Genomic DNA, 144,179 nt, shown 5'->3' on the forward strand with positions numbered 1-144,179 from the left:
CCATCCCAATCTATTTCCTCTTCTGGGCCGGTAACCCTCCTTACCTTTGTAATTTCCTTTAGCTGCTGGAACTTTCCCTATCTCTGTAATATCATATCCTGCCGTGTCCCTACCTTTGTCTGCTCCCTCAATCTCTACAGTCGCCCTGGCCTCTGTGGCCTTCAGCCACACACTGACATCTCTTCCAACATGTAAAAAAAATCTAACCCTGTTGGCTTATCTTGCTCCTACAGGCCTTCCTGTTTGCATGATCATCTGAGGTTCGTCAGCCGGCAATGTCTCTGCAATTTACACCAGCCTCCTCAGTTCTCCTTACATCTATAACCTGCTCCAGTCTTTACACCCCTCTCTTTCTGTAATTGCTGCAGCAGCAGTATCAGTCCATGCCTGTCATTCCTCCTCCAGTCCCGATAGACTCAGCCAGGCACTTCAGTCCAGTCTCTCCCTACTCCCCTGGCCCAGCAAGTTTTCCCATATTCAGTATACTATTCCAGTTACAACAACACTACACACGCTGGTTGCTCCACTATTCGTTACAGCCGTGCAAGCACCTCAAACATACTTTGTGTAAATCTGCAACGTTCCTTCTGCATTCCTTATGACTGTCTCTAAAAATGTCCCACTATTAGTAAACTGCTTCAAACATCCCCATTTCTGTAAGCTCGTACTCCTCCAACATCCCTCTTTATCTGTATAACCTCCTCCAGTCCTGAAATGCTGCCAAAATGTGCACAAACTGCAATCCTCCCTATCTGTGTATTTTTTTTTATCATTTCGCTGCAAACCTCCTAATCTGTAGAACCCATTGCAATGTCGGTGATTCTCCAGATCCAGTACCTACTAGACCCATTATCTATGTAACATCCCCGTCGGTATCAGTACGTCCTTCAGTCTCCCCATCCAGCTACTCATCCCCATAATCTTCTGCAGCAAATACACGCCAGTCTGTGCAAACGCCACTCTCCCCTACAAATCTCCGTCCCACAGGAACTTCCTCCGGTTTGTGCAGTTTACCCTATCTAAGTAAGTGTCTCCAGCCCTGATTGCTGTTTCTGTGTCTGTAAGCTCTACGAGACTATCTAGCATTCCTGTCACTTAAACTCCAGAGCCTCAGCATCCGATACCAGCAAATGTCATCCTCATTTCTGTTATTTACTCAATTCTATCCTACTCTTAATCTCTGTAAATTGCACCATTCCATGAAATACTCCATGTCTGTATAAGCTAGTGCCACTCTACACTGAGTTGCCTCACTGTCCTTTGTATCACCTGAAGACCCTTCAGATCTCCCTGTACCTTCCCTGACTGCATTGACTTCAGCTCGTCTCATATTTTCAGTCGTCTAAGTCATAGAATACTCCAGAACTCTATGGTGTTCTTGAGTCACTGACATTCTCGTTTTCTATCCCAAAACTTTCTAAATCTCCTGCTCGATGTAAGGTTATTCATTCCTTGCTGCATTTTCAATTGCTGTAGCAGCATGCAACCGTTCAATGTACCCTGTCCCTGTAACGTCCATAAGTACGACAATCATTGTAATATCTTGTAGCAACTGTATCCGTCTCTACTTCCATAGCCTTCGTCAGGGCAACAGTCCACATCTCCGTATAATTAATAGGAATGCTGGAAACATGCCTTCACAGCACTCACTAACTCTGAACTCGTGCATCCTACAGCCGACGCTACTTCTGGCTTCTCCAATTCGTATCATTCTCCCTGGCTCTGTGAACTGAACAAAATTCTAACTCTGTACTCCTGCAGCTTCGACTACTCACCCTTTCTGTCTAATGTCCAGTCCATACAACTCTAGCTATATGTATCAACTCCCTTTGCTCCAACTATCACCCAATATGCGTACTCTGCAGTCACTGCAACCCTACCACCCTCTGTAAATCCTGAAGCTCCAATTACCAGTCTCATCCATGCAATATATCGCGGATACAGCCATTCTTAACTTTGTGAATCCTACAGCTTCAACTATGGCCCCAGTTGTCTGATCGCCAGTCCCTTCACCCCTCAATACCTGTACAAATTAATGCATCTCCAGCCACCACCCCATCGGAATAATCCCCAGTCGCCACAATCCTCCCTTTCCCTGTAACTCCTTCAGGATGGATAACCCTGTACCTCTCCGTGGCATCTTTCACCCCAGCAACCTATCTGATCTCTAAACACCATCAGTGATCTCAAATCACCCGAATTAAGTAACATTCTCCAATCTCTACAAACATTCTTTTCTCCGTTGCTCTTTCTCTTGCCTGAATTCCTCTTTTTCTCCAGTTTAGATCGTTGCTCAGAAGAACGAAATTCTCAGTACCTACCCTGTAAGAACACCGACGCATCTTCAATGTATTAAGAAACTTGCCTCATTTTTAAAATTAGCATATGTTCAAGTTCAAACTTCTCCGCCACTTTTCACTAATATCCCACAATTTTAAGACTCAGTCTCATTAATCTTCGCTGAACTGCCTCCACTGCAAGAACATTTTCCTCCTCGATCGGGGGCCAAACATCTTTACAGTATTCTCAGCTAAGCTGATGAGACCCACTAGCGTTTTTGTAATCCTTTCCTATTTGTATTTTCCATTCCCTTTGAAATCAATGCCAGCATGACATTTGTGTTCTCTATGAGCTGGTGAACCTGCATTCCACATTTCTGAGATTTATATACATGTGTTCTCAAGTTACTCTGTGGTGCAGCTTTTTGCAGTCAATCTCAAACGAAGAGCAGACAATAATAATCAGATAAAGGCAAGAATGTATAATAAATGATATGTTAGAAATGATAAATGTTCAATAGAATCCAATGGATAAGTACAGTCCATAAGGCGAACGGATATCGGAGTAGAATTAGGCTATTCCGACCATAGAACCTATTCCATCATTCGATTACGGCTAAATTGTTTATCAGCTCTAATCTCTCACTGACTCCCTGTAACTCTTCATCCCGTTCATCATCAAGAACCCATCCATCTCTGAGGTACATACTTTGAATTACATTGCCTCCACAGCCCTCTGAGGAAGTGAGTTCCACAGCTTCATGACCCTCTGGCAGAATAAAGTCCTCCACATCTCCAATATCAAAGTGTTTCCTTCATTCTGATGCTGTGCCCTTAAGCCCTAGTCTGTCATACTTGTGGAGACTTATTCGCCATGTTCACTCATTTCACGGTACTCAGTATTCTGTAAGTTTGAATGAGATTCCCCGCCGCCAAACTTCATCGAGGACAGATCCAGAGTCTTCAACGGTTCCTTGCATGATAAGTATTTCATACTTGGGGAATTTCTTGGCACCCACTTTCTTGTATTTCCACACATTCTTTTTCCAGGATATTGATATATTCTATGTGCAGTTGTGGCCCCAAACGAAGGCGGGCATGCCTTCGCTACCAGGTGCCAACCTGACAAAATACCCCCTTATACCCAAGTTCTGTCTGCTCGTCTATCAATCCTCTATCCATGCCAAGCGTGCTGTTCTGAAAGCGAAATTTCATTTCACAAATCCTCTAGAATTCGGTTGTTTTACTCTGGCTACAGGCAGCAGAATAAATAGTTTATTGCGATTTTCAAAATTATTCAAAATGTCACATTGAAGAGGTTGATACGGAAAATTGGTGCATGTGGGACTGGAGGGATTGTACTGTTATGCATGGAAAAATTCTCCTACGGACAGAAAACTAAGAGTGATTAAAATGATTATTACTTCATCCCTAATTCTACACGAAAAGGATTTGATAAATGAGATGAACGGAGAAATTTCACGTTTGCTGATGACACAAAACGAAATGGGACTGGGTGTAATGGAAGCAAGAAGAAGAGGCATGGACAGTTTGTGAGTTTCTGTTTTTTATAAATTCATTGATGGAATGTAGCCATCACTGACTACGCCATCATTTCTTTACCATCTGTAATTATCTTGAGTACTTAGTGGCGAGCTACTTTGCTGGTCCATTGCAATGTTATGGGTGTAAGGGCAGACAAAGTGCTGGTAGGATGGATCTTGTTTTGGAGGGGACCTTGGGCATGCCAGCGTTCCCGTGCATGTGCAAACTCTGTCCTTCCAGGTTAAGGTTCTGCGTTTGTGAGGTTCTGCTGAAAGGGACTTCTTGAGTGACCTCAGTGCTGCTTGTCGATTTGTAAAACTTATTCACTCTTTCATTTATTCATTTGCCTTCCTTCCTTCATTCATTCACTCGTTCATGGGACGTGAGCGTTGCTGGATGGGTCAGCATCTGTTGCTGGTTTTGAGTTGCTTCTGAGAAGGTGGTGATGAGCTGTTTTTTTGAGCCACAGCAACAGCCTTTTAAACTGGTGCTATCTCTCTATTGTCCAGCAGGCGCTACAGCACTCCTCAAGTCTGTAACTGCATACAGACAATGCTGCTCTCTCTATATTAACGTCCTCCACTTCCTAGAAGCCTTATAGTTAAGCACAATATCTCATCTCATCTCCATTTTCATGTGCTTTGGTTTCCTAAAATTTCTTCATTCTTATTTAAACTTCTCGTCACCTACAACCTCTTTCTTTCTAAAATTGTCATTCTACAGTAATCATCCACATTAATGTTATTAATTACAAGGAGAAAGTGAGGACTGCAGATGCTGGAGACCAGAGTTGAAAAATGTGGTGCTGGAAAATCGCGCCAGGCTAGGCAGCATCCGAGGATTCTCCAGCTCCTCGGATGCTGCCTGGCCTGCTGCGCTTTTCCAGCACCACGCTTTTCAAGCAACTGTAAGCAATTACAGCACAAGTTCCCCTCTATGAATTACACTGACGAGTTGAATTAAATTGGCACTTTTCACCCTAGTTATCCATCTCGTTTCTTCCAGCCCGGACAATACTATTATTTTGTAATGCTCACGTTCTCAGTATTTTATCATGTCTTGCCGGTCCTTGAACACCAAAAGAATGCTCCAGAAATCTGTATTCTCCCCAGTTATTACAAGTCGTCTAATTGTGAAATCCAACACTCTCCAGTATGGGCAACACTCCTCGCTATCATTGTACATTTTGATGATATCTTCACATCTCTTTCAACAGTTCACAAAAAGCCCTTTTTACTCTACACAGCTCCATCATCAACAAGTCAACACCTTTCTCTTTCCTTTGCCTTCTTCAGCACTTGAAAATCTTCCTGAATCTTCCAATAAACTGCTTCAGGCACTGCCGGTCTGCCTACCTCAATGCATAAATTGCTCCATCCCTGACAGCTCGCTCAAATACTGTACCATCCTCTGTCGCCTCTAAAGCCCCTTCATTTTTTCCCCTGCAATCTTCCAGACACACGGCGATCCTGTGAGCAAGAAGTCCCGAATAGGATGTTATAAATCGCAGTTGAAGCTTCAGGCCGTACCATTACCATTGATTAACAATAGCAGAGGACCTGAATCTGAGCAACAAAGGGAGAAAGAATTTAAATCAGCAGCGCAGATCGAGGCCTTAAGGGACTCGGAGTTGGACACGCTGGAGAACAGGAGGCTCTCAATCAGTACCGAGGGAGGGACCACGTTATGGGACAAAAATAGAGCAGTATACTGAGACTAACTCACACCATAGAGTTGTAGCGGCAGTAAAATGGGAGACTATAAAGCAGCACTGAGAATCGAGGCCTCGTCAAACCTGGAATCAAATCTCTGATGAACCTCTGAATACGTAGAGTGGAGTCGGAGCTGGAGGATTACACTCACCTGGGAGTCACACAAAAAAAGTTTCTGCTGCTGGGTCCTGCCTGCACCGGGTTTGAAAGAAGCGCGAGGGACATCACAGAAAAACGACAAGTTCATTGGCTGGTAATACACCAGCACTTGCGACTGTCTGTATATTGCTTAAAGTTATGACATTTATTCTTCTCAAAGAAGGTTTGAACCCAGAAATATGAGGAGTAAGTGTAAGTCTGAGTGAATATAGCAAAGTGTCCTTACTAAGCCACAGTTGGATAAGTGAATGAAGCTCAAGATGTATTTCCCTCCTGTTAACTTCAGGCTAAGTATTTGACTAAGTAAATCGTCTCAGTTTAAGTCATGGTAGCACGGTCGGATAAATACATTTTCCTTCCATTACATTGGGAAATCATAGCGACTGTTGGTATCCCAGATGAACACTAGATCTTGGAGTTAAGCCAGTGACTGTTGACATTGTGAAATATCTATGATGCAGAGAGTTAGGGGATAGAACATACAGAGTGAGAATCACCCTGCAAGTATGAAGAAGGAAGGGAATGGGCGCCCAGTCAATCCAAGAAAAACAGCCAGGGAACACTGGAATAGCCCAATGTCTCACTCACAAATCAGATTCCCTTGTGGAACCTGTTGAAGGTGCTGTCTGCTCAGAAGAGTGCAGTCATTGCCATCTTTCTGGCACTGCAAGCAGCCTGTCTGTACAGGAGCGAAAGAAGAAGAAATAAAGACCAATCGACAGAGGGGTTTCAATCAATTCAGGGTAATGCAATCACTTCTGTGAATGTTTTTGTGTGGCCAGGATGGTGAGGTCAAGAATGTCAGTTCTTTCGGCATATTCCTCTGTGAGATATTGAGCCGCTACTGATCATAGTCCGTGTTGGTCTCAATGACTTGGGTAGAAAGTGTTAAATAGTCAGGTTATTAGAAGGTAGCGAATTAAATAGAAGTTTAGCAAGCAGGAACACAAATGTAGCAATCCTTGGAATACTCACAGTGCCGTGTGCAAGGTATTGCAACACTTAGACCATTAGGATAATGGTGCAGCAGAAAGGTCTTCAGATACCTGGGACATTGAGACTGGTTCTGGGGAAGGCAACAAATGTACAGGCTGGATGGCGTCGAAAATAAGACAGCTGGGACTGAGTTCCTGATGCAGCACTTGGTTAGTGCAATTGGGAGGGATTTAAACGAATTTGGCAGGACTATGATGACAAAACAGAATAGTAGACGAAACTACCTTGAGGTACAACATACTTGAACATGCAGCTGGTACCACTTTCCAACAGCAAGTTTAACGGTGGAAGGTGGGGTCACAAACAAAGCTTGTATCACAGTGATCTTGCACTCATGCGAATATTTGGAGTAGAGTAAATAAGATTGGGGAATGAGTCCGAGAGAAAGAGGATTCCTTCAACGGGAGAATGGATTTGGCTGGAGCTCCACAGCAAAAACTGTGCGATATAGTCTGTAGGCCACGACCCAGTTGAAAGGATTTGGAGAACAACTTCACAATGCAATCCCAGAGAGACGGCAACATAAAAGAGTAAAAAAATGAGAAATTCAAATTATCCAGATATAGACTTGTATCGTGATCGTGCAGGGTCATGAGTGTTCGTGGATTACATGGATGAGGGCATACTACAGGAGTATGTGTCCAGTCCAAGAGGGCATGTACTGTTGGACCTGGTCGTTGGGAAAACGTTGGGGCAAGCAGACCCAGTGTCAGTCCGGAAACGTTTTTGTGCACAGCGATAATTTCGTTGTAAATTTCAAGATGATGGACGAGAATGGTATTCAATAACTGAGAATTATAAATATTAGTTGGTTGAAATCTGTCTTCAATGGAGAACGAATAAAGCTGGGCAGGTTTGACTGGAACACCAACTTGGTTAGAAAAAGACAGAAATTGGCCAATGATCTCCCTTAAAAGAGAAGATTGCTTGCGTTCAATCGAGCAAAATTTCATCAAAGGGCCAGGACAAACAAATCCCACGCGCCCTGTGTGATGGAGAAGAATGATAGAATCGGTATTAGATAGAGAATCGAATTGTAAACCATGAGGAATTCCGAAGGTTCACAGGGCTGGTGGTAAGAACAGGCGGAATTATTGGAAAACTGGCAGCCAATATCGAGCTCTCCCAAAATCCTCTGTGGGCACCTCATATGGAGCATGTTAGAATATGAATACAGCTGGTTGAGATGAAAAAGGAATTATGCAACGTGAAGAAGTTCTCTGAGAGTTGTTCGAATACACTTGGATATTTTGTAGCTGCATGTTCGACTGAAGAATTCAAGATGAAATTGGATGATAATTGCGACTAAAAAATAACGCATAAAGATCTGGAGGAAAACTGGAGATCATTACTTAGTAACGTGTGCAGTTAAGTGTTAAATTTAATCGGCCAAATGACATCCTATTGTGTCAGAAGGCTTCTGTGTGTTTCAATGTGATGTCATGAGATTTTATTAATGTAGTCTTTTGTATCTAACACTCATAATATCCTGACTGTATATCTTCTTCGATCGCTCATGGCCCATTCAGATGTCTACATTCTATATCAGCCAATGTAGCCCTGCTTATCTCTGTAAGTCATACAGTAGCTGTAAAACTCCTTTCACTGGAGTCTCTGCCAGCCCCTAAATTCATCCCCCTCCATAGAATAACACTCAAGTCCTTACACCTCTTTATTTCGCTGTAAGCAGGCAACACAGCCATCAATATGCCTCCTGCCCTTACATATATCATTATCTCCATAATCTCGTCAGCCACTTCAGTGATAGCGACTTTTGCGACTTACTCCAGCACCAAGAATTCTCGATATCTTTAATTTCTTCCAAACCCAACAATGTTCCCTACTATGTAACTGTCTCCAACGTCTAACCAGCTGTGTTGCATCCACTAGTCCTGACAGATTTCCGATGGTGTCACCCCTACACACTTCCAGACCTCTACAACCTCTCCGTTCTAAATCCCTCCCAGGTAATTATACACGGCTTTCCTCCAATAAATGCAAGCCGTCTCTCCTGGAGTCCCTGGGAATTCCTCGTTGACCATTTTCGTGGTTCACAGAATTCCAACTTTGAACCATTCAGTTACCCCTTGTTCCATAATAATCAAAGCTGCAGCGTTAGCCGTTATCCAGTTTCCCCTACTTTATCCAGTACGGAATGGATAACGATAGTCAGTAAAAGGCAGGGGATGTTTCTGTGGCTTCGCTTAACGGCCATAAACATTGTGTTAATCCATTTTAAAGAAGTGAAACTCCTTTATAATTCCCCTCTCCATGATTTTTCACTCCCAATATATAAAGGCCATATTTGGAACACTTCCTATTTTGGTCGAGTCAGAAAGGCTGAATGCATCGTATGGTTTTGTCACGTCTCATTTTAGTTGAGGTTCATGAAAATTTTCTCTCTACAGATTTAACTGCGTTTACTCTTAATGCCATGCCCAATCTTCCTCATTAATTACTTTCACTGTAGTAATGTTCTTCCTCTCATCTGAGACTAACCCAATGATTTTCCCCTTAGTCACAACAACTGCCCACTGCCTGGATTTCCAAATGGATCAGCCTCCCTATTACATTTGCCGTATTTGAAACATCATTAGACTCTTGAATTCTCAATCTTCAACTCCCTGGACATGGCGGAAGGATAAATAAACTGGGGCCCCATTTTCTGGACAAACCCCCGAGGTTCTGGTGGATGGTATGGTGCAGGTAAGGGACATTACCTGCCTCCAGAAGTGACTCTGGAGGCCATGAATCCAGTCCCTGCCAATCTGGTCTGATGGTTACCTCTTGGGTCAGTGAGGTGCCAGTCTTCTGGTTAATGTGCTGCATGAACGACGGAGGTCAGCGACCTTTTCCATTCCATCACGGTACGTGTCATCATCTACACTTTGTGACCTCGCAATCACACTGTCTCTATTACTGCACCTATCTTCTCACATGTACGGCTCATGTTCTCCCACTCACATTAAATGTAGCATTTTCTCTGGGTCTCTCTCTAACCAATTCTTTACTCATTTTCCCAACTCTGCTGTCTGGATGTGCTGCCTATTTACTCATTCAGAACACCTCCCTACATTTCATCCAGCTGTAGCATCGATAACCTCTGTATAAGCGACTTGCATCTGCCTAAGGAACCATCCCACAATAAGGCAGAAAGAAGCAAGTGGAATGGGGTCTCCCCAGCAGTCAGCGCCTCACCCCTAACAGGGGAAGGGTCCTTGCCATAACAATCACGACAGGCTGAGTGAAAGTGTGTCCACGATCTTGGTGCCTGAGACTCCCCTTGGCTCGCTGTTCTGGGCACCGTGACTGATTTTGGACAATGATATCAAAAGTATTGGTTTTGTGTCTGTTGTAACTAAGTCGTGTAAACCTGGCAGCTTTGGCTGAGGGCAAAAAACTCCAAAAGGCAGTAAACGCAAGGGACTAATCCTGTGAGTATTCAATTTAGCTACACCCACACCCAGTGAGCAGGCCCAGAGAGGCAGGTCAAAAGCTGGGTGTATGCCGCTGAGCACAGAGTCCTTGCAACAGCATTTCAATGAGATTTGTTGGTGCACCCTGAGCTACACGATTGAACTACAGAAATGTAATAGCAGTGTGCCTGGCATGTTTGGCATAGTGAGGCTGGCATGCAATAGATGCCAGCACTGGTCGGCGTGGGGTGCATGCAACTTCTGTCTGTGCAGCATTTCCAAAGACCTTGGCGAAGACGATAGAAGTTCACAAGTGCGAGGGACGACATGGCGTCACCAGTTTTCAGCTCTGACTTTCACTTCAAATTCTCCATACTGAGTTTCCCCACAGTGAGAGGGAGGATACGAAGATGACAATTGACGAAGGGTGACCTAAATTCAACTGCCGGTGGATCATCAGTAATTATTCAGTCAGCATCTCGCCACTGCCTTGTAGAAAACCTTGTCTGAAAGAAAAGATTAACACAGGAACAAGCCGAACAGCCCAGCAAGCCTCTATTGACACAAGATATGTGTTCAGTTCAGGGACATGTCTAAAAGAGGAACATAAATGATTTTTGCAGATTCTGAGATTTACATGTTTCAAGAAGAACAGAGAAAATGGTAAAAAGAGATGGGGTGGCATTAATAATCAAACGAAGTACTACAACTGCTGAGATAACGTTTCAGGACTTATCCAATGCGGTGTTGTGGGCTGTGTTAAAAACAGGAAAGGAGACACACTCTGATGGGAGTTTTCTGTCGGCCTCCGAATGGTTGTAGGAATGTAGAGGAAAGGATACCAAAGATAATTCTCAATAGGAGCGAGAGTTACAGAATGGTTGTTATGGGGGTCTTTAACTTCCCCAAAATTGGCTGGCAGTAGTTCAGGTGTGTCAGGTTCTGTTCAATGTGTGCACGAGGGTTTTCTGACACAGTATATAGATCGGCTAAGAAGAGGTGATGCCATACTGCATTTGGTACTGGTGAATGAACACAGCCAGGTGTTAGTTTTAGAGTTAGGCGAGCACTTTGGTGATAGTGACCATAATTCGGTTATGTTTACAAAGCCAATGGATGTGTTAATTATATACCGCAGTGAAAAAGACATAAATAGTGTAACGGCAATGATGATGCAATTAGACAAGATTTAGGATGCATAGAATTGGGAAGACAATGTGTCATGTGACTGACAACACAGAGGTAAAGGTAACAAGATTAATTGGAGCTCAAGTTGCCAAAGACGAAGTTTTAGCAATTTTGGAAAATCTGAAAATAGATAAGACCTTTCGACTGGATGAAATTTATCCTTGGATTCTCTGGGATGCGTGTGGTGGGGCGAGAGCCGGGGGGATAGATTGTCGGGCATTTGGCTTCGATCTTTATGTAATCATCGTAACAGACAACGGGAGGATAGCAAATATTGTTCCGTTTTCAAGAAGGGGAGTCAGGAGAAACTTGGTAATCTTAGGCCAGTAAGCCTAACTTCGCTTGTGGCTAAAATTATGGAAATGCTGAGAATCATCTGGAAAGGACTAATTTAATTAGCGTTGGGTAACACGGGTTTGGGAAAGGTTAGTCTGCCTCCAGTAACCTTACTGAGTTCTTCGAGAAGGTGACAAAACAGATGGATGAATGTAAGTCCGCAGATATGGTGCATGTGGACTTCATAAAAGCGCTTGATACGTTTCCACGTGGTAGGCTATTGCACAAAATACAGAGTTTGGGGCTTGAAGGTGATTTAATGGTTTGGGTTAGAAATTGGCTAAATGAAAGAAGACAGGGATGATGGTTGATGGGAAATATTCAACCTGGAATTCAGTTAGCAGTGTGCCGCAATAATCTGTTTTGGAGCCACTGCTGTTTGTCAATTTTAGAAATGTTCTGAGGTCGTGCTTTAAGGATGAGTTAGCAAAGTTACAAATGCCACTAAGGTAGGCAGAGTTGTAGATAGTGCCGAATGATGTTGTGGTTAACAGTGTAGAGTATATAAGATAGGTGAGAAGTGGATACTACAGGTGCTGGAGATTAGACTCAAGATTAGATTTGTTATGGAAAAGCAGAGCTGATCAGGCTGCAATCGAGGAGCACGAATATCCAGCTTCTCGGATGTTGCTGGTCCTACTTTGTTTTATTTTTCCAGAACAACTCTAATCTTGACCCAGATAAGATGCGGAGACTGGCTGAGAAGTGACAAATGAAGTTTCATGCGAAAAATATGTGAGCAAGTTCATTTCGTAAGAAGTAACAGGAATGCGGATGTTCTGGGCTAATGGTAAAATTTCTGACTGTGTAGTTGAACAGAGTGTTCATAGATATAATCCCTGAAAGTTGCGACTCAGGGAGATTTATGAATGTTCGTTACAATGGTAACAGCAATGGCAATGTCTTTTGATGTTAAATAGCGAGGTTGAGGTGGTTCATGATCGCCATTGTCTGATATTTGTGCGGTATAATTGTTAATTAATACTTGTCAGCCCAAGCCTGGCAATTTTCGTGTCTTTTTCACAATATTGGTAGATGTCAATGTTCTTGCTGGAATGGAACAGCTTGCCGAGACTGGTGGAAATCTCCGGAGTAGAATCAAGTTTCCAGTACCGCCAGCTATTTCTTGATATAGTATGGAGTGAATCGAATTGTCTAAAGCTTGGGGTCTGTGATGCTGGGGCCCACTGAGCAGAAATTAATCATCTGCTCACCTCTTCTGGCTGAAGATTGTTAGAAATTCAACACACTTATTTTATTTTTCCTGACGTGCTGTGCTCCGCCTTTAACCGGATATTTCATTGTTGGAGAGCAGCCTGCTCTTCAATGATCACTTTCATTGCCTACTATCTCTTATAAAAACGTGGCAGGACCGCAGGGACAGATTTGAAACACTGATTGAGGGATCACTGAGCTCTATCAATCCATGCTGTTTCGCATGGAAGTCGGCTTGTTTTCTCGCTGAAGACAATGTGAGCTTTTTTTTTAGATTAGACTTACAGTGTGGAAACAGGCCCTTCGGCCCAACAAGTCCACACCGACCCGCCGAAGCGAAACCCACCCATACCCCTATATTACCCCTTACCTAACACTACGGGCAATTTAGCATGGCCAATTCACCTGACCCGCACATCTTTGGACTGTGGGAGGAAACCGGAGCACCCGGAGGAAACCCACGCAGACACGGGGAGAACGTGCAAACTCCACACAGTCAGTCGCCTGAGTCGGGAATTGAACCCGGGTCTTCAGGCGCTGTGAGGCAGCAGTGCTAACCACTGTGCCATCGTGCCGCCCACAATGCCACCGTGCCGCCCACAGTGCCACCGTGCCGCCCACATTGAACTGTGTCCCTGCAACCCCGTTGTGGGATAAGGCTGGCAAAACCAGAACTACCCTTAGGTTGTTACCATAGCGACAGGAGAATTCATTGCTGCAACATTGAACTGAAATGAGAAGATCCCGGATGGATTCATGAATAGGTGAATTTAATTGATTGAAGAATTTGGTTTAGGGGATATTTCAGCATAGTTTTCAGCTGCTGTCTGAACTTTGTCTGGGTCACGGCATAAATTGCCGTGTTTGTGCAGCAACTGAGGAGCTGTAGCATGAAGCCCAATTCCTGCACAAAGAAATCTAGAGACACAGACCTAAACCCAAATTCATGCATCCGCCTCCACATAGAATACAGCATTAACGTTGACCACAACAGTATGAAATTGGCTGAGATCACAAACAGTAAAATGATGGATTTTCTTCGGTTTCTCATTTCAGTGTCAGTCTGAGCATCCCCGTTGGTGTGAGCCCGGAGTCTCCTGCGGGCACTGCTGCTCACTAAAATGTGTCTGACGGTGAAAATATTGAGCAGCAGAATCAGGAGAAATGGGAGAGCCGGGGTTAGAATGTGGTGGATGAACTCGATTGTGATCCAGAAAGGTGAGGATCGAATAGCGAATGGTACAAAGCAAAACCAGGGGACGTTGCCAAGCTGATACCGACCTGTGAGCATAAAATACCAGAAAATGTTTTTTTAAACAGCTCAGCACAGTCACTGCTCCTAGAACCACAGCTGCCATTTTTTCACTGCAATATTTACTTTTCATCTTCTGGGAACAAATGGCCAAGAATCGATCAAAAGTGAAAGTGACGGTGAACCAGACAGAACAGTCAGTGGCTGTATAAAGCAGGACAGAGTGGATATTACACACGTGGATGGAGGACACGAAATAGAACTGTTCCTCATAAACAATAGGAATGTGTCGCAATATCAGGTCGAGGATAATGACCAGTAGGTCCGCTACTGCCATCGCCCCCAGGTAACGTCTGACACATGGAGACAATCCACAATCTTTGTAAAGCAGGACGTAGATCGTCAGTACATTAACTGCAAGAAAATAAAACCAACACATTATACATCAGAGGCACAGGGAATAGTTTTATTGTGGCTCCAGTGAGACTTTCAACTGTGTCACTTTACTCAGAGATGTATTAAAACAAATGGAGCAGCAAAAAAATAACACAAATGGGAAGGTCTGAATTACTGACGAAAATGTGTTCTAAAACCAGGAAACTATCGCTCCCTTAACACAGAGAGACCCAATTCATAAGAACAAATGTCTTCTCAACTATTTCCACACACTCAGTCACTCAAGCACACGTTCTTTCCTGTTCAGAATACGGAGGGTGAAAACGTTGCTGTCCTGAAGAATTATCTCAGAGTTCCATGAAGAAAAGTGAACGTTGGAAATTTCTGTGTTTTAGTCTCAACTGTAGGCGATACGATGTCGTGAACAGATGTTAACGAAGGGATACAGTATTCATCCATTTAACTACCTGAGGGGAATTCGGAACAGTTTTTCCTTCTCCCTGGAACGGGATCTCTTCCTTCAGGATCTTATCCTTTGTTCAGTTCATTGGTATCCGGCCACTCACAAATAATGTTAGCAATTGAATATTCCGCAGAATGTCAGTTGTTGAATGTTTCTGAGAATGTCAGTTATCGAATGTTCCAGATAATGTCTGATACAGAATATTCCAGGGAATGTCGGTTGCAGAAGTTTCAAGGGCAAGTCGGGTATCCAACGTCCCAGAGAATGTCAGTTATAAAATGTTGCGCAAAAAGTCCATTTTTGAATGTTCCAGAGAATTTTGGTTTCAAAATGTTCAAGGGATTGTTAAGTAGAGAATGTTTGGTATAAAATGTTCCGGGGAATGACAATTATGAATATTTCGGGGAATGTCGGGTGGAGAATATTCGGTATAGAATGTTCTGGGAAATGTCAGTTATAGAGTCTTCTCGGTAATGCTGGGTATGTAATATTCCGGACAATGTTGGTTACAAAATGCTGCGGGGAATGTCGGATATGGAATGATAGGGATGGAATGTTCTGGTGAATACGAGTTATAGAATGTTGGTTCCGGAATATTCTGTGGAATTGCGGCAATAGAATGTTGTATATAGAATGTTCTGAGGAATGTCAGCTATAGAATATCCCGGGTAATGTCAGAAGAGAACATACTGTCCATTCATTTGTTGCTATAGTGTCAGAGTGTCTGATGCCTCCATTACACTTGGGCACACAATCCAACTTGTAAGTGACAGCCATTCAAATGACTCGACCAACATGGTCCATCTCATCCACTGCATGCAAAGATACCTGAGCATGGTACATTTGTGAGACTGAGCAGAGGTTGCAGCAAACAATGAATGTACACTGCACAAGAATCAATAGGCAGAGTGTTCCCTCCCCATTGGGGAACATATTTACAGGAAGGGACATTTGGCCTCGGATCTTCGGGTGGCCATCGTACAAGGCGGACTTCAGGACAAGCAAATCGCAGAGTGGTTGAGAAGAGCCTGATTGCGAAGTTCAGTTCCCATGGGGATGAACTCAAACGGAACCTTGCGTTCATGTCATACTACAGGTGACCCCATTGCAATGTATATATGTACACACGCACACACGCGCACACACAAACACACTCACACAGACACTCTTTCACACACAGGCTCTCTCTCATATGCTCACACATGACCACCCTGCACTCCCACGCACACATGCACCCACTCACAGACTTATATCAGAGTACCTTTACTCACAGGCACCCACTTTCTCATATATATATATATATATATATATATATACACACACACACACACACACAACCCCACACTCATACCCAGACGCATACACTCATTGGGTTTCCGCTGCAATGCACACATATCAGTTTGTGGGGTGAATTTGAACATGCAGAACTGCATGACTCCATGCAACACTCCTTTACTTTAACTTTTGGAATAGAATCAGTCTGAGCTAATATTGGGACCCAGAAAAATTTTAACTTCACACCTTGAATGTCCTATGCGAAGTGAGATGTTAAAAGTTGTCGTGAGATTGCAACTTTCAAAATGTTTTGGGATCTACATAAATCATCGACTCTTGGAGATGTAGAATGTGGAAACAGACCTTTCAGTCCAACTCATCCATGCTGACCAGATATTCCAATATAATCTAGTTCCACTTGCCAGGACGTGGCTGATATCCGTCCAAACCTTTCCTGTTTGTAAAACTATCCAGATGCATTTTAAATGTTGCAATTGTACCCAACTCTGCCTCTTTTTTATGGCAGCTCATTCTATGCATGCATAACATTCTGTGTGACGAAGTTTCTCCTTAGGTCTCTCTACTTTCATTTCCCTCTCACCCTAAACCCATGACGTCTAGTCCTGGACTCCACCATTCCAGGGGAAAGACTTTTTCTATTTATCCTAAACATGCAGTTTATGCTTTTTATAATCCTCTATAACGTCACCCTCAACCTTCGAAGCTCCGGGAAAACAGCCCCAGCCAATTCAGCCTTTGCACACACCTCAAATCCTCCAACCCTGACACCATCGTTGTAAATCTTTCCTGAGTCATTTCAAGTTTTACAACATTCTTCGAAAGAAGGAGACCAGAATTGCACGCAATATTGCAAAAGTGGCTTAAACAAGGTCCTACAGCCGCAACATGCCCTCTCAACTCCTATGCTCAACATGCTGACCACTAAAGGAAAGCAAACCAAACGCCTTCTTCACTATCCTATCTTCCTGCGACACAACTTTCATATAAATAATAACCTGAACTCCAAGGTCTCCATGTTCAGCAACACTCCCTCGGACATTACCATTAAGTGTTTAAATGCCAAGATTTGTTTTCCCGAAAAGCAAGTCCTCGCATTTATCTAAGTTGAACTCCATCTGCCGCTCCTCAGCCCATTGATCAATCTGATCATGATCCCGTTATAATGTGTCATAACCATTGGTATTATCGGCAAAATTGATAACTATACATCCTATGTTAATATGCAAGTCATTTATATAAATGCCGAAAAGAATTGGACCAAGAACCGAGACTTGTGGCACTCCATTCGTCATATCACTCCACTATGGAAAAAAAACTGTCTACTAACAATCTCTGACTTCGACTTTCCAACCAGTTCTGTATCCAATTCGTTAGTTTTCCCTGCATTCCATGTGATCTAACCTTGACAACCAGTCTTCCATGGGGAACTACTCATTTCAATCACATCTGCTGCTCTGATCTCTTGAATCGTCATTGTTCCTTTTATTTCGAAAAACTCAATCCGCTTCGTGAGACATGATATTCTACGAACAAGGGCATGTTTTCTATTCCCTAATGAGTCGTTGCCTTTCCAAGTATGTGTAGCACCTGGCCCTCAGGATTTCCTCCAACAGCTTGTCCACCACCGACGTCAAGCGCACCCATCTATAGACCTTTGACTTTCCTTACTACATTTCTTCAATAATGGTATGACATTTGCCAACCTCCAGTCTTCTGCCACATCACCTGTGACTATAGATATATAAATATGTCAGCAAGGGACCCAACAATCACTTCCCTATGTTCCCAAAGAGCTCTCGGCTAGACCTGTCAGGTCCCGGGGATTTATCTTACTTTGTGCGTTTCAAGACATCTATCACTTGCTTCTCTGTTTTATGGACACTTTTTTTCAAGGTGTCACTATCTATTTCTCCACACTCTGTATCTTCCATGTCCTTCTTCACAGGATACAAAGGCAGCCTTGTTAATCTTTGAGGGGCCCCATTCACTCCCTAGTTACCCTTTTTCCCTTAATGTATTTGTAATCACTCCTTGGATTCTCCTTAACACTACTTGCCAAAGGTACCTCAGTCCCTTTTTGCCCTCCTGATTTCCCTCTTTTGAGTATTCCTTCTTTCTTTATACTCTTCTCAGGATTCATTCGACCTCTCCTGCCTATACCTGACAAATGCTTCCTTCTTTTCCTTAACCAAACCCTCGATTTCTCCAGTCATCCAGCATTCTCTTCACCACTTTTTTGTATCACACGAACAAGAATAAACTGTCTCTAGACTCTCGTTATCTCATTTCTGAATGCTTCCCATTTTCCAGCTGTCACTTCACCTGCGGATATCTGCATTCAGTATTGCCTAATACTCTCAAAAATCGCATTCGTATAATTTATAACATTAACTGTGAGATCGGGTCTATCCTTTTCCACCACAATTTTAGATTTACGGTTACTAGTAATCACCTACTCACAACTCAGTCAACTGCCCTGCCTTATTTCACGATAGTAGGTCAAGTTTCGCCCATTCTCCAGCAGGAACATTCACATACTGACTCAGAAAATTCACTTTTACATTCTTACCAAACTCTTGTACATCTAAACCCTTACATGGTGCAATGCCAGTCTATGTTTGGAAAGTTGCAATATTTACCGTAACAACGTTATTATTCTTACAAGTAACTAAAATCGCCTTGCAAATTTGTTTTTCAATTTCCCACTGGCTATTAGAGGGGCGATAATACAATCCCAGTAAGGTGATCATCATTTTCTTATTGCTCAGTTCCACCTAAATAGCTTCACTGGATGTATTTCCTAAAATATCCTCATACAGCTGTAATGTTAAATCTTATCAAACACGCCACTCTCGATACTCTCTTGTTTCCCTTTATATCATTTCAATCGCATTTGCACTCTGGAGCATTAAGGTGCCAGTCGTCTTTATACCTGAGCCACGTTTCTGTAATTGCTATGAAATCCCAGTCCCATGTTCCTATCCATGCCCTGACGTCATCTGGATTCCCAGTTGGGCATCTTGCATTGAAATAAAGACAGATTAATAAATCAGTCCTACCGTCTTCTCTGCTTTGTTCCTGCCTTTCCTGACTGTTTGACTCGCTTCGTTTCTTACCTGCATCAGCCTCAGATTAATCTCTTGCTTCAGTATTTCTCCTAGTCCCACTACAACACCTCCCTTTCTAGTTTAAATCCTCCTTATCAGCTCTAGCATATCTCCCTACCGGTATATTAGTTCCTTTCCAATTCGGGTGCAATCCATCATTTTTGCAAAGATAAGATGCTCATGATAAGACTGCAATAATCCAAAAAGTGGGACTGCTTCTCACATACAACATCCCTTTAGCTACACATTCATCTGCTCTATCATAATATTCCAAACCTCACTAGCTCGTAGCACCGGGAGTGACACGGTATCACGACCCGCCCGGACCTCTTTTTAAACTCCTGCCTAACTTTGCATGTTGTCTATTCAGAATATCATTCTATTCCATCCCTAGGTCATGGGTACCAATGTGTTCATTGACCTACTCCTGCTCGCTTTCCACTTTGAGGTCATTGCACATGCTATCTGAGATATCCTTGATCCTGACAGCAGGGATGCAGCACACCATTCCGAATTTTCGCCGCTCGCCACTGAAATGCCTGTCTGTGCCTCTGCCTAGACAGTTCCCCTGACACAATCGATCGCTTGGTACCTAACGTACCACTCGTTCATTATAGACTGGCTTAATAACAGACACTTGGTACATATCTTAAACGCCCATCACACCTGATATTTTGCAAAACAGCTTACTTGGTTGAAATGGCGATAACCACAGAAGACCACTGCCACTTACCTCTCCTACTTTTCTTGGAGCTCACCCATCTGCCTGACTGCATCTGCGGCTTTCTCCCTTTCTATAACTGACATCACACACACACCTTATGTCTCATAAATACCACATTTCATATAACCGTCGCTCCAACCGATCCATTTGATCTTTCAGGATTCTCAACAAGCGACAATTCTTGCAACTATGATCCTCAGTAACTTCTAAATGCTCCCGAAACTTTCTCATCCGATAAAGAGTATGCAGTAACAGAAACTATCTTGGTCATTCAAAAAGTTGAAAGTTTTAATCCATATTTGTTTAATATTACATTTCGTGACACTGCAATCCTGCTGTTATAAAGTCTGTTTCCTATGATTCTGCTCCACAACAATCCGATGTAGAATGTTGTGGCACGTCGAAAGCATGTGCTTCCAAATAAACCTGATGGATTATATCCTGGCGTTACGTGATTTTTTTATATACTGTCCACCCCAAACTAACACCACCGACACCTCCAAATCATAAATACCCACATTGTTTGTCATTCATCTTTCCATGTAGTTTTCGTAATTTTGTTAAAAGAAAGTAGATTAAAGAAACGTGTTGACTTATTCCTAACATTGACCCTGAGACCGTCTGAGACCTATGTCACACCTGTTGCTGTGATCAGTGGAAAGTGGGACGAGAAAAGGAAACAGTGACAAAACCAATCAGGGAACGATCGGCAGGTGAACCTGAAGTCAGTGGTAACTAAGTTGTCGGGGGCTGGGAATTTTAAGGGTTAGCATTTATATGCATTTCGTAAAGCAAGGGACAGTCAACATGAGTTGGCTGTTGGAATGATGTGTCATTAACTTGATTGGGATTTTTGAAGAGATGACAAAGAAGATTGATGAAGGCACGGAGGCAGACATTTTCTGGATGAACTTCAGCAAAGTGTTCTAATGTTCAGATTGGTAGAGAGATTCGTAACGGTAGGTCATAAAGGATCCAGAGGGAGCGAGCCAATTGGATTGAAAATTGTCTTCAATGTGGAGCGTTGTTCTTCAGAATCGAGTCGTGTGACCAGCGGTGTGTTGCATGAATCTGTACACATATCACTGTATTTCATAATTTATATAAACTATTTGAACGTGAATATCAAAGGTATGGTTAGTAGTTTTACAAATTACATCGAAATGGTGGTACAGCAGACCGTGAAGTTGATTACCTCAGAGTAGAAATGAACGATAATCACATGGGCCAATGAGACATGGAGTGGCAGTTGAAGTTTAATTTCGATAAAAATGAGGTTTTGTAGTTTCGAAGGGAAATTAGAGCAGAAATTAAATGGTGACTGCTGAGGCCGTGATGACTTGTTCAATAAAGAGAAGAGCGTGGCAGGTGTTTCGTTACTTGCAAGTAGAGTCGCAGGTAGAGAGAGTAGTGATGAATGCATTTGGCTATAGGAGTTCCTGTGGCATATTGCATATGCACAGGACCTTGGTGAGGCCACTTGAAGAACACTGCACACAATTACGTTGGCTCTACTAAAAGAAGAATGTTGTTATAACAATAAGGATGTTCAAGGTCTAGAGGGTTTGAGCTACAGTGAGAGGCTGAATAGGCAGAGGTTTGGCACCTGAAGTATCGAAGGGAGAGGAGTGACATTAAAAAGGTTTATAAAATCATGACAACAGCCTGTTTCCCAAGATAATGAAGTTCGAAACCGCATGGCATAGGTTGAAGCTGAGAAGGGAAATATTTAGAAAATATATTAGGGACAACTTTTTCACGTAGAGAGTTGTGCTCGTACAGAAAGTGCTGTCAGAAGAAATAGTGAACGTGGAAAAATGATTAGGTCAAATGCCCCAAACTGCTGCTATTATCTCTCAGCATCCCTGCACACAAGGCTCATTTATGATGAACGGTTTATGACCGAAACATCGGTTCTCCTGTTCCTCGGATGTTGCCTGGCCTGCTGTGCTTTTTTCAACACAACACTCTCGACTCTAATCAGTAGCATCTGCTGTCCTCACTTTCTTCTATTTATTCGGCGTGGACAGGTTGGACAAAAGGGTTTGTTTCTGCAGTTCTGATTGTATAAGAGGGATATGGCGAAAATCAAAAAGAACATTAGGAATGCAATCCTCTTGCGTAGATGTTTGCCTTGCCTCTGTGCTAACATTGATTCAAAGTTGCGTGAGTTAAGTACTTGATATGCAAGTGATAAACGGAAAATTCGATTCACACAAGGAAGTTGGGCTGAGCACACAACCTGATCAGCCACAATCTAAGTTCAAAGTGGAAAAGGCTCAAAGTGTCAACTGACCCACTCCTGCTCCTCGGTTCCATGTTCCTGGTGCCATTTAGCTGCTCAATGCTGCTCGTCAGGAAAAGTTCGAGGTCACTCCAAAAGTCTGATGCACAGGAACAGACTTGGGCTCCTGAAGACTGTTACACACCATTCAGGTTCATTATAGCAAATGCATTTGAAAAACCCAGTATGAGAATGAAGGAGACCTCTTATCTTTCCCTGCCCTGTCTGCAACTTGCGCTTTATTTGTGGGTCATTTTGTAGATCCTGATTCACTACAAATACAGCCCTCAAACTTCGCCAACGGATGGTTCATAAAATCCTCTGGTCTCCCTGATTTCAACATTCAATGACAGAACTTCCAGGATAACACCACCCACTTAATTTAGAAAAACAGAATGCGAGAACATCAGCAACAGGAGGAGGTCTTTTGTCCCCAATCCTGCCTTGTCATTTCATAAGATATTGGCTGATCCGCTCCAGATCTTAAACGACTTCGAATGTCCCATTCTTTATGGCTCTCGACTCTGACAACTCAATATCCATTTATATCTGCTTCACATATTTTCAGTGAGTTAGCTCCCCAATAGAGAATTCCTGACATTCATCACCCTCTGTATTTGAAGAAAACACTCCCTACCCCTATAGCATGACCTACTTATATGAACTAAAAATATCTACACAAGGGTTCAATTTAGAGTGACTGACCCTGACACAAAGGCACTGGCTGACTGAAGATGACGTCAAAGAGCTAAACAAAATTGGAATGAATGGGAATCAGTATAAACTCCCCACTTGTTGGAGTCAATTGTGGCACAAAGAAACGTGTCTGTGGTTGTGGATGTCAATACTCCAAGTACCAGGTCATCTCTGCAGTAGACCTCATGGTAGCATTCTCGGCAGAAACAATATCGAACGCTTCATCAATATCTTTCTACAACCCTAGGATCAGAAGTGGAGCTTGTCGCACAATGTTCAGATCAATGTTTTATCATTTAACTCCTGGAGCTCTCTGAGTCCACGTGGAGTACGACCTGGGCAATATTAAAGCTTGTGCTCTTAAAGTGCTCTTAACATTCATGTAACAGTCCTGCTATGCACCGCGTAATTCCACGGTTAAAAAAAGTCGAATTTAATCAGCAACTCACGCTCACTTCAAAGGAACATGAGGGTGCCTTCAATCATCTGAGACTTTTGGACAAAAAGAGCGATAGTCCATTCAGTCCCTCAAGCCCATTACACAGAAGGATACAACTTCTATTTTGATAGACTGGATTCCCTCAAGAATACTTTATAACGACATTTTTGAACCTAATATTTTCGTATTTAAAAGGTAAACCGAATTGGCTGTTAAAAGACAATGTGATTGTCAAACTACTCAGTGTTAAGCAAAACACCGTTTATTTAAGTGCTACAGATAAAATACAAATAAATAAATGGTACTTTGGAATTAGTTAACTCGATTGGATCCAGTGACTATTAGGAATTAACGATTTCAGTCAAGAAAACTAAAATGCACACAATTCTTGGCAAAAAGGAAAACTTAGACACGTATTCTCACCAACTGTTCTCCAATCTCGGAGGGGAAAAAAAGCAAAGAGAATTCAGAGAGAGTCGCAGCCAGGAGACATTCACAGATAAGGGAGCAGAGGCTGGGGAGACAGACAGATCTTGTGCCTCCACTGCTTGTGGTACACACAAGATCTTTAAAGTGCTTTGCTGTCTGTAAGGAGGGAAGCAATATGTTTTATGAATCTTCAAGGAGGCATCACAAATCGTCAAGAAACACTCTCTATGTCCGTCAGAAGCCAGTGGGAGTAGCTAACTGCTTGAGAAGTAAGTTTTTCTGGCTGTTCTTAGGACTGTGAAAAAAAAACGCTCATTGCAGGTTGACATACACAGAGTGCACATTAATATCGGGAGAGTTCATTCAGAACTTCTACCTCTCTCTCAATAGCCATGGAGCTCACAGAGCCACTTAACATTAGGAAATCGGATTGTGTGTGTAACTTAAAATAATGATGGCATTGTACATGTCTATCTTGTCTCGTGCATGTCCTGTGCAGTATAACTTGTGTGCCTTACTCTGTTCAAATGTTTATTCACCCTATGACCTATATATTTTTGCTTACCATGATCTGCCTATCCTGCTCACAATCAATGTTTGTTTTTCACGGTACGAGGGTACACGTGACTAAATCAAATCAATCACTCCTCAGTATCGTATTCTCACCTTATCAATGTCTCTTCCCCACAATGATCACCACAAACACGCAACTTTTGAAGGAAATATCTCTTCTTCTTCCACAGCATTACACATTAAGAACTCATTTTCTTCACTGTCTCCTCATGGCACTGTGTCGGTGGAAAGGGGATCATTCCCTAAAAACAAAATCAAACCTACAGCATTTGAAACCTTGGATTCATGATCACTATAAAGCTATGCTCAGACAACAACTCTCCAGAACAAAGGAACCGAAATACATCACGTGGAAGACTATTTAAAAGACACCAGGCAAAGACTACGCGGAACATTATACAGGTCACACAGGGAGACAATAACCAATCCGCATCCATGATCAAGAAGAGCGACTGAACACACCGGCCAGTTGTCCTTCGTCGCCATACATTCAGATGATAAGAACTACAAATTAGACTGGAATAGTACTGCGATGGCAGGACAAGCTACACCGAGGAGATCCAGAGAATTCTGACAATCTCGGCGCTCATCCACGGACTCCATGAATAATCAGAGACCCATACCCATTACACTGGCAACTACAATGAACAAATGGAACCGACAAACGGGTGCAGCAGTAATTTAACGAAATATTTTCCAGAAGACACAATACAGCAACGCTTCACAGGAGGCGGTAAAACATTGAAAATATTACCCAGACAGGGGTGAAAATGACTGCAAATAAATTCCTCAGCTCGATAAACATGCACACGACCATGGTAACTGACACCCGAGCGACAAATCTTTGCACAAACCTTGAAGTCAAATCTGCACACAGTACCCAGAATAAATGCTCAACAAGTTCCAATTATTGGAGGAAGGTCGCCTTAACTATGCACTTCAATCATCTTACTATGAAGGACAATACACCAAATGCTGCGCTAACTATTCATACCCCGATATGTACTGTCTTTTGGTGACTCATGATCAAGGACATCCTGGTCCTTTTGAACAACACATCCGAACCTCACACCATTTAATTAATACGGAATGAAATGGATACTTATTGCTGCTCACAACCAATTCATTCATCTGCCTTTAAAATTGCTGTGGCCCAAACACTGATAGATGTGATATTCCCTGAGAAATTGACCTCAGTCCTCACGAGGGTGCTGTTGTCTGTATTTTCGCCACTAAATAATTCTCAATCCATTTCGTATATTCCGCCTTATCCATTGACTTGCACTCACCTGTCGGCAACCATGGGAAATTATTGTGTAAAATCAAATAGAACACTCCCACTTCTTTTCATTTGTTAATGAAACAACTACGACAATCTCCACAGGTTTCTAAAAGACGATTTCCCTTTCGTGGAGTTAAGCTGACTCTACCAAGTCATACCCTTATAGCCCACGTGACTGTTTTCCATATTCTTTCGAAAATATTCCCAGACTTTCCTCGAAATTAACATCAAGTTGTCAAATATTTTGTTTTGTTCAGATTTCCCACTCACTTCCGTTTTAAATATTTCAGATTACAATTGCTGCTTTACAGTTTTCAGGAGCCCGCATTGCCAGAATCTAAAGAAATTTGAAGGATGTCACATAATTAATTCGTATAACATTTTTAAAAATAATAAGTACATGAATTGGGAAGGTTTGTAGGGATATGGGCCAGCGCGATGAGAGGTGGGACTAGGTTAGTTTCGGACTATGGTTATTATAGACTGATTGGATTCAAATGTCTGCTTCAGCGCTGTGTGACTCTATTGCTCTGCAATTAACTCGATTGCCGCCTCCCTGAACACTCGGTGATGGGATGCATCCAGTGCAGCATCTTAACCAAGCTTCAATTCAATTAGTTTTTAGACAGTTTTTCTTTATTATTTCTAATCTCACTGTTTCTCATATTCACCAATCACTCTGTCGGGGACAATTTCTGGCACATTTTCTGCATCTTCCTTTGTGGAGATTGAGCTATTGTACTCCCCTCAGTGACGGGCAAAATACACTCCGTGACAGTTTGAATACATCAAATCACTCCATCCAGAAAATAATATCCATGGTGACCACTCTTGTTCGGAACGTCCTAAGATGACAACAGTTGAATGAAACTGTCATCCTCATGGTCGCTGACAGCACAGTCGTTTGCCTCGTCTGAGGTCACACTTTATGCTGAAAGAGAAGACATAAAGCTGTGTCCAACTCATTTTATATTCCAACTAGCGTCATAGTTTCCAACTGGTATAGTTCCAGACAGCGACGTGAGTACGTTTGTGATCAAATTATTTATAGCGTGGAGATTGATCAGAAGAAGTAGAAGTGAAGACTGAGAATATGGTGGAGGTAGTAGTGGACAAGTTTAGTGATGCAGGGAATATGGAGTAAAAATCATCGCACATCCAAATTGGCCACGCTAGATGTGAGCATTTTTGTTCCTCCCATGTTCGTGTAAGTGAAGGATAGGCATTACATGGAATTGGCATTAACTGTGTGATTCAAGGGCAATACAATAGCGTACTATTGTTTTGCCAAATAAAGATAATAGAAATAGCAATTGCGTTCAAAATGGTTTACAGAATTATTAAATGCACAGACATAGACTTACCAGGAACACCAACAATGGCGAGGATAGGATAGTATCCTGCCTGAATAATCATCAGTACACATTCTATCCGAAAAGATAACCATAACCAATCCTGACAAATATAGTACAGACCCCAAGATAAACTCCTGACCATTGATGCAACATTCCAGCCTAATGTTCTCAGATTTTCATACATTTTGGAACACTACGGTCTAAGTTCTCAAATACTGATCTCTCCCTCTCTCTGGAGTTGCTGATCTCAATCGTGCTGAGGATGCTGCAGCCGCTGATACAGTGTGATAAAGCATTAAAGACGTGTTATTCATAACAATGGGGAAGTACTCAATTGACACATTTCGGATCCATGGAGACTGACATCAATCACAGTCATTGAACAAAAGCTCCAGTTAACCCTTTTCACAATCACACTTTTAACGTAACCATCATACCTGATCTGGGTGGGATGTTGACATCGCCTGCTCTTGGTTTTATTGCCCACATTCATTTATTTAACAATGTTAGATCGAAAGGAGAAAGGTGAAGCTTTCGCTACACAGGCTGAATTAATCTGTTGCGTGATCTACATGCAATGATTCCTAAAAGTCAATTGAAATGTTGTCACGATACTGAAATCTCTTTTATCACAACAGCTTTCAATCTAAAAAACTGCCTCTTGGCACAAATGCCCTGGACACACACACACAGAAATACATTGGTGTTTATTTCTCTGAACTTCCCTCTTACTGCTTTAATGACGCAATATTGTCTCTTTAACACAACAAATTTCAGTAATTTGCTTGTAAAGCCGTAAACATCTTATTGCACAGTTTGTATATACTTTGCCCAGATTTTCTGGACTTAGCCCAGAAGTAAAAGTTACATTCACAATTGCCTAATTCATTAGAATGTAAAGGTCAGAGACAGTATGTGTGTCATTGGTTAAGGAACATGAAGGAATAGGAGACAGTGGCTATGGAGAATGGCTGGTGATAAAGTACCTTCCACCAGACACCAAAACTTTTTGACAGGTAGTATAAAATAAAGTACAGGGAGAGAAGAGAACAAATTTGGAACAATGAATGGCGTGTGGAAATGTAACCAAATAGAATGTCGGAAAATGATTTAATACACACTGCTTCATCAGCGTTTGTGCAGATAGATACGTTTGTGCATTTGTGCACAAGGCCTTGAGAATGAACAACGGAGATACAGTTAATAAAACACGATCCATGAGATTTCCAATATTTATAAAACATTAAAACATCATTTAATTCTGTGTTGAAGTCTTAATGTTCTCCTTTTCTGGAATTAAATGCGCGAAACTCACATTATTTTCAGGATTTGTCGTGTAAACCCTTGCTTCTGATATCCTAAATTATTTCAGTTAATCCACTTTATACCTGGAAATAAACATATCGTCCTGGTGGGTTCTGTCAACAACTGCTGTTTGTCATATTATTCCAGATAAATCTTGTTGCTACAGACACAAAACTTGCACGTATTACTCTGTTGTGCATCCATTCGACAAAGTATCACAGTACATGGACATTGCCAAAAGGACTAGGAAGTCTGTGGACTTCTGTCGATAACCTAGTTTTTTTGTTATTTATTTATTTCCTCATCTATATTCTATCTCTTTCTTTCTCTCGTTGTGCACAGTTAGTTAATCTTCTAATCGTTCTCTGCATCCCAACTCTGAAAACTCCCTCTCTCATTTGATACCTATTGATAATTCTTGGTTGACAAGTCTGATACTTGAGCAACTGAACGACAAACAGAAAAGGGAGCAGCTGGCTAGATTTAACTAGAAAGAGGAGCAGAGTAGGGTAAACGGTGAAGCAGAAATGCCAGGAGTTTCTCGGGATTAATCAGATGCACAGCTTAAATTCATCCTAAGGAGAGAAAATATACTCAGCAAAAGACAAGGTAACATTGAGTGGTAAGGGAAGTCAGAGTCAGAAATTAACCAATCACAAAAACATACAATGTGGTGATGATTATGAACAATCCAGAGAATGAGGAAAACTTGCAATACCAGCGCACAATAATACATGAAAGCCATGTGAAGGAGAGGATAAAATGGCATCGCCAGCCTGTTGATAATATAACAGAGGTTTGCAAGAGAGATTTATATAAATAACAGCGAAGAGAGGGAAGTTAAAGTAGTACTTGAATAGATACTTTTGCATCAGTCTTCATGGTCCAAGACACCAGCTGCCTGACAGACCTTCGAGAGCGTCAGGAGGCAGAGATGAGTGTAGTGACCATCACTAAAGTGAAGTTGTTGAGGAAGCACAAAGTCCTGAAGGCAGATAAATCACCCAGGCCGGATGGACGAAACGTTCTAGTTCTAAGGGGAAAGCAGAGTAGATGGTGGAGGCGTTGTTGGTGATTACTATGGAATGACAGGAGTCATGGAGAATCCCAGTGGACTGTAAAATTTAACCAAACACCTCAACCCGATTATGGAAAGAGAGACGTGGAAGGCAGGATGTTATGCGTGTCTAGGAAATTGAAGAATGTTGTAAAGAAGTTGGAACGCCACATATTTGACTCACGTTTCATTTCTTTGCAACCCAAAAAAGACATTTCGGATCGAGCAATATTTCACTTGTCCCATACACAACAGAATTTACACCCTGTTTGCATATGTTTCTCTTTCACCTCAAGTAAAAGCCCATTTGTGCTTTGCATTCGGTCTCCACGACATTTGCTTTACGTCATCCCTTCTTCACCACAGTAAAGGTATTAACAAGCCAAATTTCCATTCCTTTTCAGTTCAGAAGAAGTATCGCGCTGGACTTGAAATGTTAAGTCCGTTTCCTGTCTTCACAGATGATATCAGTTCTGCTTAGTTTCTCTAGGAAGTGATAGCCTAGAATACATTTTCAATCAAACAATGAAATCTGAATCCTCTAAATCTGAAACAAAAGCTAAACTTGCTGGAGAGAGTGGCAGATTTGAATAAGGGTCACTCGAAGGAAATATTAAATCTGTTTTCACTCCACAGTTGATGCCAGGCCTGCTTAGTTTCTCTAGCAGTTTCTGCTTCTGAACAAGTTCCAAATGTATGTATAAAAGCTGCTCAAACAACCAGTCCAACATGGAGCGCCATACACCGGGAAGGGAACAATACCATAAGGTCCACAAATACATTGGTTCTGAAACTACATAAGACTGGCATCACTGACACTACCGAACTCTTAATCATCGTCAGGAAGAGAAACAGAGGGGAACACATTCACTGTAAACAGCGAAGAGAAGGCATAATAATCAGAAAATTACGTTGGAGTGTTTTGTGGAATGAAAGAAATTGGTCGTGTTACACCATGGAGAGAACCTCCGCAGAATGAAAATATTAAAATGAAAGTGTGACTGCATCAGAAACCAATGTGTATCACTGAACACGGAGCTGATGGGTGAAGGACCTCAGGGTAAATTAACGACAGGCAGCAGAAGTGCACTGCGGGGAATGAGCCTCAAATTGGGTATTCATGTGGTGTTGTATATCACAGCCGCAGCAGAAGCAGAATTGTGTTCAGTCAGAACCTGTAACTATATGCCTGTGATAATCTATCAGTCCACCATTAGCATCAAGCCGATCTATGGTTCAGTGATGAATGTGAGTGAAATGCCAGGGTCAGGACCATGTCAACCTGAAGCTGATTACAACCCGTTAATACGACCGCATTGAAATGCTTACATTCAAAACAGAAGAACTAACATTTGGCAGAGAGGGCGAAACGTTTCCACAGCTAACAAATCAGCTGGAAGCTAGCATTTGTGCCACATCCTGTCATATATAACGCTGGAAAAAATTTAATAACTCACTCGAGAAGAGGGCTGCACAAATATTCCCAACCTATATAATGTAACAGCCGTGCACAACAATATATATAAATAAAAAACAAGGGTGCAGTATCTGAACCACCCTCAGGAAGAAGTGTTGATGGACGATCCACCTGGGCCCTGGCATGATGTCCACAGAATCACAGACTCCAGTGTTCACCCAATTCAATTCACTGCACATGACATGACAAAACAGCTCAACACAACAGATACGATAATACATTAGGTCCTGACACCATTCCTGAATTAGGACTGAAGAATTATGTCGCACAGCAATTCATGTCCCTGGGGATGTTGTTTCATTCCAGCTCCAACTCTGACATCTACCTGGTAATGTGTAAAATTTGTCAGGTATGTCCAGTCCCCTAAGATGAGAATAATTGCAACTGGACCAATTAACACTCCCTCAGTCCGATCCATACAGTCAACTTGGAGGTAGTTCCTTTTGACAGTGCGGTGAAGCAGCACAGAAATAACCTGCTCAGTGTTGCTTCCAACAGGTCTCCATGTGGGGATGGTGCAGATTTCAAATGTCACCAGAATCCTAATCCACACCAAGCGAATACGCTAGCAGTTGGTGCAAATCAAAAAAGAAAAATCAGTCAGATTTCATGATCAAAAATCTGGTGTCAGTCATATTGACTTTAAAATAAATATTGATTAAGAACATCAATTTGACTCAGCAATGTACTTTCAGGTAGCAAATCTCAAGTGCTTTCCTGGTCTTGGAAGGCCGACAGACATGTGATAAACTCTTCAAAGGTCTCTGAAACAGCCAAGAAAGACACTCAATTGTATCAAATTGCTCCAAGGTCTTAAAAGCTAAAATCGGACATAACACCTGCCACTAGTCTCAGTGTCTCAAAATGAAGAGCAAACACAGCCCTGTCGAGACTGCAGAGACCTCCTCCAGAACATCAGACAGCTTGTGACAACATTTGCAGTGATTTCCCACAGACAACACAGCAACATCGGAATGCATGAGGCTATTCAACATATTAAGCCTCCACATTTTACTTCATGGTTGAACATCTCCTCAATGCACTTTTCGCACACGATGTACATGTCCATTTGTATGATTAACAATCAGAAACTACGAAATAGGAAACGCTGTATTTTGTTTCTTGTATAAAATGTGCTACCCCATTCAATATTGCAATGCCTGTTCGCCATCTGTGCACGATAGTCCTGCTCGCCCCCATCCCTTCAGAGTTTAGAAATCTTTATTTATATTCTGTGCCTTCCCTTCAACAGCCTTATGTTGCGGAGAATTCTCCAGGTTCACCAATCTCTGAATGAAGACATTTATTCTCATCTCAGTGCAGTGGAGCCTGCCTGCACCTGATACCATGACCAGTTGCTTTCGACGTCCCAATCTGGGGAATTATAACCTCTGCTTCCAATCTGCCTCACCCGGTCAGAGCTTTGTGTATTTCACTGAACTCAACAATCATTTTGATGAGATTACTTACTTACTTACGCTGTGGAAACAGGTCTTCAGCCCAACAAGCACACACCCGACCTGCCGAAGCGCAACCCAGCCAGACCCATTCCCATACTTTTACCGGCAATTTAGAATTCCAATTCATCTAATCTGCACATTTTTGGAATATGGGAGGAAACCGGAGCACCCCGAGAAAACCCACGCAGATATGGGGAGAACGTGGGTTTCCTCCGGGTGCTCCGGTTTCCTCCCACATTCCAAAGATGTGCGGGTCAGGTGAATTGGTCATGCTTAATTGCCCGTAGTGTTAGGTAAGGGGTATATGTAGGGGTATGGGTGGGTTGCGCTTCGGCGGGTCGGTGTGGACTTGTTGGGCCGAAGGGCCTGTTTCCACACTGTAAGTAATCTAATCTAATCTAATCTAATCTAATCTAATCTAATCCACACACAGTCGCCTGAGACGGGCAATGAACCCTGGTCTCTGGCGCTGTGAGGCAGCAGTGCTAATCACTGAGCCAGGAATATATGCCCAGTGGAACCAATCACTGCTCCCACAGCAAACCTGTCATTCCGAAGATCCAATTTGGTCATCCTTCACTGCACTCCTCAATGCCAGATTTTTCTACTCTTTTGGTTACGGAGACCAACATTGCACAACGTTCGAGATGAGGTCTCACCAAGGGGTTGTGCAGCTGCAGTAAGACATTCTTATTCCTGGAATCAATTCCCCTTTAAATGAAGATCAACGCACCAACTATTATCCTATCCACTTTTTGTTCCTGCAATACTGCTATCAGTGACTGATGTACAAGGAGATTCAGATGCTATTCAGTTTAAAAGCGACCCACTTGGTGGTCCATGTATACTCGTCAGTGTCTCAATGCCATTCTCAGTATTGACTTCGGGATTCAGAGCTCGCTGCCTTGCATGTACTTCAGATGCCTGCGCAGAAGGAAGCAAAGAAATAATTGGGTATGTAGAGCCCATTATGGATCAAAATTTCCCACCAATTCACTTTTTAAATGCTAGGCTACCTTTCTATTTCTTTTCTAAAAAAAGTACAAAGTTACATCTAACTCATTTGTTATTCATCTGCCATATGTCTGCCCATTCACTCTACTTGTCTCAGTCACCTTAGAGCTTTTTAACATCCTCCTCACCCACCCATAATCCCAGTTGTGCTCCAACAAAAGATTTAGAAATATTGCAATCCATTCGCTCTACCAAATGTTGGATGTGTATTGTGAGCAGCTGACACCAAAGCACCAACGATACTTGTCGAGCCTTCAACTCCAAAAACATTCATTTATGCTTACTCACTGGTTCTTGTCAAGTCTGCCAATATACCACCATGTTCATATGTTGTTTCTAATCACACATGCATTTAATGTACACACCAGGTTTGGGGTTCCATCAAAAATCATCCCAAAAATCAAAATGCATTCCATGAATTGTTGTCCCATAATTTGTGTATAGGGTGGTTTCTCAAAAATAATACCCATTTCATAAATTCATGTTTACTTTCTCTGTGCCCGTTAATTTCAGTACCAATTATTTGACCAAATAAGTTTAGTTACTAATGCCACTTTATTTCATTTTTCAACAGATTTAGGTGTTCTCCTTTTGCTGTTTTTTTTTGCTTCATGCCATTTTCTGGGAAGACGGAACTGAATTAATTGTTTCATTGTTCTGCCATTTTCATCTTCTCCATTCTCAATTCTCTGGTTTCAGACTATTAGGAAGATGCTTTACTTTATAAGTGTACTCACTTGTTCGTCATCGAAAGACGAAAAGGGACCACTGCTATCTGTTCACCCTGTCCGTGCAATTCACAAGCTTATGCCTGAATTAGTCACCCACTCAACTTCCTCTGCTTCTAGAGAAATTACACGAGTTTATCTAACCTCTTTTATAGCTGATATGTCCATTACATGGAAAATCCTGCTCAGTCTCCTCTTCAGATGCAATCACATCCTTCCTGTCATGTTACACACAGACCTGCACACTGTATTCCACCTTGGCCGAAACAAGGTGATATAAAACTATTACAATCTATACCTCAATGAATAAAGACTATTCATGTTGTCCCTGCTTTTCAATAACTATTAACCCCTCCAGTGACATTCAGTGATTTGTAGAGAAGCACCCTCTAAACTTCCAACTGTTTTGCCATTCATTGAGTACTGTCCAATCTGGTTCCTTCTTCCAAAGTGCATCACATCACAAGTATCAGGATGACAATCCATCTGCCATTGATCTGCCCATTCCACTTACATCTTCCCGGAATATAAGACTTTCCTCCGCATTGCCAACCAACCGGCTAATGTGTGGGTCAAACACAAACCTAATTTTTAAACTCCCCACACCCTCGGCATTCAAATCTGCACTATTTATATATATCACATATAAAAAGGGAAACAGAAATGTTCCTGTGCTACACCACCGAAGACTGGTCTCCAGTCACACAGCCTTGTACCAGCAGCCCCTGTCTCCTGCAATTAAGTTGAGGAAGAGAGAGTGAGGATTGTAGGTGCTGGCGATCAGAGACGAGAGTGTGATGCTGGAAAACGGCAGCAGGTCCGACAGCATACAAGGAGCAAGAAAATCGACGCTTCGGGATATGCCCTTCATCATAATTTCCAAACGTGGCAAGATACTGACGGGTCCGACGTATTCCATGGTTATTCGGTTCCACCTGATATAGATGGGGTTACTGCGTGGTCTTTCCTGCCAGCATATTTCAATGTCCTGTGTTCGTGAATCCGCTTTGTGTGAAGAATTTCCACCTTGTGCCGTCTAAATGGCCTTTCCCTTATCCCACCATTAATTGCCTTGAGCATGGACTTGTTTCATGTTGTGTTCGAAATTTTACTGATATCATCTCTCATTCTTTGCAACTCGAGAGAACTCAGTCTGAGATTCCTCATCAGACGATCTTATCATCTGAGGGATTAATCTGAAGAATGTTCATTGCAATTCCTCTGCTGTCAGTATGTTCTTTCTGAATTTGGGTCAACAACACTGCACACCATACTCCAGGTACTGTCTCACCACCATTCCACTCAACTGTTTCAATTTGTCTTTGCATCTATATTCCGATTCCCTTAAATGGAGACCAACTTAGCTTTAAATTTTCACTTATACATATTCCTCCAGATACATGTCACGTTAATTTTATTCACCAACTAACTTCGTGAGTTCTTTCTGAAAGCATTCTAATAATCCAAATATAATACTTTTACGGATATTCCATTGTGTACACTGCAAAAAACAACTTCAAACAATTCCGAATTTGCCAAATATGATTTATCTGGCAGAAACGCAACCTGATTTTCTCCAACGTGACTGTTAATTACTCAATATACAACAACCGATATCATATATTCCATACAGATGTCAATTTAATTGGTTGAACGTTTTCCAGACTATCTCCTCTTCCCTTCGCAAATAGTTCGATCACGTTTACTATTTTCCAGTTATACACCATGGTTTCCAGCCTTTGCAGAATGGACAGGAAAATATAACACATTCAACCACAGTGTCATTAATATGTCAATTACTGTTGGCCTGATATTTTGACATGGAGTACATCTGATCCATCAAACTTAGTAATGAACAATCCAAATGTATTTTTATGCATTACCTTGTTGCCGATATAATTGACTTTCTGTCTTTGCTGCCACAAGTCCCATATGATCATTTGGCATTTCTGGGATACCTTTTCGATCTTCCTCCATGAAGACAGATGCAAAGTAACTGATTACTTTCTCTGCCATTTTCCCATTCGACACAATAAATTCTCCTGTCTGCAGACCACATCTTCGACATTTGGATTTTTTTTTGCCTTTGAAGAATTTTAAAACTGGTAGTCTTTACGTTTCTTGGTCTTTGCTGTTCTCTTGTTGAGTTCATTATCAGTTTCATAGCCATCTATTTCTGTGTTGTGCATTTCTCAGATTTCTCAAGTTTCCAAAAGGTCCGGAATTTTCTGAAGCCACTTCCATTGATTTATTACAATCTTTAAATTCTTGCATTAACGATCACTGAGTCACCTTCCAATTCTCTGTTGTTTCTACCTCAGAGAAATATATGTTGCATTCAGATATTGCAGTATTACAAGAAGTAACAAGCATTGCTTGTCTAACATTATATTTCATGCTGTATTTTCCCAATTCCCTGCAGCCAGCTTGACCCTGTAGCTTCAGGGCTTCCATGCTGATTGACTACAATGTTAAAATGTTTTATTTTGTGTGCAGATACAGTGTACCATGCAATAAATTGTTATCATTGCTCCTCAAAGCTCCTTCACGGAAAGGTTATTTATCAATTCTTCTGTCCACACACAGCAAATCCGAAATAATCTCCTCTCTATTTTGGTTCACAACATACTCTTCAACCGATCTCATTTCCACTAATGGAATTTATTCTTCACAGCATTAGCAGTCACTGAGTTGACTCAGTTTAGATGTAACTTCCAATCATCGCTTATTGCTGCAGCACGCTCGTTACTTGCACATCTAATTTCCAAAGCAGAAGTTGCACAAAATTTGCACGACAGTTTTGATTCTGAGATGCAATAAACGAATGTTTGTTTCGCCCTGCTACTTGTAAGCACCACGCAAACTGATTCTAATAATATGACGGTCGTCGTCTGTGGACTTATTCGTGATAGACTTGTACAAAACATTCGGGGAGGGTCAGCTCGATGCTGAGATGATCTCAGGAAATGTTTAGCATAAAAAGGACAAGCAACGATATCCTTCCCCACTCTGCCAAGATAAGTGTGCCTATGTTCTGTTTGCTCCGTCACACTGATTGTCAATCTGTTCTAGCACTTATCCTTAAACAACACTCATGCTCCAACATTCTCCCTACGGCATGCTGCACCTTACCTCTCCCTCCCTCGTTGTACCCCTACACAACTAACTCTGCATATATACACACTCTGCATTGACTCAATCAGGACATTACACCCTTCTCACACACCACTCACCCACACCAGCACAAACAGCAGGTTCATCCACTCCCACCCTCATACCATCCCCCCCATGATCAAACTCCAAGAGCAACAGCCTGGAAACAGACAGAGTCGTACAAGCCAGGGGGTGGAGGATCCAATATCCTTTCCATCTCCCTCCTCACCATTACATGATTTGGACCCTGGCACGATCTGCAGATGACTGGAGTGAACCTTATAGTGATTCCAAAACATCCACATCCTACCAGCAGAGTAAGAAACAATGTCCAGTGGATGGCAATCCTCACTTTATCTGACCTGTCTGTTCTAATGCTCATTGCATAGTGATGCAGGCGCAGAAAGACTCAGAGATAGATGTTGACACCCGACATAATAATGGTCACAAAACATGCACGGAGATAGACATACATGCATGTGGAGGCAGATTGAGACGTATACAATCGCACGTAAACAGACACAAACAAACATAAAACGTACAGGACAAAACACAGATGGACACATGTAAATACACAGATACACAAACACGTACACAATTGACCAAACACACACACGCGCGCGCACACAGGCGCACAGAGACACAGACACCAGTATCTTTGAACTGAGATATATAGGGTGAAATCAGAAGAATGATGTTTAGAAGCCCCTGTGCCGTTATTAGACAGCATATCAGACTCGATGAGATGGATTGGCCTCATTCTGCTTTTTTTTTTAAATCGAACCCAGGCCCCTGGCACTGTGAGACAGCAGTGCTAACCACTAAGGCGCTGTGCTGCTACAAGGTGAGAAAGCTAAAGTTCAAGGTGTATGTGTTCCTGTGAGAGTGACATCAAACTTTGGCAGGTATCGGGAACTCTGGAGGACAAGAGATTTTGAGGCTTTGACCTGAAAACGAAGGAGGAACATGGCTCAGGCACAGGCAGCTGGAATCAACAGAATTCCTGGAGATATGCAGGCGATAAAGGAGTTTACTGAAAAAGAAAGTCAGGAGGGCAAAAAAAGGGGCACGACATAGCCTTCGCTGAGAAGATTGTGAGAATCCAAAGATTTACTTAAATATGTCAAAAGAAAAGAAGTAACGGCAGAGAGTATAAGTCACCTCAAGAATCAAATTGGACATGTATATGTTGAACCACAAGAGATGGGCTAGGCCCTCAATGTTAACCTAGGAAAAAGACATGAACACATATGAACTTTGGGAACTTTGTGATACCTTGTCGACAGTCCATATCATAGTAAAAGAGTTGTAGGGATTAGATTGCAATAATTTGCCCACCACAAACGATAGCACGGTCTAAATAACTACTTAAACCATATTTGTAATGAAATAATACAGCAAATGAAATACCTCAACACTACAATCAATAACTATAGCACTGGAACTTTCACAAAATCTTTCACCAAAAAGCACGTGAGCTGATGTATCGTGTGATGACGACGCGGAATTGCAGTTCTCCCAACATTCTTCCCCGTTTTGAATGAATTTCCTTCTAAATGAAACAATTCCCAGTATCAGTCGAACATTCTAGGGTTTCAGAGCAGGTAACGCTCCTGTATTAGCTGAACCAAACTGACTGTAGGTTTTTCAGACAGGATCTTGAGGCTAGGTGTTGCCCTACAGCTGGTGCTGGGATGGAATCACAAAAGAGCGAACGGGGTTTTTCTGTGTAAAAAGAATCTCCATAATTTACTAATCACATTCCAGCAAATCAAGTTTAACAAACGCAGGTTATAGGGGAACTGTCTGTGTGCTGAATGCAAGAATGAAATCCATGGTTGAAAAGGACGATTGCAGTTCCTATTTTATATTTCGCAATGATCACATTGAGGAATGTGTCCACTGTGTCGGAAAAGTATATTGTGCAGATGTTCAGCCATGAACTAGAATGGGGAGGTGCAATACCTTGAGTGGCGTGTTATTTTCCCGACGTGTCTGTGCAATCTCTGAGAAAGCTCTGTAATTTTTCTCACAATCTCTCGAATGTAAGGAAGATCTCTGCAGATTTGACTGGAAAATGTCTCCATTTCCCTTTTTGACACCAAATTCGGCGTCAGGAGTTCTGTCCGGATTCATCCTTTAAGACCTCGGAACAGTTTGATACAATCGAGTGCGTTTCTTGGCCTTTCAGAACAATTGAAGAGTATATCACATCTATGTGTGTCTGGGGTCAGTTTTACGCCAGACCCGGAAAATCACGGGAGATTTGCTTCCTGAATGTACATTGTGGAAACAAATTCTCGTTTCCAATCAACATTAGATTCAAGGTCACCATTATTGATACCTGAGTTTACATCTTGATATCAGATCATTGGTCTCGTATGGATTAGTAACCGAACGATATTTCCACAACAGCATCATCTCCACATGAGCTCCGAAAAAAAGCACTGAGCAGATTATTCCTGTGCTGCTTCACAGCTCTGTCAAAAGAAACAGATCGCACTTATTTGATTATCGTAATTGAGCTGAGGTATTGTACAGATTGTAATAATTGCCCCTTTAGCTAAGTATTTGCCCACACTGCAATTTAGATGTTAGAGGTGGAGCTGGAATGAAACAGCTTCGCCAGGTACATGGCTTGTTGTACATCACAAGTTTTCAGTCTTATTTTAGGGCTGGTGTCAAGGCCCATGACATCTGTTGATTCTACTTTATTCAGCTGCTTCATCATGTCACGTGAAGCGATTCGAATTGGTTTGAAGACTGACATTTGTGATTCTGTGGCCATCGTGATGAGTGTGAGGTGCAACATTCACTCTACCAGTCCATCCTTGCCTATTATACTGAGGTAGCGTGCTGTCCCAATCTTTAGGATGAGAATATTTGCGGAGGTCTCCACTTTACTCATTGTTTAAACAGAAGATCAACATTTATGACGGGATTTGGCAAAAGCGCAGAGCTTCGAACTGATCTGTTGATCTCAGGATCATTTCACCCTCTCAACTCAATCTTTGTTCTACTGATTGGAATGTAAGCTTTAATTGTTTTTGGTACACATAGTTCTGGCCCTGGCATGTCCATCCACATTCGTCACTGAACCATAGATTGGCTTGATGGTGATGGTAGATTGAGGGATTCTACCAGGCAAAAGGTTATAGATTTTGTTTGAATATAAATCTGCTTCTGCTTTGTGATGGTCTACAGCACCACATGATTTTCAGGCGTTCTCTAATCAAGGAAGTTCAGGGATCATTAGAAGTATGTAAAGACGATTTTTGACGTGCAACTGAATTGAGGACATTGAAGAGTTGGTGTCGAAATGAGTGTTATACAAAGGGTCATTCCTCCTACTTAATTTGAATTAACGACACAAGGAGAATTTATCCCAAGTAGGAACCGGTGAAAATTCGAGAAGCCGAGTACCATTTAAAGTAATATTTAATAACTTTGTTGTTTAATGTCTAATAGATAATAATTGGCAAGCAAGTATTCGCAGTTCCTTGCTCTAACCTATCATTTACTCTCCTTTCTGTAATCCTAGCTCGATAACACCTCTGAGTCAGATATATTGAAAAAATCAAATTTCGAAAACAACCAGTGTTAGAATCTTCTCTTTATATCTTTCTTTGTCCTCTTTTATTCTTCTTATAGAGTTCGATTTCACAGATCACTGCTAGACAAAGAGAGATATTTAAGAGAGATATTCTCCGGGCATCCGGCATGTGTCGGTGGCTTGGCAGTTCAATTCTAACTGTTCAATGTTTCCCGATCTTATACCCCAAAGGATCGGATTGTTTCATTGGGCTTTCGTATTGTCAATACACTAAATACAACCGTTATTAGAGGTTAGTTTTTTGCATCATAATTTAAACCGATTGGCCAAATTGGATTTTGTTTTGTCGTCTCCAAGCAACCAGCTACACGAGCTGCTGGGCGACAAGGTGACATTTTATCTTGTTCAGAACACTTGCTACTGCATCAGGTAGTTCTGCTAGCTTTTAACTCTCTTTAAAGTATAGTGTACCTTACACCTTCATAACAACAATCATGGAGTTTTAGAGTGAGGCAATATGCAAAAGACCCTTCGGTCCAAATCGTCCATGCTCACCAGATTTGCTAAACTGAACTCGTCATATTTGCCTGCGTTGGTTGTATTACATGTTCGCAATCATTTGTCTTTTAAATATAATTGTATGCACCTAGACCACTTCCTGTGACAGCACGCTACTGGTACTCAACACCCTCTGTGAGAAACAGCTGCCTCTAAGATCCCTTTTCAATCTCTCGCCGTTCGCCTTAATACGATGCTGTCTGGTTTTGGACACCTCTACCCTCCGCGAAAGATCTTGACTATTCACCCTACCTCTGCACCTGATCTTTTCATAAACCTTGGTAAAGCCACCTCCCACGTAAAAGGCAAAACACAATTCCCATGCAATCCAATCTGTCTGTACAACTCAGAATTCCAGTCTCCGTCGTTGCATTTAAAACATTGGGCAGAGAAATCAGATTTATTTTTCCCGATCCAGCGACAATTCATTACAACGCGGAGGAAGAATGCAAATGTTTCAGCTCGCCACCCTGCAATTTCGTCCCCAGCTTTGCACAATGGCCTGCAATACAGAATCAGATCCTGGGTATTATGTAAAACTCTGTTATCTCACTTTATTGAGATAATCAATCTAAACATCAGGTCATAGAGAACACGGGTGCTAACACCTTCAACATATTGTCTAGCTATCACCATTGCTAACAGCTAACCCGAGAGTGCAACTTTACAAAAAAAAGGGTTTTGTGATTTACACGTGAAAGAGGGGAAACTATCATTGCATTCAAACAGATGCAAGGTTTAACAGAAATCAGTTTTACAATGTATAATATCAGTTACATCACACTGCAAATATTTACTATAAATTCTGTGTTACGATCGAGCCCTCCACAATCACCTGATGAAGGAGCGTCGCTCTGAAAGCTAGTGTGCTTCCAATTAAACCTGTTGGACCTGGTGTTGTGTGATTTTTAACTGTTTAGATCGTGTCCTTGTGAGGAGTGTGAACCCAGCATGTGTGGTCTGTGCTGTTGAACTGTGAACAGTGTTTCTGCGTTTTTCCACTTTTATAGGAAGGACTGACATGTTTACATTTTAATTTTGTATTCTTTATGTTTCAGCTTTATGATTATGTACCTTGAGATATTTGAGGGGAACGTTGTACCTAAGATTGCATCACTTGTGGCAACATGCAAACTTCTTACTCTACTCGTGTGAGCTCCTGAGACAATAAACCTAATCAACTTAATTCATCTACTGTGGGTGCACACATAGACGGTTGTGTAGTTTTTAAGCGGCTCTAATCTCTCCCTAGTTATTTTTTGTCACTAATATACTCGTGGAATTGAATCTCTTGTTATTTTTGTAAGCTCTATTTCCATCAGCTCTCTCATGCCCCCTTCTTGCCTTCCTGATTCGCCCATAAGTGAACATCCCTGCTGGGATTCATTTGTTCCCAGCTGCCTTTATCTGGCATATACCTCATTTTTTCCAGTATCCCCAATATCCTCTGTCGTGTCTTGTTCCCCATTCCTGCTAGAATTGTCCTTCACACTAACAGTAACATGCTGTCGCTGAACTCTCGTTGACTCGCTTCTGAAAGTCACCCACTTGCCAGGTGTCCCTTTACCTGTGAAGTTTCACACAATCTTCTTTTCAATGATCCTGCCTAATTCCACTACAATAGACCTTGCACCAATTTATGACGTTAACTTCTGGACCTGGCCTATGCTTTTCAGGAGCCATTTTGAAACGAACAGAATAAGAGTCACAGGACCAAAGTGCCCTCACTCCAACATCTGAGTCACTTTCCCTCCATTATTTCCCAATTGCTACGGGAAGAATGTAACTAAACTTGAAAGACTGAAGAAGAAGATTACAAAGATGTTGCCTGGAACAACAGTCTGAGCAATGGGGAGAGTTTGGACACGCTACGAATTTTGATTCTTTTCAGCGTTGGAGACAGGGGTGTGGCTACCGTATACATGTAAAAGATCATGAGAACACTCAGTCTGTTTCCCAGGGTTGGGGAATCAAGGATGAGAGGGCATCAGTTTAATGTTAGAATGGAAAAAGATAAAAGGTGACCTCTAGGGCAACATTTTTTTTACACAGAGGCAGTACACGTGTGGAATGAAATGTCAGAGGAAGTGAATGAGATGGGTATGTTAACAACATGTAAAAGGCATTTGAACAATAATAGACAAGGTCAAGAAGGATATGCGCGAACTGCAGATAAATTATTTAGTGCAGATTGGCATTTTGCTCAGCATGGATCAGTTTGGTCCAAACGACCTGCTTCCGTGCTGCATATGACTCAATGTCTGTATGCCTCTAACATGGCCAGTTCTGGCCCATGTGCTAACTTTGGACATGTTCAGGACATTTCAATCTATTCTTATTACAATTTGGAAACAAAAGCACAGAAACTTAGATGAGGTATAATAAAATTCGTGTCAACCTCTTCCAAAGTTCTTCACTCAGAGTGGCCTGGACACAATTGCACTGCTTTGATCTGCATAGCTCTCCGTGCTGGACAGATATCTAGTCCACCTTTGCAGATAAATTTACTGCTATGGTCTGCAGAGCGCCTGGTTCTGGATTGATATCTCGTCTGGGCTTATAGATCAACGAACTGCCTTCGTCTGCATAACTATTGGTGCTGGACAGATATCTAATCTTGATTTATGACTAAATGCACTGCTGTAGACTGCATAGCCCCCGTGCTGAACAGCTATCTAGTCCATTTTTTTCGATCATTTCATTGCCTTGGTGTGCAAAATATTCCACACTCAGCAGATGGCTGGATTGGACCGAACAGAGCTTGATCCACACAGTGTTCTGTCGTGAACAGATATCACTGCTGTGTTAATTGTTCTCTGTGGTGGATTGATAATGCAATGTAGCTAACAATTTCAGCGGATCTGGCAATGTCTTTGGTTCTCTTTGGTGCTTGCGAATGGCCCCACTCTCTCTCTCACTCCATCAATGTTACAGTATGCCAATGCACAATTCATCATGTTGGTGAATATTCACTCTCCTGGCAGCAGCCACAGCTTCATCATTCAGAAGCAGTAGGCCATTGCCATCTTCTTCAGCTCTCCACGGGGAAAGAACAAACGGTCTGTGTTTAAATGCAGTCCCCTTGATACATGGCTCAAACCACTGCGTCCTTTACCACTCCCCCTGCGAACCAACCACATCAAATTGCAATGGGGACACTGGGACTAATTGCAATGGGGGCACTGGGAACATCAGCGAGCTGACCATCAGGAAGTTGAAGTGACACTTAGCTTGCATGTCTGAACGTGTCAGAGAAAACCCTCCAGTACACGTTGTGTCACTAAGTCCTGGAATTTCTCTCCTTTTATGTCATGAATTGTCTTTTATGCTCCCTGAAAAATCCACAGGTTCACTGTTACCGACGTTATATTTAGTTTGATAGATTGTTGTCTATTGCTTATACATTTGGAGATACTCTGAAAGCCCACAGCGTCTCATGGATGCCCAGACTCCATTTGCTCGGTCTTCCAGAAGTCTGTTCTACTTCGCAGCAGGTCGTTGGACATAACTCAGTGGGCAGTATCTTCAATATGAAAATGAGCCGTTTCCTTCGTCAGGAATGTGTGTTAGGTGCGCCTAAAGATACTATGAGGGTCAGATCCATCTGTGACAAGTAGTTTGGTGAGAATGTTTCCCTCTTTTTAGTTCCACTATCACATCCAACAGTTTTGCTCCTTTGTATTTGAGGGCTTGTCCTGCTCAGTCAGTGATGTGCTCGTGGAGACGCTCTTGGTGATGGACATGAAAAGTCGCACACCCAGAGTCCGTTCTATGTCCTTGTCACCCTCAGTGCGTCCTCAAGACTTGTTTTCAATATCTAGGGGAACTGTGTTATCACTGACAGGTGTGGAGGGCAGTAGATGTCCATCATCAGACTATTTCATTGACAATCTCAGACCCGTTACAATGAGATTTCCTGGCTTTGGAATCAATGTTGGAGTACTCTACCGTAACTCCTTTCCTAACAATATCCCACGGTGCCCCCACCACTGGTGAGTCTGTCCCACCGGTGGGACAAGATATGCCCAAGGATGGCGATGGAGCTTCATGAAACATTCTCCTTCAGGTCTGATCCCTGGATCATCCTATAGTTGAAATTCCCAGAACGTTGCATGACTGACTTTGCCCGGGGCGTTATATCCTTGATATTAATTGTGAATCGCCGGACGTCAGTTAATTGAAAAAAAAATCCGATATGACTCGTGGAAAGAGATCCCGTTCCTTGTAGAAGGAGACTCAGGCAGTTAAAGGGTTGAATACGGTTTCACTCCGTTAAAATTTCTTCATGACAGAGGATCGGCCACAATTGCGAGTAAAGTGCAGAAATACCCAAACTCCGTTTGTCTTCAAGGAACTGAGAGAGAATCCTTTATGACAGCAAGGTTTTCACCTTCCCTATCGGAACTGGAAAGAAGTGGCCTGTGTCTGCTCCCGAGTGATCGACTGTGTGGGAATGTTCGAGAATTATATGTTCTTTTGAATATGTCTCTGTGCGTTTAGGTCGGGAACGTTTCTGATGTTTTGCGTCACATTTTTGTCATTAATTCAAGTCTTCACATTTGTTATTCCAGTTCCAATTATTTTAATTCCTCCCTGAATTCAATAACATATTTGAAATACTCACTGTGTCCTCAATCAGACTGGTCACTTTGCCTCCAGGCTGATGTATATTGTGTTTATTTTCCTTTCTCACAGTAAACATAGCGACGATCTACATTCTGCTTATAAAGATTGTGAATTGTCTCCGTGTGTCAGACGCTACCTGTGGACCATGGCAGCGGCAGATCTTCTGGTCATGATTCTCGACGTGATATCGAAAGGATATTCCATTGGTTATCAAAAACACTTTTATTTCCTCTGGTCCACCCGCTTGTGTAATATCCACGCCATCCTGCTTTATGCAGATACTCACTGTTCTGTCTGGTTCACTGCCGCTTTCACCTTTGATTGATTTGTGGCCATTTGTTGCCAGAAGCTGAAAAGTAAATACTGCAGTGAAAAAACGGCGGCTGTTTTGCTGGGAACAGTGACTGTGCTCAGCTGTTTAAAGAACACTTTCTGGTATTTTATGCGCACAGCTTGGTATTGTCTGGGGAAGGAGCCCTGACTTTGTCATGTAACAAATACTAATCAAGATTCCCTTGTCTCTCCCGCAATTGAGTTCCTCCACCACACTTTAAACCCGGGCCTCCCATTACTTCTGATTCTTTTCCTTAATATTTTCACCATCAGGCACGTTTTCATGATCAACAGAGCCGGCAAGACACTCCGGGCTCACATAAATGGGGGCAATCAGTGTGACACAGAAATAAAAAAATCTAAAAACGTCTATCATTTTACTGTTTGTGATCTCGGTCAATTTCATTCTTTTATGGTCAACGTTAATGGTGTATTTTACATGGTACCGGATGTTTTGGATTGGATGTATCGACATTACTTTGTGAAGGATATGGCCATCATGCTGCAGCTCCTCCGTTGCGGTTTAAACTCCGTGATTTATGCCGTGACCCAGACTAAATTCAACCAGCATCTGAAGAATGTGCTGAAATATCCGTTTTCCCAAATTAATCAATCAATCAAATTCACTCATTAATCAATCCATGCAGTAATTTTTCATTGCAGTTCAATGTTTCAACAATGAATCAGTCTGTCGCTGTGGAAACAAACTGAGGTCAGTGTTGGGTGGTCCAACCTTATCCCACAGACGGTTACAGGGACTCATTTCAATGCTTCTCACAACTGAGAGGCCATTGAGGGAAGGCATAATCCCACTGAATTGCAAACTTCAAAATTGCAAACAACAAAAATATTTAGTACGTAAGTTAGCTGCTTTGCCTTAACGTTTGTTTTCAGACATTTCGTCACAATACCAGGTTACATAATCAGTGAGAATCTCCAGTGAAATGCGATGAGTGTGTCCCGCCTCTCTATTTCTGGGCAATGTTTTCTTAAGTTGGGTGATGTCATATCTTGTTCTTTTTTTCAAGTGAAGGTAAACAGGATCTATTTCAATGTGTTCATTTATCGAGTGATGCTTAGAATGCCAGGCCTCTAAGAATCTCAAAAATCGCTCATTAAAATGACCATTAAAAAGTGCCAAGCAGCTGAGTAAGCGAGATTGTTGTATGACGTGGTGTTGCAGAAGCGGACCTGCAGAGAGAGGGATTCATCCCCATGTCCAGGTCCTCAGACAAAGGGAGGGGATTGCGGACTGTGATCTAGAGTTGGGTTTAAGTCACTCTGTGCTTGCTTTCAGATCTGGGTTCCCCACTCCAACCTGCCATTCGTCACAATTCATCACTATATCCCGTTATCCCCATCTTCACCCGCCTGCATACGTCTCTCTGTCTCTCTTTCTGTCGTACTCACGCCTTCTCCATCACTCGTTCTGTCTCTTACACCTTCGCTCCCTCTCTTGCACTCTCTCCCCACTTCCTGTTCCACTCTCTTTCTCCTCATTTCTCTCCCTCGATTATACCGCATATTATCTCTCTTCCATCTCGCTTTAACTCTCTCTTGCCCCTCGCTCTCTCACATACACATTGTCACTGCATCCTCCTTCTATCATTTCTTTCTCTCCCCTTTCTCTCCCACACTTGTGCTGTCTCTGTCTCCCTCCCTAATTTTCCATCTCTACACTAGTTTCGCCGACCTTCCATACCCTACATCCCTTCGAACTGTCTGAAAGAGAGTTAGACAGAGGGAGAGGAACAGCGAGCGAGAGCGAGAAAGAGAGAGAAAGATAGAGAAAGAGAGAGAGAAAGATAGAGAGAGAGGGAGAGAGAGAGAGAGAGAACGAAAGTTAGAAAGAGTCAGACACAGGTTCAGGAAAAATCAGACAGACGGATTCCGTGAGAGAGAGAAAGAGAGTGATTCGGAGCGAGAGGCAGGCAGAGTCAGACAAACGAAGAGTCAGATAGACTGAGAGAGTCAGTCAGAGGGAGAGAGTGAGTCTGCAAGAGGGAGAGGGAGAGAAACAGTCAGATAGACGGAGACGGAGTGAAACAGCGAGAGAGACGGATAGAAAGTCAAAGAGACGGAGACAGCGAGTCAGACAGATGGAGAGGGAGAGAGAGAGATTCTGATAGAAGGAGAGAAAATCGGAGAGAATATCATAGAGACGGAGATGGAGTGGGAGAGACAGAGGGAGAAGAAGACAGAGTCAACTGATAGATAGAGAAAGAGCGAGAAAGAGAGAGACAATCAGACAGAGTGAAAGAAAGTGAGAGAGTTAGAGGGAGAGGGGTGGAGAGAGAGAAAAAGAGGCATTCAGAGGGAGAAGGAGAGAGACAGTGTTAAACAGGGTGTGTGTGTGTGTGTATGTGTCTGTGTGTGTGAGAGAGAGAGAGTGAGAAAGAGAAAAAGTCACAGTGAGGGAGTAAAGAAAACAGTCAGACACAGGGAGAGGGAGATGTGAGAGCAGAGAGTAAGTCAGAAAGAAGCAGACAAAGAGAGACAGAGAGAAAGAGAGAATGAGGCAGAAAGAAAGAGAGAGAGAGTGACGGAGAGGGGAAGACTGGCAGACAGAGGGAGAGCACAAAAGAGAGAGAAAGAGAGAGAGAGTTTCGGTCAGAGAGAGAGAGTCATGTGGAGGGAGGGAGAGAGTAAGAGTCAGAAAGACGCGGGGAGAGAGAAAGAGAGATTATCAGTGATAGGGAGAAAGAGAGACAGACAGAGCGAGAGGGAGAAGAAGAGATTCACAGAGAGAGAGAGGGGAGATAGACAGTCAGACGCAGGGAGAGGAAGAGAGAAAGAGGAGAAAAAGTCAGTGCGAGTCAGTTAAAGGGACAGGAACAGAGATAGAGTGTGTCAGACAGAGGGAGAAGGAGAGAGAAACAAATGCAGATGGATTCTGAAAGAGCGAGTGGGAATGAGAGTCAAAGGCAGACGGGGACAGAGATATAAAAGAACAGGGAGAGAAAGTGTCAGATAGAGGGAAAGGGACAGAGAGAATGTAAGACAGAGGGAGAGGGAGGGAGAGAGAGACAGAGCTCGTCAGACAAACGGAAATGGAGAGACAGTGTCAAATGGAGGGAGAGAGAGTGTCAGTCCGAGGGGGAGAGAGAGTATCAGATAGAGGTGGGGGGCAGAGAGAGAGAGAGAAAGAAAGAAAGTGGGAAAGAAAAAGAGAGGAGGGAAGTGGGAGAAAGAGAGTAAAAAGAGGGATAGAGAGAGAGAAACAGTAAGAGAAAGGGAGAGAAATGGAGTCAGACACACAGAGATGGAGAGGAGACAGAGGGAGTCAAAGAGAGCCCGTCAAACGGAGAGTAACAGAGAGAAAGTGAGTGTTCGACAGAGGGACAGGCAGAGAGAGAATCACGGAGAGGGAGAGAGTTTCGGACAGAGGGAGAGCACGAGAGAGAGAGTCAGTCGGACAGAGAGAGTCATTTGGAGAGAGGAAGATAGAGATTCAGACAGAGAGGAGAGAGAGAGAGAGAGTCAGATAGATAGAGGGAGAAAAGAGCGAGATAGAGTGAGACAGTGGAAGAGTCAGACAGAGTCACGGTCAAAGAGAGAGCGTGAGACAGAATGAGTGGTCAAGAAAGAGAGAGAGACAGAGTGTCAGCCAGAGGGGGAGATGGAGAGAGAAATAGAGAGATGTTTCAGACAGAGGAAAAGGGGAGAGTGAAAGTCAGACAGACGTAGAATGACAGAGCGGGCGAGACTCAAACAGAGAGAGAGAAAGAGAGAAAAAGGGAGAGACAGGAAGAGGCAGACGTAGATAGAGCTTATCAGGCAGAACGAGAGACAGAGACAGATTTAGGAAAAGGAGCGAGAGGTGTGCCGATGTCAGACAGTGGAAAGGGGAAGTGAGAGCAGGTCAAACAGAGGGCGAGGGAGAGGGGAAGGGGTAGAGGGAGAGAACGAGTCAGCTGGAGGTGTAGCAGAGCGATAAAGAAGGAGAGAGATTCAGACACAGAGAGACAGAGAGAGAGAGAGTCAGGAGAGGTACAGAAAGCGTGAGAATCAGACAGAGGGAGAGTTGGAGAGAGACTCAGAGAGAGAGGGATGGTGAGAGCGAGTGAGAGAGAGCGAAAGTCAGACAGATGGTAAAGGAGAGAGAGGCAGACGGGGAGAAAGGGATCGAGAGAGTCAAACAGAGTGAAAACGAGAGAAGGAGAGACAGTGGGAATGGAAAATAGACCGAGTCAGACATAGCAGGAGAGAGAGAGGTAGAGGGTCAGACCGAGAGAGAGAGAGATAGGGAGAGCCAGATAGAGGGATAGGGAATCAGATAGAAAGAAATGGAGAGTAAGAGCTAGTGTCAGATGGAGGGAGATGGAGGGAGAGAGAGACAAATAGAGCGAGCGAGAAAGAGTCAGACAGAAGGGAGGGAGAGAGACAATCAGACAAAGGTTTGAAGAAGAGAAAGAGTCAGGGAGAGAGATACAGACCGTCAGAAAGTGGAGGAGAGAGAGAGTGCGAGAGACAGAGTAAGACAAATGGAGTCGGCGAGAGTTAGTCGCAGGGAGACACAGTGAGACAGAGTTCAACAGAAGGAGGGGCAGAGGGGGAGAGAGCGTGAGTCAGAAAGTGGGGCAGAGAGAGAGTCAGATACAGAGAGCAGGAGACGGAGACGGAGAGAGAGTCAGGCGTAGAACGGGGATGAGAACGGAACAGCATTCCCTACTTCCACCTTATGCGCAACGGTGTTAGTCCTCCCCATCTTAGTTCTGCATGTGTCCTCACACTGCTGTAACAAACATTTCATCTGAGTTCTTCTCTCCTAAGACAGATCGTTCACTAACCTATCCCATTCCTCAAGGACTTCCTCATACTTTATTGTATTTTGGGGCACATCAAACTCCATGGAATCTGAATGTGATTCATCATGCTGCGGTGTAGTAACTAACACCTGTTTTGCCTGTTCCTGTGTCTTTTGAAAGAAGTTTGTTCTTTTTCACATGACGTATCCGATTCAGCTTTTTTTTTTCCTATTCGACATAGACTTTCCCTTGCGTGATAGTTAGCTGGCTTAACTTTTTCACCATTTGTTACGGTTCACTAAACTTAGCGTTGAAGGGCTCTCCTACCACTGGTACAATACTAATATGCTATTCCAGCTGGAGAAGGTCCAATTTTCAGAGTTTTCATCTGCCACTTGCTTCATTCTGTGCTCTGCCGACTGCAAGTCCTGTTTAGCTCACTCAGCTACACGATTCAATCTCTCCCTCACCTCAGAAACATAATCAATGTGTGAAATCTCCGCCCTCCATCCTGTCAATTGTTCTTTAATTAATTTCAATTAATTAATTTCAAATGACCTCTCACTTCATGTCCAAATATTAACTCAAATGGACTAAACTGAACAGATTTGCTTGAGGTTTCTAGTATAGCAAAAAATGTGCATTGAATACATTTATTCTGATCATTCGGATAACCCTGACAGTACGCTTTTAACGTGGTTTTCGGGGTTGGATGCCAACTTTCCAAACCTTCCCAGGATTGAGGATGATACGCATTTTACTTAAAGTGCTATATCCCTAAGCTATCCATGCCTTCGTTCAATAGCCAAGCAGTAGCATTCGAGCCTGGGTCAGGCTGAATCTCCCTCCCTAGCCCATACTGCGTGAAGCAACCTGTTAACTCCGGTAGCAACATTTTGCATTAATTTTATGTAATGGAATTGCTTCCAGGACTCTGGTAGACACATTCTTTATGGTTAGCAAGTGCTTTTTTTCGCTCTTAGTTTTAGGAAGTGGAATTACATATTCAATCATAATTCACTTTAAAGATTCTTTGAATGCAGAAATTGCCAACAAAGAAGGTAGATTGTTTTAATTCCTTTCACATCTGATCATATGGCATGTTTGACATTTATTGCAAAATGCAACAACATCATTGTGTAGTCCAGATGAACAGAAATGTTTTTGTCCCTTAGCCAGAGTCTTCCTTAAACCTCCGTGACCTCCTACTGGTAGTTAATGTGCGACCCATAACACTTGCTGTCTGTATGCTTCTGCCAACATAATCTGGAGCACTTCTTCCCATTTCTCCTCTGAACTAGCCTGCCCTGTCTGCCTTTTCATCTTAGGATTCAATCTTTAAAATGATAAACCACAATAACACATTCTGACTCATTTCCTGAGTATGCATCTGTGTGTGTGTGTGTGTGTGTGTGTGTGTGTGTGTGTGTGTGTGTGTGTGTGTGTGTGTGTGTGTGTGTGTGTGTGTGTGTGTGTGTGTGTGTGTGTGTAAATATATATGTGTCCATATATATAGTCATATACATACCTATTGACAAGATCAGATGATCATAAGTCACTGTACAAAGCAAATGCTAAAGAGAAAGATGAAGAAGTTGTGTTTCAGTTAGCGGATGCACTGTTCAGCATAATGAAGCTGGAGAAATCTGAACAGGCAGACGGTCAGGCAGAAGTGTCCCGACCTGAAAGGCTGATGGACTTAGAATAGAAAGACGAGACAATAAAACATATCTTTAATTGTCTCCGCTTCCTGTTGTAAGTCGATTAACCTTTCAGCCTTTCGTCTGTTCAGGGTTTTTCTCTCCGTGCACGATTTCATCAACGTGTGTTAGCTAATTGAACCTGAATTTCTTCGTCTTTCTCTTAGTTTTATCTTCCTGCTGTGACTTATGATTATGGGACCTTGTTAATGTCCACCCTGGAAAAACTCCTGTGTATTTTCCTTTTAACTCTTTCGTTCCGTGGTCTACTTTTGACATCTCCACATCAAGGGGTATCAGTGCCACCTTACAAACGACAAAGTTGTTCCCAAGAACAAACTGTATTCCTGGAAATGATGCTCTGTCAATCACTCCCCTGTTACTCCCCCAGTCTTGAGTTGGCACTCCAATCTTATCTTATATTTGGGAACAATATATTTCTGTCCTACAATTTAGAACTCTTTCGGTGACAGGACAGAAAAAGTGCAAATATATTTATGTTTTACTATTAGAGACGGATTACATCCCGTATCTCTGAAAATTAAAGATTTTTTCCCTCCCCCCGTTCTTTCTGTGTAAACTTGATTCACAGACGCGAAATCTTTATACAGATCAGGCACCAATTTCCCTCCGCAGCCTCCTCTGAGACTGCGCACTCTCTATGGTAAGCAATTACCAGTATTCTCTGCACATTTTTTTTGTCGTACAGGTTCTCCTCTTCTCCCAATTTCTATCGCTCACCGATGAAATACTTGCATGAAATACATGCTAAATATTGCCTTTTTGTACTAATGCATATTCATCTGCCATCCCTGTCGCTCTTCTCATTCCCTGAAGTTGTTGCTCATCCACATGAAGTATTATAATCTCTCAGATTATAATAGGTCTTATCAATTTTTAAGAGTCACACCTAAATATCAAATTTGCTTTGCTTCATTCTTTCGACATCAACATGAATCTGTATTGGTTCCTTCTTTATGTCTCTGAACCGCTATCTATATGCTTCTGGTACCAATTCATAAGCATTCAAAATAACGTGTTTGGGATCTGCATAAAATCTTGACCCATTATCTTATTGCGCTGCAATGCCTCACGAGCTCCACTGACCTGTTTTGTCTGAACTAACATTACCCACAAGTTATCTGAACACTGGATCTGCTGGTCAACGTTGTCAAACGAAGTAACTAGGTCTTCGACATTTTTCTCAATAAAAGGTGAAAAAGTTTTATCATATTTGTATACATCAATACTTTCTCTCTTCATCTTCATTCTATTAACTTAACTTCCCCAGCTAATTTTCAACCTTTGAATTTCAAATTCTCTCTTTCGTTCTCTTTCTCTTTCATTTCTCATCGCTCTGCTTTCCCTTTCTTTATTTTCTAACTGCATTTGTCTCAATTTTAATTTCAGTTTTTCTAACTCTACCGCGCTTGTTTGTTTCTCTAACACACCTAACTGCTTGACTAACTCATTTAAAATTTCAGCTTTCCTTTTGTACCTGTTTAGACCCAAATCTGACCTAATTGCAAATTTCAAAAGTGTAGCTTTCTCTTTCTTTCTAAACTTAATTTCCAAATTTGGGATTCATCTTTAAACTCCATTTTTAATCCTCTTTATCAATCTTAAAAGACATTTTCTCACTTATGATTCAATCAATCACACGTAACCGTATGAAATAAATTTTCTCACCTACGTTTTGTTTAAAGTTCCAGAACATGTATCGGCAAATGCTTAAATTTGCTGGAATTTTGAACACCAGGTCTTTTCAAATCTCTCCAAATCTCAGACTGTGTCTGTTGAACCCTGTCAAAATTAGAGGCTGGAGCACCCAAATTGTGACGACATTGTGATGACATCCTCTGTTAATTCAACTAAACACCCAGAAATACTTACCTCACCTCGCAATCTGTTAAATTATGATCGAGAACGGTCAAATTCTACTATTTATGAATAACAATATACAATTATTCTTTAACTAAAATAGTGAGCATTAAACTAAAATGGAACACAACTCCAAGCTCCCTTTTTCTTAACTCCTTATTATCTGTCTCCAACTCGACACCAATATATTTTTCCAATCAGAAAAATCTAAAAATTACATCAAATTAATTTCAAAATGATACAATGACTGTTGTCATCGGTGTTTTCCTTCTTCTGGTTGAATATCTCCCGGGGGTGTCTTCTTCCTTTTTACCCTCAGATGTATCATATGAAAATGTGCATTTGATTGAGAATGTTTCAAATTGTCTCGATGGCAGTTACTCTCTCGCTGGCCGTTATTCGGTCTATCTTATAAAGTGCCTGTTTTTTTTATTAAACTCCCAACACTATATTGTCTGATTGGTTCGATGTTGACAAAAGCACTAAATTCAATCTCGATTGGGTCTTCTTATCCGGGAATATAATTTAAACTGATTGGTTAAGTTCCAATTGTTGCCAAACCATCAACCAACTCAAGATATTATTTCACAGCCAAATGGAATTTAGTTTTCAATTTTCCAGTGCACTCTGACACTGCTCGTTCTGATTACGACAGGTGTTTGTAAGCTGTCAGTTCAGAATAACATTCATTCTCTCTCTTCACAGGTAGAGTACAGGTCTTAAGCTTCATGACAATTGCTATTACCGAAATTAGTTTTCATGCTAAATTTGATTATTTGAACTTAAGTTCTGCCATCAGCTGACGTGGTATTTGAATTAACGTATTTAAAGCAATAATTAGCTAACTCTGAATTATCTGTTCAGTGAAGTTGCTATTCTGATGTAAAATCCATGTTCTGAAGTAATTGTAGAGACAAGAACAAGTTTGCAGTCTCAGTTCTGAAATCTGGAAGAGTGGCCAGAAGAGAACTGGACACATAATATCTGTATTTCTTTAATCACTGATGCTGGGTTATTCTACAATAGCACGGAGGCAAGAGGTGGAGACCAGGAGTATTACTGGGATAGTAATGAACAGGTTTTATGACAGAGAAAATACCGAGATATGCGATAGGTCAGGGCAAAAGTGGACCTGGAGGATTTGAACAATCTCCTTCCTCCTCAGGTGTTTGTAAGTGAAGAGTATGAAATTCATAAAAAAGGGGTGGAGTTTGTGATTGAAAATGAAGATAATAGCTACGTAACAAAAACGGAAGCTGCTAAAAAAATCTCAGATGATCTGTAGAGAGAAATCAAATTGAATGTTTCGGGTGGAGTGACCCTTGAATGGTGAATTTTGAAATTGACCAATACTCACCAAACTCCAGATCACTTGTATACATATATGAAAACGAATGAGGGTCAAAAAACCTTCCTCACTCTTAAATAAAATACTTATGGACCATTTATTTTTGTTTCTTATTACTCAGCTATTGTTGTGTCCACATTGTTGCAGTCCCTTTTGTTGCATGATATGGAATTTTCCAGCGAATGTTTGTTGAAAGGCATTTGATGAAGCACCTTCTGAAAGTTCATGTTCATCACATGAACAACGTTACTAAAACTAATTTCCTTTTGAAATAACTCAATGACGAATTTCCCAATCCCAATAGAGGGCAGATAAGTGCTAACCACATTGCTGTGGGTGTGGAGTAATATGCAGACCAGATGAGGTAAGGATGGCAGTTTCTTTCGCAAATGGACTTGAGTGAACGAGGTGTTTGTTTTGAGACAATCGACAATCGTCTCATGGGCATCATTAAATTCTTAATTCCAGTTTGTTTTAAAATTTAATTTCTACCATATGCCACAACAGGATTGGGCAGGGCATCTTCAAGATAACTACAACAAATTTGCCAAGCATGATTTCCTATTTAGAATCCAATTCTGACTTTTCCTCCATCACCCATCCTTTTTCATGTCATTTTCAATATCAGCCCAAATAATTGCTTTTGAAAGCTTTCTAACCAGTCATGATAAAAAGAATGGTTTGCAAAAACTGGGCAAATCCAAACAGGCTTTCTTGAACACTGTGACTCAGTGGTTAGCACTGATGCCTCACAGCACTTGGGTCCGACGTTCCATTGCAGCCTTGGGAGACTGTATTCGTGGAGTTGGTACATTCTCCCCGTGTCTGCCTGGGATTCCTCCGGTTTCCTCCCACTTTCCAAAGTTGTGCGAGCCAGCTGAATTTGCAAGCTAAATTAGCCACAGTGTTCGGTGCATTCGTCAGAGGGAAATGAGTCTGGGTGGGTTACTTTTTGGTGGGTCGGTGTGGACTTGTTGGGCCGAAGGGTGTCTTTGCATACTGCAGGGAAATCGAAATTAAACTTTCCTGTCTTTTGTTTTCTCCCCTACATCTGGGTTAGAATCACAGATTATTGACAGTGCCCCTGCAACACCTGCATCCATATCTTTCAAAATCCTTGAATCCATCTGATTAATTTCTTCATTTTCCAAATTTAAGTGTCAACTGGCTCTAAAGTACAACAAAGATTGTCAAGCTTACACTTCTTGGTTTCATATTGACGGCAGAAATCTGCGCTGCAGATGGACTTGAGAGTCCTTCTCCCTAAATCTGGGTAAGGTTGACACAGGTTCGGCAGGAATAAAGAAGGCGAATGGAATTCTGATATTTATTTCAAAGGGAATGCAAAATAAAAAAATAGGTAATACTTTGAAAATTATATAGAAGGCACTTGGCAAACCACACCGAGAACAATATGAACAGGTTTGGTCTTGTAGCTACAGAGAAAATGGTTTTACGTTGATTGCAGTTGAGAGAATATTCAACAGGTTGATCCCAAGTGAGATTTTCATGAGAAAAGGTGGCGGAGATTGAACTTGAACGCGTTATCATTAAGATTGATAATACGAATTTAATGACAGTCGAAGAATCTTCATGGATTTTCGAGAATATTGGAAATGCTTGGAAGTTGATTCCCTAGCGCGAGGATCTAGAACCATAGGACATAAAATGACTGAAAAGGCTCACTCATTGAGGGAGATTAAAATGAATCTGTTCAGTCAGTGGGTAAGGAACATCCATCAGCAGGAAAAGTGCAGGTAACAGGATTTGTCACCTTTCCATAATTGTGCAGATCTGCTGAAAGCATTACGATTGACAAGATTTTGGGTAAAATTTGCTCTCCACCAAAACTGTTCAGTCTGATCTGCATTTTGCATGATCTTATGCCGCTACTCTACAGTCTAACAGCACCATTTCCGTACTTACAGCATGACGAATGAGGTGAATCAGACGGCATCTCGAAATCGACAGTTTACAAACCAGAGAATAGCAGGGAGAGAGAACACTTTGACAGTGAATGATGAAATAAGGAATGTGATCCGTGCGTTTAAAGTTTTGAAAGGGATTATATTAAATCACTGCTTTCCAAATTTCTCCCACTGTGACACGCTTTTCTAATGCCTCAGAAACAGTGTCACACATAGTTAAGTAATTTGGGAACGTTGGTCTTATATTAGCTGATCAGTGGAGCAAGGAACAGCAGCTGAGATGTTACTAACAGATTGCAGTCCATGCCCCTACTACTCTCTGAGCAAAGAAACAACCTCTGACATCTGTCCTATTTCTGTAAACCTTCAATTTAAAGCTATGTCATCTCGTTTATAAGATGATCAGAGGAATAGATAGAGTAGACAGTCAGAAACTTTTTCCCCGGGTACAACAGAGTATTACAAGGGGACATAAATTTAAGTTGAAGGGTGGAAGGTATAGGGGAGATGTCAGGGGTGGGTTCTTTACCCAGAGAGTGGTGGGGGCATGGAATGCTCTGCCCGTGGGAGTGGTCGAGTCAGAATCATTGGCGACCTTTAAGCGGCAATTGGATAGGTACATGGATGGGTGCTTAATCTAGGATAGATGTTCGGCACAACATCGTGGGCCGAAGGGCCTGTTTTGTGCTGTATTGTTCTATGTTCTATGTTCTATGTTTTAGATAATGTCATCTCTGGAAAAAGGCCCCCATTGTCTAAACTACCTAACCCTCTGATTATCTTACATGACTCAACTCAGTCACCTTTCAACCTTTTTCGCTCTGACAAAAATAGCTTCAAGTCCAGCAGCCTTTCATCGTCAGACCTTCCCTCAATAATAGGCAACTTCCTTGTAAATCTCCTCTGAATTATTTCCAAAGCTTCCACACCCTTCTCTAATGCGTTCAACAGAATTGTACGCAATGCTCCAAATGTGACCGCACCAGATGGTTCCAAAACTCAATCCCTCCATCAATACAAGCGAACATACTGTCTCCTTAACAACTCGAACAACCTGGGTGGCAACTTTCAAGGATCTATGTACCTGGACACCGAGATCTCTCTGCTCAACTACAATATCAAAATTCTTACCAGTACTCTGCATTCGTTTTACACCTTCCACAGTGAATCATCTCACACGTTTCCGCATTAAGCTCCATTTGCCACCTGTCACGCCAGCTCTGCAGCTTATCTATGTCTCTCTGTAACCTAAAACATCCTTTGTCACTATTCACAACTCCACCGATCTTAGTGTCATCCGCAAATTTACTAACCCATCCTTCTATGCCCTCATCCGGGTCACTTATAAAAATGGCAAACAATATTGCACCCAAAACAGATCCTTGCGGTGTCCCACTCGTAACTGAACTCCAGGATGAATATTTTCCATCAACCATTGCCCTCTGGCTTCTTTAAGCTATTTGCTTTACATAGATGGTGCAATTATTACCAGTTGTTGAAGGAAGAAGCAATTCTTTATTAGTGAGACAAGAACTGAGCAAATAATTAAACCTTGACTCATTATAAATACGTATAATAAAACTTGAAAGTACACAATGAAACCTTTTGGCGCATTATGCTTGTTCTGTCTCTGAAAACCCTGGATATTTATCCCCTCCCGCCTTATTTCTCCTTTGCCTGATAAACATTTCTTTATTGACCAAATCTCCAAGACACTTTCGAAAGATCTGATTCTACCAGACTTCAGATCCTTCAGATCAAAAGTGCTCAGAGGAAGATCATCTCCTATCATACCCACGTGGACTTCTGTCATTTACTCTCAAGTTATGTTCTGTGGTTACTGACCATTTTGCAGTGAAAACAATTTCTTCACGTGGAGATGACAACTCCTGAAATCTTTCTCTAGCTCTCTCTGTGATGTGTGATCAGCAACGTGTTGTGAGGTTTTATATAACACAGAAATTGTGTTTTTGAGTCTCATGCATTTCCCTGGCGAGGGATGGAGCTGGTCGCTCAGGAACAGAGTTGCAATAATGAATAAAGACAATGGCCTTATCTTCTCCGTTTTTACTCGGAATAATTTTATGCTTATCTGTCATTTTCTGCACAATAAAGGATTTAAAATAATTTTGTTACATGTCGTCAGTGTACGTGTGTAAACTAACACCGTTCAGTTGATACTGCCCAGTGATGAGACATGAGGGAGAGGCCTCGGAGAAATCCGTGGAGGACAACCTGGGAATTGAATTCAGGGATTCAGAAGTGGGACAAATGAACAATTGATCACTGACCGGACATAAAGGGAGATTGTAGAGATATTCGAGAATAATACGAGTTGAGAATTCAAATAAGAACTTTAGAGGTAGTTTGGCCTGGCGAGCAATCGGAAGAGAGGCAACTGATTAGTTGGCACACAACTAGTGGTAAAGTCCATCAGCTCGTCACTTGTTGTTGGAGTGGATGACGGAGGAAAGCCTTCAAAATGGAGCAGTAGTCGTCCATTCCACCTTTGAGCCTGCTCAACCATTCAGTGATAGTTGATCATTTCTTTCCTGCATCATTCCCATTTCCCATTATGTCTTTTGCCTCAATGATTAAGATTCTACGAATCTCTGGTTTAAGGATTTCTGAAGATTCAGCACCATCTGAATGAAATGTTCCTGTTTAACTTGATCTTCACTGGCCTATAGTTATTCTAAGACTATGTCCTCTGGTTCAAGAATCAACAGCTGGGAAGTAATTGATGCACATTTACCTGTCCGAATACTGCAAATTTAAATAAGATTACCACTCATATCTGAAAAGTATGTTCAGACTGCACAGGTCAGATCTCAGCGTGAAACCTGGTTTGACGGATTATGCGTTCTATTTATGCAGTTTGGATAGGATGCTGGTTAATTTCTGAACACAATCCCATGAGGCTTCCAATGTTCTTTCAATAAAACAGAACAAATTCTTTTTGCAAAATAATAATAAGCTCTGAAGTTTCGCCATGGCTGCTGGTTACCGTGATGTGGTTATGTTCACCGACCTGGAAACTTTATTTTGCAACGTTTAGTCCCGTGTCCAGGTGACATCTCCAGTGCTTTGGAGCCGCCTGTGAAGCGCTGCGATACTGTATCTTCTGGAATTTATTTGGTTCCGTTCTGTTTGCTTCCCGTTTCCAGTTCTGGTTGTTCATTGTACTGGCTGGTTTATGGGTCAAGGTATATGTTCTGTTGATGGAGTCCGTTGATGAGTGCCATGCCTCAAGAAATTCTCCCGCAGTGCTCTATTTCGCTTCTCCTATGATCTTTGTGTTGCCCCAGACGAAATTGTGGTCCTTGCCATCTGTCCGTAAAGCAACCACTTAGAGTTGGTCGTGTGTTTTGTGGTTACTGGGTGTTTGAGGATGCGCATTGCTTGTTGTCTGTCTGTTGTCCTATACAGCGTTTCATGCTATCTATGCATGAAATCTTGTAGATTTCATTAGTATTGCACATGATGGATATAGGGTCCTTTTTCTGTTGAGTTGTCGAAAGTGACCATCTGGCAACTCAACACGGACATCTACTACAAGGCCACCAACTCCACAGGTAATTTGACTACACCTTCTCCCATCTTACCACCTATAAAAATGCTATCCCTTATTTTCAATTCCTCCACTTCTTCTGCATCTGCTCCCAGAAGGATCATTTCCACGACAGAATATGCCAGATTGCCTCCTTCTTCAAATAACGCAATTTCCCCTCCCATGTGGTCAATGATACTCTCCAGCACATATCACCCACTTCCCACACGGCTGCCCTCTAACACCCCCTCCTCCAACCACAACACGGACAGAACACCCTGGTCTTCACCCTTCAATACACAAGTCTTCGGTTATCTTGTCTTAATCCTCTGCCATTTGGGCCAGCAACATACACGCTCTACCACGAGGGATGTATTCCCTCCCCATCCATATCTGTGTTCTGTAAATTCCTCCACGACGCTCGTGGTAAGCTCATGCCCCCAACAATCACCCTCCCGTCTCGACACCTTCTCCTGCGAATGCAAGAATTACACAACTTGCACCCATACTTTCCCCTTGTTTCCATCGAAGGCCCCAAAAGAGCCTTTCACATCCGTTCGAAGATTTCCTGGCACTTCCATATATGTCGTTTACTTTATCCATTGCTCTCAACGTGGTCTCCTTGACATCTGGGAGACAGTATGCCCACTAGCAGTAAGTTTCAGAAAACATTTCTAGGACACACTGATGAAGCAATCCCACCATCCCGTGGCCGAACACTTTAACTCCAGCTCCCACTTCTCCAGCGGCATGCAGGTCCTGGGCTTCGCCCATTGTCAGACACTTACCATCCGACTCCTGGAGGAAGAAGTCCTCATCTTCCATCATAGGACCCTCCAACCACATAGGATCAACTCGGATTTCACCAGTTTCCGCATTTCCCCGCCCCCACCTTGTCCCAGATTAAACCTTCCAACTCGACACCACCCTCTTGACCTGTCCTAACTGACCATCTTCCTTCCCTCCTCTCTGATCTATACATTTCACCCCCACCTTTATCTCCTAATCATACTCCCAGTTACCTTCCCCCCACCCCAGCCCCACGCCCCTCCCTTTTATCTCTCAGCTCCCTTGGTCCACAAGCCTCGTTCTTGATGAAGGACTTATGCTCGATAGGCTGATTCTTCTACTCATCGGATGACGTTGTCGGGATATCCGTTCCCGGGGGAAAAAGGCCTTTTTCCAAGTATGGGAACGGCAAACACGAGGGCACACAACTTTAAAGTGAGGGGAGATAGATATAAGACAGATGTCAGATGTAGTTTCTTTACTCAGAGAGTAGTAAGGGTACAGAATGCTTTACCTGCAAAGGTAGTAGATTCGCCAAGTTTAAGTGCATTAAGGAATAGTGTAGGGGGAATGGGCTTCAGATTAGTATGATAGGGAGGCGCAACATCGAGGGCCGAAGGGCCTGTAAAGCGCTGTAATGTTCGATGTTCTATGTTCTTTGGAGGTGTTCTTCTTCTTCCCTTCGCAGGTCGGGAGTGCTGCAATATTTTATAGCCCTATTTAACATTGTCCTAATATAGCTTCTCTTGCGTGTACAAAGCTAAAAATCAAACAACACTAGGTTAGAGTCCAACAGGTTTATTTGGAAGCACTAGCTTTCGGAGCGCTGCTCCTTCATCAGCTAGTTGTGGAGTATAAGACCGTAAGACACAGCATTTATAGCAAAGGTTTACAGGGTGATGCAACTGAAATTACATATTGAAAAAGGCCTGGAATTATATATTGAAAAAAATAGAGAAGTTCTAAAATTACTCAAAAATGACAATAATATCATCATAGTGTCAGCGGATAATGGCGGAATAACGGTTCTAGGGGACAAGCACAATACATTCAGAATGCAGGGAAACTATTTGTAGATAGCGACAGCCACCTACAGGGTGACCCCACGCCACGTCAGAACAATAGAATCAACAACACACTACAGAACCAATAAAAACACCTAAAAAACAATGTGCATCCATGAAAACCTTGCAGCCACTAAATGCGACGACCCGCTGTCCCAAGCAGCTATTCGACACATATGACAAGGTCCACAAATTCGACTGGGACATCGCAACGATCATAGTACAATATATATAGAGGACAGCTGGAGAATTTATAGAGGCATGTCAATTAATCATGGATTCCGTCAGCCATCAAATGGACATAGACCCAATAGACTGGCCACTGCAGTGAACAACTGGAACAGCAAACAAGAAGGAGCAAAAACGGAGACAAAAATGTTCCAGAAGACATAGTACAGCAGCGCTTCACAGGAGGATCCAAAGCACTGAAGATATCAACTGGTCAGGACGATACGTTTGCAATTCCATTTGCCACCTTGGTGAGCACACATACAAACACACTAATAAAAAGCTCTGTTTCATCGCAGATTACGATTTTTTCCCCAAAATATCGCAAATTTATTAATCAACGAACCAATGCATAGTGCTGGATATGACTAACAACAATGTCCAACTCCTTCAGTTATACGTGAACTCGCTGGTAACTCTGTAGGAGTGCTTTCTGAGTGAATCCTTTCCCACACGCACTTCAAGCGATAAGCCTCTCCCAAGTGCGAACTCACTGGAGTGCTATGATGTGAAATGATTGTTTGGAAGCAGTTCCTCACGCAAACAGACTCTTAAAGGTGTGTCTTGTGTGCGAACACCTTTATGTTTCATCCGATAGCCAGAACTCGGAAAGCACTTCCCGAGGTCCAGGCATTCAAAACGTGTATTGTGAGGTGAGATGACCAAGGGGATTCACTGCCACACGCACTGCATGTGAACACGTTCTCTCCAATATGAATTCACTCGTAAACAGTAATTTCATATAACGTTTTGATTATTTGCCTGCATGGAAAGCATCTGAGTATTCATTCTTCAGGGTGCATCGATGGGACTTTCCACAGAACATTGACAACTCTTCGCACAATCTGTACATGTAACAGGTGTATCCCAAGTGTGAACTCGCTGGAGGATCATGAGGTGGAAAAGTGAATGACTATTTTTTCCACAATTGAAGGACGTGAATAGTCTCTCCTCTGTGTGACGTTGCCAATGGACCTCCAGTTCAGACAAGGATCTGAATTCTTTGTCGCAGTTCTCACCACAGTGTGATTGTGTTAATGTATTTCCACTTCAGACTAGACTAGATTCCTTCCCAAACTGTCCAAATTTCCATGGTCTCTCCTCGGTATGATTGTACTTATTTCCCAACAGACCAGACGACTGCACGAAGCGTTGTCAAAGCACAGAACACGTGTAAGGTTTCTCTTCACTTTGAACTGTGACCATTCCTTCCATGTTCAAAATCCAGTTACATTCTGGTTGTGACAAATTGAACACATCGATCAGATTCTGAGTTGCTGCTGGATCTGTGATCCCTGAATGTAATTGCTCCTCTTCTGCCTGCCTCTGAAACTGTTTTAAATCAGAAAACAAACAACGAAAGAACACCCACAGAAATACAAATGCGGCTTTGAAATTAAACTGAATGAATATGCTAATTGATTTTCGGAAGAGGAGTCACTGGACACCAAACAATAACACTGCTTTCTCTCCACAGATGCTGCTCGACTACTGAGCTTCTCCAAGAATTTCTCATTTCATAAACGCGAAACATGTCAGAATGGCCTAAAAAAACATGAGGAAGAGAAGCTGCCATCTAGTTTTACATGTAAAAATACTCTGGCCTCTAAAGGATGAAACAAGGAGAGAAGTGAGAGAAGCTGTGGCAAAGGAAGGAGATTGAATATAGTTACAACTCGGCCATGTCTTGACTGAATCTTCCAAACTCTCATCTGGAAGGACGAGGGTAGGCGATATTTTTGGACACCATGACTCCAAGGTTCCTGCAAAGCTCACACACCCCTGATGTATCTGATATCTAAAACTGAATGCTCAGATATATCCTTCATTGAAACACTAGTGAGATGAAAGCAGCAGCGTTCAGTCTCTGTTATAAATTCCATCCAGAAGAAAGGTGTGATGTCCAGTCTACAGCAAACAATATGCTCACGTCATCACCGAGGCCACCTGCTTCCAACTCAGTGATATCACGCAACGCCACTCTCGACTCAGCTTCTCTGGTTTTGATTCATCTGCATTCTCCTTTTGTTTCTGGAGTTAATCATTCCCCTGCCCTCCCTGTTGGCCTCACTCATTCAACGTCTCAGTAATTTAGGAGAGATCCAAAATAATGCTATTTGTGTCTGACATCGGTCTGCAGCAAATACTTTGTGTCCATCCAACGTTTTCAAGGAAACTCTGAAAATCCAGAACTTAAGTAAGAAGAGGCAAAAACTGAACAAAGACCATGCTGAAAGTGTTCATTGAGACTTGGCAGGCAGATGAGAATTTCTTTGGGGCTGTAACAGAAATGAATGGATTTATTGAAACTGATGCATCGTCTGACACAGACACAGGTAGTCACGTGAGCTACTCAAACAACTAAACAATATCATAAAACTGTTAATATAGAATGCTACATTCCACAACAAGTGCTGAAAATGATTTGTAATTTTCTAAAGGAGTAACAGCTGAGAAATGGAAAATAATTCAAATAGTGTTTTTTTTTCATTTGGAGGAATAAGCTTGAACCTTGATATGTTCTCAGTCTATGATCTACATAGAAAGCGAGGTTCCTGATGGATTAGACTAAATGTGAAATAGGAAACGTAGGAACTGCTAGCTGTCAGTATAGCATGAATTCCCCCGGTTGGGGAATGGTCGGCTAGAGCCCCACGATGGTAGCTGTCATTTTAGACTTCACTTTCTGAGGCGTAACCCAGCTCATCATTCCGTTAGCGGCGTCAACACAAGAGACTGTCCCCTGCTGCTTTTGTTCAGAAACAGGTTTCTGAGTGAAAACCATCTTCCCTTTTTTGAAAGTGCTGGAGACAAGTATACAGGTGCAGCCGAATGTACAATGAATCATAACGTTTTCAAAGGTACATGTTCCACTGTAACACTACACGAATAAAACTGTCCAGAGTCTTTGAATGAGAATGGCAACTCAGTGAGTGCGACTGACAGTATTGGTTTCATGTCAAATGAAGCTGAACCAGAATGAACTGATTCTGAAGATTCTGATTTTAAAAAATCAGGAAAACCGCCCAGACAATTATCAGTACACAAGGAAAGTGATCTTCTTGTGTGACCTTATGGGATTATGCAATATTGGAGGGGAACGAATGTGAATTTTCAGTGGGGAACAGAATTATATGGATAAACGGAGAAGTGAAACGTTAGTAAAACAGAGAGTGCTGTTTGGTCCAAGATGGATATCCCATCTTCTATTTCTGTAAGAAAACATAGCAACAATCCAAAAAGAATCTCTAAGCAAATGTGGAGCGAAAGTAAATATTTCAGTTCCTGTGGTCCTTCTCAGAAAACTTGTTTCATAATTTATTCGTTTCACATATTCCGCAGCCTGTAACCACAATGACTTTTATGGCTGACTCTCTGTTGTCTTCCCCCACCACTGATTTTCCCTTGTATTAATACCTCTTCTTTCCCTATTCGCGTCTGTAGATTTGGTTGAAAAATGTTCCATCTCCGACTTTCGCCAGTTCTGATTGCGGGGAATGCGGGGTCATCAAGCTGAAAATTACTATGTGTCCAGAAAACTTTCCAAAATGAAACATAGGAGCAGAATCTGTGCTATTCGGGCAAGCGAGTCTGGTCCACTTTTGAAAAATTGCTGATATATTTCTCTACTACATTCTCTTCATAAACTATGATAACCATATTCGCTTTTTTTAAAGGAGACATGAAGACAGTTGGCTGTGGGAACGAGCTGAGTCAGTGGTGTATGAAACACTTGATCTCATGGTCATGTGTTCAAGTTCATGTTGGAAGTTTTCTTTCTGAGTTGAAGCCCAGGTCTTTATTGCTGCAGCAGTGTCACCTGCCAAACAAGCTGATTGTCCTGTAGTTATTTTTCATATCCCTGTTGCTGGTTTCCCTTTAAAACTGCTTCTGTTTTATTGGAAGTGCCAGAGGCAAGTTTATAAGTGCAGCCAAATGCAAAATAAAGGTTTGGATTGGTGAGCATGGAGAACTATACATAAAGCATAAAATACAGAAGCAGAATTAGCAAATTCTGACCATTGAGGCTGCACTGCTTTTCGATCATGGCTGATATGTTTCACAAATCCATTTTCCTGTCTTCTCCCTGTTATTCTTGTTCCCCTTACTCCATTATTTTCCGAAAAGGGGAGATGAAGCTCCCCCGATCAGCCGAGCTAGTTCAGTCAATAGCACCTGTGACTGTCAAGTGCAGAGATGTACGTTCAAACTCAGTACTGTGTCCTTATAGCATGACATCTGCTTTCTGAGCTGGGGCTTCTTGTCCTTTTTTTTCTGACAGTGTAACCAATCAAAGTGGCGATTGTCTAAATACCTGTCGATGCCAAATGCAGAACCTTGTGATTGTAAAATCTGTATCTAAACCATATAGAAGGTTTGCAATCAGCAATAAGACAAGTGGATTGATTTTTGGCCAGGTGATTATAATCAAGGAAACTGAGAAATCCCAATTTACACAAAAATGTTGTTTTGCATCTGTTCAAGGCTTCAGTAGATGTGCAGAAAAGGATGAATGTAGCAACGACAACAGCAACACATCAAAGATTTTCTCTCCATTGCTGCCAACCGTTGATTTTATATTCTATGTCAATTATCAGTCATGGATAATGAGGGGATTTTCTTGTTTTATTCTTACTTTACAGGACGAATAATGAGAAGAGAGACTACGCATTGAGGCTGAAAACGATGTCATTTCTTCTAATAAAACCATATTCACTCCGGCTTTTTGTTTTCGCAGTGCAGTGCCACGAGCATCAAATGAACAAGGAAAGCCAGAAATAACAGACTATCTTTCCTTAAATTATTGTTCATCCCAGTTTTCAGATTTCTGATCATTGTCCTGGAAGCTGTTTTGCCATGTCTGTTTTATCAAACAAACCACACAGCTCCTCCACGATCATCATATCCCCTGCGTCTCTGCCAACCATATCCCCAACACATTCACTCAATGATTATCACCAATTCCACAAAACCTCAGGTTCGACTTTTATTCTGTCTCAAATGAAACGGTCAAATCCCAGGAATCTTTCTACAAATTTTCACCAGAGAAGTACGATGGAGTTTCAAAAAAATATTGTCAGTTGTATGTTGGGAAATTGGACGGAATAAAACAGAAAACCAATCTCTAGATTCCTGAATCTTTCTAAACTTGGTGGAAGACGGAATAAGAAGAAAAATGACCATTGATCACAAACATTAAAATTACCTTTCAATTTCTTTAATATACTGGAATATTGTGTCAAATATTCTCAGTCAGATTGATTATAATGTGAATTTGAAATAAAACATTCTGTTTCCTGCATGTCGGGAATTCTAAATTTGTCTCGACCTCTGGACACCAGGATGACTGGGAACATAAAAGACACTGAATGACTTGAAGTTAGACTGCCCCGGTTGAAGGGGGAAGTTGGATCCAGGAGACATGAATGCGTCTGCAATAGGCTTGATCAGCCTGTTCCCATTGCTATGAAGTTGTAGACGTGTACAGTGACATTGACAGAGCTGATATTACTGGCTGGCACAGAGTATGCTGAATGATTTTAAAATGTAACAGTGAGTTGATTCAAACACCTGGAGCTGTGTAGACATGACATATAAACAAATCCAAATTCGGCCCATCTGTTGAAATTATGCCTCGGATACCAAGAATGCAACCAAATGTCAATTTAGTATTTCGACAGCATCGAACCAATGAACTAATCCTACGTTTTGGGTTATAATAGCGTGCATGTTGAACAGTCAGACAGAAAACAGCAAAGAGCGCCATAATACATAGGTGGCCTGCTGAATCGCTCTCTGTAAGGTCGTTGTTCTTATGAAGACCTGTGAAGCAGAATACTGAAAAGAAGCCAACCTAGAGAAATCCACAAACGAAGTTCGACATCAAAGACGACAATGGGTTTGGAAATTGAATGCCATAAATGGGCGGCACGGTGGCTCAATGGAAAGCACTGCTGCCTCACAGCGCCAGGAACCCGGGTTCAATTTTCGCCTTGGGCAACTGTCTATGTGGAGTTTGCACGTACTCCCCGTGACTGCATGGGTTCCCTTCGGCTGGTCCAGTTTCCTCCTACAATCCAAAGATGTGCAGGTCAGTTGAATTGGTCACGCTGAATTGCCCGTTGTGTTAGGTGCATTAGTCATGGGGTAATAGTTCTGAATGGGTTGCTCGACAGAGGGTCAGTGTTGACGTGTTGGGCCGAAGGGCCTGTTTCCACGCTGTGTGGAATATAATCTAAATTTAAGAGGGGATTGATCGGACAAGCCTTACATATTGGGAAGTAGAAATAAGTTTAAGAGAAATGAGTTACAAAGAGTTTCTATTTAATTTTCTCTTATGCATTTAAAGAACAAAATTGTATTGTTTTTCCTCAAGAAGTGAGAATCTGATAGTTCTTTGACATTTAAAATTTAATGGATTATGACGTGCGGTGAGCTGTTTCAGTGTGGCTGATTTAAATTAGCACAGCAGTTTACTCTGTGTTGTTACAATTTGAAGGAAGGTCAATTTGAAGGTCGTCAGGATTTGAAGAACTGGAATTGTGGATTCTTGGGTTTAACAGGTTTAGACAGGCCCTGATTGAGATTTGGACAGATCTGGATTGACCTGGGATACAAAAATAGAACTATAGACTTAAACAATTGCTGGAAAGTGTCCTAAATCTTTAAATAAAACGTTGGTGACACAATGTTTTTAATTTCGGTGATTTGTAGTTGCTTAAATTAAAAGCGAGGTAAGTGCCTCCTGAAATTGTTAAACAGGTTCCGAGGATGGAAGATGATTCTCAAATTTATGAAGAATATCGGAAGGAAAGCAAAAGGGACATGCTTTCAGAATTACAATGAAGTTAGTTTTGGGTTTAACCAAGGACAAAAGAAATGCTGAAATTGTAAGTGATTTGCTCTCTTCACCCCACACATAGACTTACTTTATCTACTCCCCCATCGACTATCTCTCTCCTTCCCTGTCTCCACTCTGCTCCCAATCTCTCACTCTCTCTCCGACTCTCCCAATCCCTATTTTCCCTTCTCCCACTCGCTCAATCACCATTAGACCCACACACACTCTCTCCGTACTCCTCTCACTCTTATTGTATTTAAGCCTCACCGTCTGACTGAGTTCTGTCACACTGCCTCGCTCGATATCTCTCTCCCTCTAATCCCTCTTATTTAATCTCTCACTACCCTCTCACAATCCTTTCCCCTCTTTGTACACCCTCCTACTCTTCCTTTTCCTGGACGACATTTCCATTTCTCTGTCTCTCTCCCAAGACCACTCATTCTGTGTCTGTCTCTCTTCCCCTTATGACTCTGTCACTCACTAACTCCATCCCACTTTATATCACACTCTACCTCCATCTCACTCCCACACTTTCGTTGTCTACCTGCCTCCCAATCTCTTTCTTTGTCTCCAAAATTTTTCCCAGTCTCTCTCTCTCTGTTCCCCCTCCCACTCTCGCTTTCACTTTTGCCATTCGTCTCTCTTGCTCTGTCTCTGTATCCCCCTTCACCCATTCCCTCTCTGTGTCCCATTCCCTCTCAAATCCCACACACTCTCTGTACCTTCGCTCTCTATCTCACTGGAACCCCTCTCTTTCTCTATCCTGTCGATCTACATTCTCTTCCCCCTCTCTGTCTCTGCATCCGTCCCACTCTCACTCGGTATCTTTCTCACAGTCTCTCTCCGCCCCTCCCATTCTTCTTCTCTATCAACTAAATCCTCACACTTTCTCTCTGCTTATCGCTTCAATCTGTCCCTCTCTGAAACTCTCCCACTCCTAGATTGTACAACATCGAACATAGTGCAATGCAGAGTCTTGGGACCACGATGTTACGCCAATCTAGGAAAATAATCTGATGCCTATCTAACCTACATCATTCCATTATTATTCACATGCTTGTCCAATGCCAATTAAAAACCTTAGTTTCGGCTAGTCTTCTACTACTGCTGAATGCAGGTCACTCCTCGTCGCTACTGTACTCCAATTGAACAACCACAACCAAATATTTGTCCTAAATCTATCACGCCTCAATTTAAATTTAAGTGCCCTCATATTGCTCTTCACCATCCGATGAAAAACACTTTCACTTTCCGCCCTATTTAACCCTCGGATTACCTTAAAATCTCGATCAAGTCAACTCTCAAATTCTCCAACAAGTAACAACTTCAATTCCCTCAGTCTTTCCTCATACGACATTCTCTCCACACCAGGTTACATCCTAATTAATGTCCTCTGGAACTTTTTCAAAGCTTCCACATCCTTCCTCAAACTAGGTGACCAAAACGGCACGCAATTCTCCGTGTGCGCCTTACCAGTGTCCTGTACAGCTGAATCATGACCTCGTGACTCCTAAATTCAAACCCCCTACCAATAAACGCCTTTATACGGTATGCCTTCGTAACAACCTTACCAACCTAGTTGGTAATGCTCATGGTGTTATGCACCAGGAAACCGAGATAGCTCCGTTCATCTATACTGTTCGAATTTTACCCCGAGCTGAGTACTCTGCATTCCTGTTATTTCTTCTGAAGGAACTCCCTTACACATTTCCGCATTATCTCCATTTGCTCATTCAGAGCCCAGCTCATCTTCTTATTGATGTACCTGTGGAACACATAACATATTGCAGCACTATCCACAAATCTGCCAACCTTCGTGTCTTCTGCAAATTTTATATCCCATCCTTCTTGGCCCACATCCAGATCATTTATAAAATTGCCATACAGCAATGGACCCGCAACAGATCCTTGTAGCACAACACTGGAAACAGAGCTTCAGGATGAACATTTCTCATGAACCACCATGCATTGCTTTCTTTCAGCTAACCAACAATGATCCAAACTGCTAAATCACTGTCAGTTCCAAAATTCCATATTGTGCGCAATAGCCTCTCAAGTGTTACTTTATCAAACACCTCACTGAAGTCCGTACAGGCCACAGCAATCACTTTACCTTTACACACCTGTTTTGTTAACCTTCTCGAAGAAATCATTATCTTAATGAGGCACCTACTACCCTTCACAAATCCCTATTGACTATACTCAATAAAATGATTCGTTTCCAGATTATGACAAATCATATCACTTGTGTGCCCTTTGAACACCTTACACGCAACTGAAGTCAGGCTCTCTGGTCTCTAATTACCAGAGTTGCCTGAATCCTATTCTGAAACAGAGGAACAACATTTGCTGTCTTCCCGTCTTCTGGCATTAATCCTGTCAACAATGATGACGTTCAGATCAAATTCCATGGCTGTGCAATGTATTCCTTGGTTTCCCATAAACTCCGAAGGCAAATCCATTCCTGCCCAGGGGTCTTTTCTATTTTCTAATATTCCAAAATTACTGAAAATCATTTTTGCCAACTTGAATCTCATTTAATCTTAGAGAATGCTCACTAGCATTGCCCTATTCCAATATGAATACCGACGAAAAGTAATCATTAAGCGCTTCCACTATATCCTCAGATTCCACACACAAATATTCACTACTCTATTCGTTTGGCCATAATCTTGTTCGAGTAATTCTATTATTCCTGATATATCCATCGAAGGTCTTAGGGTTTTCCTTGACCCTATCCACTAACAACTTCTGATGTCCCATCCTGGCCCTTCTTAGGTCTCTGTATATCGTTTCTGGCTAAGTTACAACCTCTCAAGCCCTCCAACCTAGCCTTCAGTACTCAATCTCCCACAAGCCTTCTTGCTCGTCAGAAGACCTTTAACGTCTTTGGTAAACAATGGCTCCCTGTATAAATAACCACCTCGCTGCCTAATAATTATATGTTTATCAAGGACCTATTCGTTGTTCTGGTTGACTAAACTTCACATTTCACATGTGTCCATCTCTTGCAGTTTCCTTCCCCATCCGATGCTTCCTTCATCTTTCTCAATCGAGTCATAATTGCCGTTCCCACGGTTACAACTCTTTCCCTGCGGTGTTCACATATCCTTGCCCATTGCCATTGGAAACATAACTGAATTATGATCATGATCGCCAAAGTGTTCCACGACCTGGTGACATTCATGACCAAATCCAATATGGCATCGCACATTGTTGTCTTGTCTACATACTGTATCGGAAAACCATCCTGCACACATTGTTTCAAAAATAATCCATCTAAACTACTTGAAACTCTTGTATTCTCAATTTTTACTGGGAAAGTTACAGCTTCCCATAACAATTATGCTTTTTTTCTTGCTCCCATTGAGAAACATCTTTGCTACTGTTTCGTCTAAATCCATGGAACAATTCGGAAGTCTGTAGAAAACATCCAACAGGGTGCGACCTCTCCATTCCTGTTTCAAACCACAGCCCAACCACGTAAGTGGTTGAGTCTTCGGACGTTCTCTGAACTGCTGTAATATTACCCTCGATTAACAAAGATATGCCATCCACCTCGTTTGACATCATCTCTGTTCGTGCTGAAGTTTCTAAATGCTGTAATCTGCAGCAACCATTCCTGTTCCTTCCCTGACATATCTGTGAAATGGCAACAACATCGAAATCCCAGGTACCAAAAAAATGCTGCAATTCTACCCACCTTATTTCGGATGTTCTTGGCATTGAAATACACAAACTTCAATCCAACATCCTGTTTGTCGGTGCCTTATTGCGACCGTGTCAACCTATCCCTGATCTCACTACCCAAAACGTCCTGCACACTGAAATATAATTCAGGTTCCCAACCGACTGCTGAACTAGTTTAAACACCCCCACCCCCTGCACAACATTCACATATCGCCCCCCATGGTACTGGCACTCTTCTGGTTCAGCTGAAGACCAAACTGCTGTAGAGGGCCCACGTTCCCCTGAAAGAGCTCCAATTATCAAAGAACCCAAAACACTCACTCCTGCACCATCCCTGCAACCACATTTTCAACTCCACTCCCTCCCAGTTCATCGCTTCACTAGCTCATGACACGGGCAGCAAGTCAGAAGTAACAACTCTGTTTGTCCTTGCTCTTAGTATCCACCCTAGGTCTCTGAATTCTGGCTTAGATCTCCAGGATCTGGATTGGGTGCAGTATCCACAAATGAAGTCAGCAGGGACACTAGAGATGACACTTATCACGCATATACGGAGGAGTAACATTCAATTACCTAAACTCCATTCCTACGATTCCAAATTCCCTAATGAAGCTGAAAAATACTTATTAACTTACCAACAGACACAATGAACTCCTCTGTGTTTAGAAGAGGATTGGATTGGTGAGAGACATTACCCAAGTCGTGTTTTCGGTAAAACGGCTGCCAAAATATGTGTACTGATGATGTCTGCAACAGCCTCCTGCTCGACCCTCACGCACATCTTGCAGCTGAAGCAACAATGGCGAGCCCCTACGCTTGAGTTGGATTTTAACATATTTTGCTCACCTTCTGCCAGCGTCCTGCTCGACGCTCTCTTGATTTGCACTTTCCCTGACTATCTCGGTCTCTCCCTCCCGCCCTCTCCATCTACTACACTATCTCGCTCGTCCTTTCCTCCCCCTCTGACTCCGTGACGGTGAAAGGTGTGGAAAGTCTGAAGATGGTGGCAAGTGGGTGTGGTGGGTGGACAGAGGAAATTTGGAAGAGATAGAAAGGAGGGAGATACAGCAGGAGAGTGAGAGAAAGGGATGGATAGAGAAAAAAGATAAAGCAGAGAATCTGGGGTGGAAGAGAGGGGAAAGGAGAAGGTTGTGTTGGATGAGAGCGAGTGCAAGGCAGAGGCAGAGAGAAAGACATAGTGTACAGAGAGGGGTTGAGAAAGAGAAATGAGGAGAAAGATAAGTGAAGAGAAAATGAGAAAGAATGCAAGAGATCGGATGAGCAGGCAAGAGATAGGGGGTGGAGATGGCGAGAGATAGTCAGATGCGGTTGAGTGAAGAATGGGAAAACTGGACAGAAGGGTGAATTCTGCCAAAGGCCTGGTCGGAGTGGGGAACCAGAGGTGAAAACAAGGACAGGGTGACTTAAACGCAACTACTGAGCTCAGGCCCAGTCCCGTCCATTTCCATGAGGACCAGGTCTTGAGGATGAGTCTACCTCTCTCAGCTCAACTTATTCAACACGAAGACAATCAGCAGTATTTATAATTCTGTTGCTTGGTACTTCATAATTAACATTTTTATTGTTAAAAGATTACATTGTTCGGTACAGTCAACGGGATGGTGTCTTTTCTCACTGATCCATGATTTGAGATAAGCCTGGAAGTGTGTCCCTGTGGGATAAGATTGGATAAACGAACACTACCCTAATTGTGTTACCATAGCGATAGGATGCTTTATTGCTAAAACATTGAACTAAAATAAGAAATACCCGGATGGATTTATTATTGATTGTATATGATTGATTAATGAATTTGTGTAAAGGGAAATTTCATCACATTCTTCAGTTGATGCCTGAACTTAGTCTGGCTCATGGCATAAATTGCTGCATTAGTGCAGCAACTAAGGAGCTGTAGCATAATGCCCAAATCTATCACAAAGAAATCTAGACGTACAGTGCTTTGCACAATCCCTCGCATTTGGTTCCAGATAGAATGCACCATTAACAATGACCATAACAGGATGAAGTTGGCCGAGATCATAAACAGTAAAATGATGGATTTTTTCGATTTTTCATTTCTGTGTCAGACTGAGCGTCTCCATTGGTGTGAGCCCGGAGTATCCTGCGGGCTCTGATAGTCACAGAAATGTGCCTGATGGTGAGAACATTGAGCAGCAGAATGATGATAAATGAGAGTCCCGGAGTTAGAATGTTATGGAGCAACTCGATTGTTGCCCAGAGAGGGGAGTTACGAGCAGCCATTGGTACATGACAAAACCAGGGTAAGTTATATAGTTGATACCTAGATTCGAGCATAAAATACCAGAAAACTTTCTTTAAACAGCTCATAACAGTCACTGTTCCCAGAACCACAGCCGCCGTTTTCTCATTGCAATGTTTAATTTTCGGATTCTTGGAATAACTGACCACAAACCCATCAAAGGTGAAAGTGACAGTGAACCAGATAGAGCAGTCAGTGGCAGCATAAAGCAGGACAGCGTGGATATTATAAGTGGATGGGGAACAGGAAATAAAACAGTTTCTGAAAAACAGTGGGAATGTGTCTCAATATCAGGTCGAAGATAATGACCAGTAGATCCGCCATTGCCATGGCTCCCAGGTAGCGTCTGACACATAGAGACAATCCACAATCTTTATAAAGCAGGAGGTAGACCGTCACCATGTTAACTAGGAGGAAGAAAAACAAACAGGTTATATAACAGCCGAGAGGCATATTGAGCTATTTGATTTAAGGCGGAGAGAGTGACTTTCGTACATGTCACGGAACTCAGAGATTTATTAAAATAATTGTAGCAGAAATAACAAAATGGAAGGTATGAATTAATGACAAAAATTGTCATAAAACACAGGAAGACCTCTCCCCACAAACACACAGAGATCCCTCCATATGGACACCTGGTTTCTAAAATATTCCCACGCATTCGATCACTCGAGAACAGACACAGGTCACACCATCCCAGTTCCAAGTGCGGAGGCTGAAGACATTGCTGTCCTGAATGATTCTCTTCCATTTCCTTGAAGACAAACGGAATTTGGAAATTTCTGCCTTTTCATCTAAATTATCGTCGATCCTGTGTCGAGCAGAAATGTAAACAGGGAATCTGTACTTAACCATTCAACTCCCTAATGGGACTTCGGATCAGTGTCTCCATCTCCCTGGAAGGGCACCTTTTCCATCGGGATCTTACCTTTTGTTCAATTAACGTTCGTCCGGCCGGTCACAAATAAGTCAGGGAAAGAATAGTCCCGAGAATGTCGGGTCCAGAATCCCCAGGTAATATGAGTTTTAGAGTGTTTTGGGGCATGTCGTGCATGGATTGTTCCAGGGAATGTCGTGTTTGGTGTTCCGGGGAATGTCAGTGGTAGAATATTCCAGGAAATGTCAGTTATGGAGTGTCGTGTATAGAATGTTCCAAGGAATGTCAGTCGTAGAATGTTCTAGGGAATGTTGAAACAGAATGTTCCAGATAATGTCAGTTATACAATGTAGCGGAAAAAATATTCTGGGGAATGTCAACAACAGAATGTTCCAGCGAATCTCAGTAATTGCATATCGTGCATGGATTTTTCTGGAGAATGTCAGTTAGAGAATGATCTGGGGGATGACAGTCATAAAATATTCTGGGAAATGCTGGGTGGAGAATGTTCTGGGAAATGTCAGTTATAGGAAGTTTTGGAGAATCTCTGTTGTCGAATATTCCAAGGAATGTTGGGTACTGTATGTTCAGAAGGATGTCAGTTCGAGAAGGTTCCGGAGAATATAGGTTATAGAATGTTATGCATGGAAATATTCTGGAGAATATCCGTTACAGAATGATCTGGGGAATATCAGTTAAATAATGTTCTGGGGAATGTTGGGTATAGAATGTTAAAGAAAATCTCAGTTATTGAATTTCTGGGAATGTCAGATACAGAATGGTCTGGTGAATGTTGGTTATACAATGGTCTGGAAAAGTCAGCTATGGAATGTTGGGCAAAGGACTGTCCGGAGAATGTCAGTTTTAGAAAATTGCGGGGAATGTCAGTGCGGAATACTTCCGGGACTGTCGGGTATGGAATGTGACAGAATCATAAAGACTCACAGCACAATGGCTCTTCTGCCCATTGAGTTTGGCGAGACTCACTCAGCCTCACGCTGCGAATCTGTCCCCAAACTTAAAACAACTGGAAATTTGGACATAAAATAAATAGGACTCAGATAATAACCCAAAACTGTGATGCGACATCCACTCTTATGATCATAAAAAGTGTCATCCCTTATATCGTGATCTCCTCCACTTGCTTCACATTTGTGTATAACATTCCAAAATCTGAACTGTTCTGGATATTCAGTTCCCAGTGTCGGTCATTTTATCACTATGTCTATCTGATAAACGTAAATCAAATGCATTTTCCTTCATGTATGCAGTGAAGTCCTGAGTCTGTTTGGGAATACAAAACACAAACAGATAAAGTGCCTCTCCTTCACCTTTATACCCCATTTCTTTCCTGCTCCATTGTGTCTTAAATTCATCATATTTTCCCGTTCAGGAAATTGTCTGGTATTGTCATTCTCACAGTATCAGTCTTGCTGGCTACTGTTTCATGAAGCACGATCACTATCCTTGGGTATATCCCAGCCCACCGGCTGGACAGGACAATCAATGTCAGGAGAACCATGGGTTGCAATCAGAAAAGAATTGACCCTGGAATTGCTCCACATTGACTGCAGAACCAAGCGAATGTCATGGTAACACCTCAGAGATTGTCAAGGAAATCGCCTTTTGTTCGACCGTTTTGCCCTCCACACCACCTTTCGGTGATAAAGCATTTCCCTCGATTTTGAAAACATATCGGAGGCAGCACTCTGAGTGTCTCCACAGGCTGGCCAATAACCGAACAGATTGAGGCCTCAAATATACTGCAGGCAGACTGTAGGAAGTGATGGGTGAACCAACAAGAGGAGCATATTCTCACCAAACTACTCGTCACAAATGGGTCTGCCCCTTACTGTGCCAGTAGGAGCAGCCAGCATTCCTGATTCCTGATGAAGGTCCTTTTCCCGAAATGTCATTTTTCCTGCTTCTCGGATGCTGCCTGACCTGCTGTGCTTTTACAGCACCACTCTTATCTCCAGCATCTGCCGTACACATTTCCGCCTAGAAGCAGCCAGCACTGACTCATGGCAGGGGGAATACCTCAGTTTCATATTGAAGAAACGGCCACTGTGTTATATTACACTACCTCCTGCGAAATTGGAAGTAATTCTAAAGGACTGAGAAAATGAAAACTCGGCATCCATGAGGCACTGTGGGCCATCAGCAGCTGCAGCATCAATGGTTTTGCCCTCATCATAAATACAGAACTGAGCTGTTTACATATGGTTTCAATACTTTCACCATTATGCACAACTGGACCTAAAATAAAGCAGAATATTCAGCCAATCATGAGCTGTAAACAGAAACAGAATGATGTCATTCAGCTATTCGAGGCTGTTATTCAGCAATTGGAGTAGAGTTTTGTATCTCTCATGCCTGTTACATAGGAAATTGAAGGGGATTTTCAGACTTTCGAAGTTGCTGCCCAGGATAACGAGGGTCGGGGTGGTGATGGTGGTGAGGAGCTGAGAACTGAACCGAAGGAAGGGATGAATGCGAGTTATTAGACTAACAGAAACTAACGACTGTGGAGACACCGTGGCAAGTGATCGGCCCTCAACTATTTGAAAACTCTGCCTGTGGCTTTGAGAAATGGAAGAAAACAGCAAAACATGTGGATAACACGACCATAACAGGAAACTTTGTTGTGAAGAGGAGGTAGAGAATCGGGAGTTAGAGAATCGGTAAATGAATAAGCAATAGTCATCAATTTGGCAGAAGGAATGCAACTGACGTAACTGTGAACGTGTGAATGTGACCAGAAGAATAAATTAAGATATTACATAAATGGAGGCAGAATACACGAATTATTCATGCAATATGCACTGGAGTATTCGCACTAAATGTTCAAACATGGGAAGTATTGCTCCATCTCCATGATTGTCCAAGCCCTGATGTTCCCAGTTTCCCCAACTGCTCTCGGCAAAAACACAGCATATTTTGATTTGGTTGGTTGGTGGCAATAGGAAGTGTTTTGAGCCATGTTTCAATGGAACAACCTTACATTCTAGGTGGAGAGCCGAAGACGATGTAAATGGCTGACTGCTTTTGCATGAAAAGATTGTTGTTGCTGCCAGGACAATAGGTATTCACAAACATGATGTATTGTGCATGGACATAATTCAACATTAATGGAGTGAGTTATGGAGGGTCCAATTACAGGAATAAGAACTAAAGGCATTTTCAGGTCAGTTGAAATGGTCAGTTAAACAACATTCTCATTGCACCTCACAAAACCAGCTCGTATGCCATAAACCCAGGGGAGATACCTGTTCAGTGCAGAGCACTGTGTGGATCAAGCCATGCATGGTGCAACCTAGTGTGGAACATTCTCCAAACCACAGCAGTGCATTGATCCATAAAGCTGAAATGGATTTCTATTCAGCATCAGGAGATTGGACCATGTGCAATCTGGAGACTGACCCCAGTGCGGTCTGGAAACTTGATGCGGTGCAGTCTGGAGACAGGGTCTGGTGCGGTCTTGAGATTGGGCCCGCTGCAAATTGGAAAATGGGCCCGGCCCTTTCTGGAAACATGGTCCTATGCGGTCTAGAGACTAGGCCAGTTGCAGTCTGGAGACTCAACACTGTGGAGTTTGGAGACTGGGCCTGGTGCAATCTGGATACTTAGACCCAAACTGTCCAGAGACTGGACCACGTGCGATCTGGATGCTAGGTATGGTGCGATCTGCACACTGGACTTGTGCAGTCCGGAGACTGGGCCCCAGTGTAGTATGGAGACTCGGTACTAAGACAGACTGCCTTGAAGGGACATTAGGTCGAGTCTGTTTTATTTTAGTTTTTACACTTCTGCTGGACATTGATTTATTATTCTTTTCATTTTGGACCAAATACCTAAGATATCGGACCGAAATATCTTGTATCTAAAATGGTGTCATAAGCGAATACACTGCAAATGATGCACTTCATTCATTGGTGTGCACCTGACAATGAAGCCAATTCAATTCCAATGTGAGAAACAGAGCTGCTGCTTGTTTAGAGGTGCAAGGTGGCTCGCAGAGTGTGGTCTGATATCACATTGAACACGAGAAGTAGAAATCGACGGAGAGAGATTGAGACAGTGAGGAGGGATGGTTTGATCCCCTTTTCAATTGATTCACTCCCAAAACAACAGAATCCCAAAGGCCCAGGAATGCAGATGCAGAGATAACCATGAACAAACAGATAAATGCAGACATTCGACCCATCATCCATACCTTGCCATTCAGTAAGATCCTAACTGAGCAGATGTAGGCCTCAATCTTATTTGCTCTTGGGAAAATATGGAATTCCAACTGATTGAGCTGTTAGATCGGGAGCAGTTTCGGACCAACGACTGTAATTCTAACAGTATGAAAATAGTTCAGGAAAAGGATAGACCTTGTCCACAAATTAACGTTACAAAATGGGGGAAAGGCCAGTTGTGATAGTATTTGTCAGGATCTTTCAAAAATTGATTATGGAAGCTGTATGCAGGTGGAGAGACATCAGGCAAGTGGAAGTCTTTCCAGGGCGAGATAACGATAATTCAGGGACAGCATGTTTAGTTAGTGTGAAAGGCATTGTTAGCAGGAGTATGGAATAGGATATGACAGAGGATTTTGATGTTCTTGCCAGGAAAATAGAAGGAGGTATACTTCATGTGTAGACAACTATAATCAAGTGAATCCCTTGGGGAGCATATGGATTGTGAAAATGCTCTTATGAGGGAAACAAGGAAGGGAAAAAAAGGAAGCATCAGAAAGCTTTGACAAACAGAGTGAAAGCGAATCCAAAACGATTCTTGAAAGGCATAGTAGCATTTAGAGACATAATATTTCTTCTTGACAATCAAAGAACGATCTGCATGCGGACCCACAGGAGATGAATTACGCTTATTGGGTTTATTGTCATATGCATTCACATGAGGAGAGTGAAGAGTTTACTAATCATCACACATCATGCAATCTTAGGTACGAATGTATCCCTCTTAACCCTCGCTAGGAAAATAATCCTGGTGTAAAGCAACGTCAAAATATAAAACATTACAGGCCTTACGATAGAATTAAAACAAAACACAAAATAACATAGTGAACAGTTCAACGTGACAGTCCAAAAGCACCTGGGTATGCTGGGTACACTCTCCTCACAAGGACTCCACCTTCCCCATTCCGCTGCCTGACATCCCGCTACTGGTGGATGGCTGAGATCATACACGAATGTATCATGTCACAACTTACTGTGAGAAAGACATGGAAGCTACGGAACTCGGAGAAGTAAATCTATGTCATGATGTTTCGAAACGAGGCTACATTACAGAAGAGCAAGTGCAGGAATTTTTAGTATTCATAACCGTAGATAAACAACCAGGACTTGCTGAAGTGTAGCCCAGGTTATTGTGGGAGGCTGGGGAAGAAATTGTGGGGCCATTGCTGAGATAGTTGTACCATTCCACAGAGCTGTGAGGAAAGGTCACTGAGTCCGAAACGTTAACTCTAATTTCTGTGCACAGAGGCCATCATATCTGCTGAATTTTTCTCACAACTTCAGATATTATTTCTATTTTCTAAATTACAACGTGCTCAGTTCCTTTGTTTGTTATTTGTATGATTGACAGCCACGGGTAAGGTGTCGGTGTATCAGAAGCCAACTAATGTTGGGACATTTGGCGTAAAAAGACGGCAAGGAAAATCTAAGGCATTACAGTCCCGTGAATCTGATGTCAACGGTGCGTAAGTGTTTTGAGGAAATTCTGAGAGACAGGATCATCATGCAGTCAGAAAGCCGTAGACTGATTCGAGATCGTCAGCACAGGTTTGATTAGATTAGATTAGATTACTTAGAGTGTGGAAACAGACCCTGCGGCCCAACAAGTCCACACCGACCAGCCGAAGCGCAACGCACCCAGACTGGACGTCATAGCAGAAAGAAAGGACAAGGGAGAACTACAAACCTGCTTGTACAGAAAACCAGCAAACACTGACCAAATACTCAACTACACCAGCAACCATCCCAACACACACAAACAAGCACTATTCCAACGAGCCACCACACACTGCAGCACAGATGAACTTCGAAAAACAGAGGCGAACCACCTATACGACATATTGAAGAAGAACGGATACTCAAAAAAAAGTGTGCAGATTCCTCAAGATCAAACCACGACAAGCAGACAAAACACAGCCAGAAACCCTAACCACCTTGCCATATATCAAAGAAGTTTCAGAAATGACAATCAGACGACTGAGACCCCTCGGAATCCTCGGAGCACACAAACACACCAACACTTTCAAACAAAAACTGACAAACTTAAAAAACCCAGTACAACCCATGGACAAAACCAACGTCATCTATAAAATTCATCTATGAAGGACTGCCAAAAACACTACGTAGACAAACAGGAAGAAAGTTAGCCACCTGGATACATGAACACCAGCTAGCCACAAAAAGACACGATCCCCTCTCCCTCATAGCCCTACACGGAAAAAAAGCACCATTTCGAGTGGGACAACACATCTATCCTGGAACATGCCAGAGAATTCTTAGAGGCCTGGCACTCCAACCACAACGCCATATACAAGCACATAGATCCAGATGCCATCTATCAACCCCTCAGAAAACGAACAAGAAATGACATCACCACAAACCCCAGGAACCCGATGCAGAACAAAGATATAAATAGAAAGCAGGAGACAACCGCTTCGCTTCACTTGGAAGTCGCCAATGATGATGTTACCTAGCCAGGTAATGAAATGTCTGGATATCAAACCTACAGCTCAGCGAGCAAACCTACACCTTAAACCTCAACATGAGCTACAAACATTCACAAATCTTGCATTCTCCAAATATCATTAGCATTAATTGCATTGAAGATCTCACTATCAGTGACTCCTTATCAGTCTCATAGCCGTTCTTATATGCATCAAATTTTTTCAGAATTGTCTAGTTTCCACAAACTCTGGAGTTCGTCTGAACCCACTTCCTTTTAGTAATACAATCTCTAATTTCTTAATTTAACCATGGTTGTGTCACCTTCATTTTTTTTTACTGTTTGCACCTGAGAAAAATATAGACAATTTTCAGACGATGCAGTATGTCTAAAAGTAGCGAACATTGCTGACTACCACTTAATATTATATTGTACTTTCCCATATTCACTGTATCCACCTTGACCCTTCAGCCTTGAGGCGTCCATGTAGATTGACGGTAATATTCAAAAATTCTATGTTGTGTGCAATTGCCGAGTAAAACTTAATATATCGTTGTCACTATTGCTAAAATGCTGCTCAAAGCAAGTTTATTAATTAATCCTTCTGACCACGCAACACCAAATCTGACAAGCCTGGTGTCCAGTTTGGTTCACAACATTCTCTTCAACCTACCTCATATATACTATGGAATTAATTTTTCACAGAATAAGCAGTCACTTAGTTGAGGATTATTTAGATGTAACTCGAGATCATCCAGAATTACTGCAGCACGCATGACACTTGGATATCAATTTTCCAGAGCGCATAATGCACAAAATTTGTGCAGCAGTTTTCGGTCAGGCAAATAATGCACCAATGCTTGCTTCTCCTTCCTAGTTCCAATTTCCACCAAAACTGATTCTGTGTAAGATGCGGGCTATGTTGTGTGTCGTTATCAGTGAAAGACTTGGACAAGATATTGAGTGAGTCTCACCTCGACACTCAGATGATCTCAAGTAATGTCCAGCAATATAGGACAAGCATTAATAAGCATCCCTGCTCTGCCAGCATAAGTTTCACGATATACTCCATGTTCTCTCACACTCACTGTATATCTGTTATATCACCTTCCCTCGAACGAGGCAATGTTCCAACATTGTCACCATTGAACGCAGCACAATGCTCCCCTCACTCTCACTGTCGCTTTCACTCTATTCTGTCCTCATAACATTATATGGATTCAACACTGTAGATTAACCACCTTCGGACTCCTCACTGTAACGCCCCTATCCCACCCACTACTAGCTAAACCAGCATGAACAGTCGGGCCACCCACTTGCATTCTTACTCACTCCCTGCCTTTCTCTCATTCCAGAAGAAACAGCCTGGGAATAGGATATAAGGGTGCAAGACAGGTATTAGAGTGCCCGATGTACATTCCTTCACACTCCCCTACCGCTCCTCCCACCTCCCCCTGTCCCAATATAGATTAGAGCCTGACACGTGCCGGAGTTGACCGAAGTGAATTGTGTGGAGATTGCGAATCATCCACGTCCAAACAACAATGTTCAGTGGAGGACATTTCTCACTTTAACCACTCTGTCTGTTCCGATACCCCTCTCCCTCCCAAAACAACAAACATCTGATCGCATAGTTATACAGAAACATGTGTAAACACCCCAAAAATCTAACACTCTCATTACATACATTGAGATAGATACGCACACATGCAGAGACATACAAAGACATATACAGTCACAAACAAGCAGTTACAAAAACAGATAAAATGCCCAGTTCGTATCGGGTGGACAGATATGCACACGAAATACACAGTCACATCAACTCATCGACAAATGCACACACAGAGCCACACGCAGACATTGGGGTCTTTAAGACAAATAGATCAGATTTTGATTAATAACAGGTTCAATGGTTACAGGATGAAAGCAGGAGAATGATGTTGAGAAACATATAAGACATCATTAAACGGCATATCGGACAGGTTGGGCGGAATGGCCGAGTTCTGATCCTACTTTATGCGTGTTTGCTGTCATGCTATCTGGTATTCTCTTCCTGAGATAGCAGCGGAGGCTGGGTTTGATACATGTTTGCTGGAAATAGTCAGTGGTAATGTGGGGAAGATTTGATCAGCTGAATGGTATGCGTCTATTCCTAAATATTGCCTGCTTAGGTTTCAAAAGAGGTGGCGATGTTAAGTTAGGTTAACTCAGTTATAAAATTAGGGCTTCAGCATCTTTAATGTTGTGATACCTGTGGTGTCCTCAACCTCAGGGAGAAGTGAAGATTCGTTTATTGGAGTTATTCAAGGCTGAGCTCGACTGATATTTGCTGGACAATAGAGTAAATGTTTTTCAGGTCCAGACAGGAGGGCTTGGTCGGACGCAATCGGATCGTCAGACATAATCGGATTAAATTGGATGGTCAGAGACAGTCCGACAAAATGGTCAGACGTAATCTGATCAACCATGAGGATTCTGAAAGGTGCAGCTAAATGGCCAACTGCTACCCCTACCCATTTGTTGGTCTCTCAATCCACCCTTCGAGGCTGTTGCAGAGGAAGAGGAAAAACGCGTTCAGCCAGAAAGGATCGTTGCAATGAGACGAGAGGAAACTATTCTGCGCCTCATAGACGTCACACAGGAATAAAGAATGACGTAATTCAGTTTGTTGAGTACATTATGCAACCCAGGAGGAGGCCATTCAACACGCCTGCATTGTGAAACAGGAAGCTGCCACGAACAGGAAACAGAGCTTTGTTTATTTTCAAGTGGCAATCTTATTTCTTATGTTAATTCAGAAGAAATATCAATGTGGGATCAGTAGTGATCAATAATCAGCATCAAAGACCTGGATGAAGTGACTGCATGGATTGAAGCTCAATTAGTTTGTAAGCCAAAATGCTCTATCAATATGTCATCAAATGGAGGTCGTGAGTCTGCAATTTTGAGGTAGACGTAGATGGTTACTGAGCAACCATTCTGAAGAAACAACAGACATGAGTTGCCTATTTTCACAAGAAGGATATAACAATGATAAAAAAAATCAAATATGGAGAGATTGCTGAGCTCTGTGATTCAGACGGTTTCTTTCTCCTGGTCAATGAATCATGTGAAGTTATTTTCCAGCTCGAACGAGTATTTCGAAAGGTAAATGGAATGATGCAGTTTTATTCAAAGACTATCAGGTTTGATAGTAACAATGTTTTATTTCTTCTGTCCAGGGAGAAACTGAGGTCAGCAGATGCTGCAGATAAGAGTCGAAAAGTGTGGCACTGGAAAAGCACAGCCGGGCAGGCAGCATCTCAGGAGCAGGACAGTCGACGTTTCGGGCATTAGCTCTTCCTCAGGAATGTTCCGGAAAGCTCAACTCTCTTGCTGCATGAATGCTACGTGACCTGCTGTGTTCTTCCAGCATAACACGTTTCGACTCCGCATCCGTCCAATGCACTGAGTGCAGTTTTGATCCACTAAACTGAAGATAAACTTAAAATTCATTCAGAAGATTTTCAAAGATGTTTCCCTATATGTGTTCTTAGAATGAAGGCCTTTTGTTATGAAGCATTATTTGATTAGGTCTGAGATGAGAAATCTTCTAGAACCATACACGATTTTGAGCAAAGTGCATCAGATGGAAAGCTATTTTCTCTTGGAAGGGAAACCAAGATGAGGGATTTTTTTTTTCAAAACCAAAGTATTGATTTTATCAAAGATATAATGAAGGCATCATACGATTTTTTTTTCAAAAATATGCAGACCGATATAAACATCTCATCAAATTCTAAAGCAGATACTTCTTTTTGATCATGAAAGGCACAGTGTACGAAAACAGCAATGATTCACATTCATATAGTCCATAATTATATACTCCAGAGCGTGTCCATGAAGAACACACACAGGCCAGTTTGATGTTCAGTTGACACTATTGTATGTTTCAACGCAGAAAGGCTGATAAATATTCACTGCCTTACAAGGACCGATCTATTGCTCTCTTTCCTTTTACTTTGTTCTGGCTGACAGCAAAGTGCGAGAGCAGAAAATCCCAGAGTGATCTCGACCACTCGTGGAGACATCCTGATGTGGATTCATTTGAATCTATCCACTGACTTCAGCGAAGGGAAATCAGCCAAATCCAACTGTCCTGGGAAGAAATATCTTTACCCGCAGCTTGTGTGAGCAGACGTACCTGAGAGGCAAGAATGACATTTGGGATATTCTATTATTTTACCATTTGCTATGAATTCAACTGTTATTAAGCTATGGAACGCTTTAATTTTCTGTTTGCCTTAAGATGTGTCTGAGTATGTTTGTGCCTGTCTCACATTTTACAAGAAAATGACCCAGTTGGAACTTATACCATTCGCCTTATGACGTAACTTTCAAATTTGTTGTAACTCGTGGTGGACTGGGGCTGCAAAAGGTATGAGTGACATGGAAAATTGATCACAAAACGGATGCGGAATTCTGAAATGGCTATTCAAATGGGAATTCCCTTTCCAGACGTTTGTGATGCCGAGTGTTTGCATTGATTCAAAGTTAAGTTTGTAAAACATTTCACATACAAGAGAATGAAGGCAAATGGTACACGAGAGAAAAGGACTACTGTGACCACAATCTGATTAGCTGCGAGCTTCGTGTCTTCTGGAGCTGTGACAAAGTGTCCAATGATCCACTTATACTTATTCCGATGCTCCACTCAGCCCATCAAGCCTCCTGCACAAGAGTAGATGGAGGACACTTGCTCCAAATACCTGCTCTGCAGAAACACAGTATAACATGCAGTCCCTCAAGACTGTCACACACGTTTTGTGGTTATGTGAAATTCAGACTGGTTAAAAAAAAGCCTACCGTCTCTTCACAGAGAGTCTCCCCACAGACTCATTGTGCTTCATTTGTTGGTCATGTTGGAGACCCAGATTCACTCTCAATCTAGCCCTCATACCTCACACCGAGATGACTCACAATATATTTCCATCACTCTGACAACAGCATTCAATAACAGAACGTCCAGCAAAATCGCAAACATTGAATTTTTAGTGACAGAATAGAAGAACATCAGGAACAGGAGCATGTAATTCGGATGCTCGAACCTGCCGGGCCGTTGTGTAAGATCATGGTTGATCAACTTTCGAATCAAGTCCACTTGAATGCTCAATTCTTCACGCTGCTCACCTCTCGAACAAATCAAAAACCCATCTCCATCCTCTTTCAATACTTTCAGTGATCTAGATCAACGAACTCTTTTGACTCGAGAATTCCTGACATTCACTTCCGTTTTTGAGAAGAAGATACTCCACAACAATATGCCATAACCTATTGACATTTTCAAAAGAGATGAACATATGGGCTCAGGTAAGAGCAACAGACACTGATAAGTGGGCAATCGTTGACTAAAGATATTATCAAGAACGCAGATAAAATTGAATTTAATCAGAGTCAGGCAAAACCTGTCTACTGGCTGGGGACATTCAGAGGAGAAAGAAAGATGACCGTGGTTGGTAGCCACCAATCCTCTCGATCCGGGGACATCTCTGGAGAAGATCCTCTGGTTACTTTACTCGGCAGGTACATCTTCAGATGTTTCATTAATGTCTTTCCCTGATCATAAGATCAGATGCGGGGATGATCACTAAAGATTGCAACATGTGCAGAACAATTTGTTTCCCCCCACGACCCCCGCCCCTCAGTTCCTGAAGTAGGCTGTGCCATGTACAGCAAACCTGGACCACATTCAGACTTGTGCTGTGAACATATCGGTAGCATACATGTAACACCACTGCCAGGCACCTTCACACTGCCACAGTTCAAAGTGGAATTCATTCAGCATCACAATGTTGTTGCATACGAATACGAGGAAGCCATTCAGCCCATAGAATTTACAGAACAGTAATAATGACACAGAAAAGAAGGACTCTGGTCTGCACATCGAGCTGTTAAATAGAAAAAGGCACAGCCCCATCAGGCTCTTGAAAACGTTCCATGGGACCAGGAGAAGGCGATTCTCCCCTTCGAGGCACTTATTCAAGAAGAGAGGATGACATTGATGCTCCAGCTTGGCACACCAATTAAGCAGATTCTGCACAGGTAGACTGTCCCATGATGTTCCTCGTAGCTCAATTGATCGTGGAACATATGATACTTTAATCTGGTTTACTGGTAGTGAGGAGGGAAGTCAAATGTTTTATGCCAAGTCTCAAGGAGACATCTTTCATCTTAGTGGGCGGCACGGTGGCACAGTGGTTAGCACTGCCGCCTCACAGCGCCTGAGACCCGGGTTCATTTCCATGTGGCGTTTGCACGTTCTCCCCGTGTCTGCGTGGGTTTCCTCCAGGTGCTCCGGTTTCCTCCCGCAGTCCAAAGATGTGCGGGTCAGGTGAATTGGCCATGCTAAATTGCCCGTAGTGTTAGGTAGGAGTAAATGTAGGGGTATGGGTGGGTTGCGCTTCAGCGGGTCGGTGTGGACTTGTAGGGCCGAAGGTCCTGTTTCCACACTGTAAGTCTAATCTAATCTCTGAGCTGTCATACCCATGATCATCAAGAAGGTCAGAAGCTGCTTGGAATAGTTAACACTTTTGCAATGAATGTTTATTCAAAGCCTGGACTTCCACGTCTCTCAATCGACATGAGGGCTGGTGTGGAATGGGGGAACACTTTCTGAGGCACATAAATTATCCAGTATCATGTAATTCAACTAAAAAAAAACTACGCCATGGAATTTTTCACCATATCTCTGTCTGTTTATAAAATAATGAGTGATTGTCCATCACACACTTGATTCAGTGCAATCCCCTCTTCTTCTCTCACAACACTACAGAGTAATCTTCACTCACTGATTATGGTACCATCATCCCAGGGATCAGTTTAGTGAAACTCTTGCGTGCTCTCTCTGTGGCAAGTGCGATCCTTCCTTATAAAGGAGGAAACATTTGTTCACAATTCCCGAGATACAACATCAACCACACAGTTGGGGTCGATCACAATAATTCTTTTCCCTCACTTCACTGTCTCCGTTGCTTCATTGTGCTGAAACAACCGATTCCTTCTCTGTGCACTCGATCCGACGTGGAATTTAAATTTTCCTTGCATCTGTATTTCAGCATCAATAAATCCAGCAACAGAGATGCCTATGGAGATAAACATTGCTCGCACACAGAAATTCCATGGGATAGAATACACCAGAAATAAGGAATGGCCGCCGACCTAAATCGTAATGAGCTGTAAGAATGTGAGATACAGGCACATTATTTTGTTCTTCTCTCAAGGGAGGTCGTTTCAGTGAGACGGACGTTTGGAGCCTCTGGAGGTATTGAAAGAGAAAGTAAGTGTTGGAGTGACGAGTGGAGATTCCAGAGTAAGGGAAGGTTGATGTCATTGACGGAGTTCAGAGAGATAGTGTGAAATAGAGTAACGGGAGGAGATTAAAGAGAGAGGAAGGTCTGGTGTGATTCCGGGAGGTTACAGGTATAAGAAGTTTTGGAGTGAAATGGGAAGATGAGAAAGATAATAAAGGTTGGAGTGACTGGAGGTGACTTCAGAGATAGTGATGGCTTTAGTGACTCGGGGAGGTTTAAGAAATCAGGAAGCTTGGCGTACCTGGAGGACGTTATTGTTTAAGGACATTTGGAGTGCGTGGCGGCGGCTACAATGAGAGAGTGGTTTAGAGTGACTGGAGAAGTTGCAGAATAAGGGATTGTTGAAGTGAGTGAAGCGGTTTGCAGGGAGAGGGAGGCTTGGAGTAACTGGAAGAGGGTACCTCCAGAGGGAGGTTATGGGTGATTGTTGGCGGTTAGAGAGATAGGGAGGTTGGAGTGACTGGAGATGGTTACAGAGGGAGCGATATTTAGATCGACTGGACGAGATTACAGGAGTAGGGAGTGGTGCAATGATTGGAGGAGGATCGAGCGATATGGAGGGTTGGAGTGACTAGGGGAGATAACCTAGTTAGGATACGTTGAAGTGACTGAATGAGGCTCCAGAGATTGTGCGGTTTGGAGTGACTGGGGGATATTTCATTGTTAGGGAGGCCTGGAGACTGTGGAGAAGGTTACAGAGTTAGAGAGGGTTGAGTGACTGGAGGACGTTACAGAGACTGGAAAGGTTGAAGTGACTGGGGATTTTACAGAAATCGGGTGTGATGGAGTAACTTGGAAGAGTTTCCGGAGACCGGATGGGTTGGAGTCATTGTCTACAGGAATAGTGCCAGGACACTGAGGCATAGTTGCTCCCTCTTTCAAACATGGAAGTGAAGAAAACCTGATAATTATAGACTTCGATTGTGGTGAACGTGCTGGTAATGGTTGTGTGAGATAGGATTTATGATCATCTAAAAAGCTGATGAGCAATATTCAACATTGTTTTGTGAAGGGGACATCTTGCCTCACAAACCTTACAGCGTTCTTTGTGAAGTTGAACAAAAAGCTGCATAAAGATGAAAAGGTTGATGTGGTGTATTTGGATTTCAGTGAGGCTCATGATAACTTTCCCCACAGAAGGCTATTGATCAAAATACGGAGTCATGACATTGAGACTGATTTGGTAATTTGGTCAGAAATTCGCCAGGTGAAAGAAGACAAGGTATAGCAGTAGATGGGAACTGTTCATCCTGGTGTTTATTGAAAGAGTAGTGTACGACAAGGATCTGTTTTGGGTCCACTGCCGTTTGTCATTCCTTCGTAAGAAGGATTCCTTCTTGTGAAGAAGGATTCGTTCGTAAATTAGCGAATTACATGAATGTCAGTAGAGTTGTGGATAGTGTCAAACGATGCTGAGGATTACAGAGAAACATATATAAGCCGCAGAGCTGGGCTAAGAGACGTCAAATGGAGGTAATGCGGACAGGTATGAGGTGATTTACATTGGAATGATTAACAGGAATGCAGAGTATGAACTAACGGTCAGATTCTTCATAGTGTAGATGAGCAGAGAGATCTCGGTGTCCATGAACATAAACACGTGAAAGTTGCCACTCAGTTGATAAAGTTATTACGAAGGCATGCGATGATTTTCGGAACGATGAGGTAATGCTGCAGCTACGCAAAATTCATGTGTGGCCACACTTGGAGAATCGGATACACCTCCAGTCACCCCATTGCTGGAAAGATGTTTGAGCTTTGGAAAGGATGCAGAGGAGATTTACAAGGACATTGACTGGTGTAGAGGGCAGATCTTATGAGGAAAGTCTGAAGGACTTGAGGCTGCTTTCGTTAGCGAGAAGAAGGTTGAGAGGTGGCACCGTTGCGACTTATTATCACATGTTAGATGCAGTAGACAGTGAGAGCTATTTTCCTCGAAGGCTGATTGCTAGCAGGAGGGGGCGTAGCTTTAAATAGAAGCATGACAGATTTAGGAAAGACGTTAGAATTACTTTCGTTATGCAGATAATTGTAGGGGCGTGGAACGCACTGCTGAACCAATAATAGATCTTCAGGACATTTAAGTGATCATTGGGTAGACAGATGGAAGAAAATTGAATAGTATTGGTTGGATGGGCTTCAGATCGGTTTCACAGGTCTGTGCAAAATCGAGGGTCAAAGGGATGGTAGTGCACTCTAATATTATATATTCTATGAAGTTACAGAGAAGGAGGAACGTGGATTAGATTCCATGGCTAGTGATTGATGTAAGGGTGTGGATTGTTAAAGGTGCTAAAATGAGCAGTGTGTGGAAACATTTAGAAGAATAAAGAAGGTGGTGTATTTAACAACAGTTGTGGTGTCCGGCGAATAATGATTGCGTGGGAGGGTGTTATCTACTGGAGAATTTGACTGGAATAGGGAGGTTGATGTGGACTGGACAACGTTAAATGCATATAAGATTTTATACACTGGAAGTAAAGATATGACAGGGATGGGGAGGCTTTTTGAGGCGGGAGGATGTTACAATCACAGAGACTGTTGTGAGACACTCTGTGTCTTATGAGCATAGAGAGGGCAGCGGGAAGAGAAACTGTTTACATACAAAAATAGAATATAATGGCATCAGACCGTCAAACCTGTATGGAGGTATATAGCAACTCGAGAAATTTATACACACAGGGAAGATTGTCAGAATTTGAAGAGGTTAAACACATCGGGAGTGTTGGGGGAACTTGAGGAGATTAAAATAATAGGGACGGTTTGAGAGACTGAACAATACTAAGAAATAAGGATGGATGCAATAGTGACAGCATGTTTCAGCACATTGGCGGCTATAGGTCTGAAAGAGGTTACACAGTTAGAGAAAACTGTCGGATCTGGAGGGAGCTACACAGTCAAGGAGATTGCAGTGACCGGAGGCATTTACACAGATAGGGATCGTATTAGTAGTAGGCAGAATGCACATTGCTTGGGAGCATTGTCGGGGCTGCAGGACACTACAGAAGTGAGGAGGGTTGTTTAAAATTGATTATGTGCACAGGCAGAAGAATTTGTGGGATTTGGAGCCGCTAACCACTGTTATGAAATAGACGACAGGTACTGTACCTTTAAGAGAGTGTGAATGTTGTTCTGCACTGACAGTTTACATGAGGAGTACAGGAAAATTGAAAATATACAGCATTTAGTCATGAAATACATACATGAGTTGGTTGCTGTTTTTGGCAACATTTCGAATTTAACCAGTTACGTCAAATCATAACCCAGGATACTAACACGCTATCGAGTTAGAATATATTGTTTCAACAAAACCAAATCAATTACACTATCCGGTATTGGGGTTAGAAAAATGCCAGCCATTTTGAAAATCAGAGACAGTAACTGCTGTCGAACGAGAGACACAAGACATTCAAGCAGTCCATCAAAGGTATATTTTCATTAGAATCATATAAGCAGGAAAAAAGAAAGAAGGTGACCCAAGGAGATCTACAGCCAGAAAAACACAAGCACCGAAGACGACAGCCACTGCATGGCTTTGAAATTAATGTGGTTAATTTTGAATAAATGTTTCATTGAGACAGCACATAATTATGCAGTTGGAGGTAGGTATTAAGCAGTTAAGAGAAAAGGGCTAAGAGTTGGGAATCGTTGTTGTTTGATGTTCACGCTCAGATATAAACAATAAATTGATATGATTTTTCTTCAAGTGTGAGATTTTGGAGATCTCTGCCATTCATATTTTAACAGATTGCGAGGCGAGGTTGGTTTAATTAACAGAAGGGTTCCCGTCAAACTGTAGGGGGATGTTTTTTGGAGCTCTATGAAGTTCCAGAAATATGGAGTTGTGAAGGGGCTGGAACAGTTAACAAAAGCAGTGAGAAATTTTGGATACAGTGATAGTGAGGTCTGGAAGAAATACAATCCATTAGGAAGACTGCAAAAGCTGGAGAGTTTCAAACTGACAAGGAGGATCTTAGGAAGGAAATGAGTTTAGTGGGAACGAGTTTGTAACATTCACATAAATTATTGGTTTGGAGTAGACTGCGGGAAGTATCAGAAAGAGGAAGAGTTAGAGCAACATGAAGTGATTGCAGGGACATAGAAAGATATCAACATGTTATTTCAGTACTGTTCTGCTGAGGGTCGTTAGGATGATAGTCGTCCTCATTAAAATGTACAGATTCTCAGGGGAATCGATATGGTGGATGGGAAAGGAAGAGAGACAAACAAGGAAACTCAGTTTGACAAGGATGTTGAAGCAGAGGTTATGATTTTATTCAGTGGTGCAAATTTACTTCCAAACAGTCAAACGAATGCAATCAGATCACAAAGAATGAGGTCGTTTTGAACTGCAGAAGATACGAGATGAAGGCCAGATTTAAGGGCTGGATGTCGTTCGAGAGAAAGGAGATGTTCAACAGCTGGTGAGATTTACAGTAAGCTGACACTGTCAGGACAGGTGAACATGACAAGTTTACTTATGGGAGGGAGTTAACAATATGGCAGAAGACCAAAAAGCAGTAAGATGGCAAAATCACAGTCATTTATTCAGAGAGTTGCTCCCAGTCAGTCTGTTGTCAAGCCTCACATGCAAAGAGTTTTCCAAGCTCCTGGTGCTCAGGGCGCAATGCACTAACTAAACATTTGGTGAGGTATTTACACTGTTATGTAGTCTGCACAAACACTGTCCTAGACGATGTAAACTGGTAAATTAACACTCTACAATTCAATTCAAAACTTGCATTCAATTTCATTGTCTCTACGATACTCTACACTACGTCTCTACACTACGAGTGATAGTGACAAAGGACAACAAAATCCACAAAACTCCATTGCATTGTTCATCGTCAATGATATGAATGCCATTCTTTCAAAACGCAAACCCCCCAAATCCTGCATCGTGTGAAACGAACATTCAAAAGTAATGAAAAAAATGATCATTCCAAACGAAGTCTTTAATTAGGTGAGCAGCAGTCAGTCATGTAGATTTGGAGTCGAGCAGATGCATGGAGAGTGCTTTCAACTGGAGCAGCACCAGGCCAGTATCAGGCACATAGGGGAAATGGACAAAAGGATTACGTCTGAATTCGCAACTCCCAGCCCGAGAATCGGAAGCTGTGCACAGACATTCGGGTGAACACCTCCAAAATTAGGTCATCCTGATCTGTTCAATGGTCAGATCAAAAATGATCCGAGATAGTATTTATAACATCGGTCAAGTTCCACAACCTATTCTGCTATGGTCCCATCCTGCAGGTTCTATGAATCCTGCTACCTCTAACTTCCTACAGCCTACATGCCTATATTTGTACCATGCTACAGGTTCTGACGCCCGTCCTACCTCTGTAACATGTCTCGGATTCTATAACAGTTCATTCCACTGAGATGTTCCACCGGAATTGCACTGGGTGATGATGGAGGTTACAGAGATAGGGAGGCTAAAGTAGAATAAAGAGGCTAAAGTAATTTTGATAATTACTGTCAAATTGCTGTCAAATAATTGCAGTCAAAGTCACTCCACCTCAGTCTCAGGACCTCACTCTGTATCCCTCAGTCTGCCTCGCTCCATCACATTTCAGCACACTCGCTCACTTTCTCACCCTCACTCTTCCACCATCATGTACACCTATAAATACACTTCCCCACACACTCGCCCGGACACTCCCCCACAGTCACGCCCACTCCCCTATACATTCCCGCACCGTCGCACTCCATCACCCGTACATTCCAGCGCGATCACGCTCTCTCCCCCGCCGACACCCCCACTATCATGCTCACACCCCCAAAATTCCCCTACCATCAAACTCACTCCTCCACCGTTATGTGAAACTCCTACACACTGTCACGCCATCACGCTCATAGCTTGACACACTTACCCCAACATCACGGTCTCTTCTCCACCATCACACTCACTTCCCAATATCCTCCAATGCACCCTGTCCCACAAACACACAGAACCTCTGCACAGCGATCATCATGCTCACTCTCCCACAAACTCCCCCACAGTCACGCTCACACTGCCGCACTCTGCCCACAGTCAATCTCATTCCCACAAACTCCTCCAACGTCATGCTCACTACCGCAACATCAGGCTCACTCTCCCATTGACACACTCGCTCCTCTTCGTACTCCCCCGCTCACTTCATTTCATACGGCACCCCCGTCATGTTCTCTCCTCCTCCCTCAGGCTGGCTCCCCAAAATACTCTCTGCTCACTCTCCACCATCGTACCCACTCCCCCACAATCACGATCACTCCCTAAAGATCACACTTGCTTCCCAACATACTCAGCCACCATTAACCTCACGGCCACGCAAAACTGTCCCACCATCATGCTCACTCCCACACCATCACGCTCACTCCCGGGTGGTCGTGTTCACTCGCCTACATTCTTACCCGCCATCACGCTGACTCCCCTGCACACTGGCCCACTGTCACACTCACTCCACCATACATTTCCCTGAACCAACTTCACTGTCATGCTCACTCCCCACAACAGTCCCAGTCATATGCACCCGCTGAAATGCTCACACCTGCCCACTCCTCCATCTTTACGGTCACTCCCCACTGTCACGCCCACTCACATAAACACTCCCCCGCCATCAGGCTCTCTCCCCATAGAATTCAAAACCGTCATCCTCACGACACCACTGTCACAAATAATGTACAATACATTTTGCTGCACACTCTCCCGCCGTCATACTCACTCCTCCGCGCACACCACCACTGACATGTGCACTCCTCTGCACTATCCCAACTTATCACGCTCACTACCCCGCAGAGAGCACTACAGTCATGCATACTCCTCTACTTTCACACTCCCTCGTCCACACTCTCCACTGCACACATCCTCACCATCACTCTCTCTCTGCTGCACACTTCCCTTCCACTAAGCTTCCTCCTATGCTCACTCTCCCCGTGTCATGCTTACTGTCTAATACCGACCTTCATCATCATGCTCACTCCCCCGCACACTCCCCCACTGTCATGTTCACTGTCCTGCACATTTCACCACTATCACGCTCTATAGCACGCACACCTACCATTATGCTCACTGCCCCGCACACGCCCTCACTGTCATGCTCACTCCTTGACACATAGCAGCACTCCCACCCTCACTAGCCCTCACACACTCCCTCCCTGTCCCTCTCGTTCAGTCCCTGTCTCTCTCGAAGTCTTATTCACTCGCTCGCTCGGTATCCCTACCTCCCAAACTCCCTCACTCACTCACTCTCTCCCTCACTTCATCTGTGACTCGCTGGCTTGATCACACACTCTCGGTTTTGCTAATGCACTCATGCTTTCTCGTCGAAACGATCACACTCACTCAAGCCCTCCTACTCTCTCACCAGCATGCTCACTCTCCTACAAATTAGCCCACTGCAACGCTTACTCCCCCGCAATCACTCTCACCATCAAAGCTCACTGCTGTGCATACAATCTAACAGTTAACTCACTCCTCTACCATGATGCTCACTTTCGTACAGTCTCCCATATCGTCATGCTCACAGCCCCGCCCTTTCCCCAGAGTCGCTGTCGTTCCACGACACTCCCCCACCAACATACTCACTCGCTTCACTACATACTCCCTTTCCTTCAGGCTCAATCTCCAACACACTGCCCCACTCACTGCTCCACCGACCTGCTCTCTCTCCAATACACTCCCTTGAACACTCACCATCATCACGCTCACTTCTCCAAACTTATTCATCACCCACCATCACGCTCAATCTCCGACCATTGTGTTAACTATCCCACACTCAGCCTCGCTCTCCTACATACTCTGGCACTATCACGCTCAATCTCTCACACACTGCCCCGCGGTCATGCTCACTCCTCTGAACACCCCTCTGCACATTCCCCACCATCACACTCACTGCCTCACCATCACGCTCACTCACCCATCGTAAATTTCCATTCCCCATGATCGAGCTCACTCACCATGGTCATGGTCACTCATATATATACTCCCCCAGCGTCATGCTGACTCCCAAGCACACTGCACAACATAACACTTACTCCCTCTTCGTCACACTCAATCCACTATGCACTCCTGCGCACGTCACGCTCATTCCCTGTTACAGTCCACAACCGTCACGCCCACTGTTCCAACACCACACAACCTAGATGGCCTCCTTCTTCAAGGACCGCAGATTCCCCCCAAACGTGATCGACGATGCCCTCCACCGCATCTCCTCCACTTCCCGCTCCTCCGCCCTTCAGCCCCGCTCCTCCAACCGCCACCAAGACAGAACCCCACTGGTTCTCACCTACCACCCCACCAACCTCCGTATACAACGTATCATCCGCCGTCATTTCCGCCACCTCCAAACGGACCCCACCACCAGGGATATATTTCCCTCCCCTCCCCTATCAGCGTTCCGCAAAGACCACTCCCTTCGTGACTCCCTCGTCAGGTCCATATCCCCCGCCAACCCAACCTCCACTCCCGGCACCTTCCCCTGCAACCGCAGTAAATGTAAAACTTGGGCCCACACCTCCTCCCTCACCTCCCTCCAAGGCACCAAGGGATCCTTCCATATCCGCCACAAGTTCACCTGTACCTCCACACACATCATCTATTGCATCCGCTGCACCCAATGTGGCCTCCTTCAGAGAACACCTCAGGGACGCCCGGACCAACCAACCCAACCATCCTGTGGCTCAACACTTTAACTCTCCCTCCCACTCCACCGAGGACATGCAGGTCCTTGGACTCCTCCACCGGCAGACCATAACAACACGACGGCTGGAGGAGGAGCGCCTCATCTTCCGCCTGGGAACCCTCCAACCACAAGGGATGAAATCAGATTTCTCCAGTTTCCTCATTTCCCCTCCCCCCACCTTGTCTCAGTCGGTTCCCTCAACTCAGCACCGCCCTCATAACCTGCAAACTTCTTCCTAACCTCTTCGCCCCCACCCCACTCCGGCCTATCACCCTCACCTTGACCTCCTTCCACCTATCACATCTCCATCGCCCCTCCCCCAAGTCCCTCCTCCCTACCTTTTATCTTAGCCTGCTTGGCACACTCTTCTCATTCCTATGAAGGGCTTATGCCCGAAACGTCGAATTTCCTGTTCCTTGGATGCTGCCTAACCTGCTGTGCTTTAACCAGCAACACATTTTCAACTCACCGTCAAAATTGCTTCATCAGTGTCATGCTCACTCCCCACAACACTACCCCGCATTCTCACCCACCGTCGCCCTCACACCCACACCACACCCCCATTGCGCTCACTCTCCATCATCACAGTCGCTCCCCTAAATACTCTCCTGACATCACGCTCAATCCCTGTACACACCCAAACTATCATTCTCCCTCCACCACTGTCACAAATACTGCTAAAATATTTTGCTGCACACCCCCACCGCCATACTCACTCCGCTGCACATACGACCATTGACATTCTCACTCCACCTCACACTCCCAAATTGTCATGTTCAATCCTCCTAAGATCGCCCCACAATCATGCTCACTCCTCTAACGTCACACTTCTCTCGCCCACAGAGTCTGCTACATACTCCATTCCCGTCGCGTTCACTCCCACGCTCACTCCCCCGTCATGATCACTGTACTGTACCAATCTTCATTTTCATGCTCATTGCCCCCCTCACTGTCACGCTCACTCGTTTACACATTCGCCCGCTGTCACGCTCACTTACCTGCACACTGTCACTCCTTGTCTCTCTCGTTTTGTCCCTGTCTCCCTTTCAGACTTGCTGGCTGGCTCGCTTGCGACCCCGTCCCTCCCTACCTCGCTCTCTGCTACCGTGCATCCATGAGTCGCTGGCTTGTTCACACCATCTCAGTTGGGCAAATGTCTCATGCTTTCCCTCCAAACCAATCACGCGCATTCACGTCCTCCCACTCCCCGAAACAGCATCCTCACTCTCCCACACACTACCCTACTGTTACACTTACGCCCCCGCACGCAACTCCACCGTCAAGTTCACTGACCCACAAATGTTCCCACTGTCACTTTTACTCTTGTACCATCATACTCACTCTCCCAGTGTCTCGTTCACGCTCCCGCGCTCTCCCCACGGTCACTCTCATTTCCACACACGGTCACCCTCATCCACGACATACTCCCCCTTCATCACGCTCAGTCTGCCGCAAACTGCACCAACATCATGCTCATTCCATCGTATCATCCCCCACCATTACACTCACACTTCCACCGCCATGCTCACTCCATAAATCTTTCCCCTGAACTCACCCCACCATCATACTCACTCTCTCACATCATGCAGACTGCCCCACCATGAAACTCACTCCTCCACCAACACACTCACTCCCCATGGTCATGATAGCTAACTTCCATATTATCCTGCCGTTATGCTCACCCCCACGCACACTGACTCGCCATCATACTCACGCCCCTGCACACCACACCACCGTTACGCACACACCCGCACCGTCACACTCAATTCCTTATGCACTCCCCCACGCGTCACGCTCAGTCACACTTGCACACCTCAATCGTCACGTTCATTCCACAATTTGCACGCTTACCTCCCAATACACTATTCTGCCAAATGCCCCACCGTCAGACTCTATCCACTGCACACTCCACCACAATCATTCTCACTCCCCCGCACTCTCCGAAACTGTCATGTTTACTGCACTGAAGACTGCCCGACTGTCATGCTTACTTCTCAACCGTCACGCTCCGCTGCACACTCCCCCACTATAACTCTAACTCCACGCCACATTTCCCTACCATCACGATCACTCCCTCGCTCTTTGCCCCTGCGACACACTCACTCTCCCTAAAGACTTTCATCGTCATGCTCTCTCCCACACAGTCTGCTCAACTGTTACACGCACTCCCCCACCCACTTCCCCACCATCATCCTCCCTCTACCTCACACTACCACACTGTCACACTTTCTCATCTGCAAGAACACCCACCTGCATACACACTGCCAAGCAAACACTCTCACTGTCACCCTCGGTCATCAGCCCACTCACTCTCCCACACACTACACCACTGTTGCGATCACTCCCCTTCACACTCCCTCACCGTCACACTCACTGTTCCACAGATACTACCACGGTGACCATCACAATCACTTCTGTGCATATTCCCCAAGCATCATGCTTACTTCTCCTCAAAACCACAAATGTTACACTCACTATCCCATGCACTGCCTGTTCCAAGCAGTGGCCTATGACCTCCTCCCTAATGAGTCCTCTACAAATGGCTTTTGAACCCATGTTCCATGCATAAAAGAGAGTGGGGCCCATACAATCTATTCAATGTGTAATAGTCAATTGTTCCACCCCCACTCTTTAGCCTCAGCCATAGCCGGTGATGCCACGCCACTTTTACGCTGTAATAATGGCCAGTGTTCACACACCCACTGCGCATCAAACATTTGGCTAAAGTCCAGTGTTGTTACTGTAGCAACACCTTGAGCTTCACAGCCACGTCTGTTCCACTAGAAAGGGAAGATGGTGGAAGATTCAAAGAAGCGAGGATGGCAGAGAGAGAGAGGTTGAAAGGTACAGTGTGAAAGTGAAGGCGAGAGTGAAGGAGAATGGGCAATGGAGGGACAGTGAAATAGAATATGCAGACGAGAGGAGGTAGGACAAAAAGATGGTCTTTGTGGGAGTGGCGATACAGTGTGATAGCGACAAAGGAAGAGAGATAGATTCTGCTGAGATCATTCAGAGTGGGAGACCCTGATGTGAAAGCAAGGACAGACTTTCTTAAACTCAACCACTGAGCTCGGCCCATATTCCCTACCTTTTCTTGAGGACCAGAATTGATGCTGCGTCTGTCTCTGTCCAGCAGCCTCTTCAATACAAGGACAAATAACAATATTGTTTTATCAGTCAATTTGTATTCGTTTTAATGAACATATTTTATTTACAACATGAAGTGTAAGATACACTCAGGTGTATGGTGCACTTTTTCACTGGCCCGATTTGACAAAAATATTGAAATGCTTCCCTGTAATCCGCTTGTAGGATAAGGTTGGACAAACCAGCGCTACCCTCCTTCTGCTACCATAGCGACAGGCTGCTTCACTGCATAAACAAAATGACTCGATGGATTGATTAATGAGAGAATTTGGTTGATTGATGAATTTGGATAAAGGGATACTTCAGCACATTCTTCAGGTGCTGTCTGAACTTCGTCTGTGTCACTGCATAAATCACAGTATTTGTGCAGCAACTGAGAAGCTGCAGCATGAAGCCCAATTCCTGCACAAACCAATCTATATACACAGGGGTATCCATAATATACCGCATCCGGTTCCATATCGAATACACCATTAACGTTGACCATAACAGGATGAAATTGGCCGAAATCACAAACACTAAAATCACGGTGCTTTTTCGATTTTTCATTTCTTTGTCACACTGAGCATCCATATTGGTGCGAACCAGGAGTCTCCTGCGGGCTCTGCTGGACACTAAAATGTGTCTGATGGTGAAAACATTGAGCAGCAGAATCATGAGACATGGGAGAGCTGGGGTTAGAATGTGATGGAGGAACTCGATGATGACCCAGACTCTGGAGTAATAATCACTGGTTGTTACCTGACAAAACCAGGGGTTGTTCCACCGCCGATACCGAGCTGTGTACAGGAAATACCAGAAAATGTTCATTAGACAGCTCAGCACCGACACTGCTGCCAGAACGAAAGCCGCTGTTTTTTCATTGCAATATTTATTTTTTAGCTTCTGGCAACAAATGGCGACAAATCGATCAAAGGTGAAAGTGACAGTGAACCAGACAGAACAGTCAGTGGCTGCATAAAGCAGGACAGCGTGGATATTACACATGGGGATGGACAACAGGAAAAATAACTGTTCACGAAAAACAATGGGAATGTGTCTCAATATCAGGTCGAGAATAATGACCAGTAGATCCGCCACTGCCATGGCCCCCAGATAACGTCTGACACATGAAGACAATCCACAATCTTTATAAATCAGGATGTAGATCGTCACTATGTTAACTGTGAAGAAGGAAAATAAACAAATTGTAATCAGCCTGAAGGTAAATTTCGTAATTGTTTGAGTACAGCGTGAGATTTTCAAATGTCTCGTTGTATTTAGATAATTATTTAAGTAATTTGAGTTGAAACATCAAATGATAAGTTATGAGTTACTGACAAAAATATGATGTAAATCCTAAGAAAACGTCCCTCCCCAAAAACTTCGAGGCAAATTCATAAGAGTAGATGGTCGCAAGAACCAGATGGTTCCTAATATGGAGGGTGAAAACGTTGCCGTCCTGAAGGATTCTTTCCCAATTGCTTTAAGACAAACGGAGGTGTGAAATTTGTTTTTTTTTACTGTACTCTATGGTCGATCCTCTGTCGTGAACAAATGTAAATGCAGGGAAAACGTATTTATTCCTTAAATAACTGCTAGGACTTCGAAACAATGCCTCTCATCCGTGGAAAGTGATTTCTTCCCTCGGAACAGTATCTTTAATTAAATAAGGTGACGCCCGGCCGTTCACTAATAATGACAATTATAGAATGTTCCAGGGAATGTCGAGTATGGAATGTTCCCCGTAATGTCGAGTATAAAATGTTCCGAAGAACTTTGGGTTTAGAATGCTCCAAGGCATATCGATTATAGAATGCTCTTGGAAATGTCGGCATAGAATGTTCTGAGGAATGTCTCTTACAAAATGAGCCAGAAAGTGTCAGTTACAGAATGTTTAGGGGAATGTTACGTGGAGAATATTTCTAGGTAAGTTCTGGGGAATGTTGGAAATGGGATGTTCCAGGAAATGTCAGTGCAGCATTTTCCGGGAAATGTTGGGGGAAGAATGTTTTTGTGGACTGTTAGTTGCAAAATGTACCGGGGAATGTTGATAACAGAATGGTCCGGGGAATGTTGGGAATAGAATAGTTTGGTTAATATCGGTTGCTGACCGACCTGAGAACTGTCGGCAGTACAATGTTCCAGGGAATATTAGTTACAGAATATTCTGTAGAATGGCGTTTATAGAGTTTTCCGAGGAATGTTAGTTGTGGGACGTTCCGTGAATAGTCCGGGATAGAATGTTCTCGGTAATGTTGGTTAGAGAATGCTCCGAGAATGTCGGGTATACAATGTACCAGGGAGCGTCGGTTACAGAATGTTCCAAGGAATGACTAGTACAGAATGTTCTGGGCAATGTAGGTGCAGAATGTGCCGGGGAAATTCGGTTGTGCATATTCTGGGGAGTGTCTGCTATAGAATGTTCCAAAGAATATTTTGGGGAATGTCAGTGTAGAATATTTCAGGAAATGTCGATCACAGAAAGCAGTAGGGCCACAAACTCTCTCATCGCAAAGACCATTCTGCCCATTAGGTTTGTTGAGTTCCATTCAGCCTCATGATGGGAATCACTCCACAAACTCCACTCGACTGGAAATTTGAATATAAATGCAATAAGATGAAGACAATATTCCGATCATTTTATATACAATCTTCTTTTACCATCATACAGATGCCATCAATTATTCGGAGGTCTACCCGACCTCCTTTTCAGTTATAGAACATAGATCATAGAAAAATACAGCGCAGTACAGGCCCTTCGGCCCTCGATGTTGCGCCGACCAAATCCTACCTAACCTACACTAGCCCAATAACTTCCATATGCCTATCCAATGCCTGCTTAAATGACCATAAAGAGGGAGAGTTCACCACTGCTACTGGCAGGGCATTCCATGAACTCACAACCCGCTGCGTAAAGAATCTACCCCTAACATCTGTCCTATACCTTCCACCCCTTAATTTAAAGCTGTGTCCCCTAGTAACAGCTGACTCCATTAGCGGTAAAAGGTTCTCAGTGTCTACCCTATCTAAACCCCTAATCATCTTATACACCTCTATCAAATCTCCCCTAAACCTTCTTTTCTCCAATGAGAACAGGCCCAAGTGCCTCAGCCTTTCCTCATACGATCTTCCTACCATGCCAGGCAACATCCTGGTAAACCTCCTCTGCACGCGTTCCAATGCCTCCACATCCTTCCTATAGTATGGCGTCCAAAACTGCACACAATACTCCAGATGAGGCCGCACCAGAGTCTTATACAACTGCAACATGACCTCAGGACTCCGGAACTCAATTCCTCTACCAATAAAGCCCAGTACACCATATGCCTTCCTCACAGCACTATTTACCTGAGTGGCAATTTTCAGAGATCTGTGTACATGGACACCAAGATCCCTCTGCTCATCCACACTACCAAGTAGCCTACCATTTGCCCAGTAATCCATCTTCTTGTTACTCCTCCCAAAGTGAATGACTTCACACTTAGCTACATTGAATTCCATCTGCCACCTTTCTGCCCAGCTCTGCAACCTATCTATATCCCGCTGTAACCTGCCACATTCTTCTTCACTGTCCACAACTCCACCGACCTTTGTGTCATCCGCAAACTTGCTCACCCAGCTTTCAAGCCCCTCCTCTAGATCATTTATAAAGATGACAAACAGCAACGGTCCCAAAACAGATCCCTGTGGTACACCGCTAGTAACTGCACTCCAAGATGAACCTAGTCCATCAACTACTACCCTCTGTCGCCTTCCAGCCAGCCAATTCCTAATCCAAACCTTTAATGCACCCTCAATGCCATACCTCCGTAGTTTTTGCATTAGCCTACCATGGGGTACCTTATCGAACGCCTTGCTAAAATCCATATACACCACATCTCCTGCTTTACCCTCATCCACCTCCTTAGTCACCTTCTCAAAGAACTCAATAAGGTTTGTGAGGCACGACTTGCCCTTCACAAAACCATGCTGACTATCCTTGATCACATTATTCCTATCCAGATGTTCATAAATCTTATCCCTTACAATTCTCTCTAAGACTTTACCCACAACAGAAGTGAGACTCACTGGCCTATAGTTACTCGGGCTGTCCCTAGTCCCCTTCTTGAACAAGGGGACCACATTCGCTATCCTCCAGTCTTCTGGTACTATTCCCGTTGACAATGACGACATAAAAACCAAGGCCAATGGCTCTGCTATCTCCTCCCTAGCTTCCCAGAGGATCCTAGGGTAAATGCCATCAGGCGCAGGAGACTTATCTATTTTCATCCTTTCCAGTATTCCCAAAACCTCCTCCCTACATACTTCAAGGCCATCCATTCTAATCACTTGTGACTCAATATTCACACCAGCAACAGAGTCCCGTTCCTGAGTGAATACTGACGAAAAGTATTGATTTAGTGTCTCACCAATCTCCTCCGCCTCCACGCACAACTTCCCACTACGATCCTTGACTGGACCGATACCTACCCGAGTCATCCTTTTATTCCTGACATACCAAAAGAAAGCCTTTGGGTTTTCCCTAATCCTACCAACTAAGGACTTTTCACGTCCCCTTCTCGCTGCTCTTAGCTCTCTCTTCAGATCCTTCCTGGCTACCTTATAACTCTCAATCGCCCCAACTGAACCTTCACGCCTCATCCTTACATAGGCCGCCCTCTTCCCTTTCACAAGGGATTCCAATTCCCTATTAAACCACGGCTCCCTCACAAGACCCTTTACTCCCTGCCTGACTGGTACATACTTATCAAGGACACCCAATAGGTGTTCCTTGAACAATCTCCACATATCATTAGTGTTCTTCTCCTGAAGCCTGTTTTTCCAATCCACGCATCCTAAGTCATGCCTCACCGCATCATAATTTCCCTACCCCCAGCTATAGCTCTTGTAACAAACTCAGCTGTAAAATGTTCTGGATATTCAGTTCTCATACCAGTCAACCTGTAGCCATGTCTGTCTAAAGCCATTAAACCGCCTTTATTTCCCTCAATGTTTTCATTAAAGTCCTCAATCTGTTTTGGGAATGCAGCCAACATTGAGGTAGAGTGCCTAACATTCAGCGGTTTAACACGTTTTCACCTACTCTAATGCCACCTTTATCTCTCATATTGACCCGGTCAGGAAATACTCACGGAATCGGATCTGATGGATAATGTTTAATGAAGCCCCATCACCATCCATGGGTATATCCTGCCCCACCGGCAGGGCAGGCCAATCAGTGGTGGGGGCACCGCGTTATACAATCAGGAAAAGAGTGAACCTTGAATTCACAAATGAGGGGAGATAGGTATAAGACAGCTGTCAGAGGTAGTTTCTTTACTCAGAGAGTAGTAACGGTATGGAATGCTTTGACTGCAACGGTAGTAGATTCGCCAAGTTTAAGTGCATTTCAGTCGTCATTGGACAGGCATATGGACGTACGTGGAATAGTGTATGGGAGATGGGCTTCAGATTGGTACGACAGGGCGGCACAACATCGAGGTCCGAAATGCCTGTACTGCACTGTAATGTTCTATGTTCTCTGTTCCATGTACTATCTTCGAGGAGAATATGAGGACTGCAGATGATGGAGATCATTTCCTGAAGAAGGGCTCATTCCCGAAACGTCGATTCTCCTGCTCCTTGGATGCTGTCTGACCTGCTGCGCGTTTTCAGCAGCATATTTTCAGTTTCATGTTCTATGTCTGTTACACAGGAAATGTAGGAGAACATTCAGCCTTTCAAAGCCGTACGGGGTACGGCGAGGACTGGTTACTGAACTGGAAATAAAGATAATGTAAGGGTAAATTCATCTTTGACAGATTAATTAAAATTATGACTATAGTGAAATATTGACGAGTGCTGGGTTCTCAAAATTTTGAAACCAATAACAGCAGTTCAGTCAAATGGATCAAATGCATTCTAACTAAATTTGTCAATGACACAATACCATTAAAAGTCATGAGACGTAGTTATAAAGAGGAGGTGGAGGGTTTGAAATGGATAAGCAATGGACAAGAATTTGTCCGATGGAATATTGTGTAACTGTGAATCTGTGAATTCTTCAGGTAGAGTATTGTAAACATTGTATATTACATAAATGGGGAATGTTCATAGGTCATAATGTTATAATGTGTACTAAACGATTCACAATGACTTCGGAAGTATTGCCCCATCTCTCTGATGTTGCCAATTGCCCCAATACTCTCAGTACACACGGGTATTTTGATGTAGTTGTTTGGCTGTGGGGAGTGGTCAGGGTGGGGGTGTTCTATCAAAACGACGGTCTTTACCTCTGAAGTCGTCTTTCAGAAGTAATGCAGTGCAAGTGAGCCGCTAGAGTCGGGGCATACTGAGCCCAGTGACCATCATTATGTGAGCTTGAAAACGGTTCTGGGAAAAATGGGACTGCTCTCCAAATTCACGTTACAAGTTGAATAAGGGCACTTGTGATTGTATTAGGATAGAACTTTCAAAAGTGACTGGGGAAACTGTTCGAAGGTAAAGGGACGCTTGGCAGGTAGCAGTCTTTCAAAAGCGAGATCATGAGAGTTCAGGAAGAGCATGTCCCTGTTAGTGTTAAGGGAAATGTTAGCAGGAGGAGGGAACAATATGTGACCGGGGATATTGAGGCTCTGGTCCAGAATGAAAAACATATATGTCAGATAGAGGCAACTTGGATTAAGTGAATTGCTTGGGAAGCATATTGCGTATAGGTGTACACTGTATAGGGAAGTCAGGAGAGCAAACGGGTGCATGAGATAGCTTTGGCAAATAGGATTAAGGAGAATGGATAGATATTTTACAAGAATATTAAAGGCAAAAGAGTAACAAGGAGAGAATGGCGCACTGTAAAAATCGAACCATCAATGTATAGAGCCACGGACAAATTAGGGTTATTGCTCCATTGACTCGCATTACGACAGTGACAAGTATACAAGTTGCCATATGTGACTTAACGCTAGGTAGGAAGGTGTGTCCCCATACCTCAAGGTACAGAATCTTGACTTATTCCAGGAAAAGGAAACGAAATTATAATGTAAGTTCCAGTTCTTCCGATAATAGTGGCAAAACAATGAAGCACATTTTATAGTTCACCAACACAGCCCAACCGCCTGGTCTTGTGGGTTCACATTCTTCACAGACACTCTGCCTCCCCCACTTCGCTGATTTCCAGCCTGTTCCTGTTCGGTGTGTGAGATCCAAAGTGAATATATTGCGTCAGTGTTGAGTGTGGAGAAAGACATGGAAGCTCGGAAACTGGTTGAAATAAATACATTTATTGATTTTTTTTAACGAGACAACGTAACAGAATAGGAAGTGGTGGAGTTCTTAAGATGCATAGCCGTAGTTATGTTGAACAGGACCTGATCAATGTGTATTCCAGGCAGTTGTGGCAAGCCCAGGAGGGAATTGTGAGGTCCCTAGCTGCGGTATTTGTATCATTACGCAGAGTCCTGAAGATGGGTCACTGGACCCGAAACGTTAGCTCGGTTTTTTTAATGCACAGAGGCTGTTGGACCTGCTTAGCCTTTCCAGCAACTTGTGTCTTTTATTCTGATTTACAATATCCACATTCCATAGATTTACTCTAGAATGATTGATAGGCACCGGTGAAGTGATGGACGGCTGGAAGACAGCGAATGTTGTGACATTAGTTTCAAAAACGCTGCAAGGACAAGCCAGCAAAATACCAATCAGTGACTCTGATGTCAGCGGCGAGTAAGTGTTTGGAACAGATTCTGAAAGACAGGATTTATAGGCATGTAGAAGGACAAGGACTCATTCAGGATAGTCAACACGGCTTTGTATGTGGGAAGACGTGTCTCAAAACTCGACTGAGATTTTTCAGCAGGTGACGAACAAGATATCTGAAAGTAAATCAGCATACGTTGTGTACGTGGACCTTTATGAGGCTCAACAAGGTAGGCTGATTAATAAGGTTAGATCACATATGATCAAGCACAGCTAACCAGTGATGTACAAAATTGGCTTGACACAATGAGACAGAGAGTGGTGGTCGAGATTTGTTGTTCCAACAGGACTTCTGTGGCCAGCGGTGTACCACATGGACCAATATTATCTCCACATTCGGGTGCTATCATATAAATGATTTGAATGAGAACATAGGAAGCATGGATTGTAAGTTTGACGATGACACCAGGATTGGTGATCTTGTGGACAATGACGAAGGTCATCTACAGTAGAACGAGATCTTCATCAACAGGGCCAGTGGACGAGGAATGGCAAATGCAGTTGCCTGCAGATAAAGGTGAGGCGTTGCGTTTTATAAAACAATAAGAGCAGGATTTATACAGTTCATAACAGTGCCGATGGGAGTGTCATCGAACAGACAGATCTTGCAAGTTGGGATACAGTTAGACAGGTCAGTGAAAAAAAGCATTCGGCACGCTTGCTACCATCTGTCAGAGCAATGATTACAGGAGTTGGGGCACCCAGTTTTGGATGTACAACACATTGATTAGTTCACATTTGGAATACTGAGTACAATTCTTGTCGCCCTTCTCTAGAAGGTTGTTATAAACTGTAACCGGTTCAAAGATATTTAAAATGATGTGAAGGAGACTGGGTAATTTGAAATGGAAAGATCGGCAGAAGAGCCTGGCATTATTTTCCATTTTGCGTTAGAGGCTGAGGGTGACTTGATAGAAGTTTATGAAATCATGCATAGCACGGATAAGCTGGATATCCGAGATCATTTTCCCAGTGAAGAATTGTCTAACATCAGAGGGCACTGGTTTAATGTGAGAGGGGAGCGCTTTAAAATGAATCTAAGAGGCAGCTGTTTCGCATAATGGTTGGTATTTATATGTAACGAACTTCAAACAGAATAGTTCAGGCAATTATAATTATAACATTTAAAAGACAATTGTATGGATAAGTGGATAGGAAAGATTTAGAGGGGTATGCAAGCAGACAAATAGGACTAGTTCAAGTTAGTATAAAGAGCAAAGAACAAAGAAAATTTACAGACCAGGAAGAGGCCATCTGCCCTCCAAGCCTGAGTCATTCCAAATGTACTGTCTAAACCTGGTGGTAAATTCAGAAACATTGCATCGCTCTGCTCCACACTTACTCCTACATCTGTCCAGACGCATCGTAAATGAATCTACCGTGCCTGCCTTTACCACCTCTGCTGGCAACGCGTTCCAAACGCCCACCGTCCTCTGCGTGAAGTACTTGCCACGTGTAGCTCCCTTAAACTTGCCACCTCTCACATTGAAAGCATGACTTCTCATTATTGAATCCTTCACCCTGGAAAAAAGCTTGTCTCTATCCACCCTGTCTACACCCTTCATGATTTTGTAAAGCTCAAATCAGGTACCCCCGTTGTGTCTTTTTTCCTAATGAAAATATACCTGACCTGCTCAACTACTCTTTATAGCAAGCACCTTTCATAACAGGCAACATCCTCGTAAACCCTCTCTGCACCCTCTCCAAAGTGTCCATATCCTTTTGGTAATGTGGCCAACAGAACTGTGCACAGTATTCCAAATGACGCCTAAACAATGTCTTGTACAATTTTAACATGACGTGCCAGTTCTTACACTCAATATCACGTCCAATGCAGGCAAGCATACCATATGCCTTCTTGACCACTCTGTCAAACTATGCAGCAACATTCAGGGTGCAATGAGCGTGCACACCCAGATCTCTATGCGCTGCAACTTTTCCTTAGACTCTTCCGTTCGTTGTGTAATTCGCTCCAGAATTAGTCTCGCAATGCCTGCTTTGAAGAAGCTTTCCTCCTCTCTCTACAAGGATCTCAGGGAGTCACTCTCCCATTGCAGCTCCCAGGTCATTTCCCCTGCCCTGAAGCTCCGGACTTGTCCTACATGCCTATCTTCTTTTCCACCTATCCACTCCACCCTCTTCTCCCTGACCTATCACCTTCATCCCCTCCCCCACTCACCCATTGTACTCTTTGCTACTTTCTCCCCACCCCACCCTCCTCTAGATTATGTCTCCACTCCTCAGGCTCACTGTCTTTATTCCTGATGAAGGGCTTTTGCCCAAACTTTCGCTGATTTTCGTCGATTTCGCTGCACTTTGGATGCTGCCTGAACTGCTGGGGTATTCCAGCACCACTAATCCAATAGATGCATAACCTGACATTTGTCTGGATTGACATGCATCTGCCACGATGCGAGTCTATCTCCATGCTCCTGTATTCTCTGACAGTCCATTATGCTTTCTGATACTTCACCAATTGTCGTGTCATTTGCAAACTCGCTGATCATACCAACAGTGCCCTCTTCCAGATTAGATTAGATTACTTACAGTGTGGAAACAGGCCTTTCGGCCCAATAAATCCACACCGACCCGCCGAAGCGTAACCCACCCAGACCCATTTCCCTACATTTACACCTTAACCTAACACTACGGGCAATTTAGCATCGCTAATTCGCCTAACCTGCACATTTTTGGATTGTGGGAGGAAACCGGAACAACCGGAGGGAACCCACGCAGACATGGGGAGAATGTGCAAACTCCACACAAATAGTCACCTAAGGTGGGAATTGAACCCGGGTATCTGGCCCTGTGAGACAACTGTGCTAACCACTGTGCCACCGTGCCGTCCATTTTTTTTTACAAAATGGATTGTTTACAAAAAGATAATGTATGCATATCACAAACAACAGTGGCCCCAACACTGACCCCTGTGAAACGCCATTGTTCACCCCTCTCCATTTCTCGAAAGTCTCTTCAACAACTACCCTCTGTCGCCTGTTGCTCAACCAGTTGGTTATCCACCTAGCTAGACCACCCTGCACACCACGTGACATCACCTTCTCCATTAGTCTACCATGGACATCGTTATCAAACGCCTTACTGAAGTCCACCTAAGTCCACATCAATAGCTCTTCCATATCTATCAACTTGGTCACATCCTCGAATAATTCTACTAATTCGTAAGACACGATCTTCCCCCCACAAAACCATGTAAACTATCACTGATACGCCATTCTTTTCGAAATATAAATCGATCCTATCCCTCAGCACACTCTCCAGCAACTTCCCCACCACTGACGTCAGACTCATTGGACTTTAGTTACCCGGTATATCCCTCATGCGCTTCTTGTCCAGGGCAACGACATAAGCAACCCTTCAGTCCTCCAGCACCTCTCCTGTATTTAAAAACGCCACAAATATATCTGTCAGGGCCCCAGCTGTTTCCTCTCTCGCCTTCTTAAGCAACCTGTTAGATCCCATCTATTGCTGGGATTTTGTCAACCTTAATAACATCGAGCCAACTGAACACATCGTCCAAACTTATGCCAACGTGATCCAGACTAATCAAACTTCCATCACTAATCTCAGTTTTCATCATGTTCCTCTCCTCAGAGAACGCAGATGCAAAGAAATCATTCAGAATCTCACACATTCTCTCAGATACGACGCACAGCCTTCCTTCTTTATCGTTTAGTGGACCAATCAATTACCTCATTACCCGCTTTCTTTGTATATAAGAATGCAATGTTTTTAATTCCCCTTTTCTTCTGCTTGCAAAAGCTATTTCATTATCCTTTTTAGCCCACTTGATTTCTCCTTTAAGACTTATCCTACTCTTCCAACAATCCTCCAGGTCCCGTTCTGCTCTTAGTTGCCTCGACCTTATGTATGCTTACCTTTTCCTTTTGATAATCGGACAATTTCTCATGTCATCCGCGGTTCAACAATCTTGCCCTTCCTATCCTTTGCATTCAACGGGAAAAGCCGATCCTGCACTTTCTTTAACCTATCCTTGCAAGACTTCCAGATCACACTAAGGTCGGTGGAGTTGTGGATAACGACGAAGGATGTAGTAGATTGCAGAGAGACATAGATAGGATGCAGAACTGAACTGAGAGGTGAAAAATTGAGTTCACTTTGGAGAAGTGTGAAGTGATACACTTTGTACAGAGTAATCTGAATGCAAAGTACTGGGCTAATGGTAAAATTCTTGGGAGTGCAGATGACCAAAGAGATCTCGGTGTCCATGTACACAGATCCGTGAAAGTTGCCACCTAGATTGACAGGGTTGTTAAGAAGGCATACAGTGTTCTGGCCTTTATTAATAGAGGGATTGAGTTCCGGAATCAGGAGGTTATTCTGCAGCTGTACAAAGCTCTGGTACGGCCACACTTGGAGTATTGTGTACAGTCCTGGTCACCGCATTATCAGAAGGATGTGGAAGCTTTGCAAAGAGTGCAGAGGAGATTTATTAGGATGTTGCCTGAGATGGAAGGAATGTCTTACGAGGAAAGGCTGAGGGCCTTGAGGCTGTCATCGTTGGGGAGAAGAAGGTTGAGAGCTGACTTAATAGAGACATAGAAGATACTCAGTGGGTTGGTTAAAGTGGACAGGGAGAGGCCTTTTCCAAGTATGGGAACGGCAATCACGAGGGGACACAACTTTCAAATGAGGGGAGATAGGTATAAGAAAAGTGTCAGAGGTAGTTTCTTTATTAGAGAGTAGTAAGTGTATGCAATGCTTTGACTGCAACGGTAGTAGATTCGCCATGTTTAAGTGCATTTAAGTCGTCATTGGACAGGCATATGGACGAAAGTGGAATAGTGTAGGTGGGATGGGCTTCAGATTAGAATGACAGTGCGGTGCAACATCAAGTTACGAAGGGCCTGTACTGCCCTGTAAAGTTCTATGTTCTATGTTCTATGTTCAAATGTGGATTTCCCTTTAAATAGATGTGTCCAATCCACATTTCCCAGCTCCTATCAAAATTTGATAAAATTCACCTTGTCCCAGTTTAGTACTCTTCCCTTAGGAACGCTCTCTTCTTTTTCTGTGAGGAGTCGGTAAGTTACAGAATTGTGGTCACTATTCTCAAAGAAATCCCGCACCACAACTTGTGCCACTTGTCCTGGCTCATTCCCCAGTGCCAAGTCCAATATGGCTCCTTCTCTCAACGGACTATTGACATACTGCTCTAGAAATCACTCCTGAATGCTTCTTACAAATTCTACCTATCCAGACCTCTGACGCTAAGTGTATCTCAGTCAATGTTGGGCAAATTAAATTCTCCCATCACCACTACCCTATTGTCTCTACATATTTCCATAATCTATTTATCTATTTATTCTTCTACGTCACGCTCACTGTTGGGAGGCCTGTAATACAGCCCCAAACAGTGTAACGGCACCCTCTTATTTCTCAGATCCAACCATAAAGCCGCAATACCCAAGACCTCCACAGCGTCCTCCTTTAGCACAGCCATGATATAGTCCACTACCAGCAATGCAACTCCACCCCCGTTTTTACTGCCCTCCCTGTCCTATCTGAAGCGTTTATATCCTGGAGCATTTATTGTCAATCATCGTGACCTTCCTTCAACCAAGTCTCTGTGATTGCAATAGCGTCATACGCGAAGGCACCAATCCAAGCACTCAGTTCATTTGCCTGACTCACTATACTCCTTGCTTTAAAGTAGATGCATTTCTGGCCAGCAGTTCGTTTGCGCTCAACTGCTCTCTGTCTACTCTTCCATTTATTAATGTAGTCTTCATGATTATTACAGTCTCCAGGATCCACCCCTCTGCCTGCAAGTAAACATGATGAGCATAGAGAAGTTGGACAGAAGAGCCTGTTTGTATGTTGTTTCATTTGAAGACCCTTTCGTGACCATGTTTTCGCAGCCATCAAGTCATTTCCAGGCCAAAAATCCATTTCAAATACTTTCAATGGTCTACGTCCCCTAAGCTTTTTGACTAGGGAATTCCAATCGTTCATATGATGCTGTACACCACATCAGGAGCAGAAGCAGAATTATATTCAAACACGATCTGTGAATATTTGCCCCGGGATAATCCCTCAATCGACCATTAACACTAAGTCGATCTATGCTTCAGTGGCGAGTAGTGGTTCAAAATGCCAGGGTCCAATCCATGTTAACCTAAAAAATAATGACACCACGTTAAAACTACCACACTTGGTTGCTTACATTCCAGACAGCCGAACTAACATCTGGTAGTGAGGCCGAAGTGATTCCAAGGCCAACAGATCAGATTGAATCTCTGCAGTGCTGCCTCATCCTCTCATAATGGTGATGGACTATTAAATGTCAAGTTGGAGGACAGAGCTGCACAAATGTCCCCATCCGAAATAATGGATCAGCCCTGAACATCAGTGTAAAAGACAAGAATGTAGAGTCTGCAGTACACTGAGCCAGAAGTGTTAAGTGGATAATCCACCTCACTCTCGTTATGATGTCCACAGATCCACATGTGCCACTCCAAAATCAATTCGATTTGCTACACGTGATTGGAAGAAACAGCGTAACAACGTGGATACGAACAAGGTTCGTATACCATTCCTCTAATAGGTCTGATGACTTATGCTGCATATCAAGCCGTGTCCCCAGGAAAGCTGTCTCAATCCATTTCCAACTCTGACATCTCCCTGCCAATGTGGATAATTTCTCTGCTATGTCCATTCCTCCATGGGGAGAAAGATTACTATCTGACCAATTACCAAACCCTCAGTCCCAAGATGATAGTCAGACTTCTGGAAGTTCTTTTTTGGCAGAGTTAACAAGCAGCACAGAAATAACCTGCTCAATGCGTTTTCTGATAGGTCCCCATGTGGAGATAGTATTGTCAGTGACACTGAATAACGCTTAGTCATGGTCCCGCAGAGAAACAGAGGAAAACACTTTCACTTTAAACACAGAATATGGCAACACTGATGGACAATTAAACAATTCCCTGGAGAAGAGGGTTTCACAAATATCCTCTCCTAAAGAAGAAGAGCCCTGCAAAACAATGCAAAAGACAAGGTTATGGCATTTTCATCATCCTCAGCCACAAGAGTTGAATCGATACTTCTTTCATGATTTTCACAGAATAATAGAAGCCTGTCTTCAAACAATTCGATTCGCTGCATGGGACATGAAGAAATAGCTGAATATAGTAAGTACGACAAAGTCAATGGGTCCTGACACAGTTCTTGTAATAGAACTGAAGAGTTGTACTGCACAACAAGCCGAGTCCCTCGTGAAGCTGTTTAATTCCCGCTCCAATACCGACATCTCTCTGACAATGTGAAAAATTAATCAATTAACCAGTCCAGATTGAACAGGAGAATAGCAAAAATCAGGCGAATTACCACCTCTTGGCACTATCACAACAGTCAAATTGGTGGTCGTTCTTTTTTTGTGAGAGCTGTCAAGCAGCTCTGAAATAACCTGCTCAGTGTAGTTTCCAATATGTCCCCATGGGGAGAAGGTGCTGCTACGGAAATGTCGCTGCGTCAATAATCCAGACAATGCGATGTTCTTGCAGTTTGTGAATTTCAAACCATAAATAAAGTATCGAAATCAAACATATTGTGTCAAAAAGGTCATTATCAAACACCAATTTGCTTCAAATATTCCATACTTTCCTGGCATTGCCTTAATGCGAAATCAGATGCATAGAGGTGTGTTAAACTTTTCCGCGGCCTCTCAAACGACCAAGCAATACACTCAATTGTATCAAACTGCTCCGAGATCTTCAAGGATAAAAACAGTTAGAACACCCGGCATCATCCTTTGTATCGGAAAAGGGAACGGGTAACCCAGACTTGCCAACCCTGCATACATCTCCTTCCCAACATTTTACAGCTTGTGAAAATATTTAAAGAGCTTTCCAACAGACAACACCATACGTCGAAAACTGAGTAAGCCATTCACACCATTGACCGTCCACCCATTCTAGTTCATTGCCGAACATCTCCTTAGTGCACTTTTCCCACACAATATTCATGTCCCTTAATCTGATGAACAATCGCAAAAATATAAAGTCGTAGCTGCAGCAGTCGCTTTGATCGATCAGTGTTTCTTTCCATTCAAGATAATGATGTCTGATCCTTTAGCTACATGCCATATTCGTGACGTTTCCCCATCTAATTCGTGTCTAGATATCCTTTTTTATATTTAGCGCCTTGGCTTTCACAGCCTTATATGGGAGACAATACTTCAGGTTCGCCAGTCTCTGAGTGCTGACATTTATTCTCATCTTAATGCACAGTATACCCCATACTTTACACTTTTGTTTGAGACATCCCAGCCAGGAAATTATCATCCCTAATTCGAACCTGTCTCATGCTGTCAGAGTTTCATATACCTGGTGGGCGGCACGGTGGCACAGTGGTTAGCACTGCTGCCTTATAGGCCAGAGACCCGGGTCCGATTCCCGACTGAGGCGACTGACTGTGGAGTTTGCACATTCTCCCCGTGTCTGTGTGGGTTTCCTCCGGTTTCCTCCCACAGTTAGGTGAATTGGCCATGCTAAATTGACCATAGTTAGATAAGGGGTAAATGTTGGGGAATGGGTGGGTTGCGCGTCATTGTGGACTGGTGGGGCCGAAGGGCCTGTTTCCACACTGTAAGTAATCTAATCTCAGTGAGATCTCCATCATTTTACTAAACCCCATTGAATACATGTCCTGTCGAACTAAACTCTGCCCCCACAACAAGCCTGTCACACCAGACATAAGTCTGGTCATCCTTCAGTGTTCTCCATTATTGTCAGGTTTATCCTTTATTGGATAAGGAGAGCAAAATTGCAGACAATGCTGCACAAAGTTCGAGTTAAGGTCTCGCAAAGACCCTGTACAGCTGCAGTAAGACACCAAACGCCTGTACTCAAAATCATTTGAAATGAAGGTCAGCACACGATCTTCCGAACTGCTTTTTGCTTCTGCAATATTGCTTCAAGTAACTGGTGTACAAATGATTCAGATCCTTTTCAATGGTCCAGCTACCCACTCGCTGGGTCGATGTACACTGGTCAGTGTGCCAATCGAATTCCCAGTATTGATTTTTGGTTTCCGAAATCAGGGCCCTGCGTGGACCTCAGAGGTATGCGCAGAACATTTTTTTTTTCAAATGATACTTTATCAAATGTTAGGCTGCTCGTCTACTTTCCCACCAAAGCGCAAAACATCACATATATCCACATTGCTCTTATACTGCGGGCAATTTGCCCATTTAATCCACGATTCTCAATCGGCTTGGAGCATTTTTCCATCCTCCTCACTCACTCACAAACCGACATTTTTTTATTGCTGTCAGCAGACATCGAAATATTGCATTTGATGCCCTCAACGAAATATATTAGAATAGTTGGGGCCCAAGCCCCTATTACTATGATGCTCTCGGAGCTTTTTTCTCCAATAAAATCATCATTTTAGTCCATTGCTTCTGGTCCAAGGCCTCCTGTGCTGGAGCTTTTCAACTCTGACCTACTTTAGTTTTCTTATTTTCTCCCCCTCTCTTTTCTTTTTATTGAAATTACTTGCCTTGTAGCTGGGAGAGCATTTGCAGCGACAAGAGTCCAATGCATGGACTTCACGTGAACTCAGGGGACTGAACTCAAGAGGTCACAAGCTGGGCCCAAGAAACGGACCGCAAGCTGGGCCCAGTGTGGAGGAGAGTGAGTCCATAGTAACTTATCTGGAGCAATCAACAGGCCTGGAATCGGCGGCTGCTAATTCGATAGGCCCCACAGCAAACGGTAGTGCCTGAAGATCGAAGACTTCGTTGTTGATTGCGTTCTGCACTGGTGATGACGAAGCAGATATGGCTATATGGATGAGGTGGGCCCAGCAGTAAGAGACACGTTTCTGTCTTTGGAGGGTGTGGCACATGGGGAGACAAGGCGCTGATGGATGTGTTTGGACTCAGCAACCAAAATAGCCTTTGACGACGAGCATCTTCGATGTTGGTAGTGTCCATTGTAGATGGTCATGTAGCAGCTGCCGTGTAACGGCGGTGCAGGACGTTGGTGGACGTTCTTCATGACTTTTTTTTTGTATTTTTTATATTCTTAAACGTTTTGGCGATTTTTTGGCGACAAGTGAAATCATTTTACGGTATTTTATTGTATTTATCCTGTGAAATATAACACTAATGAAACAGAAATAAAAAAAACCTCCTCGCTGTTTTCTGCAAACTGTCTGATTCTAAACCCCTGCCTACATATTAGCGCTAATCACCGAAGAATTGATTTGGAACACTAGGTTTGGAATATTATCATGACTTTTCCTAAAAATTCAAAAACGTTATATGCGTTGCTTTACCATTAGGTATCTACTAGTTTCTCACTTCATAAGACTCTGATGGCGCTGCCTATGCTCATTACTTTCAGTCCATTAATTTCCCAAAACCATCTAATTTACTAATTTCATTCTGTTCCTTGTTTCTCACAAGAGTTCGCTTCCGGTGTAGCACCTTATCAAAGCTCTTCTGGAAGTCCAGATGGATAACATCAATCAGTTTTCAATGGTTTAACCCGATCGTTGCCACCTAAAATGATTCTATCAGATTTGTCAGGCATGACCTCCTCTTGATGAAATCATGCTGACTTTGAACGCTTTTGCCATGCCTTTCCAACTGTGCAGAAATCTTGTCCTAGATGTTGGAAATCAACTTTTTACTAACGACTGAGGTAAGGCTAATTGGCCTTAAATTCCCGTCTTTTGCCTTGCTCGCTTATTCAACAGGGGATGACGTTAATGATTTTCCTATCCTCCCTGACACCAGTAATACCCGAAAGATTATCATTAAAGTCTTCATGATCTCTTCAGCTATCTCCTTCAGAAGTCTAGCGTGTGGTTCATCAGGTGCAGCCGGTTTATCAAATTTCAGGCCTCTCAGTTATTTTTTGAAACACCTTGACCTTGATGGTGCACACCGTACTTATCTCTGCGCCCCCTTCCAATTCTCCTTATTTTTGGAGATATTACTCGTGTCTTCCACCGTGATTATTGACGCAGGTTGCTTTAACAGTTTCTCAACACTTTCCTTGCTCCCCATTACAACTTCTTCAGCAACATTTTCCAGAGACGCAGTGTCCACTTTTGTCTCTCTTTCACTCTATATGTATTTGAAGAAACTCGTGCTATCTTCCCTAACATTACTGGCTACTTTGCCTTCATATTTACTCCTCCCTCCTTTTTTGTTTCTGTCTTTGTTATCATATTGGTCTTCGCAAGCTTTCCAAATCTTTGCCTTCCCGCTGCACTGTTCCACATCATAGTTTTTCTCTTTTGCTTTTAGGTTGTCCTTGACTTCCTTGGTCAGCCACAGTGGTCTCATCCTACATTTCGAATGCTTCTTTTGTCTTTTCCTTGGAAAGAATTACTCCCAGGAACTACTGCGGCTGCTGGTTCACTTTGACAAAGCTGTTCCTTTAACAAGGTTATGCAGCCCTTGTAGTTTCTTTTCATAGGGGTCGAAAACGACACATACTCTGAAAAGTCTGGGGTTATTGAGTTTCCGCGCCAGTTTGATAACATTCACCAAGTATTGCCTCAGGCAGAAGGTTTTCAAGTTAAAAAAAAACTTGAAAAATAAAAGATCTTTGGCCAGTTCTTCCAACTCAGGTAGTCTCTGGTTTGGTTTGTTTTTTTATAAGTAGCGTGGAAAATGCTCCTGGTGTCAAAGAGGCAGGTCTCGGCTCGTTTTCTCTCTCTGACCACTCTCCTGTGAGAACCTGCGTTTTATTTTAACTGCTGTGCCAAAGGCTGTTTATCGGAACTTGACAAATAGCTGAAACAGCATCATTCAGTTGGGGTGATCCGTTGAGATTATGAAGAGGCAAAGTTATTCGTTATTCTTTTGTCTGATTTTTGTGTTTCATTCAATAAATTTGTGAATAAATTCAAATTTGTTTAAAATTAAGTGGTTTCTCTTGGAAATTCCAGTTTTCACCTACTTAAAATAACCACAAAATTTAGGGTCTGGGCTACTTCCTTGAAATGTTTTGAGGCGTCAGGCCTGTCCAAAGCAGATTGGGGCTCTTTGCAGGATTTTTTCTATAGTTCTGAATGTGATTAGAGTTGTTGGATTCCAAGGCAGCGAGTGGTGGGTGATAGTGTGTTTTGTTCCGGGTGTTGAATTAGGTTGGTTTGAAGAGTGTCAGGAATAGCAATTACTCTTTAATTCACAAAGAGTTTTCTGGGGTGAAAGAAGTGACATCCGCATTTTACAAAAATGTGATTGAGGCAAAGCTGCAGAAAATAACATACAAAGTTGGTTTCCAGCTGCTTCCTTTCGCGAGGAAAGAGAGATATTTACAGCAACGACTCAGCATTTGAATCAGTTGGAAACATCAACAGAGCCTTTAGAGATGGCTAAAATTCAAACGAAAATGAAGCAACTTGAGTGGAAGTCTACATTTGTTAATAGTGATGGATGTGTCGATGACTGTTCCAGAGGCATTATATAGCATCAGTGCTAAAAAGGATTGCCAAGAAACAACTCAAGTTTTTTTCTCTAGGTGCAGACTACGAACAAAGTTACAATCGGATCAAGGGTAAAACGTTATATGAAAATTATTGAAGGAAGTTTTGGACAAATAAGGAAAAAAAATCAATTCAAATTTACTGAGTAGCGTCCAGGTCGGGATTCCAGACAGAAAGACAGTATCAAGCATTAAAGAAAAACATGTGGAGTGCTTACAGTAACGTCCATCCAGAAGATTGGGATAAGCGAATTCCATTTGTGTTTTTTGCGATCTGAATTGCTCCAAATTAATCTACAAATTTCAGTTCATTTGATTTTAATGTGCACGATTTGAGATGACCACTAAAACTGATTGAAAATAAATTGGTAAGACATTATTCAGAGACCATGTATTTGGTCGATGTGTCAAATTTTTGGGAACGATGAAAGACAGCTTGGGAGTTGACTAGATAGAATTTTAAAGTAGTCCAGCATGCAGTTAAAAAGGAGGCAGACAATGATTTTTTTTTAAAATCGCATTTTTTCTTTCGGGAATAAAATATTATTGTTATTTCCAGTGACAGGTGAAATTTTAAGAGTAAGATTTAGTGGACGTTATCAAGTCGAAAGGAAATTGATTAAGTTGAACTATTTGATAGGGACTCCAGACACAAAGAAATATCACAGATTGAAAGCAAGAGGAGAATGTGAAATTGGTTACACGACAGAGAGAACAAAGAATTTCAGACGATTCTGAATTGGACATTCGTCAAATTAAACTGGACAATGAGGAAGTGGAGAAAAATTGCAGTAAAATATTGAGCTACCTTCCAGAGGAAAATCAAAATGACCTTAAAGAGCATTGGCATGGAATTGGAAATGAACTGGAAATTTACTAATCTAATTTTTCATGATCTAGGTGAAGGAGATGCTGGACTGATTAAGCAGCATCCTTACAGGCAGTACGCTCTAAAGTGTAAACCCACAGGTTCAAAGCTATTTTGAATGCATGCTCCAAGACAAATAGTCGAAGTGAGTTGAATCTACTGTAGCTCACCCATAGAAATGGCGCCAGATACAGACGGTTCACAAGGGTTACGTGTAGACTATCGCAAAGTAAATGCAGTTACAAAGAGTAATGCATATCCGAATCCGTGCTGATAAGACTGTGTTAAAAACGTGGGACAAGCAACTTATAGTTCTAATTTGGAGTCGCGCAGAGGACATTGGCAGGTACCTTTCTTCATAAAAAAGCAAAGGCAATTTTGGCTTTGCGAATACCAAATGGACTGTAGGACTTTAATTCTTTGCCATTTGGCGTGAAGAATGCGCCAGACGCAGTTCAGAGACTAACCATTAATGTCATTGCCGAATTAACCAATTGTCTCATGCATATCCATGACCTAGTAATTTCTAGTGTACACATGAATGGAACATTTATAACGTTTATCAGACTTTCACAATTGTCTTCGAAAGGCAGGCTTGGTGATAAACCTGGCTAAAATTTAATTCTCCAAAGACCAAGTGAACTTACTGGCCACACTGTAGGAAATGGCCAGATGACCACACGGGATGCAAAAACAAAGGGTAATTAGAGAGTTTCCCATACCGTCGATAAAAAGATCAAGATTATAATTCATGGGATTGAGTGCATTTTCTCGAAAAGTTGAACCAGATTTTAGTAGTGTGGCTGCTCCACTAATTGAATTACGCAAGAAAGGCAAGAGGTTTCATTGGACAGCGAATGAACAGAAGACATTTGACAGCCTGACTGCCGTGCTCACCACTGCCCCGGCATTAGCCACACCTATTTACGTAAAGCCAATGAAGGATATTATCGATGAAAGTGATGTGGGCGTCGATGCTCTGCTCTTGCAAGAAGGTGACGAGAATGTAAAAAGGTATTTTTCCAGGAGGGTGAACATACATCAGCAGATATATTCAATGTTTGAGAAGGAGACTTTCAGATTGGTGTTGGCAATACAATGTTTCAGTGTTTATGTTACAAATCAATTAACTGAGGCAACCGCAAACACTGATCATAACCGTAGAAGTTTGTGGAGAAATTTAAGGAGAAAAATGCCAGACTGTTAAAATGGAGCTGTTTGTTATAGACATTCAATAGAAAAATTGTGCATGTGACGGGACGATGAAATGTTACTGCCGACGCAGTGTCGAGATACAAATGAGAAATGGAGGCGTTCGATAACTGGAGTACAACAGACTGAAACGGGTAATAGTTTTGATTGATTGCATGTTTATAGTCAATGTAAAATGTGTGTGTATTTTAGATTACTGACAATTTAGCTTTGAGAGGTTTGAGCTGAAGCTAACTTTGAATATTGATGGTTCCTTTTTTAAGCGGGCAGGTGTGATGAAGCTGCTCCTTTAACAAGTTTATGCTGTTCTTGGCTTTTCGTTTCAGACAGGCCGTAAACGACAAAGACTCTGAAAAGTTGCAGGTTGAAGCGTTTTAGTGTCAATTTGATTACAGCTAACAGATACTGCCTCTGTGTCGATTAGCTGCAATCAGAAAAAAATGTATAAAGGGTAAAAAAAAAGGCAACCATTTTTGATTTTATAATTGGGCCGTGAAGCGTTTGTTGGGAATTGTTGCAAGCATCTGGAACAGCATAAATAAGTTGGGATGATGTGTTGGGTTTTTGGAGAGGTGAAGTTAATTGATGTTCAGTTTTCTACTCTGTGTGTTTCATTCAGTAGTCTTGCAAATAAATTCTGTGTTGTTTAAAACTCAGTGGTTTGACCAGCAGCAATTTCTACTCGAATTTCCACATTTTACATCTGCCATACACAACAAGCAAAGTAAAGGTCTGAGCTATCTTCTTGAAATATTTTGAGGTGTCTGGCCTGGTAAATAACTCCATGTCTTTCCTGCTTGGTTCCTCTCCCAGTCAATTCTACCCAACTCCTCACTTATTCCTCTGTAATTGCCTTTATTCAACTGTTCGACCAATGCATCAGTTTGCACCTACTCGCTCTCAAACTGCAGAGTAAATTATTTCATACCATGGTCATTGCCTCCTCAGGGTTCCTTCTCCTGAAGTTCCCACATCAAGTCTGCCTCATTGCACAACACATAATCCAGAATTCCCTGCTCCCTAATGTGCTCCACTACAAATTTCTCCACAAAAAACAATCTGGCAGACATTCTTTAATTATTTTTCTTGTGATTCAGTACCACCCTAATTTTCCTAGTCCAACTGCATATTCAAATCATCCATGATCACTGTAACTTTGTTTTTTTTTTAGATTATTTTACATGTATATTATGCTGCAAATCTTGATTAATGTTTGGAGGCCTACAGTTAACTCCCACTTATTTTTTTTTCCATTTTGCCGTTCTGGAACTCTGTCCACACAGATTCTACCTCGTCTGACTGTACTTCGTTGACTACTATTCAATTAATTTCGTTCTGTGCGAAATGGACAACCACTACCATTCTGTTCAACTGCCTGTCTTTTCAATAGGACGAAAACGCATGGATATTGAGCTACCAGTACTGACCCATTGCAGTCACGCGTCCGTGACGTCTGTCACGTCATACCTGCCAATTTTCATTTGCGTCACAAAGTCATTTGCTATACTTCGCACACTCCGTGCGTTCAGATACAGCATGTTCAGTCATGTAATGGCCGTCCCTCTTCGCATTGCTATTTACTTATCCAGCTGACACTAAACTAGGTTGAGAGGTATATTGCAATAAAGAAATAAGCAAATTCGAAATGGATATAGATGGGATTGGTGAAGAGACCAATATTTGGCAGATGAAATTTTACATGGATAGGCATGATATAATCAATTTCGGTCAGCATAATGGAAAGACAGCTTATTATGTAAATCGACAGAAACTGCAGTTTACTGGAAGGCCATGATACATGGATGCCTTCGTGCATATCACTATGAACTTACATGCATGTTCAGATGATAATGAGAAACGCATGTGCAATGTTGGCAATTACTTCGAAAACAGAAACTTAAATATCAGAAAGTGTTGCTGACCTCATGCAAAGCATTTGTGAGCCTGCAACTGGAATATTGTCGACAGTGTGGTGCTCTTACTGGAGGACGGATGTAATTGCATTCGAGCCAGTTCAGCATTGACTCCTCTTCTGAATCAATTGCTCTATTTATTCTAGGGATGAGGAGTTTGTCTTATGAAGACAGATTGAGCAGTTCAGACTGGTACACTGTAGAATTTAGAAGGATGTGAGAGAGCTCATTGAGGTCTGTCAGATGTTAGTTTGATTTACAAAACAGGTGGGGAGTGGATATCGCGTCGTAATCTCAAACAAGAGATCATAGTGTTAGCAGAAGTGTGAGCAGATTAAAAAAGGGCTGAGGAGAAATTCCATAACCACTTACATCTGCGATTCCTCTGACACGTGGTGCCAGTTCCGGAACTTCCAGGTTGTGGGCTCCAGTCACCTCGTTTTTACCATTGACAAGCAATCCGTTTATGCGTCCATGACACTCCACATAGATCTCAGTGCCCTCGTTTCCTTCCTGGAGCAAAAGCATGAATCGCCCCACCCCCCACCATACTCTTCCACTTGAGTGAACTCGCCTTGACCCTCAACAACTTTTGTTTTAACTCATTTTATTTTGTTCAGTTCAGAGGGGTTGCCATGGGCCACGGTTCCACATAACCCATTCTTCATGGGTTATGTGGAACACTGCTCATTTCAGTCACAACACGTTCGCCGATATATCGATGACATCATCAGTGCTGACTTCCTGTCTCATCTTCAAATGAAAAGGTTCATTGATTTTATTTGCAATTTTCACCCCACCCTCACTTACACCTGGTCGATTTCTGACTCCTCCATTTCCTTCCTCAACACCTCTGTTTCCATTTCGGGACAGACTGCCCACCACTATCCACTGCAAACCTACCGACTCCCACAGCTACCTGAACAGTACATCCTCGCAATGTACTTCCTATAACGGCTCCATCCATTCTTCCAGTTTCTCCACCTCCATGGCATATGTTCTGATGAGGCCATCTTTTCAAAGAGAGCCTCAAGAATGTTCACTTTCTTTCTCAACTAAGGATTCCACATCAGCATTGTTGACAGGGCCTTAACTGGGTCCGATCCATCTCCTGAACTTCCACTCTCACCGCTTCTGTTCCCAACCTTAACAAAGATAGTGTTCCCTCGTCCTTATCTACCATCCCACGATCCTCCAGGTGCAAACGATCGTGAGTCGCTATTTCCATTATAGCAAGGGAGATGCTGCGACAGGACACCTATTCCCCTTCACTTATTTTTCCACCTTCAGCAGGGAGTGTGCCCTATGGCTCACACTGGTCCACTCTTCGTTCATCACAAAAGACCCCACAGCACCACGTCACATTCCCCTGCAACTACCACAAATATAACACCTGCCCCTTTACCTTCACTCTCCTCTGTTTTCGAGGGCTCAAGCATACCTTGCAGGTGAATCAGCACTTGACTTGCATTTCAAAGAATCTAGTCAACTGCATTCGATGCTCACAATGTGACCTCCTCGACGTTGGGAAACGAAGTGCAGACTGGAAGACCGCTTCACAGAACATCATTTAAAAAACCCTGAAATTCGATTTGCCTGCCAATTTAAAATACCAGCGTTTTCCCTGGCCAACATCTTTGCCTCAGTTTCGCTACATTGCTCCAGCGAAACTGAGCGAAAACTGGAAGAACGACATGTCATTTCCCACTTGAGGACTTGCAATTCTCCAAACTCAATACTGAGTTCAATAACTTTAGGGCCCGAAGTCCCCCGTGTGCTAACCACCGTCACCATGCCTTCTTATCACGTTATCGGCCATGACACATTAGCTATTGTTAGCCACTAACAATCGCCATTAGCAGCTATTTATTGTCAGCCAGATCATTATCTATTCCATTGTCAGATCAACTTTTATTCTCTCTCTCTCTCTCTCTTTGGCATCTGTCCCCAACTATTTTTTACTGTTTGGCCCCTCCTCCACCACACCTTCTGTATAAATCCAATATTTTCCCAGTTATCATCAGTTCTGAGGAAGAGACACAAATCCGGAATATTAACTCTGATTTCTCTTCACAAATGCTATCAGACCTGTTTCGTTTTCCCAGCAATTTCTATTTTTGGTGGGAGATTAACGTTCATCTGTTAATGGATTGAGACTTTGTAAAATTCATTGTCCCAAATTGAACTGCATGCAAGGACATCGAGTAAGTGAAGTCATATGGAGCGCGAAAAGGACTGTGGAACTGAGGCTGAGATTAAATCTGCCATGATCTTATTAACTAACCGAGCATGCTCAAGTGGCTGAATTGCTGACTGATGCTCCTCTTTCTTATTCGGACCCTCGAATGTGTTATACAGGAATGGGGGAGCCCTGGTTGCCAACCAGGAAGCAGACACTTGCAAAAAATCAATGTGAATTAGTTTAACAGGGTATCACAGTAACCAGTGCTGTGTCCTCAACAATTACAATCGATATTAATAATCTGGAGGATAGACCAAATGCACTGTCACTAATATGGATATGATGCGAAGATAAGCAGGAAATTAAATTATCGAGAGAAGATAGAGAGACTGCAAATGGATGCAGAAAGGTAAAGTCAGGAAAAATGGATATTCTTTTCGCAGCTGGAATATATTACATATATTCCACATGTGTGTGTGTGTGTGTGTGTGTGTGTGTGTGTGTGTGTGTGTGTATATATATATATATATATATGTGGAATATATATAACGTGATATATTGCATTTTCAAGAAGAATGGAAGGCAGCATGTTTCTGAAATTTAGCGAGATTGCAGAACTTTGTGATACGCTGTCTACTGGAGGGTTCCTCTGACCCGTTCAGACATGGATATTGTGGCGCCAGCTCCCTCATAGTTTGCTGCCCGATGTTCCCAATTGTACCATTACTTTCTGTATACAGGGGATATTTTGATGTGGTTGGTTCGTGGTGGATTTGGTGAGAAGGAGTGTGTTTTGAGGCCATGCATCGAGGGGACGGCCTTCATCCAAACGGCCACCCTTCGTTTCTACCTGGAGATTTGAAGACAATGGGGACGACTGACTGCTTCTGTACGAAGAGGTGTTTGCTGCTGGCAGGGCAGTGATTATTCACCAAGAGAACTAAAGCTTGTTTGCTCTGTTCTTTTCCTTATGACACAAGCTGTTTCAAAGTCCAGACGTTATCTTTAGTTCCAAACCAACATTGATCAAAGAATAAAAAGAAAAGAAATGAATCATCAACCAGGGCTCCAACTGATTATCTATCTCATTTAGTATCATTTCTCTCTCATTAATTTCTCCAAAATTATTTTCTATTCATATTAATCTCATTCAATTCTTCCGTTCAGCTAGACATTTACACTCCTTACATTTCTTGGTAAATTGTCCTTGTCTTCTCATATGAAGGCAGGACAAAAGGAAGTAGTTAATTGTACGTCACTTCCTTCTTTTTCATCAACAAATTAACCCCTGTAACAAAATTAGACTTCGCCTGTTTTATTTTTCAGCCTTTTAATCAACTTCGTGGGCATATTTGACTGCTGTCAAGCTTCACTGCTGCTACTTTATCTCGCAACTTTTTATGCCTCCCTTTCAAACTAATCCCATCGTCAATTTCTTTTGATGAGCATGCTGTCCCTTGCTTTGTGCTCTATCATCCAAAAGGAATGTATAGCTTTGGCAATGCGTGCAATCATTCTATAAGGTCTAACCATTGCCAATCCAATGTTGTGTCTTTTAATGCAGTTACCTAGTCCAGCGCAGCCAGACTGTTTGTAATTTACTCTGTTCAGATTTCAGATCTTGATTTTGTATTGATCTACATCATATTCTATCTCAATGAACAATTCTGTCATATTATCGTCACATTTCCCAAATGCACCTCTCTTAGCAATGTTATTAATCAGTTAATAAATCCAGTCTAAAATAACCTGTTCCCAACTTACTTACGGAGTATTGTTATCTTAAATCCCATCTTGTGCACATCCAGGGATGCATTGTCACACTATTATTATGCATGTCACTTGCCAGTCTATATGCAGATTAAAATGATGCTTACCTTAACATTGTTGTTACATGCTTCTCCAATTTCCGGCAATCTCTGACAACATCAGTACTGTTTGGAGGCCTATGAAAAACTTTCACCAATATGTCCTGTCCCTTGTTGCTTCTTAGGTGAACTCAGATTGATTTCAAATCGAGTCTTCCTCCTTCAATATAATGTCGCACTATTGCATTAATTGTATGTTCATGTCAGCCCACTCAGCTTCTAAAAGTTGAGTACTTTTTGATACTTTTAATCCTCCACATTTCTTTGTTTCGACTGTATTATTTTTCATTACCAGCCGCGTTTCTCTGACGCCTATGTCCCAGCCCGGGTAGCCGATTCCCTACCACTCTGGTTTAAACCCTCCCACACAGGACTAGCGAATCTCCCCTAAGAATCTCCCCTGCTGCTGTGGTGTAGTCTGTCCGTGTTGTCAACATCCTCTCCTCTGCAGAATCAAACCTAGTTCTAGAAAGTCTGAAGTGCTAACTCTGTTCAATCCTCCAAGACAAACATATAGCTGGTGTATTCTCCTATTCATAGTCTCATTTGTACCTGAAACTGAGAACAACCATGAGCTTATTGCTGTTGAGTTCTGCTTCTTTGATTCATTTCCTTGCTGCCCGTACTTAGCTTGCAGGATCACATCCTCCTTTTTATTTTACTCGGTTCAGGGTCTTCAGAGTCCATCTCCTAATTAAAACAGATCGGAAGCTCTCATGTCACAAAAGGGTCAATCTTCTCCAACTTCATACACAGATTGCCCCGGTGACCTGTTTGCATTTCACCATTGGCCTAACTTGCATTCTCTTCTGAAATATAGCTCAAAGCGTTTTAGCAGTCCTTATGTTTCCAATTAATTTGCAATCTTGATTCCTTCTAATTTCCTTACTCGCCTTTTGGTCCTCTTGGTGGGATCGTAATTTCCATTGTATTCACGGCTTCCCACAATATCTGATTTTACCTAAGCTGCTTCCTTTGATCTAGTGTCACCTTTAACTTTTGTCAATCATCATTGAGTCAATTTTTCCTTTTGCTGTTTGCACATTTGAGGGGTAAATGTATATTGGATACCTGAGAGTGTTACTGTGAGTAAAACCATTGTCTGTCTTTCAAAGAAATCTTTTTTCACCAACTTTGCCAATTCACCGAAACCAACATGCTTTCACACCTTTCTGGCTTGTATGATTCAGGTTTAAAAACATAGTTTCAAATAAGAAACAAAAACGGCATTCTACTCAAACATCATGCAAGAAAACCAATATATTATTATCGCTATTCCCATATCCTCCACTGCAGTAAGTTTTTCAATTCGCCCTACTGATCACACATCACCAATTCCTTCACGGATCACTAACTCAGTGCTGAACATCATACTAATTCAAGTCTTCTCATGCTCGCTCAGGGAATCCATTTTCCCCCAGCATTAGCATCCACTTGCTTTGACACAGTTAAGATGTGACTGAAGTTTATCCTGCAACTTGAATTATTATCTCAGTACCTAAAAATTAGTATATCTAATTTACACACTGATACACGAGAACAGGCCGAGAACTGGAGATTGATGTACACGTACAGAAGGAGGACAATCAGCTTCTAGAATCTATAACACTGGAACCAGAGTAGTCCACGCAGTAAAAGTATTATGTTACACAACGACATGATGAGTCCATTCAGTCTTCTCCTAACAGTGAAACTGGAAGAGAAGGGGACACTACAAAAACGCAGGCCATTCACCCCACTGAGCCTTCTGCACGGAAATTGGAGAAGGAGACAAAACTAATTGAGACTTTATATGGTGGACGAGGAGGGAATTCAGCCAACTGTCTATTTATGGGAACAAAAGCAGACAAATCACGCCGTCAGGTAAAAAATGAGGTCTGCAGATGCTGGAGATCACAGTTGAAAATGTGTTGCTGGTTAAAGCACAGCAGGTTAGGCAGCATCCAAGGAATAGGAAATTCGACGTTTCGGGCATAAGCCCTTCATCAGGAATGACCTGGGGGGTGCAGTGAGTGAGAGACTCACTGAAATCCTTGCAGAGGGAGGAAGAGAGCTTCTTCAAGGAAGGCATCCTTGCAAGAGGATTCGCAGTAGGTTAAAATCTTCGGGTAAAAAATGAGGTCTGCAGATTCTGGAGATCACAGTTGAAAATGTGTTGCTGGTTAAAGCACAGCAGGTTAGGCAGCATCCAAGGAATAGGAAATTCGACGTTTCGGGCATAAGCCCTTCATCAGAAAATCACTCCGTCAGTCCATTTCCAGAATCGCAGCAAGAGACCATTCAATAGGTCCAGTTCTTGATGGAGAAACATGAGGACACGCTTTAGCTACTGAAATTGTCGCCCAGTAACGTGAAGATTCGATAAAACGTTGAATCATCTAATGCATCAGCAGGAGGAGGAAAACCGACCTTGAGTTTCTGGCTCTGGACATTCCAGCAATCAAGAATTTAATGTAGGGACACCAGGCGGACATTCAGCACATCGAGTGTGTAAACCATTAACATATTCTGTCACCAAGACGCAGCAATTGGAGCAAATATTTTAAAATCTTGTGCCCGTTACATAGGAATTGAAAGGGAAATGGAGATTATAGAAAGGGGATTATTTTCATTGGTGAATGCAAAGAAGTGAGCAAACAATTGTGATTTCAGGCACATTGTTCGAATCAATTATATATTGATTAATTACAGGATATTTGCAAAATCAAATCACGATTCAAGAGAGTCAGCATGTCTTTTTAGGCATGTATTTGCTTTATTTCTTTAAATATGTGACAAGCAAAGTAGACAATGGGAATTCTGGAGACGTATAGTACCTGTGCTTACAGAATACATTGAATAAAGTGCTATACAGAAGTTTACTCTTTAAAAACAGGTCATGTTTTAGGAGGAATGTATTTGGGTGAATCGAGGGTTGCTGAACCAACAAAATGCAGACAGACAGAATTCGTGGTCGTTTTATGGTTGGCAATTTTGGACGTGACAGAGCTCCGATCACAGGCCTCAACTATTTTCCATGTGTTGTTTCACATAGATGAGGTTTTAGAAGACATACAGCCACATTGTCAGATCAAACTAGGGTAGGCGGAGTAATAGGTTGAGGCACTGAAGATCGAAAACAAGTTGACAAATAAACATGAATATTTTCGATGAGGAGGACAGTATTTGCCAGATAAAATTAAACGTGGATAGTTTTAAGGTTATCCACTTTGATCAGAGGAATACAAAGGCAACTTGTGACGGAAGTGGGCAAAGTTTCAGAGTACATATATGTAGAGGGTTCTGGGCATTCTCGTGCATGTCACATAAAACTCACAGGCAGATACAGTAGGTAATTAGATAGGCAAGTGCAATTTTAACATTTAGATGCAAAAGAACAGAACATAGAACTAGGGATGAATTGTTGCAACTATTCAATGTATTAGCCAGAGCGCAAACTACGTGCAAATTACAGTTTGGTGCCCTCACTGCAGGAGGAATGGAATTGCATCAGAGGCAGTTCAGAAGAAGTTCACTGGACTGCGTCCAGAGTCACGAGTTTGTCATATGAAGACAGATTGAGTAGTTCAGAAGAATGAGAGGAGATCTCATTTGCGGCAAACGACAGCAAGATGTATTAGTTTTCGTATAAGGTGGAGCAGATTTTTTTAAAAAAAGAGGTGGTGAAGAGAACTTACTTCTGTCTGTGTAATTCACGGCCCCAGATTACAGTGGATGCTGGGACATTGAAGAAATGAAGGGACATGGGGACTGATCAAGAAAGTGGGACTGAGGGCGAGTTGACATCAGCCATGATTATAGTAAATCACAGAGGCGGCTTGATGGGCTGAATTGCAGAATGATGCTCCTTGTTCTTCTTCAACCCTTCGAATATGCTGCACAGGAATGGGGAGGATTGGTAATCAAACAGGAAGCAGACGCTCTGGATAAATCAGTGTAAATCAGTTTGACAGAACGGAACCGGTGGAGTCACAAATTGACCAGTGCTGGTCCGTCAGCACAGGAACAATCTTTTAGGGTAAGTGGAACAAATGTGCTGAAACAATTCAGACCAAAAAATGTCCAGACGCAAAACGTTAACCCTGATTTTTCTTCACAGATGCTGTGAAAGCTGCTGACTGTTTTACAGCAAATTATATTTTTACTGATGGATTTGTAATGTACTGTAACCACGTTTGCTGATGGCAAGAAGAAGAACATTAAATTAACAAGAGAAGGTGGAAAATCTGCAAATGAATACAAACAGGTAAAGTCAATGTTTAAGAGTTTAGCAGGTGAAATATCATATGTTTTCTTGCAGTGTTTCTAATTGACAGAAGAATGGAAATCAGCATGTTACTGAATTGGAGAGAGATTGCTAAACTGTATGACATTGTGTATACCAGAGGGTTGTCTCTGACGTGTGCAGACTTGGTAAGTGTTGCTCCATCCTCCAGAAGGCCTTTTCCCTGATGTTCCGAGTGGTCCCATTACTCTCAATGCACACGGGACATTTTAATGTGTTTTTTTCGTAATGGGGATTGGTGAGGGTATGTGTTTTTAGAGCTGCATATCAAGAAGGCAGACTTTACCCAGCAGGCCAAGCTTGCTTACTGCTGGGAGAATCGAAGACGATGGGACTGGGCGACAGATTCTAAATAAAGGCGCTGTTGCTGCTGCTAGGTCAGAGGTGATTTACCAAAATGATGTTCTGTGCTTGGTCAGACTGCAACATTAATTGCCTGAGATTTCGTTTCGTTCCTCTAAATGTCCCTATTGCCGTGTGGATCCCACAGAGCCATGTACACCAACGTGAACCCCGCAATGCAGGGAAAACAAGGATACACCTGGCAGCTCCCTGCTGAGCGAGAAAACATTGTGTTCACCTCATCCACCATGTATAATATCCATCGCCAAATGGTGACATTGTTGTTGACATACTGGGAGATGATGGATGTGTCACGCATTCTTGATTGGAAAGTTCCAGATTAGAGAAGTAGAATGAAACCTTATTCCTAAAAGCCACAGGCAGCACTGCCTCCACCTCCCACCACTTCAAATCCCGACGCACGTTGTGAAGCTGCCGCTCGTGTTGAGGGAGATGAAACAGTTTTGTGTCCAGTTCTGTGTTCAATCAGTTTCCCTTCACATTCTGCTCCTTGGTTAAGTGCAGCTTGGGAAGCTGCTCTGAGAAAACCCGTGGTTACTGAAAAATACCTTTCTACACACTCAGTCCGTGGATTCAGAGCTTCCCCTCTCTGGAGCCTCTGCTCCATTGGCTGGAACTACAGTCCCAATGCTCCGTCCAGGGCTGGATCACTAAATTATCAGGTGTCTCTGAACGTCTGACGCTGCTCACTGCACAACTTCCAGAAAGGCAGCCCCAACATCGGCAAACATTTTTCAATTAAAGGGACAGTCAGAAACACGTCAGCTTAGTTAGACTGAGTTAGATACTTGGTCCTTTGTAATAATACTGAAAACGCTTTCTCGTGTTTCTGACTGCACAATCAGCTGAGAGGGACAAGCAGAGTCGTTCAGTGGACAGGCACAGACCAGTTTTCAAACTCACGTCGCAAAGTTCTGAAAACCACTGTTTAACATGGAGTACCATGTGGGACACACGGGGGAGTGAGCTGCAACCCTACACACACCATTTCATTGTTTCTGAGCTTCGCAATGGCAGCGTTGGAGACACCAGTGAAACTTAAACCAAGGCAAGGAAATGGTACAGAGAGACAGAACGATTCACACTAAAGACAGAAAGAATAATTGATTACTGAGAACATGCTGTGGAAACATGTGAAAAAAGATGGAGGAGTGGGGATTTCTGGAAGAGTGAGACCTTGGAGAGTACAATCACAAGAATGAGAACATTGAATTTGGACGATGCCAGGCCGTGTGAACTGGCCTGCGACATGATGTTTTGAACCTGCCGCACAGAGCTAGCCCTGATACTACAAACTGAACAAGATAACAGCCTAGCACGGGGAGCTCTGCAGACTATGCTGGTGAACTGTTCATTAAACTGGACTATTTGCCTGGCATGTGGAGCATTGTAAACCTTTGTCCATTTATTGTTATTGTACTTGCAATAAATAACTGCTTTGCACGGGGAAATTAACAGGCCATGGTGGGAGTGACAGTAAATTGGGCTCCAATAAAATTGAGATTTATGGCCATTGCTCCACAACAAAGCAATGAGTTTTGTATGCGTCTACATATGCCTGTTCATATGTGTTACATGTGAGAGAGATTGAGGAGGGGAATGTAAGATGTGTCAATCATTGTTTAAGAGACCATAAGAATTGAGTTCAAATATTAATACCTGGCCGGTGTTTCGGGTAACTCATAGAGAGATACAGAGTGACAATTCAAAGTCAGGTGTGATGTCGAGTTTGAAAATAAAACATACAAGCATTGCCACACCCAGTAACAATGTAGATCAATGGAGGCAGGAATGGTGGATGGTTGGGATTTGGGTGTGAGCTCGGATCTGAAACGTGGAGTAGCAACACAGATTTGCTTCTGCACATTGGAAGCTGAGAGTGTCAGCAGAAGATTATTGACATCAGCAAAACTGTACTTCAGAGTTCAAGGTTCAAAAGCAGATATGATTAGCCAGTGAAGTATATTATACAGGGGTTTTTACCTAGAATTAGGAAGAATCGGGATATGGGCTCAGGAATGTTAGGTCAGTGTTAGTGCACCTGCCTCACAACGCCAGGTACACAGGTTCGAATCCAGTGTCGGATGGCAATCTGAATGGAATATGTACATTCGCTGCGTATGTGCGTGCGTTTCCTCCGGGTGCTCTGGTTTTCTACCACATTCCGAAAAATGTGCAGGTCAGGTGAATTGACCATGCTAAATTGCCCATAGTATGAGGTGAATTGGTCAGGGGGAAATGCTTTTGGGGTGTTACTCTTCGTAGGGTTTGTGTGGACTTGTTGGGCTGAGAGTCCTATTTGCATCCTCAAGAGAATCTGATCTACTGAAACAGTTCGTATCAAAAGGCTTACCACAGCTTTGACTCCATCTGTTTCAGTCCCACATATTGGCGAGAAATGGGGTGGACTCAGAGGACGGAAACAGAGTTTGTAACCAGACACAAGAGAGTAACTTTCATGTTCCAAATATTTTAATAACAGAGGCAGTGATAGAATGAATCGTGGTTCACAGCTAAATCATGAGTAGGTCGACTTAGAGCCTCACGAAGGGCACTGCCAGAGCAAAGAGGGAAAAATGAATGAACAAGTTCTTTGGAGCAGTTAGCAGCGGTTTGTAGAGTGGATATCCAGATGCAGAATGACAGACAGAACATAAAGTTTAGAAAGGAGTGTAGTGTGAATGATAATAACATAATACAGTTAAGCAAGGTTTATAGAAATAATAACTGAACAGGGAAACTTAGCAGGGATACGAAAGATAGCCATAAAATAATTGAATAATTAAAAGTTCATATATGACACAACGTGGTAATGTAAACCAATGAAATGTAGAAAACATCAAAACATACTGGATAAACTCCTGTTTTGTTGGAAATTCCATTCTCAGAATCTGATCTCTCCTCCCCATCTGTCTGGAGCTGCTGATCCCTGTTAGTACTGTCGGTGGTGCAGCCGCTCATACAATGAGATTATTCAAGAGAACATTTCCTCTGTCTAGGTGTGAGGGCTGCTAAGGGATGGATCATGCATCTTTCAATCCTTGTTATCTTTCTTACTTGTATATCGGGAATAGGGCCAGAATACTGCAGGGTTTGAAATGCCATATCCTGTTTATGAAAAGATACTGGGATAAAATAGCAGATCAGTTCAATGAAATGTCAGATGTGAAAATTTCTAAAGACCATATACCAGAGTAACGGTATTCACTACTCATTCACTTTGCAGGAGACTGCTCCTACTGAGATGTGCCTCGTAAGGACTTCCTGCATAACCATGAGAAATCATTTAGAGCATTGAGAACGCTCAGGAACAGGAGAAAGTAATTCTGTCCCCATGTGCCTTTTACACATAGATAGTAAGAGGATATTCAGCCTCTCGAGTCTGTTACAGTAGGAGAGAAGGAAACCTTTCTGCCTCTCGAGTCTGTTACACAGAAACAGGAGGAGGTTATGCAGCTGAGAATTCCGTCATGCAAAAGGACATCCAATCAGCGCGGCTGCCAAACCACTGAGCGAAAAAGGAACAAAAATAGATCATTCAGATTTGGAGGATGTTTTACACAACAGTAGAAAGGTTATAAGTCGATACAGTTGCAGAAAGATTGTTTGGGGACTCGTCAACTGGGGTAGTATGGGCTGAGGTTAGAAACAGCAAAGGAGAGGTCACTCTGTTGGGAGTTTTCTACCGGCGTCCGAATAGTTCTAGAGTTGGAGAGGAAAGGATAGCAAATATGGCTCTAAATAGGAGTGAAAGAGACAGGGTAGTTGTCATGGGTGACATCAACTTTCCAAGTATTGACTGGGAACACGATAATACGAGTCCTATAGATGGGTAGGTTTTTGTCCAGTGTGTGCAGGAGGGCTTCCTGACACTGCATGTAGACAGGTCAACAAGGGGCGAAGCCACATTAGAATTGATATTTGGCAATGTGGCCGGCCAGCTATCAGACTTGAAAGTAGGTGAGCACTTCGGTGATGGCGATTGCAATTCTGTTGTGTTTAGTTTATTGATAGAAAGGGGTGTATACCACTGGGCAGCTGGGAGAAGGCATTGCGATGAGATTAGGGAAGATTTAGGAAGCAAAGAATGAGGAAGGAAACTGCAGTGGATAGGCAGAATAGAAATGTGGAGATTATTCAAGGAAAAGCTACTGTGTGTCCTAGATAAGTATGTACATGTCAGCCAGGGATGTAGCTGGAGAGCGCGGGAGACGTGGTTTACTCAGGAAGTTGAATCTCTGGTCATGAGGAAGAAGAAGGTTTATGTTAGGATGATACGTGAAGGCTCAGTTAGGGCGCCTGAGAGTTACAAGGTAGCCAGCAAAGACCTAAAGAGAGAGCTCAGAAGAGCCAAAAGGAGACATGAGAGGTTGATGGTTGATAAGATCACAATAACCCCTAAGGCTTTCTATAGGTATTTAAGAAATAAAACAATGACGAGAGTAAGTTTAGGGCCTAGTAAGGATAGTATTGGGAAGTTGTTGTGGAGTCAGAGGAGATAGGGGAAGAACTAACTGAATATTATTCGACAGTATTCACTCTAGTTAACGATAATGTTGTCGAGGGGATTACTGAGATACAGACTACTAGATTAGGTGTGATTATGTTCACAAGGAAGAGGTATTAGAGATCCTGCAGAGTTTGAAATTAAATAGGTCTCCTGGGCCAGATGGGATTTATCATAGGAAACTCTTGGAGGCCAGGGAGGAGATTGCCGAGTCATTGGCATTGATCGTTAAATTGCCATTGTCTACAGGAATAGTGCCAGAAGACTGGAAGGTAGCAAATGCGGTTCCTCTGTTTAACAAGGGGTAGAGGCAATCCTGGTTATTATAGAGCCTTACTTCAGTTGTTGAAAATGTGGTGAAAAGGTTATAAGAGATAGAATCTATAGAATCTATAATCATCTCGAAAAGAATGATTTGATTAGGGATAGTCAGCACTGTTTTGTGAAGGGTAGATCGTGCCTCACAAACCTTAATTAGTTCTTTGAAAAGGTAACCAAAGAGGTAGATCAGAGTGAACCGGTTGATGTAGTGCATATGGATTTCAGCAAGCGTTCGATAAGGTTCCTCACACTAGGCTATTGTACAAAATGCGGAGAAATGTAATTGTGGGCGATATGCCAGTTTGGATCAGTAATTGGCTTGCTGAAAGAAGACAGAGGGTGGTGGTTGATGGGAAATGTTCATCCTGGAGTCCAGTTATCAGTGGTGTACCGCAAGCTTCAGTGTTGTGTCCACTGTTGTTCGTCATTTTTATAAACGACCTAGATGAGGGCGTAGGAGGGTGGGTTAGTAAATTTGCAGACGACACTAAGGCCGGTGGAGTTGTGGATAGTGACGAAGGATGTTGTAGTTTACAGAGAGACATAGATAAGCTGCAGAGCTGGGCTGAGAGGTAGCAGAAGGAGTTTAAGCGGACAAGTGTGAGGTGATTCACTTTTGTCAGAGTAACCAGAATGCAAAGTATTGAGATAATGGTAAGATTCATGGTTGTGTGGATGAGCAGACAGATCTCGGTGTCCAGGTACACAGATCCTTGAACGTTGCCAACCAGATTGACAGGTTTGTTAAGAAGTCATACAGTGTTTTACCTTTTATTAATAGAGGGACCAAGTTTCGGAACAATGAGGTTATACTACAGCTGCGCAAAACTCTGGTGCGGCCGCAATTAGAGTATTGCGTACAGTTCTGGTCACAGCATTATAAGGATGTGGAACCATTGGAAAGGGTACAGAGGAAATTTACTTGGATATTGCCTGGTATGGAGGGAAGGTCTTCCGAGGAAAGACTGAGGGACTTGAGGATGTTTTCGTTGGAGAGAAGAAGATTGAGAGGTAACTTAACAGAAACATCTAAGATAATTAGAGGGTTAGATAGGGTGGACAGGGAGAACATTTTTCCAAATATGGTGACAGCGAGAACAAGGAGTCATAGCTTTAACTTGAGGGATGGTAAATATAGGACCGATGTCAGAGATAGTTTCTCTACTCAGAGCGTAGATACGATAATCAATGCTGTCCCGGCAACGGTAGTAGATTCACCAACTTTAAATACATTTAAGTTGCCATTGGACGTACATGGAATAGTGTAGGTTAGATGGGCTCCAGATTGGCACGACAGGTCGGCGCAACATCGAGGGCCAAAGGGCCTGTACTGTGCTGCAATCTTCTATGTTCTATATTAGAAGCTGGAAGGAATATGAAGTCCCTTCATTGCATTCCACAGGATCAGGAGGAGTACACGTAGCTATTCGACCCTGTTTCTCAGGGGCAGGAGGAATAATAATAGAATCCCTACGTTGTGGGAAAAGGCCATTCTACCCGGCAAGTCCACACAGACCATCCGAAGAGTAAACTACCCAGACGAATTCTCCCTACTCTATGTTTACCCCTGACTATTACTCCTAACCTGAACAGCCCTGAAGGCTATCGTAATTTACCATGTCCAATTCACGTAACCCGCACATCTTTCGACCGTGGGAAGAAACCACAGCACCGGGAGGAATCCCACACAAACCTCCATCGCTGGCGCTGTCAGGCAGCGGTGCTCACACTGTGCCACTCTGCCAAAGTTTATTCACATACCTGTTACACAGGTACAGGAGGCAATAACTCAGCTGCTCGAAACTGGTACACAAGAAAATCTAGAGGCAATTGAGCCTACAAAACCGTGTTCATCAGGACCAGGATGAAGTGACTCACTTCCCATCTTTATGGCGTATGGGAAGAGATGGAGAATTGACTTGTTCCAAACAGAAATATGTGAATAAGAAGCATGATCTGGCTATTCAACCCTGCTTCTCTGTTTATTAAGATCATGGCTGATCTGATTGTGACTGTTTAGTCCATTTTACAGTTCACCCCCTATCTATAGCCTCTGCTCTATTTGGTGGTCATGTTACAGACCCAGATACTGTAATTACAGTCACCATGGCTCATTCAGAGTGGCTCAACAAATCCTCTCGTCTTCCTGATGGCCGCAGCAACATAAAACATAACTTCTGGGAAACCATTCCAGCATTTACACCAACTTTCCAAAACCTGTAATAAATCAATCATCACTCAACTCCAAGTTGGAAACCGAGTAGGAATCAATAAATGAGGAGTGGATTCCCATGTTACTGAACAAATGATCAGCAGGGAGTGACTAAAACAGGCGTTCAGTGGGCAGGCACAGAACAAGTTACAAAGATGTGTCTGAATGCGGCCAAAACCGCCTGTACAACATGCATCGCCATACAGAACACCGGGAAGTTGACGAAAGCGTGAGCAACGCGTTTTGAAATTTGTCTCTGGGTTTCTTAATGATGAAATTCGTTGCAGCAAGGTGGGCCAGTAATAGATAAAATGCAATTATTCATGTTAAACCTGGACAATAAAGAAATGGGCAAAAAGTAATCAAATATATGGGGATCAAAGACGAATGGTTACGAGACAGAGGAGTCAGACTTTGGATGGTCCAAGTACTAGGAACAGTAAATAAACGCACAGCCAGTTCAACGGAAATGTTGAGCCCGATTGACAATCTACCTCACAGAACCAGACCAAACACAATTACCCAGATATCTGGTCAGTATGGAGCACTGTGCAAATAGGATAGCGTACTGTTAAAAACAACTGGCAATCTATCGACGAGGTGTTGCTGTGTGTACCACACAAATGCATTTCTCGGTAAGACAGTGTCAGATCACTGGCAGCATGGGGAAACTTGCAGCTCACGTTGGAATTGACAGGATTGCAGCCCCCATTGTTTTACAGCTTCCTTGCCATGACAAGGGTTGCTATAGATGTATAAATCACTACCAGAGGGAGATGACAGGGTTATCAGTTAAAATAGGGAGAGGTTTCATCTCTTGACAGAGAGGGGAAGTCAGAGAGACAATGTAATGGAAAGATGTGTTCATAGGTTTTAGAAGGCTTGAATTAAGACATTTCAATAGCATCTTGTAACATGAGCCAGCTTTTCCAGGAATGTTGGGTGGATGGAATATTGATTTGAATTCAGATGATGGATAGTATTGGCTGAGCATCTGTTCGGCAGCTTTGCAAAGAGAAGTGGGGTCAGCAGAGTGTTCAACATATTGGGCTCAATCTAACAAT

The sequence above is a fragment of the Hemiscyllium ocellatum genome, chromosome 51 (genome assembly GCF_020745735.1).
Source record: "Hemiscyllium ocellatum isolate sHemOce1 chromosome 51, sHemOce1.pat.X.cur, whole genome shotgun sequence".
In the NCBI taxonomy this organism is placed as follows: Eukaryota; Metazoa; Chordata; class Chondrichthyes; order Orectolobiformes; family Hemiscylliidae; genus Hemiscyllium; species Hemiscyllium ocellatum.